Raw genomic sequence first — 144,179 nt, 5'->3', positions numbered from 1 at the left:
AGAACAAAATTATTTAAAGATTTAATATTCATGCATTTCAGTACAATTCAATTTAAAATATATAAAAAAATTATAAAAATGGCAGGTAAATAGCAAATTAAAATTAAAATTAAAATATATAATTTATTTTAAGAAAACATTAATATATTATAAATATAATATAACATATTATTATTAATAAGAAATATATATATCTTAGGTGGCACATCACATTTATACTCAAAAAAAAATTGGTCAGTGGAAGAACTTTGTGCACCAAATATTGTTGTATTACAATATTCTGATAATGAATCAACACAATTAACACAAAATGTTTCATCTGAATATGATTTAATATGTAAATTATTATTATATCTTACAATATTTAATAAAATAATTCTTAATTTATAATTAATTAATTTGTTTCTTCAGATAATACATTACGAGCAAGTAAACGTAAAATGGTATCAGAAGCTGAAATACCTTTAGCTATATTACACTGTTCCTTACAAAAATATTGCAATCCAGCATATAAATTTGGGAAGCTTTTAAAAAGATTAAAACCAAAATGTGATTCATCTAAAATTCTAAATCTTGATACACAAGATATAGTATCTAATGTGAAAATATTACCAAAAATAATTTCTAATGTTTCAATAAACACAGATTTATCTATTGAAAAATCTAAACATACAATAAAAATTATTCCTGATTCGTATAATGATTTGAAAAGTCAAGAATTATTAAGTGTAGATTTTAATAAACAATCTATCAAAGAGATAAAATGTAATGAATCACAGTGCATAAAAGAAACAAAAAATACTTCTGATGATAAAATTTTCATGAAAACAATAGATTTAAATAACCAAGATACATGTATGACAAGAATTATTTCTGAATCATCAGAAGATTTCAATAGTCAAGAATCATCAAATGAGGATTTTAATAATATATCTGTAAGAGAGTTAAAATGTAATGAACAATGTATAGAAGAAAAAGATATTTTTAATGATACTCCAATAATAGATAAAAATATAAAAATAATGCAATCTAAACAAAATATAGTTAATATTCCTGAAACAAATCGAAATATTTCCGAATCATCATCTTTTTTAAATATATTATCAAAAAGTACACAACATTTTAGTGAAAATTTAGAGATAAAAAAAAATGAAAATATACAAAAATTTGAAGAATCCAAAGATTCAGTAGTTAATAAAAAAATAAAATTAAATGAAGTAAATTCTGAAAAAGAAAACTTTTTAAGAAATTCTAAATTAAAAGAAATTAAATCAAATATAAATAATTGTCAAAATTCTACCCAAACTCTTACAGATAATAAATCAGATGATATATTTGAAATAAATAATTCAAAAGATGAAAATATGGAAATACAAATTATAAACTCGCCATGCAAAGATCATTTTCATACAGATATAAATGATAAAAATTGCAAAATAGTACAAACATTAGAAGAAAATCGGAAAAGATCTAAGAAAACATGTAAAACATTTAATGAAAATGATATTGATGAAGAATTCACTATATCTATTAGAAAAAAGTCATGTGTAGAAAATTCAAATGTAGAATTAATTACAATCAATGTAAGTTTTTCAAATGAATATAAATATAACTTTTATGAACTTACGTTTCATTATAAATATGCAATTTTTATTTTAAAATTTTAGGAAGAACAAAACAATTCTAATACTTTAACAAAATTTCATTCATCATTTCTCCGAAATCGTTTCCATGGTAAAACATTTAAAAAGGTAATTTATGAAACATTTAAATAACTTTGTATATTATACATTAAATAATTTTAAATTACTTTTAGAAATAATTTTAAAGACTAATATAGTTTTTATTTATTTAGGTTTATAATTTAATACCTAAGAAAAGGATAACTTTAGATGATATGTATGTATGGAATAAATGTGATATTACAAATATTTAATAAGATATTTCAAAATTAGAGAAATTAAAAAAAAAATACAAATAGTATTATTTTTAGTATATTTATATTATGCATAATATAATTTTTAGTTTAAGTTAATTTATATTTTTTTATTAAAATAGTTTTGTGTGAATAACAAATTTTTTGTATTAAATAATATTTTTTTATATCTATGATACATACATTTATTTAATTAAATATTCTCTATATTTTATAATTTATTTTATATTTCAAATATATATTAAAAAATGATTTTGAAGAAAATTTAAATAAAATTTTAAAATTAATAATATATTAATAATTAATAAAATAATTAATATTATTAATGTTTAAAATTTAATTAATAAAATAATAATTAATAAAATATATACATACAGAATTAATGTATTATAATATAAAATATAATGTAATTAATATAAAATATTTGTTTATTTAAAAAAATATTTTTATTTTTATAGTGAATAATATTAATATTATATTATTGTTTAAGTTTAATTTATTTTTAGATGCTATTTTATATATTAATTATTATATTACATTTGATATTAACTTTATAGGATAAATTATAAATTAATAAGTTTATAAAAATTGGTGTCAAATTTCAGAAACATATAATGTTCATTAAAATAAAAAAATTTTAATAAATATAGATTCAAGAACTATTAATTTCAAAATTATTAAATTTTTGTTATTTTAAATTTATAATAAGAGCACAAAAGCATCTGGAACTAATCCAAAAAAATATCAATTGTATTAATACTATATAAATAAAATATTAATAAATATTAATAACATTTCATTCATAATTTTAAAATAATCGATGCGCTTCATTTATTGTAAATCAAATGGTAATATTAGAGAAACAAAATATTTATATTGAAGAATGAATTATATGTATCCAAATTATAAGATATTCTTTAAAAAGAATATTTATTATTAATTTCAAATTTTATTGTTAATTTCAATTCATATTAAGAGAGAGACATATTAAATAAATAATAAAATTTATTACAAAGTTTTATTTTAAACAATTAAGAACAAAGTCCATATTATAATGACAGTTTATTTATCAATGAATGAATATGTGAAATCACAAAGATTCTAAAATGTTTTTGTTAATTCAAAGTTCAAAAGATTCAAAATTGTTTAATGTTTCTTTAATCCGAATTATTTAATTGGTTCAAATGTTAAAATTGTTCTGATTTTTCCTCAAATTTTATAAATGCTTGTGTTCTCTGAAATCCACATTCATCTAAGAAAATATTCGGTATACATAAAGATATATAAATAGTCAATAACAAGAGCGACCAGTCTCCTGAAATATTCCTAATCTAAGAAAAATTGTTAAAATTAGATTGGAAGATTATCAATTATTTTAATTTCAATCATTCTAATTAGATGATATTTATCGCTAATTTTTTTTTATTTTGCATTCTATCCGAATCCGAATCCGAAAAATAAGTTGTTCGATAAATATAAATTATAATAATTATCTTCCTTAAATTATAATAATCATCCTTTATACATTTTGGATACATGATATATTTATTTTATTATATATATATTTATTTTCAAAAACAATATATAGTAACAATATAAGTAATAGTTGCATACTAATGCATATATATCATGAATATATACATCCAGACAGAATTCAATATATATAATACCAAAAAATTTTTATTAATATCTCGAAAATTAATAAATATCCAAAGCTAAAAATTTTATATTTAGAGTCTGCATTCTCTCTGCTCTATCTTCCCTAAATTTCAGAAAAAAATTTAAAATAAAGTTTTGAAAAGTAAAAATATTGACTTTAAGAATGAAAAGTAAAGGAAAATAATTATTAAATAAGAATTAAATTAAGAATGAAAAATAATTATATGACTAATTTTTTAACAGTTTCTAATATTTATTTTTAAGAATGATTATTATGAAAGCGAAAAATTAATATATTTTAAATTTAATAAAATTAAAAAACTATTATATTTTAAATTTCTACATCAACATCATAAGTGATACTGAAATTTTAATTATAATTTCACTATACAAAATTTTATAAAATATTTACAAAATAAAAATAAAAAAAATTAAGAATAAAAATTCTGGATATCATAATTATCTTTGTCGATTATTTTTTATTATTATCAAACGATATATATGCACTCTATGCACATTTGCATTTCTTTATATGACAAACAACAAAATGTTACAGTTAAATCAATATTTAAATTATTTTTACTATTAAATTAAGAAAAAAAAATTAAGAAATACATATATGATTTTAGAATGTATTAATGTATTAATGACATTAATTACATATTTATGATATAATTATATAAAAGTTCATTGTGATTATCATTGTGAATATTATTTTAAGATCATGTTAGTTTTTTGGATGTTAATATTTTTTTTATTTTTTAATATAATATTAATTAACATCAAATTTAACCATTTTTATAATAATTATATCGAATATATAACATATCGATTTTGATAATATATTAAAATATATGTTATCAAATTCAATACTCTAAAATAATATTTCTTAATTCATAATATAACAGTTATTCAGCTTTAATTTCTAAATTATACTAATAACAATAATTAATATTAAAATTAATATCAATCTATCGATATTTATTAATAAATTTTGATTCAATATCAATACAAAATTTTAGATACTAGATATCATTTTTATTATTATTTTCGTTGTAGCTACATATACTGACGAAAAAATGTCATGAAATTTTAAAATTATAAGTAAAATTTAAAATTTTAATTATAAAAATATATTATGTATTATATTATTATATTATACATTTTATTTTTTGAAGTAATATTATAACTACAGTAAATAAAATATAATAATAGAAGTATCAAAATAATTTAAAATAAATTAAATAATTTTTTTTTAAAATTCAATTTTAGAAATATACAAAAAAAAGATCACAAAAGTATTATTTTTTAATATTTTTGTATCAATATTTCACTTTTGACTCAAATGATATATTGAAATCACTTCAGCATGACATATACATGTATAACATATATTTCAATAATTTTCAGTTTTAATGTTATTTATTTTTGTTATTTTGTTTTGTTATTTATTTTATAATTTTATTTAATCTTATTAAATTATATTCGTAAATAATAAACTTTAATTGATTGAAATTTTATTTATATATTATGTTCACATTAAAATTCCTTATTTGGATTGATTAATAATTCCATAATTATCAATTTTCACTAAATAGCGAAGAATTACAATAAATTTTAGTGCTTAAAATTCAATAATGTAAAACATTTGATGAATTTATTAATTTCAATTCTTTTAAATATATTTTTATTTCATTTTTTAATTATTATGTATTATTTAAGAAATTAATATTATTAGATATGTATAAATTTTGCATTTTTTAATAATTGTTCAAACTCTTTTTCATATAATATATCAGCTATCTATTCAAATTTGATATTTTTTCTATATGATTGTAGAAGACAATGTTTAGCATTTTCATCATTTATTTTATTGATATTATAATATTTCGCGAATTTATAAATATCTTTACCAAAATTATTTGAATTAAAAATTATTTTCAAATAATTTTGATTTTTTATATTAATTATTATTATTGTTATTATTATTATTATTGTTATTATTATTATTATTATTATTATTATTATTATTATAACAAATTTATTATTTAATTTATTGGTTTTTTATAATGCAATAAATTTTATATAAATCTTTTATTAGTTTATTATCTTATTAACTTTTTTTTTTATATAATTTTGCAACTATTACAATTTTAATTAATTCATTAATTTTATTTCATATTATTAATAATTTTAAATCTTTGTTATCTATTTGATTATATTCTTTTATTTTCTTTTATTTTCATTCGCTTGGGTATACGTAAATTTGAATTTTATTCTGTATTATACAATCAAATATTGCATTTGCATTTCCAAATATTTATATTACAGTACATAATATTTTCACATTATTTTTGCTTTTTTTATTTTTTCAATTTTTACTTTCTCTTTATTTAAAAAAATTGCATATATTGATAATTGAAATATGTGGCATATGATATATAATAATCTAATAATACTAAAATTCACTTTTAATTTAAAATTTCGAAATATTTAATATCATTTATATTTTCTTTTTTTATATACGTTACTATCTCAACAAATATTAATTTTGCAATTATGCCTTCAGCAGTAGTTTAACAGTTTTTTTTTTCTTTTCTTTAATTATTAATCATATTATTTTCAACATATTTACCTCATTGTCAATTGTAATATATATTTATTTTTTTTTGTAATATGAAATTTGTGGTATTCATTATAATATTTTTCGAATAGTCAATATATGCATATATATACAAATATATGCATATTTATGAAATAATTCAACAATATTTAATATAAAAATATGTAATTTTTCAGATTTTAAAAATTGAATATTTATCCTATATTAAAGGAAAGAACGTCCCATGTTGCAGCATTAATTTCAAAATATATAATTAATTTTTCTATTTTAATATTTTGCTAGAAATTATTAATATGTTTATCTTTTTTCTATAATGATATTATAAAAAAATGTGTACATATACAATAATGCAGCTTCAATAAATAATAATATCAATTATCAAAAATAGATATAAAAGATAAGTTTATTTATATATAACCTTCAGAAAACAATATAGAATTGAAAAAAGAACTATAATCGATCAACAATTATATCTGTTTTAATCAAATTATATAATAATATATAATAGTTAACTAATTATTTTCGAAATCGATTCAGCCCTGATTTTCCAGTATAAAATATTAAAATTAATTTATAGTAATAGAAGGAATATAATATAATTTTATTGATTTGTATTAGAAGGAATATAATAAATAAGTAGTAGAACAAAACAAATTATACCATTTATACGATGGTACAATGTACAATGTATAAATATAATACATAAAAAAACATATGTGTTCATAGACAGAATTATTAAATATCGAAACAAAATAGCTGCCAGTAATATAATTAATAGATATTAGAATATTATTACTCTTCTCCAATTCTACTATATTCTACTATATTCTACTATATTACTATCTACTGATAACTATTTTGTTTCGATATTTAATAATACTGCTAACATTAAAAAATTTTCTTCCGAATATATAATAGAGAATGTAACTTAGAATATATAACATCTATGTATAATACTTATTATGTATATTATAAAATCTTAACTTAAATTTAGTTAATATATATATATATATATATATATATATATATATAGAAAAATATTAGAATAATTATTAATTATCTTTTATAATATATATTTAAAATCATTAAAATTTCGATATCTTTTTTATACAATTAATAAATTATTATATAATATTTAATTATGAAATATGAATTCGGCTTAAAATATTTTACTATTTAATAAAATTCATAACATTTATTTATTATAATGTATGTATATAAACATATTACATATATATTTAATAAATATAAATGTATTTGAAAATGTACTTACTTTTAAATGGTTCTCGACCAGCTATTGTATATGCTGGTGAAGTATCTATTCCATAATTTGTTAATTTTGATATATTATACTGTGGTCCAGGTCCAATACTTGGTATTTGAATTTCTGTTCGAGGTCTTATAGTATATGCAGGACCTCTTGGTCGAGATAAACAATGACCTTCATATCCAACTAAAGTCTGTAATTTATATATAGGAGCAGGACCTGCACACGTGTATAAAATTTTATTATATGCAAATATTTTAATTAAATTGAATAAACATAAAAATATTATTAATTTACAGTTAATTATTATTTTAATTGATAATAATAATTATAATTGAAAATTATTCGCATTATTTTAATAATATTTTGTAACATTTAAAATATTAGATTAAATTATAAATTATTTTTGTTTTTTTTTTTACATTTATTTTTCTTATTTTAAAATTTATTATATTAACTTATTATATAAATTTTATTATAATCTAATATTCATATAGTTAATATATATAGTTCATATAATTTTTAAATATCCATATAATTATTTAATAATTATAAGATTATCTTTTTTATCTAATAAAAAAATTTAAATAAACGTATAAAATTTCAAAAGACATATGATAAATATAAATTCATCTAGATTTTAAATAAAACTATATTTTTAATAATTAATAATTACAATATATATTTTTGCAATATTTTAAATATTTCAAATTCATGCAATATTTATATTTATTTAAATTTTTTAAAAAATTGTTGAATGTTCAGCAATTATTATATATTTATTTTTTCTTAAAATTAATTTATAGTAATAGAAGGAATATAATATAATTTTATTGATTTGTATTAATTCTTTTCTTATTTAAAAGAATAATCATAAACATCAATATAATAGTTTATTATATATTTAAATAATATTTTTATTTCAAAGATTTTATTGATAATTTATTAATAGAATCTTTTTTAATTTTAGCCTTCATATTATTTATTTATATTAGACAATAATTAAAAATAATAAATTAATCTTCTTAAATTTTATCTTTAAAAAATTCGATACAAAAAAATAAAAAAATATTAAATCTAATGATTTGTATGACAAAAATATCTTAATTTTGTCTTTAATAACGAGGGAACAGCATTTGTTGAAAATTATAATCATTATAATCAATATTCATTGTCTATAATATGTTTAATAAAATATTTTATAGTTTTATTTTATAAATTTTTAAATTTATTGATAAAATAAAATCATCATGACAACAATCGAATCGATTTTATAACTTTTAAAAAAAGTAGTAACTTTTATAGACATTCAACAAAAAAAGAATTTAAATAATTTATGAATGAATATTATGAATTATAAATGAATTATATGATTTCGAAAGAAAAATATAATTACTTATAATATATTTATATAATATATATTTATATTTAAATTTATTTATTAACTTATTTATTCAATTATTTATTTATATTTATAGAATATCTTTGGAGGATTAATTCTAGAGAAAATATTTTTAAAAGAAATACAAAAATTAATATAAAAATGTTAAGGTTGAAGTTTATTTAATTAAGTTACAAATAAGCGAAACAGGAATAAGTATATAGTGGGAAGAAGATTCATTAAAAAAAATAAAAATCAATTTTTCAAATTTCCAAATAAATAAAATGATTGATTAAATAAAAAGATATTTACTACATATAAAAAATTTTTTTAGCAACTTTTATTTTTATATAAATAAATCTTTAAACTAATTTAAAAGAATAAGGCAATTTAAATAAAATAATAATTTTTTTTTAATTGATTTAAATAATTGAAACTCTATTAAGACAAAATAAACATTATATTTTCTAAATAATATCTTGTGTTATTTTTATAAAAATATATATTTTTAAATAAAGTCTCAATATATAAAAAAAATTATATTTGATTTTTCTCTTAAGAAACTAATTTATTTTTACAATTTATTAGGATAATAAAAACATTAATAAAGAAAATCATAATGGATTTCCACTAAGATTTTATATGATTTTGTTATATATAAGATCATAAGTATTATAGAATATATTAGAGAATATCATTCATTGTTGTATGATCAAAAAAATGCTCACTGTATTTTTTAACTTTGTAATAATCTATAATAATTTTTGTAATATCTGTCTTTTTTATTTTATTTAGTTTAGTCTTAAATGTAAATAAATTGTTTTATTCTCTTTATCTATCATGATTTATTTTATAATTTATTCATTGATGTTAGTGAATTATTTCGAATCTTAAATTGTATTATTCATAATAGTAGAATATAAATTAAAGTCAAAACTTTAATTGAATATAATAACTGAAATAATATTTATGTCATCATAATTATAATACATAATTATTAAGAACAATTAGAAATATTTAGAAATTAAAATAATTCTCGTCGATAATTATTTTATTTAACTGAAATATCCAAAATTTTTATAAGGAAATGAAATGAAATTTTTCTTATTAATATTAGTAAAAAAAAATTTTTTCGATTATTTGTAACCATTATTTATAATCAAAACAAAATTAAAAATCAATATTTTTTAATATGATTTTTAAAAAAATTTTCTTTAGATTTCACGATTATCCTCAAGTTAAATAATAAACAATGAAATAAATGTTAATAATTAATAAATAATTTATTAATTAACTTTTTCCAAAAATTATTAGTCTTTGATTTTTTAAATATATAATTTTTTTTAAATATCTATTAAGATAAATCAAATCAAAATAAAAAATTGAATCAATATAATTTTGTTTAAATCCAATATATAAACATAATAATAACTATTAATCATAAATAACTATGAGTTATAAGTTATAATTTATGTAAACAAGTGTGTATATATGTAAACAAAAAAAACTTATAATCTCTTAATTGAAATTTAAATAAGTATTAACATTGAAAAATTTCTTACATTAAGAAGATAATTCTTATATTAAGAAGACAACAATCTAAGAGAATCAAAATATATATAGAATCATAAATATTATAAAAATAAAATTCATATGTTCATTATATAATATGACAAGAAGATTTCACACAATCACAAAATCATTAGAAAGCATTAGAAGTAATTAGTAACATTCATAAATAAAGAAAATATTTTTACAACTATTTCCTAAACATTAAAAATCAATTCGCGAAAAAATTTTTTCAAATTTGAGAATTTAATGAAAAGAGAGGAATAATTAAAAAAAAAAAATTTTAAAAACTGATAATGGATAATGATATATTAATATTATATTATAAATAATAATATTTAATAATATAGTATATTATATGATATTATTTTGATAATATATTACTATCGATTGACTTATCAATTACTACATTGTTATCTAACTGTGCTTTCTAATCCCTAATATTACTACACAAAACAAAATCATTCACAAATGAAAATCGATAAAAATCAAAATTTTCATTGAAATAGCCAATAATAAAATAATGAAATAATATTTCACTAATTTATTTTGATGATTCATAACTTAAACATTTCTATAATTTTATTAGTTTTTAATTGTATCTATTCATTTTAGCGATTTACATAATTAATTTTGTATTTGAATTATAAAATTAATTTAATTAATACGAATCTATTATAATTCTTCGTATGAAAAAAACATAAAATATAATTTTTTCTAAAATAAGAAATTATTAGAAGAAATATTTTATTGATCAAAGTTTCGATTTCACTTCATTCTTACGCTATTAAAATGAATACAAATTGGAAAATTTGTGAAATTTAAAAATACTTCTTGAAAAAAGAAAGAAAAAAAAATATTTCATTTTCGAAAGTTTCAAGTTTTGAGAATTTTAAAAATTTTAAAACCTTATAAAATTTCGAATTTGAGTTTCATGAATCTAGAAATCAGATTTTGATCTCTATCTCAATTTCTATTTTTTTTTAAATATATTATATATATATATATATATATAAATTATAGCTTTATAACTATTTATAATTATTTATAATTGATATGTATATTTCTTCATCAATTTTTATGTTTTTTTACTTCTATGCTTAGAATCGATTTTCTAAAGATTTCTTATTCTTAATATCTTGAATATATTATAATTAATTATAGAAAATAGAAATTTCGTAATGTATAAAATATATAATTATAATAAAATAAATAAAATAAATAAATAAAATAAATAAAATAAATATATTATAATAAAATAAAATAAATAAATAATATATAAACTAATTATAAAATATAAAAGCAATTGCTAAATTAATTTTATTAAAGTATCAATAAATTAATAGAAAAATAATAAAATATTTAAAATAGTTATATATATATATAATATATAAAATTGAATAATAAAATGAATTCATAAAAAATTTATAGATAAGTAAATTCAAAAGATATATTTCATTTTTGATAACTACAAATCATCATTTTATTTTTCTGTCTTATAATTTATTAATCTAAATACAAAATGTAACAAAAATCAGAACATTAACTATTAATTGCAGAAAACATTTCATTAATGATTAAGTGCACATCTTAACTTATATATTTTAAAACTATGTTAAATTAATCATTCATTCAAATAATATAAATAAAACTCATATAAAATTAATATATATAATCATTAATAAATATAATATAAAATCATAAATTATTAAATATAATTATGAAAAATATAATTAAGCTTAAATATTAGAAATTTTATTTTATTGATATAAACATGATAATTTTATGATATATATGATAATGATATGATAACATTTTATAATATATAAATATAAATATTTATATTTCGTATAAAAATCTTACCTTTTATCATACAACTTAACAACTTTGGTTCATTCTCTTTGTCCATTTTAATGATGAAAAAGAAATATAATAATAATAAAAAATACAAAAAATAATACAAAAATACGACATAACATAAAAAATAAAAACTATTAATAATCTGAAATTTGAATGAAAGAAATATAAAAGCTATATTCAGAGTAATTAAATTTTTATATCAATTCTTAATTATTATATCAATTCTTACAATAAATTTGATTAAAAATTAAAATTAAAAATAATATATAATATATAATGATATTTTTTTTGAATTAACATTTTTTTTACTTTAATTTATATATATTAATATAATTTAATATATAATATATAATATATAATTCTTCATGGAAAAAATTTATCAATCATAAAATTATAAAATATGTGATTCTATTTAAAAAAATTAAATTAACTTTTATATATTTTTCAAAAATTTTCTTAAAAAAATTATTTTTTTAGATGATATTTATTTCATCATTTAATTATTTATTTAAATTTAAATTTAATATTTTTTAATATTCAAAAAATATTATATAAATAAATATATATTATCTATGTACACTCTATCTACTATATATAACATATACTATGTATAATCATTTTAATCATCTAAAACAAAATATTTATTTATTTATTTATTTATAAGTTATGTAATATATACATTTATTTAATTGGAAAAGACTAATTGGAAAATTCTTTCTAGTTTCAAAAATTTGATTAGTGAATTTTGATATATTACTTTAAATTTTAACAAATTTAACAATTTCTTTTATTTTTTTTTCTTTTTTATAATTTTTTTTTTATCATATATTATGTAGAATCATTATTTTGTAAATTATAAATTATACAATTATATAATAATGTAATACAATTTATAATTATATCAAATGTATAATTACAAATGAAATATATGTTCAAGTGTATTAAGTTTACAACACAAAATATGTTAAGAAGTATAAAGTTCAGCAAAGAAAATGATATATATATATCCATATATATATATATATATATATATATATATATATATATATATATATATCCATTTTTAAAGCAAATCATAATTGGAGATGAAAAGTGAATCGTTTAAGACAATAAACAAAAAAATCGTTAAACAAAAATGATCATGGAGCAGTAGAGATGAATCGGCGCAAAGGACTTCGAAAGTCAATATTCCAATCAAAAAAAAACTTTTTGTTTGATGGAATTTCAAGGAAGTTATTTTTTTTTTTAACTTTTATTTGAAATTGCACAATTTGAAAATTTACTGTAATCTATTGAACAAATTAAACTTTAATTTCATTAAAAGAGATCTGAATTAATCTAAATTAACAAGAAAGATATAGTGTTTTATCAAGATAGGAAATGCTAGTTCACTATATTGCTAGATCTGGCACCCTCGTATTATCATTTATTTCGATTTTTACAAAATTTTTTAGATGGCAAAATGTTTATTTCAAATGAGGATATCAAAAACCACTTGGATCAATTTTTTGCAAACAAAAATTAAAAGTTTTAGCATTGAATCATATTTCTATTTAAAAGATGGCAACATTGGATCATAATGACCAATATGTAATTAAATAAAATACATAGCTATTAAAAAAGTGTGTTTCATTATCATGAAAAAAAACAAAATTACTTTCCGAACTTTCCAATATTTTTTTAAAAAAGATATTAGAGATCTTAGATAGAAAATGAATTAATTTAGAAGTTATAAATTCTTATAAACAATTTCAGTCAGAATATTTATTTACTTGCGTTATTCTATAAAATATATCAATTTATATGCATTTCCAGCTTGATTTTGTATTTAAAAAATAATATATTAATGATGCAATGAAAGGACGAATCAAATTATTAAAAATTTTTACACAAAGAGAAAAAATTTTTAATCATTAAACTATTAGATTAAAAATGATCATGATTATGATCGCAGAAATGAATTTGTATTACTCATTTTAAATAGAGAATAAATTCGATTTATTATATTTCTTACAGGAATAGCATTTAATTAGTTTATTGTGTAGTTTATATGTGAAATAAATATCTTAAGTATCATATAAGATATAAGAATAATTCAATATTTTTCGATAAAAAAATATTTATTATATTCAACATTTTTTTCGACATATATTACTTTTGTATGGATTTATTTGTTTGAGTTCAATCGACGGTATGAACTTAACATAATGTTACGATTAAACTGTTTAACTAATTTGCGCGATCTATAATTAATCAATGTTTTTTGTTAACAAAACCAAAACGAAAGTTTTTATAAAGGAAAATGAAATTATTTTAAGAATCTTCAGTTACTAACATAATTGTATGTAATTCTTATTTTTGGAACAATCTGTAGAGTGAATCTGAATTTTTAATAAACTTAATATTTTGTGTTAATCCGAAACTCTAATTTTCTAACAATCAAAATCAAGTAGATATACTTTTCAAAATCATTTTCGTGATTAACTTTTATTACAATATGTAATAAAAAACATCGATCTAACTAATGTAGAATATGTGACGCCCAAATCATCCAATAACAATAGGTTGATAAACTTATCAAAAGAAAATTCAATTCATAAATATTCAATGCCCAAAGAAATCAGTAAATATTCGTTCAAATAAACTATATAATTAGCAATTTGGAAGTAATTACGAGTTATTACGAATATTGTAAATTTAATAATTAAGTTTAACAATTCATAAACAATTACTTGCATTTCTATAATGCAAGTTATAGGTTATATTATGATTATTTTTATCTTTATTTTACTTATCTAATGATAAAATAATATATATAACAATTAACAGATATATTTTACAAAAGGAGCAATTGATAACACACACAATTTGATTAATAATTAAAAATTTTTTAATTAATTATAATGCAAATGATAAAAAGTGATTGAAAATCGAAATATATATATATTCACGATATATGTCCGTAGAGAAAAAATAATTACGAATTTATCTTTTATTTTTAACTTTTCTCTAAATAAAAAATCATTATTTATCTTTAATTTCTTTTTTTTCTGTTATCTTAAAATAATTCATTGAATAATTAAATAAAAGAAAAAAAATACGTATTTCTTGAATTATTGATTAATTTTTTGAATTTCGCATTTAAATGACTAATATTATAAATATATTCATTATAATGCATAATATTGTGCTTATATATATATATATATATATAGCTTATGAAAAATTGAAATTTTTATAGAATGATGCATAATTAGATACAATTAGATACAAAAAAAATCGAATTATACTAGCTAACTATACTATAAAAAAAGTTTAGAATATCGTATGAATATTGATATAATAACAATTGTAGAAAATATTAGCAATCAAAAATTTCATGCTGTAGTTCAAAAATAAACGATAGATTCTTCTAATTTCATTGTAGAAATCAAAAATCCGATATGCCATATTGTTAACCAAAAGCTATTCTATCGAAAATAATGTGGCTAAATAAAGATTATCTTAATTCAAGTTAGTAGAAATAAATATTGAAGAAAGATATAAGAACAGAATCCTTCATTTTCATAAAAAATAATAAGAAGTAAACAATAGATTAGAAACTAGAGATAATGTGCCAAATAATAAAAATAATAAATATAAATCTTCCGTACATTTCTATAAGAAAATATATTAAAATATATTTTAACATAGTCGGAAACAAAAATAAATAGTAGAAATACATATTAAAGTTTAGATGAATTGACATTATTATTTAAATTTTACTATATATGTTATATCATAATACATATTCAATAAAATATTGATTAATATTATAATAGTTGATATAAACTATAATAATAGTTAATATTTACATAATATTTCTTAAATAAATTACATTTAATAAGAATATCATATCATATTAGAGAATAAGAATATTATCAAGTTACTTGTCGAGATATTTAATAATATCCGATAAACATCTATAATGCTAATAATGCTAATTATGAAATTTATATTAAAAATATAAATGAATGCTATATATTAATTTCAAAAAATTTATTTAGTTTTAACTTTTAGATTTTTTGAGAATAATGATATTTCTAAAAGCATTGAAAAATATTGAAAACGAAAGAAATTTCAAATCAAATTTTTTAATTATTTTGTTAATTATTTTGGATTGCCATGATAAGTTTATTAAATTATCATTTGATAAAATTATAGTACATAGACTCCCTATATAACGCAAATTTCTATAATGCGCTTTTTATAAAATATTGCAATTGTTTTCATATAACAAGATTCTTTATATAACGTTAACATATACATATAACGTTATATGTATATATGTATATCTTTTTAAATCAATAGTACATATATGCTATTTATTTTTGAAAAACTATTTTATTTGATATGAAAATATAAATAAAATAAAAATTGACATAATAATTATAAACATATTTTATACTATTTTATATATTATTTATTATATATTTATTTATACATTATATTTTATATTATATTATGTTATGTAAATAAAATTCATACATTATAATACAACGAGAAATGTAACTTTTATTAATTGTTATTATATGAAAATTTATTATAATATATATCTAAAAACGAAGTAGATTAAATTTATAAAAAATATATATTAATAATAAAAATATAAATTAAAAATAGAAAGATTAAAGTAAAAATAATAATTTGATTTTGAATTATTAACTATACAAAATCTATTAGATTTATAACAAATATTTTTATCAACATCATAAACATTTTGATCAACATAATTATCTGATATTATTAAGACAACAATCTTCTATTTAAAGATCTAATTTTATTATTGCAACATTATGCAAATTATTTTTTAATCAAAGAATATGATATTGAGTTGACATAATATGATATTGCAACATTGAAAAATTTTATATAAGAATATGATTCTTTTATTATAGTTCATAGTACAATTTTCTATAATATAGGATAATATATGTATATATTATTTTTAATTAATTTTTGATATAAAATTATCTATATGCTTTATTATTAAATTTTAAAATCAATTGTTAATGATATATTATGTCATTATATTGAGTATATATTAACATAAGCTGTGTTTTTTTAACGAAGAGATATAATATATCATTAAGTTATAAGAAGATGGCCTAATCATTTAATCATTTATTTTATTGAAATAAAGAATATTCGAAAAGAATATGTAAATATATATCATAATGAACATCAATGTTGATTGAATATTTATAAAAGATCAAAAATATGTCGATTGTACGCATGCCTCAAGAGTTGATTTCAGTCAATATGATATCGACTAATTAATATATTATTCACTATCAATTTAAAAACGTTTTTTTAAAATCAGTCAAACATTAATTATTATTGCATCATTTCTCTCTAATTATCGCCACACATTTATTGAAATAGTTACATATAAACTAGAAAATTAAATGTGTTTCATTTGTTAAAATTTCTAAAACATTTATGTAAAAAGTTATATTCATCGATGCATATGGAGTTGATTTCAATTTTACGTTTATAAGATCTTATGAAACCATCGCTGTTTGTCTATTTGTCTTATACATATATCATATGTGATGAAGCCAAATCGGTAAGAGATAAAACTTTTTTATTCATTTTTTTATTTAGATTCTGATGAGAATAATTATAAATATTTTGTGCTTTTTAAAAATTTTGAATAATAAATTTCAAAAAACATCATGTGATTGCTATTAAATATTGTTAATGTTTATGATAGTAAACAAATGCGTACAATAGTAATATTTATAAAAAATGGAACGATTTTTCGAATTTAAACTGAGCTTAAGTGATTTTAAAAATCTAAGAAAATTTATGTTTAATGCAAGAATAATTTTTATAACAAAAATATGAATAATGCCATATTTTGAATTCAAGGTAATATCATTGACTTTAATACGAATAACAAAGATCAAAACATCGAAGTCGCAAACATCTTTATCTATATGATCTATCAAAAGATATTACTGTTATCCCTAAGGTAATTTATTCTTTCAATTATAATTTATAATTCAAAATTTATCTTTCAATCAAAATTAAATTTTAAATAAAGTTTATTAAATTTACCAATCCTCCCAATCAAATTTAACTTTAAATCTATTTACTAATATTATAAATAAACTCAAAAATTAAATTAAATTCTATAGGGTCTTATTGTCCCATAATTAAATTTTAGAATTTTAACTAAAAATTTAAATTCATTTAATAATTTAGAGATAGTTATTATTTCATTAATTCATTCATTATAAAATCAACGATTATAAGATAGAAAGATTGTAATATATATAGAAAAATAAAAGTTACAATAAAAGTTTAAGTTTTGATTATTCAATGTCAGATTAAAAACAACTATTTTATTAATACAAAATATTAATTATTTGTAAATTGAATAATTTATATTAAATGCGTAAACACATGTATGGAAATAATTGAATTCGTGATAATCATGGGGAATCAATATTTTAAAATCATATTTTAATGGTGTTATTAGATCATATTACATAAATTCATATCAATTCTTTCACCATACAATACATCGTCATGAACAAAAATTTATCTTTGAAAATTAATATATTTTAAACTGATTTTATGGTTTCAATACATGAATTTCAATATATGTTTCAAGTCATGAGTTTTAATGAAACATGAAATCACGAACTATATGTATTATTCGATTTGCGCAAATAATATTCAAAAAATATCGTATAATCTAGCTTTGATTCTAGCTTCATTAAAAAAATTTCAAATAATAGTTGGATAATATGTTGCAGTAAATATTACTTTATACAGTTATAGTATACAGTATAAATTTTACAATCTCTCTTTATCTTGACAAGTAATTGTCAATATTAAATGCAATGATAATACATGCTTCTTTCGATCTATAATCGCAAACTTTTACCCAGACAGCGAATATTTAGCTAAGATATTTAATCATCTTATCGACACTAGCATTTTTTGCACTGATTCAATTGCCATGACGTTAAATCAACTTAATTGAGAAATATATAAATTAGGAATGGACAAAAGATGAATTATATATATATCGTTTTATTTAAAAACGAAATAAGTCAATTTACTATTCGTCACAAATCAGAATAATAATATTTAAATAATAATTGTTTGTATAAGATATTCTTTATATTCATTATAAAAATTACTATATAATAACATTTTAATATAGAAAGGCGATTAAAATATAAATTTTCTTTTTTAATTTTCCTCGAATATATGATTATCGAAAAATCAATTCACATACAGGTAAATGCATATAAGAAGTTCAAAATTGGAAGAATTATATTTAAATATGTCACATAATTTAGTCTTTTCTAAAATATAATTCATCGAGATTCAAAAAAATCGATGAATGATAGAATTTTATGTACTTTTTCTCCTATGATGCAATATGTTTGTTAAAAGAAATATATTGCTCTATAGTTAATGGTAAAAACTTTTTATTCTTAAATACATTACAGAGTTTCTTAAAATACGAGTGAAATACGAGTTCTAATTGAACAAATTGTGAAATATGATAAACATAATAAACGAATTTTGATAATTTAAATTATAATTCAAATGTATAAAGTTACATATTTTATGTAATAATACATATTTGTAATATAATAATGATGGCAAATTCTTTTCATAATTGTTTCGAACAATTTTTTACACATAATAACAGGCAATGCAATAAAAATTTAACAATTTGTTTTTCCTTGATTTTTCAATTTCTTGATTTTTTGAATTCGATTTTCTCTCATATCTTGCGCCTAATTTGTATTAATTACTTGACAAACTATTTCCCAAATATGTCACTCAAATAAATACGATAAATGTACGCGCAATGAATATAATAACTTACATAATCAGTAATGTTAATATATATCAATGTATACATTTATGTATATTTTTATTCTTTCGATGCAATATCAAATATAAATTATCCATATATATTCCAAATTAGTAACCATTTGTTTTGCAAATATCAAACATAGTTAATTCCTTTTTCATGAATTTGAATCTTCAATCTTTCTTGTGATGTAAAATAACAAAATCTGAGAAAAACAAAAAACATTAATATATCTTATAATGACATATATCACATGACATATATCATAAAGTGGCTAATAACTAGTGATACAATCAATGATTATACATCAAAAAAATAAATTGAAAATAAAAAATAAAATTTTTTCATATAAAACTTTGTTTTCAAACTTTAAATGTAATGAGTATATTGCATTTGATTATGTCTTAATTAACATATGTCGCTTTATCTTATTCTTTTTTTTTATTCTCTTTTATCTTATTCTCTCTTTCAGATTTATGTTTATTATAATAAGTAATCAAAAATTCAATAATAAAATAGAATAAAATATTAATTTACAATAAATTTTATTATTGCAGAATTTGTGAAAAAAGTTTTTTTTTTTCTATATTCTCAATACATTTTTTGATGTAGAATTATTTTCCAATTATTATTATTTTCCTATTAATTATCAACCATATTGTATAATGATATATATTTATTTACCAATTACAAATATATTTTTTTTCATAATTGTTGATTTATATTGAAGTCAATCTGAAAAGATTTCTTATGCTAAAATAATTTTTTTATAGTTTATAAATACATCATTAAGTTTTTCAAATTATATTTTATCAAGTTGATCTGATATTATGGACAGTTGATAGTGCGAAAAATGTTTGAAGAATGTGAATAAAATGATTATCGATTTGAATATTTCCTAATTAGAGGCAATTAACTAAAGACATATATTTTATATATAATATAGATCAAAATTTATTATCGTCGCACTTGATATAATATTGATAACTGTTTTGTTTTAATATACCGTTTAAATTTTAGTGGTTATTGCAATTTATCAACAGATACAATATCCTTGAAATAATATTGTCACGTTTTTAAACCTTTTCCAAAAATCAGAATCATGCATGATATTCTTTGAATATTTGCGTAAATTGAATAATACATATAATTCGTAATTTCATGTATTAAAATTTTTCACTGAGATTACAAATTCGGCTTAAAATAGATTCATTCAGATAAATATTTGTTCATAATATTTGTAATACATAAAAATACGATTTTAAAACACTAATTAAAAGATATTCTCGAATTGCAAATTCGATATATAATTCGATATATAAACTTTTATACACATATATTTAAATTATTTATAAATAATTGATTTTGCATTAACAAATAATTTATTCTTGTTTTTAATATTCAATGAATTCAATAATCAAAATTTAATTTTCATCATAAAGTTTTATCTATTCGCGATATTCATGCATTGTTTACATCAAAGTTGACTAATGATGCTAATCATTTGGAAGTATTTCTGATATAATATGTGTATTATAAAAATTATTCTCATTACATTAAAATTTTATACACACGTTTTTATACACACAAAATTTCTTTATCTTTTAATTTTCTTTAGAAAATATTTGATATAAAATTTGCACCATACTAAATGTTTTATATATATGTAGATTTTTAAAAATCAGTTAGCGTTAATGTCAAATTTTCGATTTTTAAAAATATTATTATTGAGCGTATTTATTGATTATCTTAAATATTATATAATTATTCTTTGAAATCTACCATTCAAAATTTTCAAAAATTGCAGAAAATTTATAATCATGTTCATTATTCATTAAAATGATAGAACTGAATAAAAAAGTAAATAAAAAAGTTTTAATCATTTTTGTCAATTTAGTTTCATGATATATAGTTGTATAAGATAAATACACAAAAGCTTACAAAATAAAATATTAAATAAGAAATTGAAATCAAACTCGCACATATCGAAATATTTCCTCATATAAATATTTTATAAATTATTCACATATTAAGAAGATTTTTATAAATAAACATATTTAAAAGTTTTATTTTCTTCAACATAAGATTATCCCACAAATTTTTCAGTTTATATACAATTATTTCTCTGATAGACATGGATTACTCTGCATCAAAAATTAATTACAATAGAGATCTACGATTTTTTTCCAATATTATAAAAAAAAATTTTATTCTATTTTATTCTATTCATATATTATTCTATTCTATATTTTTTAATTGTTTGGTTTAATGTCAATTAAAAAATAATTTATATAACGTTAGAATACGACATTGCAAGTTTTCTTTAATTCTTTTAACATGATTTTTATGTATTTATTTTCAATTTTAATTTTATCATAAATTCCATAAAATATAAATATAAATTTTTATTCTTTATGATTTTTTAAATTATATATTAGATTATATGCAATTTATAAACAATCATAGGATAATAAATACATTATTTATCTTAATAATATATATTATAAATCCTGTTTCTAATATTAATAAAAAAAATATAATCAAAAATATATAATTTACATTAAATTAATATTACAATTTACATTAGATAAACAATTTAATAATAAATTATATAATAATAATATAATATAATAATAATATAATAATAATATAATATAATAATAATATAATAATAATATAATATAATAATATTATATCTATAATATAAAACATGTTTAATATCATATTTCTTATAAAATAAACAATATATAATTTTTTTTTGAAATACAAATATATTTTTTTAATTTGTTCATAATGAAAATAATTTTAAAATCAAAAATTGATTATATCATAATATTCTATAACAATAAAAAATAATCTATTGTAAAATTATTAGAATATATATTATATTTTAATTGTGACAAGAAAACAAGAAAAAAAAGAAAAAATATTTACATATAATTTAATTCCATTTTTTATCATAGTAGTCATTAAAAAATAAAAAATTAATTATTTATAATAAAAAATATAATGTCGTATTGAATAATTAAAATCATATTATCATATATATAGTAATATTTTTAATTCAAATTCAAGATGCTTAATTTAATTTCTCTCTCATATTGTTCAACATTTATTGGAAAATTATTAAATTTTCTTAAAATAATAATTATTCAACATTTATCATTATTATATTATATTATATTTATCATTATTATATTATATTATATATTATAAATAATTAACAAATTATGCGTCAAAATATATCATCAATCGATTATTCTATTATTCAATAATCCTTGTAATTTTTTAATTAAATACTGAAAAAAGTCACACAGTCAACAAAAAAACATAATTATTATAAAATAATTGCAAATTAACACTTCAAAATATATTTCTTATTGAATATCATTATACTATTACATTATTAATCGTTTTGAATAAATTAAAATTAAACGATTAAAATCGGATTGAAAAAAAGCAAAAAATATCAATTTTTTTTCAATTGAACTTCTAAAATTGATTTATATTATTTATTTTTGTTTTCAACTTTAAAGCTAAGATAAATTATTAAATTCTATCGTAAAATTTATTATAATTTTAATTATAAATAATGAAAATATAAAAATAAAGTATAAAATTTATTATAATTAAAATTGAAAAAAAATTTAATAAAATTCATTAAAATTAAAATTAAAAAGAATTTATTCAGAATATTCATTATTTTCATTTAAATTCATAATGATTAAATCATTAATTTGACATGAATTTGACTTTGATTGATATATTACTGAAATGTTTTAACTGATATTTCAAAAATTCTAATTTTAAATGTTCGATCAAGAAATAAAATCACTATTCATCATTTATTTAAAAAAAGTTGATCCAAATAATGTCTAGATTAAAGTGTGATGAAGTTTTTAATATAACATATTTAATATAATATATATGCTCTATGATACTATTTTTTCAAAGATATAAATCATATTTTCTTCATTTAAAATATTTTCAGACAAACAACAATGACTCAGAAACTATTTTTTATATAATTATCTAATATTTATAGCATTGCATTTTACAATATTCAATATAGTATATGTATAATATAAATAAGATGAATGTTAATTCAGTTGGAATAATTCATATATATATATAATCTGCAAGCCACTATTAGAAATTCAAAATCATCTTTATGAAATTTTTATATTAATTGTTTCATCATAATATTTACATGATTTAAATTAAAAAAATATATCAATAATATTACAATTTGTTGTATCTACTTAGAAAATTGTTGCAATATAAAATGAGCTGTAAATCAAAAAAGATATTTCTTTTCTTATTTTAATATGCTGAATTAGTTTTTATTATACTTTTTATATATTTTTACATCTTGCATAATAATGATATCCTTATATTATAAATATAATATAATATAAATAATATTCTTATTATTTATTAATATTTTAAAATACAATATCTTAATGTTAAATTAATAAAATTTTGATAGTTTTGATTATATATATATATATATATAATATTTCCTGTATCTAATGAAGATCAAGAATATTTTTCTCTTAATTATATTTAAAAATCCTTTTAATATAATTTTATTAGAATCTCTTTTATTAGAATTATGTATAATATCTTTTGATTATTTGAAATTACACGATTAAGTATTTGCAAAATTTACTTATTACTCATATTTATCATTATTTTAAATTATTATTTTATATTCTACAAAAAATATTTTTCAATTTTCTATTGTGATAATTTTAATAAATATATATAATATATATATAATATCTATAAAATTTTAATAAATATATATATATTTATTATTAAAATCATACATATAAATATATTATATATTATATATTTTTATTATTTATTTTTATTATTTTTTTTTTATATTTAATAAATTTAAGATGAAGATCTATAAAATTCTATATTGTCTGACAAAACAAAATATTAAATGTTAATTTTTCTAATTAAAACATTAGTTATTAAAATATTCATAAAATTATTCATAAAAATTAAAAATTTATCATATGTTAGAAACAAATGGATCTGTTATTAAGAGCAAATAATATGCGAACAAATTTACAATAATCATCATATGCGGAGAATACAGTTTCAGACTTATGTTTAGAATTCATCGAAATTTGATGAAACTTGCTAAATCTAACATAATAAAATATCATGACCTAATTACAATATTATTGTCTATATCATATATTTAGTTTTTAGTAATCTATAATCTATAACGATTTGTTATTTTCATTTGCAAGTATTTAATTTCTTTAAAATAATTAGAGAACTAAGATTCGAAGGTTTAATTATACACTATAATAATTGATTTATTAATTAATTAATTAAATTTTTTTGATTTGCTTATCAAGTTTATTTTTATGAATCTATGAATAAAAATAATTTTTTGCTTGAGTTAAAATTTCATTGATCATAGAAATAATATAGAAATAGTATAATTCTTATTAATAAATTTCTAATTTTAAATGAGATATATTGTTAAATTTTCTATAAATTTCTATAATGATATAGTTCTTTCCCAAATTCAATTCGATCGAGTTGAAAATTGATCGTCTAATATACATCAGTATTCTATCAGAATTTATTTTTTACTTTTATAGTAATATTGTAGAATATTATAGATATGTGAATAAGTGAAAATTAATGAAATATTTTAGAGATTAGGATAATTTTTTTTACAAAAATGTTAATTATTATAACAAGTGCTTTATGCTAGAATAAAATTATTTTTACTTAATTATCATGAAGTTATTATCCTTTCTTAAATATATTATAGATTTACTAATTTTATTTTACTACATAGATTCATATAATTGAAATAAGTTTTTGTAATATAATAAAGAAAAATAAAATGACAAAAAATAATTGAATCGATATTCGAATGAAATATTAGAAATTGGATAATCAATATTAATACAGTAAAATGAGTAAAAAACAAATTATTCTTCAAAAAAATAGTGAACATCAACTACTTAAAAATCAACATCAAATACTTAAAAATATTCTATGATCTTTTTATAAGGAACTTCTATTTTATCTATTATTTGAATTGATATATTTATTCAATCTATGATATATAGATAAATAAATATGATAAATAAAATATGGTAGAATAATCAGTTATCATGTATGCTAAATGATTTAATTTGTGAAATGACTTTACTAAAAATTTCTATCAAAAATTAAAAATTTCAGAACTTCAACATCAATATTAAAATTTTTAAATATTGCTTCAATAATAATAATAGCATCATTCATCAAAATCAGAGAGAATTATTGAGAATTATTAAGTATTAAGAAAATTATTAAGAAGATTGTATTATTAAACAAAAAATTCTATAAGCGTTTTGCCTTGATTTCGTGAATAATTGAAAAAAATAAGATTTAGGAAAATTATTGGCTAAATTAGAATCTGTATGTGTGTATTATTCTAGTTAATGATAATTTAGAGTTCAAATATTGTATATATAGAAAATAGTTTTTTATATTCTTCAATTAAGTGGTTAAAATTTTTACATCTTGATTATTTAGTTTTTAGAATAGAATTGTTTCGTTTTAATTGATTAAAATTTACATAAATAGATAACTTTAATCTATTTTGATTTTTAACATTTGTTTATTCTTTATTTGCAAATATTATATTTTAGGATGAATAACAAATATAAAAAAATCTTTTTTTCTGTTATAAAAAGATCATTATTAATTTACAATGATTTATAATATTAATATTAATATAATTAATATTAGTAATAATATAATAAAAATAATTAACATTTGAGACATCTGGAAAAACAAATAATAAATAAAGTGATTCAAATAATTCGTTAATAAAAACTATTTGTCTCAATCGTAAGTTATCATTTGTAATAATTATTTAGAAATATGACTTCCGATTTTAATGATCTTGAAATATATTATCAAGATCATCATTTTTAATAACTTTTTCCATATATATGTTACCATAGCTCGATTTAGTTTTCAAGATATTTATAAAAAAACTTTTGATAATAAAGTATAAAATATAAACTAAATATTTAATTCTTAAAACTATCATTGTTTAAATTTGGATATTTAATACATATTCCGAATCATGCTTTGTCAATAATTTGCAAAAATATACATAAAACATATGCAATAAAATTAAAAATAAATGATAAATTAATTTCATAAATAGATTGTTAATAGTTAAGAAACATATTAAAGGAAATATTTATTACCATTAAGCAATAAATCAATTAAACTTAATCTGACTATTTAATTTAACTTAATCTATAACTCACTAATTTTTTTCTTTATTGTTTAAATTATATAGGAATGAAATTATCGTTAGATAACCATTAGTTTAGATCAAAATGAATGTATCTATAATATAAGTTTAAAAAAAGTTTTTTGTAAATATTTTGAAAACTAAAATCAAATGATAACATGAAAAATTGTTTACATTATGGTTTTAATGACATATTTCAAAGATATCGAAATTTGAAAAGATCATATATATATATATATATATATATATATGATTAAATATTTATTAATATTAATAAATATTTCACTTATTTATATCTATATTATAAATATTCAGAAGGATAAAAAATTTTTTAGCGTTAATAGAATTATGCTTAAATTTAATGAATTATTTCATTAATCGAATAAAATGTTTCTTATAAATTTAATAGTAATTCTGAAATGTTAATTTATATAATTTATATATAATTTAATTGATTTAAATAATTTAATTTTTTACTTTGCCAACAATTTTATTTTAAATTCTACTTCAATTTTTTATGATTATAAATTATGATTATAAATTGCAATATTAAAATTTTTCAAAAAATAATTTTTTTGATAAAAATAAAAGTCCATATACATATATATATATATATATATAGTTTTTTCACAAACATAAAAGTACATTATTTTACAAATAAATTTATTTAAATCAAAAATTCGAATTTTAATAACAGTTTATGCTAAGAATAATAATTCATAAAATAATTTTTAATAAACAGAAAATCTTTTTCGGAAAATAAAATCAATTTCTGGATTCAATATTTTTTTTATTCAATTTCAATATTTTTTTATTTTTTGAAAAATATTTTTTTGTTCATTTTTTTGTTCTTTGATTTTGCTTAGAAATTTTTTTTAATACAGTATGATGAAGCATTAAAAACTAATGTTTTAATTTTATATTTATTATTTATAGCATTATTGTATTTATATTTATAATATATTATTATACTATTATTATATGTAAATATTATTATCTATATATATTTTTTTTGTATTATTTATTTTATCAATTTCAATAAATTTGAAATATGTTATAAAGAATTATAGAGAAATATATGAATTATAACTTTTAATTTTCAAAATATTTAGAAAAAAAGATTTTGTTATAATCATTATAGAATTTTGTCATTTTATATAAATAGTATTTATTCATATTTTACAATTTTGTATAATTTTTATGAAAATGATTTATTACATAAATTAAAATTTATTATATAAATTTAACAAAAATGAGAAAAGTTCATTATATGATATATAAGAAAAATAAAAAAAACAAGGAACAAATTTTTTTTCTTCATAAATTTAAAGAGAAATTTTTTTAGAATTATATTTTACATTATAAAAATATAATATAAATATATTTAATGTAATTTTAATACATAAATATAATATTATGAAATATAATTTTAATATTTATATTCATATTTGATATTTATATTTAATATTTGATCAATTTTCTATTATTTTTGATTATTTAGAAATATAATTAAGTTATTTAAACTATCATCTTTGTTCAAATTGATTTATTGTTTTGCAACATTATTAATTTCTGACTTCTCTTAATCATAAACTATTATTGACATAATAGAATATTAAATTTTTAGTAGTGCTAAGATCAGAATTTGCTATATAATAAATCAGTAATAAATATTTGTCAAATAGATCCAGAATTTTTTTTTAATTTTTTCTCAAGTAACATGATAAATAAAATATATATATATTTTTTCAGTAAATTTAAAATATTTTTAATTAGATTTATATTAAGAAAGTAGTTGCTTGGAAATATCAATATAATAAAAAATAATAAAATGTTATATAATAAGATATTATATAATATAATATAATAATATAACAAGATATATATTACATAAATTATTAATATGTATGTGAGATATATTTATAATTATTAAAATTTATATAAATTTTATTCAAATCTTTAAATTTTATAATAAAAACACGAAAAATGTTAAAAATTATAAATGATTCTTCTGATTCTAATTTTAGAATTGTAATTTTATAACAAATTGTAACTTATATTCTTATTAGATTGAAATCATATTTTACATTAAATCAATTTAATAACTCTGACATAAATATTTATCATTATTTCTAGCATTAACAGAAAATTAAATTGAAATATTGAAGACTTTGGAATAATATTTTTATCAATGCAGTATTCTTAATAAAAATATGATAAAGAATTTTAAATTGATTTATTATCATAATTAACTAAATAAATTCTGACTGCAATTTTATATCTCATTGAAAATCAGAACAAAAAAAAATTTCATAAAAAAAATTTGATTAGAAGTCAGAAATTAATAATATTAAAAATTAGAAAATTTATAGATTAATCTCTGTCATTGATTTTGTTAATTTAGCTGGTTTAAAATATTTTTGTGTTTATTATAAATTGATTTTAATTTATATTTTAGTCATATATTGTACATATTTTTTATATCATTAGATCATTAAATCATTTTTATATTATAATGTATAATTATTTCATAATTGAATAAATATGATAATTGAATAAAAAATATCAAAAGTGAAATTGATATTAGATATTATATATTTTATATTAGATAATATATATGTATATATATATATTAGATAAGATTTTATTTTAATATCATATATATTTTTTAAAAAATGAAATGATTTTTTTTAAATCTCAAAGAAAATCCTATATAAAAAATGTCATATTCTTTATGATTAATTTCTATAAATTATTTAATTTAAAAAAGAAAACATATATTAAAACCTAGAATTGAAAAAACAGCTTTATTACTTACTATAACTTTACATATTTTATTCTACATATTATATAAATATATTATATATATAAACATATATAATGTAATATATAAATATATATTACATAATATATAATATATAATATATATAATATATATAATACATAATATATAATATATATTACATATTAATTATATATATTATAAAACAAATTATTTTTTTCTATAAAATTATAATATCAAATTAAATTGTTTATAAAGATATTTAACTTTTACTTAAATTTTTTGTACAAAATTAATACAACTAATTTCTATAAAATTTCAAATATTTTAATATTAGATAATGTATCTTATTTGAATATATTTTAAAATGTCATACAGATATAAATAACCATTTTATATTTAATTTAATTTCTAATTTAAAAATATTTAAAAATATTTTTGTTAGAAAAATTATCAATATTTATTAAATCTCAATCTTATTTAATATCTTATTATTATTAAACTAATTTTTTAATAAATTGTAAAATATTTAATAAAAATAAGTAATAAATTTTCGTAAAATAAAAATAAATAAATTGTTACATGATAATTTTAGTATTACATATTCTTTATTAATAGAAAACTAAGAAATTAACATAATTTACAAAAAATAAAATGTTTATTATTTAAATTAATATTGACGTAATGCACCACGTCTAATTGCTGGTTGTCGATTTGGTGGTGTTATTGATATATCTAAATAATCACCAATTGTAAACCTATAATTAAAATGTTAAAAATTAAAATTTTTAGTTTTGAATTAACTTTAATTTAAAAAAAACACTTTGTATACCTTGCTTGGGCAAGTGTTTTATTATCATCTGCACCTTTTTGTCCTGAGCAAGTTACACCAATTTCTCGCATACGATATCCAGAATTTCGTAATTCTGGTGTTACTAATGAAAAATCAAAATATGTTCCTTTACTTCTAGCATCTGGATTTACTTCCTTAACTAATCCTGTAATTTCTCTTAAAGTTGCATCCATCCTATATGTTGAATAAACATTACTTGAAAGTTCTAAATGTTCGTTTTATTTCTGTATAAATTATAAAATAAGAATAAATATATAGTTATAAATATTAAAATATAAAACATTTTACCATGTATATATTTGTAATTCATTTGAAGGAACATTTCCTCTACTGTATTCCATTATATTATGATGTCTGCCTGTATTGCAAAATACTCTCAATAAAAGTGGACATGTCTAAAAATTTATTAGAAAAATATATAAGAATATGTAAATATATTAATAATAAAAATTAAGTAATTAATCTTTTTAAAATCTAAAAGTATTAATTCTTTATCGATATTTCTAGAAAATGTTTAATGTTTCTTCTTACTTTTTCTCTATCTATCGGTTTTTCTGGTAATTGTTTTTCATCTACAACCATAGATTCTATTGCTGATGTCATATTTATTATAAAAATTATTTTATTAGAACACAAATAACAGCAATTACAATTATATATATACTTAAATAAATTCTTAAATAATCTTTGAAATTTTATATCACACTTGTATATGCTTCATATACAAATGCTTACAATGCCCTCTACTGAGAAAATGACTTATGTATATAAAACGCAATAACCATAGATTAAATGTCATATTTATAAGAATATAAAAATTTAATACAATTCCTAAAATCAACTTTAAAAATCAACTTAAACATTAAATAAATATCTTATAATATATATTTTTTATATATATATTTTATTTAAATAATATTTATTTATGTATATAATATATGATATAATATTATAACATTTAATAATAACATTATATAAAATTACAACTTTACTAATTCAACTTTAGTTTGATACATTCAAAATTATAATAATTTAGAATTAATTTTTGGAATTCATTCAATTGTAATATCATTTGGAATTCAAAAATTGTAATATCTAATATTTAAATCGCAATATAATTTTATACTTATGAATTGATTTTTGGAGACCATAAATTAAATTATAATTGTTTTAAGATTATACTATGTGCAATGAACATGGATTCTAATGTGCTTCTGGATGTTGTTTGCTTAAATTCTGATTTTCTGAAGTTTTTGGGATTGATTCAATCGTCTTATATAGGAAAAGTGAGATATACAAATTGATTGATTTCATGTATTATGAATTAATAAAGAAATTGTACGGATTTATTTTATTAGTAAAAATTGAAAAATGATTGCCAATTATAACCCTCTAATTATCGGAAATTATTTTCAATAACAATTGTATCCTTGAATCATTGTGCGAAAAATTTGGATGTATTTTTAAATAAAACATTTTCTAAAAGTTATAATAATAAATATAAGATTTTTATTAATTTTTTCATTGACATTTATTGACATTTATTTTCATACATCTAATATTATTAATGTCTATTTGAAATTTTTCTTGATAATTTAATTAATTAATTAATTTTATAATTTAAATTTATAATTTTTTTATAAATCAAATATTTTATCAAATTTTAAAAAATTTTTAAATTTTATTAAATTATAAACATAAAAAATAATAAATAATAAAAAAATAACTATATATACACATAAACAATACAAGATATAAACAAATTTATATAAAAAATAATTATTTTATTATCATCATTTATTATTTGTTATAATTTATATTACATTATTAAAACTTTTTTTTACATTTTTAGTAGTAAATTTTTTTTTATGGAAAAATTGTGTCGAAAATATATAATAAAAAAAAAATATATAATAAATATATATAATAAATATATAAATATTTGCTTAAATCCACGAACTTATATAACATATATAAATATAGATAGATATGATATATATCTGTATTTTTTTGTAATTTAATTTTTTTTTGTTCATTATTTATTCTATTTTTTAAGATATTATTAATTTAACAAAATTTTTAAAATACATTTTTATATTTCATATTTAATATTTATAATTACATATGACAATCACTAATAAAAAAATAAAAAAAAAAACAATTAAATATTTATTTAAATAGTGTTATGTATTTTTTATATATTTTAAAATGTTTTAATAAACATATATATTGTTATGTAATAAATCATTTTTTAACAAAATAAATATTCATATAATATTCATTATGAAATCATATTTATTTCAGCAAATATAATAACTTTTAAAGCATTTTCAGTAATGTAATAAAAAAATATTTTAAATAAAAGTTGATCTGTTTTGAATCAATTAAAAACTATAAATATTTAAAATTCTCAAAATTGTTTTTTAGAAAAAAATCATCTTAATTTTTTTTAAATAATGTACTTTTATTTTATATATAATATATATAATATATTTTGATTTCATCGTAATTAAAGATAATTGATGCCAAGATAAATTCAATAATATAATACTATTTATACTTTTAAATATTTTTAAATAATTTAAAATAATTATACTTTTAAATAATTATGCTCTATTTTAATGATACATATGGACATCAATCTGCTGCATCATGTAAATTTGATTATATACTTATGATATATAAACAAATATTAATCTTTTTAAAATTTGAAAAAATTCTGATATATATTTAGAGATATACATTTAAAAATCATTATTTGTGCTAAACTAATATCTTTAAAATACATTTAATAATAATACAAATATTATTACAAAAATGTATGTTGCTAATATCAATAAAGTATCAATGAATTGTAATGAAATCCTTGACATAATATTTTTTTCTTGAATGAGAGAATTAATAAGTAATTTAATTTAATAACTCAAATTAAACTTAATTTTAATATGTTATTAAACCCATTATTTTGAATAATTTTTTATATATATACATAATTGGCAGTCAACTTTAATTTTTGAGTTATTTACAAAAAATTTTTAGTATTATAGCATTGAATTTAATATTTGTGAATTAGTTTGTGACAATGTGTATTGCATTTTATTATATATACATTTTTTTGTTATTTATAAGATATGCCTTTGAAACATCGATTTTGAGAAATCAAAATAAATGCAAAAATTAATCAGAAATATTAAGATTTATTTTTGATAAGCATTGAAATAAAGATAAGACAATAGTGTGAAATAGTCATATCACTTAATCATGTAATCAATATGTAATCCTTATATATTTATCTATAATAAAACTATTAATATCATATATTGTATTTCTTTAAACCAGATAACTTTTATAAACACATATTTTTTATAATAATAATATTTTGTGAAAACTATGTGAGTATTTTATATATATATATATGTATATATATATATATATATATTATAAGCATAATTATATATTATATTTTATATATCTATGTATTACGTATATTATATAAAATATATAAAATTTACATTATTTATTAATTATAAAATGTATTTTTATTTTTTGGAATTTTAAAATTATATGAAAATAAAATTAAGTAATTTACTAAATATACAATTATATTAAAAAATTATCAATGCAATTGCAATAATTTATTAAAAATAATTATATTAATGATTTACATAAAATATTTTTTACATAAATCATTCTGAATCTGAATCAAATTTATTATTAATGTCAAAGTCATCATTATCTTCTTTAATTATCAAAGATTTTAATTTTAATAATAAATCTTCTTTAGATATACAATTATTTGTATTTTTTTTCTCTTTTTCTTTATTTATATCTTCTTCTTCATTTTTTATTGTATTGTTAGATTTGTCTTCTTTATTTATAGCTGAAAATAATATCAATAATACAAATATGTAATATATGATATATATATAATATATATAAGTACAATATTATATTATAATTAAAACATCATTACAATTTATATAGCGCATGAATGTTCTTCGTTTTCGTTCAGGTAGTCTTTTTAATAAGTTTTGTAATTGTGTATCTAATTTTATAATTTCTGTTTTATTAAATTCTTCTTTAACAATATTATCTTCATTACCACATTTTGGACATACATTATATTGTGCAGCACAAGTTAAACATATATTATGATAAGCATGTTTTATTGTTTTCTGTTCACATTTGATACACTTTGCAGCTGTTTTTAATGGTTTATATTTTTTATATTTAATTTTCCACTCAATTATCTTTTTACATCTTTCACAAACATTTGTAACTTGAATACTATTAATACATTTTGTTTTATTTGATTTGTCATGTAAATCATTTTTAAAAGCAATTTGGTTTTGATATTTTTGTGGTCTTGATCGATTGGAATTTCCTTTTTGCGTACTCATATTTTTATTCGTTTAAATAACTTTCAATTTATAAAATATATTACTATTACTTTTTACATTACTTTTTTTTATAATGATATTTTAAATAATGATATTATAATATTAAAATATTTTAATGTATAATGCAATTCATAAGTCATTATAATTTTAATATATTTATTAATATATATAATTTTTAGATATATGTACAACTCATATAAACTACATTAATATATTTTTTTTATTTTAACACTTTGTTATACTATTGATAAATATAACCTTAAAATGGTTTGACGTCATTTAATAATAAGTATATTTTTATATGTACAGTAAAATGTCTGTTCTCATCATCTCTTTATATTCATGATATAATCAGATACAATTTAAGATTCATTAGAAATGAATTACATAAAATGTACTAATATTTATTATAATAATGAATAATAAAAAATATGACACAATTTAATTAAATATAATGAAACGATAAATTATAATTATTAATATTATAAAATATATTATATATGTTTTGCTAAAAAATTACTAGAATATTTTTTAATTAAAAATTACTAGAATTGCTATTGGTTAAAAAAAATCTTTATTACAAAATTGCAATTATAAAGCAAGTTTATATATATAATTAAAAAATTATTTTTAAAAATTATTATTATTATTAAATTATAAGTTTGTGTTAGAAATTAAAATCATAAGAGTGAAATAGCTTTATCTTCATCATATCGTTATGACGTGTTGTCAAACTCTATTTATCTTTTATCTAAAATAATAATACTAACTTATAAATAAATTATAATTTAATAATTAAATTAATAAATAGTTGATATTTTTATATAAAAATTTGTTTTAAGAATTAATCCTCTAAAAAATATCTCATAATAAAAATATATATATATATATATAAATATGAAAGCATAACAAAAATATGTATAAAAAATAAAGAGAATTATTAGAACATATTAATATTATATTATATTTATTATAATTTATATTATACTTGAAAATAATATATTGTATCATCATAAATTCCATAACAAGTATGATTTCATAAATATAGTTTGATACGATTTATTGAATATATTTGCGTTATATTAAAAAAATATGATAAATAATAAAGATGTGAAAAATAGAAAAAGTTTTTCATATTTTTGATTTTTTTTTACATACACATTTATAAGTATAAGTATCACAATTGTCATTATGTATAATCATTTTGGATTTCGTCATATTTTTCATTGTTTTTTGTAGTTATTTAAAATCAATATTCATCACCATTTTTTGAATCTTTGATTTTTGAATAAAATGAATTATTAATGTTAATAAAAAGCATTTATTGCATTTTTAATAAACATGAATTGAAATTGTTTGTAAGGTATTTATTATTTCTGAAGTAGATTATATTTAAATGTGTTTGAGACAAACATAAATAAATTGTTTATAACAAAACAAAAAGCATTATTTTCCATTATACCAAATATAAATACATTTGATGTTTTTATGAAATGCTATTTAGAAATTTCTATATGTGGATTTATATTCTATATTTCTATATTTAGGATTTCGTTTTGTATTTTTATGATATACATAAATTTGATCTTATAATCCCAATACGATTTATATTGGATAATTAATATTAGCAACATGTTGAAGATTTATATTTCAGAAGAAGTTTAAATAATATTTTAATACTGACTACAATCATTGTATTAAAAAATATAAGTTTCAAGTTAAAAATTAAAAAATCATAACTTTGTCTTGTTTAATAATAGTGAAAAATCAAATAAGTGACAGCATTTATCTAATATTTTGTGATTTCCTATAGGAAATTAAAATGGAATATTGTATATATAATACATCTAATAGTAAGTTTTTTTTTATTTAAATAAATTCAAAATTTTTTTTAAATAATTTATTCTTTAATTTATTTATAAAAAATAAATCTATATTATTGAAACACAATAAATTTTATGAATGATTTTTTATGAAATCAAGATATTAAGAAATGTAAAATATAATAACAAAATATAATATATTTTTAAATCGTTGCATAAAATTTCATTTTTAAAAATAATTGATATTTCAGTTAAATTAAAAAAATTAATTTTCATTCATAATTTTAAAGAATATTCTTCAATTTTTTTCTATATATTTTATATTTAAAATTAAATTTTCTAACCTAAAAATTATATTATTATATCTAAAATATTTTTTTATATTTTTTAAAATGTTATTTAATTAATATAGGAGATTATTATTTTTATATTATATTTTATATATATTTGTATATAAAATATATTTGTATACATTATAAAATAAATTTGTAAACATTATAAAATATATATTTCACTTAAGAAATATTTGAAATATTTATTTATATTTTTATTTATAGTTTTTTTATTTAAATATAATGTTTTTATTCTTAGTTTTAATTATTATTAAATATTATTTTATTTTTTAATTTTAACAATAAATTTGAATTTATACTTGAAATTATAATAAAATCAAATATTTTTATTGATATAACTTATATATCATAATATTTATTGTGTATATTTTTTTATAAAGAAACTTAAAATAATTGTGTCTATTATATTATTTAATTTTTAAAAAGTTATTTTTAATTTTTAAAAATTATTTCTTATCGAGATTTATACATAGATTATAATATTGTCAACATTTCAATATGGTGTAGTGTATTTTTAAAAATACATTATACATATATATTTCTTGATTTGTATAATGTTATTTAGGTTGAAACAATTATTTAGATTTTAATTATAAAGTGAATGATAGTCATATTAATATTAAATTAATAATAATGAATATATTGATAATATAATGAGTTTATCTTACATTTTGTTTAGGTTATTTTGATTTATTTAATTTGAGGTTATATTATCTTGAATATTTAACTTGAATATTAATTCAAATTAATGAGTTTTTAGTATAATTTTTTAATAATTATAAAAATAATATTAGTAGTATATTAATATATTTGATTTTGTGAAGATAAATTTTTTATATGGCATTGGTGCAATATACCTATGAAGAAATTTATATTTTCTATCAATAATGATTGGTATATAAATACATAACAGTGAACATCATGTCTTCTACAAGAAATGAGGTAATTGTATATCCATATATATTTTATATTAAAAATTATTCTTATATTATTAATTTTTATAATTTAACTTATTTTATATTTTATATTGATATGTTTAAATGATGGAAGTTTTCATCAGTTTATATAAATATTATATTTTAAATTAATTAAATGTAAAGTTAATTAAATTTAAAATTTAAAATTTCATATAACGTTATTCAAAATTGAAAACATAGATACTTATTCATATGTTAATTCAATATAATACTTATTTTAATTTAATCCCTATGTAATACTATTTTGCATTGTTATGGAATATGCGATAACTATGGTTTATTTATAGTAACAAAATTTTTAATATTATGATATAATTATATATGTATATATGTATATATATATTATAAAAATTTATTATTATATTAAATATATTATTATATATATTATTATATATATAAAATAATATATTATTTTTCTTTTATTCTTTTTGATTATTTAGAAAAGTATTATCATTGATTCTAATAATTTTTGGATATTTAATATTGGATTTTATAGAAAATAAGATTTTGAATAATTTTTTCTTATATTTAATCGATTTTAATTTTTAAAATATTTGAAAAAAAATTTTTATTACAGTATTTTTTTAAAATATGTTTTTATCATGCTGCGTGAGTATTTGATCATGAATTAATATCATCACATTTTTATTTATCCATTAGTATTTATCCATAGCGAGTTTAAATATTCTCCGATCTGAAAGAAAATAAAAAAATATATTAGTATTAGAACGATTAATGTTACAAAACAAACAATAGAAATTAATAACTCTTATTATAAAATTGTATATATATTATATAAATATTAATAATACTGTGATGATTTCTATGAAATATCTAAACTTGATATGTTAATTATGTATTAAGATTTGCTTTTTTCAAATAATATTTTATTGTAATTTAGAAATAAGTTTTTGATTAATTCAGCTGTTTTATATATTGTAATTGTCTGTCATCATGATATGTTTATATTAATAGAAAATTATTTATTAAAAAATTTATTAATTTATAATAAATTTAATTTATAATTATAAAAAAAACAGACTCATATACATACATAAATAAAATTAACATAAATAAAATTTTATTTTTTTGCAAATATCTCAAAAATTAAGATTGAATAGCGGATATATATTAAAAAAAATTATTTGGAATCTTATCTTTTACAACATATTTAAAAATTATTAAAATCAATAGGAAACTTTTTTTTCTAGATAATTATTCTTTTTTTTTTATGATTTTAATGATTTTATATTCTTATAAAAATAGATTGCTATATACATATTAGTCAATGATAAATTAAAATTTCTACATTTTATTTACAGAAATAAATAAATATTATTACAGAATCATTAATTTAATTACAGAAATATAGAATAAATAATAAATGAAATATTTTATTAAGAAATTTAGAAAAAAATTTATTTGAAATATTTCATATTTTATTTGTTCTTTAAATATTAAAAATTTTATTTTTAATTAATTTTATTATATATTTGATATTTGATAATGTAACGATATAATAGATTTGCGAGAAAATTAAATTTATGCAAATAAATATATTTCTATACGAAAAATAAAATGTTTGAAAATGATTCATTAAAACTAAAAAAAATGAAAAATCATGGATATGTAGAATTATATTTAATATATTTAGAATTTAGAAACATTTTTTGTATTTCTTAAAAGTTCATACTATTTTATTTTGTATCTTATATTTTATGATATATTTGATTCTACTCATTTTTAAATAAATTTGGATAGAATTATATTTCTGAATTAAATTATACTTCTTTTAAAATGAAATTTTATTGAAATTTATATAATATTATAATATTTATAATATTATATGTTATATTATATTATTATATATTTATAATATTATTTTTAATTTCATTCATATGAAAAAATTGAAGATTGATAAAAATCTTTTGTATTTATGAAACTCAAATTCGAAACTTTATGTAATTAATTAATAATTATTTTTTATGTATTAACTTTTTCTCAAAATTTTCAAAATTTTTAGTTTTTATTCAAAATTCATAATATTTTGTTTTTTCTTTTATTTTTTCTAAACAGTAATTTATTTTCAGGAATTAAAAATGTTACAAATTTTGTTTTCTGCAATTTTTCAAATTTGAATTTCTAGTTAACTAATAATAATAATAATTATAATTTTGATTTACAAAAAATTAAATTTTTATATTTTCTTTTTTATATAATTTATTGCATAATTTATTATAATATAAAAATAAATGTTTATTATAATGAAATTTCATTAATTAAAATGAATTTAATTAAGATGTCTAGACAAATTCAATTATTATTAAATAAAAATAAATTTATATCATCATAAGTTATATAAATTATTCTAAATTACATTTATTTCAAGAATTTTGAATTTATAACAAAAATAAATTTTTCAGAAGTTCAAGAAGCTAAAATTTATTGATTTTTGAAGAATTTTAAGTTTTTAACTTTTTTCATTTTTAGAAAATATTTATTATTTATAATAATATCCTATTAACTATTGTATAATCGAAAACATGTTAATTATTTAAGAAAATAGATGTTTTAAAAATTAGTGTTTTTTTTTGATTTGGTAATTATTCGAATTAGAGAAATTTCGATGATTTTTAGATATGATATAGAAATCAATATTTTAAACAATTTCTTTCTTTGCATATTATTGTTGTTCGATCTTAATTATATTTGATATAAAAAAAGATTGTTATTATTACATAATTTATAAAGAAATTTTTTGATTTATATTTTCGAATGTTTTTTGGTGCAATATAGTTATATGAATAATAGATAAATAGTGATTGCAGTTTTACATATATATAACATAGAATTTTTCTTATATATATAACTTATATGTATAAATAAAATTTTATAATAACAATCTTTTTTTAAAAAATTAAAAATTAAAACTGAGTATATGTAAAGAAAAAAAAGATAAAACGGGATACATTTTTTAGCTAAACGAGCTAAATTTTGAAAACTGGAAGAGAAAAAAGTTTTTAAATTTTTAGTTTTTGGACTTTATTAATTTATTATTATTATTTCTGAGATATTAATAAAAAACTTTTGTTATAATATATACCTATACATGTACGCTCTTGGCAAAGAAATAGATTTTTGAGCAATCTATTCGTTATACATATTTTGGATGTCACTCACTATGATATGTTTATAGAAACAATAGAAAAACAGTTATACAATAATATTAATATATATATTGCCAGGGACGTGTATACTAAAAATTTTTTATTAATATCTTAGAAGTTAATAAAGATTCAAAACTAAAATTTTATATTCGAATTTTATATACTTTTATATACTTTTTCTCTTCTTCTCTCTCTTTCTTTCTCATTTCTTCTTCTGTCTTTTGTTTCATTTATCAAAATTTTAATTTGTTTTGTCATATATCTGGAAAAAATTTTGTCTTTTATAGCATATCCAAAAATTATTAAAATTGATATGAAAATCTCTTTATTTCGAATAATTAATTTTGATTTTGTTGACTTTATTAGTTTATGGAAAATAAGAAAAGATGATATATCTTATGAGTGAGGTAGAAAAAAATTTATATTTTTTTAAATTATATATATACTTTAAGTTTCTAAGGATATATATACATATAGTTCAAAAATTAAATTAAAAATTATATTAAAACCATTATGTTGAAATATGCTGCGATATTGATTCAAGCAATAGATTTAAGTTCATATAAAGCAGAATCACATCGTCTTAATTCCAATCTTATATCAGCCATTGATTTAATTCCATTGATTTAATCGATATATACATTGCAATACGTTTCAACATGTATAGCGAATTTATATTTCGAGAATTCAGATTTAAGACATTTAAACAAAAAATCAAAAAATATGAAAATTATTTAAATTATCTAGATATTATTATATCATATAAGTTTATTTTCAATTGCAGATTTTTATTTTTTTTAATTATTTTTATTAATTATATTAGTTTTTCTATTTTTATAATATTTCATGTTTTTTTTTATGATTCAGTTGATAACATTTGTTTTTAATACATTGCTAATCATATTTACATTAAGATATATATATATATATATATATGTGTGTGTGCGTGTATATGTGGATGACCAAAATAAATAAATATTATAATTTATTTTTTCAAAAACCCATAAAGATATTAATTACTTTTGAGGAAAAAAAATTTTTGTTCTAAATTTTTTGAATAATTTTTTTAGTTTTTATCAAAAATATTTTTTGAAGAAAAACTTTGAAGAAGTGAAAATGAAAAGATGATAAAATCTTCTAAAAACTTATTTTTTACAATTTTTTTAGAATATAATATAATAATAATATAATAATATAAATAAAAAATTATAAAGTAAATAAAGTATTGCTTGTGCATTCTTTACTTGTGTTATTTCATTATTGCATTATCATTTATCTTACTTTACTTTTTATATTTTCAAGAGTAATATTAAAATATAATAGAATAAATAGTGCTATTTTATTATATAGTTTATAAAAATATAATAAAAGCATTAAATTTTATTTTTATGCAAAATAAAATTTTTATAAATATAAATAAAAAAACAGAATTTAAATAGTTAAATAGTATTTTTTTTATTTTTCAAATATAATGATATGTATTATATTTTGAATATTTTTTGTATATAATGTGCAAATTTATCTATATTTTATATAGATTTAATAAATTTTTGTATATTCAAATTTTATAAAAATATCTATTTTAATAATATAAATTTCTATTTAAGATTTAATTGTTTTAAAAATTTGTATTTAAAATAAATTTATATTTATTTATATAAAAATTTTAATGTTATAAGATATAATAAAACCGAATATATTGTATTTATTAGAAAAATAATAGAAAAATAATTAGAAAAATAATAATATATATTTCTTTCAGAATTCCCTATCATTTTCTGTTTAATTAATATGCAGTTTAATTATTATTTCTAAAATAAAATGTATTAATTGAAAAATGAAATATTTTTTATTGTATTAATTTTAAATATTTTTTCAATATTGTAACGAAATTTATCAAAATAATACTTATTTTTTAATATCCAAAATTATAAAAATAATAATTATTTTTTTAGACATATTGTATTTTTATTATGGTAAAAGACATTAATATATTTAAGAGTCAATATATTTTAGAATTTAAAACAAATATAAAAATTTGTATATAAGAATGTCGAAGCTTATTTATTAAAACAATTTATTATTATTTATAATTTATTATTTATTATAAACAATTTAAACTATATTGATTAAATTGATTAAAACTATTCGTGAGGTGTTCATAAATTAATTATAATTTGCTAACAGAATATTATTTAAATTAGAACTTTTAAGCTCACAATTGCCGAATTCGTGAAAATGATATAAAAAGTTTATTAAACAAAATACGTTTTATATACGGTTTTGAACGGTCACGAACAGATTTTTCGATGTATCATCTTCTAATATTAGTCATTGTTTATTATGATTTGTTTGTAATTCGCTGAAATGTTTATATAATTGATTATGTATCATGAATTATTCGTGAATACCAATATAGATACGCCATTCGATAAAAAGACTGAATCAAAATGAAATAATGATATAACAGAAACAATGTAATCTTATTCTCTTTATATCTCTCATGAAAATTTCAATTGCTTATAATTTAATAAATAACTTTTAATTGACATTTTTATATATTAATTTTTGATCTCTTGATTGATCCTTCAAAGATATTTCAGGAATAATCTGTATTTTTTCTTTTTTTTTAAGTTTCAACTTGTTTTTAGGAAAACAGATATTTAAAATAATAGTAAAATGATTAAAGCAATAGTAATTTTTTATTTTATATATTATATAATATATTATTATATATATTATTAATATCATTTTACAGGAAAATGTTATTTTAGAAGCAGATACTGTTTTCTTATTAATGAAAAAAGGATTTCCTATATCCCGAAATGTAAGGGCACAGTGGATGTTAGAACATTTAGATACTGTAATAAGTATTCAATGTTCAAATTTCAAAACTAAGGAAGCTGCAGAGTTAGAAACTGTATCTGTGTTACCAAAAAATAAACCTGAATCTTGGTCTTCTGAAACAAGTCACCAATATCTATATAAAGTGACTTCTACAACTTCAATAATATTTTTGGCTCATAAGTACAGGATGGTGTTTAATTTGGATTTAAGTCCATCTCTTGCAACTGTGGTAAGTAATTTTAAATTCAACAAAATAATTAAAATAAAAGATTTTTTTTTATCATTGTAAATTATAATATGGAATTTATGCGAAACGAAATTATGGAAATGCAGATTTATATTTTTCTATTAAAATTATCACTATTATTATCATTATTATTTCTGTTTTATTAATTTTATTAATGTAGCATTTTTTGAAATTAATTGAAATAAAAATTAATATTCTATAATATAAATGTTCATTTCCATGATATTTTTTTTAGAATATATTAATATATTAATTTTTTTTTATTTAAATAATTATCAAATTTAATAAAAATTTTTTATGAGTTAAATTATTGTTTCAATGTATTATTTAATTTAATAAAAAATCATATCAATAGTCAATCTATAATTTTAGAAAAACAAATTTAATATTAGATTTATTATCATAATCATAATCATAATCATTATTAATTATTAATCTCTTATAAACATATAAAAGATTTTCTAACATGAAAATTAAGAGAAAATAGAAAAAGAATTCGTATAATGTACGAAAAATTAGAAATAATTATAAATAAAAATTTTGATTTTTAAAAGAAAAAAAAATATATTCAGTTTATAAATTTGTTTTCTTAAGTATCTGTTAAGTAAATATATTAAATATTTGATAAATTTAAATTAATGTTTTAATTTACATTCAATTCAGATTGTAATATGATTAATAAATTATATATAATATTAAAACATATTAATAAGTTAATATAATATTTTTATAATATATATTATTAGTTAATATAAAAATTAAAATATTTAAATTTATTTACTTTAAATTTAATATTATATCATTATATTATTTTATTACAAATATAAAAATACATAGTAATTACAAAATACATTTGTAATTATTGTCCTTTTTTTTTTATTAATATATTTTGTTTGACTACAAATGTTATTCTGTATTATTGTGGAATAATTAATATATACATACATAAACCATTAATTATATGATATTAGTTAAAATTATATAAATATATAACCTGTGTTACATTAGCATTTAAAATTGTTTGTAAAATGTATTTTTGTTTTATTTTTATATATTTTATTGAATGATTAATTTATTTTTATCAATTAATTTACAAAATGTAAAACTCAAAAAAATTATGATTTTACATCTTTACTTATTTTTGAAATAAGTAATAAATTTTAATTAAAGTTTATTATTTACATATTTAATGTAATTTTGCTAATGACAATATTATAATTTTAGCTAATGTTAATTGAAATGTTTTTTCAGTTAATAATATGGTTATTAATATTTAATTTAATGAAAATATTAATTAATTATGAAAAGTAATAAATTTTGTTTCTTTTTTCTTTTTAAATAAAAATCTATAAATAAAATTAAATTTTTTATTTATATTTTTTTTTTTCTTATCAAAAATTTAATATAATATGCATATTAAACGAATATAATATTATACATATATATATATAATATATCTATTATAAATATTATGAAAATATTATGAATATAATTTCATTATACATTAAATTTGTTAGATGAAAGAATATAAAATTTTATAAATTTTATCTATCTATATTTATATATATTACAAATTTATAATATTTAAATTTTTATAAAAATTTTTTTGTAAATAAAATAAATATATAATATAATATAAAATATAATATAAAATATAATATAATATAAAATAAATATATAAAAATAAATATATATGTATATAAAAAAATATTTCATACTGGAATAATTGGCTTTATACATTATTTAATTTAGAATAAAATTATTATTAAAATATTTTTCATATATTATTTCTTTTTTTTTTTATAGGACATACAACATGGTGAAATAGTTATAGATGAAGTATATATAGCAACCAAACATTTTTTGGAAAGTATTATCAAACCTGTAAGTAATAACATATTATTTATCTTTATTATTATTAGAGATTAATTATTTTTATTAATTTAATTATTTATTATTGTAATTATTTATTAATATAATACATATAATAATATATATAATAAATTTATATACATATAAATACTTTGAAAATCCAATCAAATTTAATATATATATATTTATTATCTTTGGAGAATTCGAATAATCAAATAAAATATTTGATATATAAAAATATCGATGAAACCGATTTATCAATTTTTGTTTATTATTATTATTTTTTATTTAATAATTTACCATTGTAAACAGATCACGAGAATTTTCAGATTTTCATTGTTATATATTATATATAAAGTTTAAAATTTATATTAAACATATTTAGTCATTAGTTAACAATGCATTAAGTTATGTGCAATTCAAATTTGTGTCAAATGAAAGAGGCAGATAGAATGAAATGGTGATATGATGAAGAGAGACATAGCAGTCTTATTTTATTACATTATTTCATTTCATCAAATTTTAATTGCTTATAAATTTAAAATAAATAAATTTTTAGAATTAATCTTTTAAAAATATCACGAATGTATTAATATCTTATATATTTATGATAAATATGGAAAAAGTAATAACAATAAAAAATATAGTGTATAAATATACAATGTTTTAAGTGTTTATTTTTAGATTATATCAAGATTAAGATTATTTTTATATCAAAAATAAAAAAATATATTTCAAATAAAAATTATATCAAAAAATATATCATTATAATTATTTAACTTTAAGATAATGTTAAAGAGATCTATAAAGATCATTTAAATTTTTAGATGAAATTTTATGTTTTTTATTGAATATTTTTGTAATTAATATATTTATATTAAAATATTTTCATATTGTTATTACTATTCATTCTGATATCAATAAAAACAAGGAAATAACTTTTTTAATACATTAAATTTTTTCTATATTATTATATTTCTATATATATATATTATATTATATGTTATTAATTCTTTCGCACGGAAAATGAAATTTCGTTGTAATGTCATTTGAATGAATTGAAAATGTTTGTAATGGAATATTTAATTTATGTGATGTTATGAATGAGATTTTTCATAATGAAAAAACAAATATATCATTCACAAATTTACATAAAAATTAATTTATAAAAAATTGAAAAAAGGACAAATATCGAATTAAATTAATATAATATTAATTTTTTCTATTTTATTTTCTAAAAAATAATAACTAATTTTCAGTATCGAATCGAATTAACAAATAAAAATTTAAATTTGAAATTTAAAAAAAATTTATTCAGAAATTGTGAAGGCAGAAAATAAGCAAATAAGAAGAATAATTTCTGGTAATAAACTGGTTATATTTTTTAACAAAAATTGAAGCATTTTTTTTACCGAAAAAATATAATGAATATTTGAGGCAAATATAAAGGCAAATTATAGAAATTCCACTATATATATATTATAATTTAAAATATCATTCAATATATTTCATTACTCAATTTGTTTCATTGATCAAATTTAATAAACATCATTAAATGTTTGAAGAATATTAATTATACGAGTTTATATTAACTTCTTTTCTATGTAAAAAAACCATTATTTTATTATATATTATTTATATCAAATATTATATTATATATTATTTATATCAAATTATTTTTTTTCTTTCTCAATTTATTTATAGAATATAATTTTAGTATTTTACATATTTAGCTTATTTTTGAAAAAATTATTCAAAAGAGTAAATGTGATAATAGACAAAAAATTTTTTTAATTTTAAGATTATTTTTATGATTTAAGTTTTTTTTAAATAAGACTAGATATCTTCAATGTGATAAAGTTAAAGTGTCTCCAATGACCTATAATATTATAACATTGAATATAAACTAAAAAACTAAACTAAAAAAGAAAATTAAAAAAATTAGGTAATTGATAAATATTGATAAATAATTAATAAAATTTTATTTGATTGAAAATTAATGAAAAAAAATTATTTTAATAAAATTATTTTAACATTAACATCAGTATGTTGTATTAGCTATCGCAACACACGAAATATGTAAGAAAGTTCTTGTGTAATGTGAATATATATACAATAGATAAGACAAGTTAATAAGACTATTTTAAGTATAATATTTTAAATATACCACATATGCAAATTAGAATAGCATGTAAGAATAACATGTATACACAGTGTCGAGCAATAGAGCACATAGTGGGACTGTTGTAATAATTAAATCTAGTGTAAAACATCATGTACTTCCAATTTACAATCACAATTATCTGCAATCAAAAAATATAGTATTACAGAACTGACATAATTCTATTATTATATATTATTAAACATACAATATCTAAAGAAGATAGCTTCTTTCTAAGTTTGTATAATAAATTTATCAACTTCATTAGCATGAAGTGATTTCAACACAAAAAATGATTTTTGGAATTTAATAATTATAAATCCAAAAACATTCACAAAGTTTATTAACAAATAATCCTAGAATATATAAATACACAATCTAATAATAAAATAATAAAATATTAGATTTATTAGATTTCTATATTATCAAAAGTCTCTCATCTCATTATATATAAGTATATTCTAATATTGATTTTTTGTTTGATTATTCACTATTCAATGTGATCATAAATATATCAATAAGTTGAAAAATGATTATCATAGATCACAAAATAACTAGATATTGTTTTGTTAAATTATTAATATTTATTGCTCACTTTTCATTAAAAATGACATAGAGGAAGCAATAATTTTACAAATCATAGAAATAACCAAATCTAAGATTCCTGCAGCAATTCAGTATATTTGTGCTAATTATCCAGAATTCATTATAGAACAAATTGTTGATAAGAATATATTAAGAAGAACATGGTAAAATACTAAATCTCCTAATAAAGATTATTGAATAGAATCAGGAAACTCACACAATTATTAGCAGCGCATAAAAATGAATTTTTCAGCGAATATTTAAACATTCTAATATCAACTAAATTGACTAATATCTACTATTCCCTTGGAAAGGCAACTAAAAGGATGATAAAATTACAAATAAAGAATCCATCTATTTAGAATGAGCAGGGATGCTGGATTAGAAGTTTTTAAAAAGAGATTGCATTCAGCATTTTTTTTTAATAAAGTATCTAAATTCATTTTCTCTTCCAAATTCTCAAGCAACAAAATTTGAAATTTAAGAGTATTTATAAACTCCTTACATTTTTTTCACCTGTCAAATTATTCATATTTGATGAAACTAACGATAAATTAAGAAAAAAGCTTATGGTTATGACAAACAAAATAATCAAAATGCTTCTCAAGAAAAGTATCATATTACTAATTCATATTATTAACTTCGATATTCGATATTATATAAAAAAAAAATTTCAAACAAAATGAGCAATGTTAAGACAATTTAAGATAAAAGTGAAAAAGCTGTATTAAAAAAACATTCTAAATTACACTAAAAAACAAACTACTGATATACAAGATTATTCTAAAATCTGTCTTATGGAATTCAATTATGAGACTAATAACATTGAATATTAAAATCTTAAAGATTTCAATTAAAAATTTTTCATAATATATATAATATAATATGTTCTATGATATGTCTTTAATGACATAATACATAATAATACTATATTATTATACTATACTATACTATATTATATACTATATCATTAAACAAGAAATATCAAATTACATAGCATAATACTAACAGCATAGTACTAACAAATGCTACATACTACAATTATTACATATAAAAATTCACTCATCTGTAAAACTAGTTCATATCGATATTAATGATTACAGATTAAAAATATATATCTTCTAATCTAATCAACAAATACAAAGTAATTAAATTTAAATTATTCTCTAAATTACATAAACTTTTTAATGTACTGAATTACATTTTATTTATTTCTCAAATTATCTAAATTCTCTTTCTAATACTATAAATAATTTTTATCATTACTTTCATCATAATCATCTTCTTATTTGCTTTGAGAATTTATTTTTTTTTTAATTTCTTTTTAAATTTTTTTTATTCGTTATTTTCATATGTTTTTTTTATGTTTTTTTTTTTAATAAAGGAGATTATATTATGATTATAATATATATATATATATATATATATATATATATATATATATAATTGTTCTTCCAGGCATTTCTAATATTTTTTCTATTTTCTTTTTATTTATTTTTACTTATGATTCATATATTATTCAATGAATCATTCATATATTACATTGTGATTTAAGAATATTCGAAACTTTATTTTTATATATGATATTTTTCAAGAATTTTGAAATTTATAAATAATTAAAAATATTAATTTCTAAATGTATTTATAAATAAATCTAACTTTAATATATTCTATTGTTCTATATCTTTTTACAAATTCTTTTGTTTTTTTTCCATTAATTTTTGGAGATCTTGAAAATTTTGTTATATCATATAGTTATCTCGAATGTATATCATGATGACTTTAAAATTCCAATAACTAATTCTCGCTCACTTTAAAATATAAACATAATTTTATCTATCTATTAATAGCTTTGTTTAATAGCAAAGCAGATATAAAATATAAAATCTTCAATAGCTCTTTTTTTTTTAAATTTATAAATTTATAATAAAAATTATATCAGTGATATTTCAGTTTTTTGTATGAAGTTTTTTTCTTTCTCTTTTATTATTATCTGTATATTCTATAATTGACAGCGTTTTGTCTTGTTTTGTCTTATTTTATAAACCAAATCATTTTACTTTAATTGTACAATTCAATATGCACTTCATTACAATTAAATATAATTAAAGATGATCAAGATATAATATAATAACAAAAATATTGATGAAATTATTTATTGACAATTTATTTATTGCTTTTTAATCACTGTCTCTTTACGAATCTTTAATTTTTCTTAACGCTTTTTTGCGACTTCATTGTTTGTAAAAGAAAAAAAGGGAAAGAATATTTTTGATTTTATACTTTACGACTAATGTAAAAATCAACTGATCGATTCTTCGCGATATATGATCATTGTTCGATATAGATTCTTTATGAATAGTCTAAATATATCTGAATAATTTGTTGAGATTGTTTTATTTTTTAAATTGTTGCCGAAAAGCTTATCTCTATTCTGAAATTTCTACTTTTGCAAAAATTTATATTGATACAATATTTACATCGTTAAAAGAATTTCATGTTTGTTTTACAAAATTGTTTTACAAAATCAACATGTAATTCTATTTTTTATTTTTATAATTTTTGAATTTTTTTTTTCATTTTTGATATGTTTACCGTTAATTTTTTAAAGAATAATATTATATGAAACGTACAAATATAAACATAATAAAAATACAATAAAACATAAGACGTAATAAAAATATGAAATATTGAATTCACATATACAATGTGGAAATGACAAAAGATTAATGAGATTAATAATAAAGATAAAAGATTAATCCTAAATTCATTTCTATTGATATTACATTATATATTTAACAAAATATCGCAAATTTAATATTCGTTGTAAGTATTACAATAATACAATCATAAATTATCTGGTTTAATAAATGTTTCGCATTATTTTATGTAGATTATGTAGTTTAATTGTCTTTTGCAATATAATTGTCCTTTGAAATTATGGATATGATTTATGGTTAAATGATTAATGCTCAAATCACAAAGAATGATACGAAAACTATATTATAAGTCACAATATTTAATTTATATACACATATAAATTTTGTGAAAATTGCATCAAATAATTTTTTAATAAAAATTAAACCGTTGAGATGTAATATACATATATCTGTACATTGTATCTGTATATCAATATTTAAAACGAAATTGTAGGAATCGAACTATTAAAGAAAAGAAATTTCTCAATCGTGAGACTGGTTACTAGTCTAATTTAATATCTTAAATATGTATTCTTGTGAATCTTCGTCAAAACGTTGAATATTTTTTAAAATTTGATAACGAAATAGTTTGAGTATGCATGATGACAATAAATAATAATAAATAATAAATTCGCGTTCAATGCAATGCATATTTAAAATATTTGTGATATGGTTTAATAATTTGTATTTTAAAAAATTTGAATATTTCTGTTTTAAAGCATCTTATTAATAGCGCCTTTATTTAATAACGCCTATATTCGTTGATGTATTGTATGATTATTTTAATTCCTTTTTCAATTAAAACAAATTGGACAACATAATATTCTTATATATCATGTCATATATACTCTTAAAAATAAGTTTTGCAAAATAGCTTATGTTTTGATAAATGACTATTAGAAAAACTTAACTACTAGAAAAATTTAATTTCCCAAAATTTTAATAATTATTTTTAATAAAGTTTTTGATAATATTTCGCGTTTTGATAAAAAAGATAAAAAAGATAATTGAATCGGATATGATCCAGTATAAAAAAACGGTCTTTTGTAATGCTGAAGAAAGATATAATAATTTATAAAATATTTTTGAGTTTAATAATGCATTTAATATTTACTATTTGTCCGATATTTTGAATTGATTAATGGCGAAATTCGGAATTTGTAAAAAAGTCCGAATTATAGAGATATGTTGAAATTTGCAAAATTATATAATGATTATAAAATGATTTGATGTAATATTATCGTTTTTATTATATTGACATGTGAGTAAATCTGTAGATAAATCTAAATTTGATAAAAATCATCTGGAAGAATGTCGATCTTCTATATTTGTAAATTTTTTCATGATAATAATCTTTTCATGATGAGATTGATTTGAGATGTTGAATTAAGCAAATATTTGCATAATTATTTGATCGTTATCAATTAAAATGTGCACTATTAAGCAAAAACTTTGTTAACATGTTTGCTTATATACTAAATACAAGTATCATTTTAATTTTTTGAAATTAATGAATAATATACTTGCTAATAGATGCTACTTATTTGTATTTTGCTATATAATGAAATTATATTTATTATGATACTTTTTGCATTTGCTGAAAGAACAATTGCTATAATTATGTTCAAAACATAATGCATAATTTAAAAGTTTAGATTATATCTTATTCTTGATTGATAATTTTAAAAATCTATCATATGCTTGAATGTAATAGTTATTTTTGCAAAATACAAATGATTTTTGATTGGGTTATTATGTAAGTTTGATTTGATTGATTGATGTCTTTTTCTATTAGTGATTAATCAAATTTGATTATAATTAATCATTAATTTCATACAAATTTGTAATAATTATTGCATTGTTATAAGCAAATTTTGATAAAAAAATTTAATAGCTAATTAGAATGAACATAATCTCATCGTTCGAATTTCTACGAGAATCATCTCATTGTATAAATTTATTTAATTTTGAAATAATAATTACAGGTCACAATTTCATTTTACGAATCGTAATCTTTTTTAATATAGAATTTTTAATATATTGACATGATTTCCAATAGCTGTGATCAATCAAAGTTATTGAAATTCATTCGATACGTCGACAAATTAAACAATGCATTTAGATTTAGATGAATGACTTTTGATTGATTACTAGTAAAAATTATATGAAAAAATTATATTACAGTTATTAAAGCAATTTAATTAAAATTACTATTTTACAATTATATAATATATTTTTGTTTTTTTTCTAATTTGTTTTAATTTAGAATTTACGGATTCTTTTTGCAATAAAATTTGCAATAAAATTGTTCTAATTATTTTTTTAATTTTTAAGTCGTAGACTTCTTGTACTCTAAATTTCTTGTACTCTAATTTATTTTTTGAGTTCTCATTACTAGTTAATATAAATGAGAATATAAATATTATTTAATTATAATAATCTTAAATTTAAAACAATTTTTTTTATATTTTTAATTAAAAAATTTTTTTTTAATTTAATTTAAAAAAGAAAAAAAATTATTTTTAAAATAATTTCAATATTAGAAAAATAAACGAATTGCTTGTAAAAACTTTATTAATTGATTTATTTCACTAATTTATTTGTAATGAAGTTGTATTTTAAATTCTGTGAAAGATGTATGCGATTTATATTAGACAATTATTAACACAATATTGACATAATATTGAGATATAATTCTTATATCTATAAAACATAATATCTGTAATTATAATTATTAAGATATCATATAGTAAAGTTGTTGATTTTACTTTGTTGAAACAATTTCTTTGAAAACTAGTAAGTATTTCGCTATTGAATGATTTTATCATTTTTGATCAATAATTACACAATAATAATTACACAATAATTACACAATAATTTCATAATAATATTCTCATTATTTTCTCATAAAGATAGTTTCTTCCGGGAAAAAAAAAGGATTCACTTTTTTCAAATTTTTTCAAATTTTGCTTTCAAATAATTTTTTTCAAACAGTTTTATTTTTTAAGTGAATATTTTCTTCCATTCATAAGATCATTAATATGAAAGGAATTATTCCAAGACTTCATTGAATTTTGAATAATCAAAATTGAAAAATTCTTTTCTTTTTATTTTATGTAGAATATTTTTGATTGTAAATGTTAACAAAAAAATTTTTTTAATAAAATAAATATTATTTAAGTTTGTTAAGTTATTGGTAGTTACTTATAATTAAATATATTAATATTCATTTAAAAAAATTGAGGAAAAAATTTTGAGTATAAAATTATTTCGAAAAATTGTTTCATTTTATTATTAGCTCTTAAAAATTATTTAAAAAAATAGATATATAAATATCTGCAATTAATTTCAGAGAAAACAATTTGTAATACTTTATGCTTTATTTTACTTTAATAACGAGATATTTTATTTTTATGTAATAATGAAAAATATAAAGATAAAGAAACAACATACAAAGATAAAATAATTTATAAATTTTTAAAGTTTCTATCTTTCTTATTAGAAATTTTTAAAAAATATTGTAAGTTGATAAATAGATTTATAATTTTTAAAAATATTCGAATACTAACGTATTATATAATATTTAATGATCTATATCTTTATTAATTATGGAAAAAATGAACTTAAACTTGATTTTTTTCGATAAAGAATTTATTGTAATTTATAAATATATAATAACTAATAGAATATTAAAAATTAAATAAAAATGCAACATTTTTCATATTAGAAAAATATTCCGATACTTAAAAAATTTATAATAAAATAATTGAGATAGTAATTTTTTATAAAAATTAAGTATTGATTTTAATATCTTTTTATTGTTAATTCCGTTTTTAAGTAGTTTATGATATTAAAAATTATTTTTTTATTATAATATATTCTATATTTTATTTCTATTTTAGACAAATATCATTTATTTTTCATTTATTTGACACTTTAATAATTTAAATTTACAATATGTTTCAAAAGTCTTATAAATTAAATATACATTAATTTTGAAAATCTTATTAGAACAATAGATTTTTTATTTTCAGTACATAAAAGTCAAAGTATTTCATTTTATGTAAAATATTTAAGTAATTTCAATCTTTTGTATTTTATTATTGGATTGGCAACTAAGTAATTGCGGATTTCAGTTGAAATTGATGACGACTTAATCAAAGCAATAATCGATTCGGATCGTCACAGTACAACTCGTGAGATTGCAGAGAAGCTTCATGTATCACATACGTGCATTGAAAACCACTTAAAACAACTTGGCTATGTTCAAAAACTCGATACATGGGTTCCTCATGAACTGAAAGAAAAGCATTTAACGCAACAACAGCTGCGATTTGCTAAAGAAACGTAATGAAAATGATCCATTTTTAAAACGACTGATAACTAGCGAAAAATGGGTTGTTTACAACAATATCAAGCGGAAAAGATCGTGGAGCAGGCCACGTGAACCAGCTCAATATCAAAAGCTGGTATTCATCAAAAGAAGGTTTTGTTATTAGTTTGGTGGGATTACAAAGGAATTGTCTAAGAGTTCAAAAACTCTTACCATCCAACCGAACGATTAATTCTGTTGTCTACATTGAACAACTAACGAAATTAAACAATGCAGTTGAAGAAAAGCGGCCCGAATTGACAAATCGAAAAGGTGTTGTATTCCATCATGACAATGCAAGGCCACACACATCTTTGGCCATTCGGCAAAAATTATTGGAGTTTGGTTGGGATGTTTTGCTACATCCACCATATAGTCCTGACCTTGCACCTGATTACTTTTTGTTTCGATCTTTACAAAACTCCTTGAATGGTAAAAATTTCAATAATGATGATGATATTAAATCGTACCTGATTCAGTTTTTTGCTAATAAAAACTAGAAGTTTTATAAACGTGGGATTATGATGCTGCCTGAAAGATGGCAAAAGGTCATTGATCAAAATGGGCAACACATTACAGAATAAAGTATTTAGTTCCATGAAAAAATTGTCTTTGATTTTCTAAAAAAAATCCGTAATTACTTAGTTGCCAACCCAATATTTAATGTATAATATAATAATGCCAATCATTTAAAGAATATAGAGTTAAGTGCTTATATTTTTGCTTGTTATTGCACTTCATAAATAAATCTTTTTTTATTGTTATAGAAAATACAATCAAAAGCATAGAAATAAACTTATTTTATAAGAATAAAAATATTTTAAGATAAGAATATTTTAGAAGATATATTTTAGAGTAAAAATATTTATATAAAATATATAATATAAAAATATAATATATAAAATTTATAAAATTAAATATTTACTAATTATATGTTCTTTTTTTTATCGTTGAATAATTTAATTTTTTTTTAATAAATATAAGATAATGGAAAAAACAAATTTTAAAGATTTAGAAGATAGAATTATATTTTCTTATATTATATGTATATATTTTTATATAAAATATTAGAAAATTATATGTTACGATTATTATTTTTGGAACTTTTTATACATGATTTTATATTTTTCAATTGATGAAAGTTAAAAAGTTAAAAAGAGTTTCCATAAAATGATTTATCTAATTTTAAGTAAAAAAAAATTTTTTTTTTCATTATATCATATTGTATTTATTGTGAAGACAAAATTTATTAATAGAAGTATGAATCGAATTTCAACTATCCTGTCGAAAAATAATATTAATATTTCATTATTTTTTAAATTTCTTTAAATTATTTATAATGTATTTTTATGTACGAAGAAATTATTTTTTAATTCGCAAAATATATATTGCAATATTATGAGATATAATAAAAAATCACTTCATAAGTCTAGATAAGATTTCAGATTGATACGAATTTACTAATTCCAAAATTGATTTTTTAATTTAGCGTTGTTCAAGAATTAATTATGATATGTTATTAAATCGTAGAGAAATTTCTCATCTATTGAAAATTTCTCATCTATTTCTATTGAAAAAAGATCATCCCTCTTTTTCATTTTTTATATTTATTATATTCATTATATCTATTAACATTTTTAATTTTCAAATATATTTGAATGTATTTTCTGCATTTGCAACATAAACAAAATTTACAAAAAAATATTATTATCATAATAATATAATATCAATTTTCAAAATTATTTTTCTCGATACTTAATTAATTAGTTAATTACTATAGTATACTCTAAAATAAATTAAAAAAATGTAGTTATAAATAAAAAATATGGGAGTAATACTGACATATTTGAGAAAAGTAATAATGAAATTAAGATAATTCCAATAAAGCAAAAATAAAGAAATAAAATTACATTAAATTCATTAAGTTCTGATTGAAGTGATTCGAATTTAGAAAATGATAAAATAGACAAAAATATTTGACAGCTATGTATGCTATTACAATAAAAAGCAAAATTGAATATTGCAAAAAGAAGCAAAACATAAGAACATAATAATTACATAATATTGAGTGAAAACAATTTGAAGGAAATAAAAAATGGTTTTTATTTGAAGAAGCAATTAACATTAGAATGAATTTTCTTTTGATGTATTATGAAATAATAAAATGATAAGGAAAAGATATTTAAAATAAAAATTAAAAAAATAATTTTATTTTGTAATCACGAATCAATCAATCCAAAGCTATCAGCTAAGTATGAAGTGAAGATGATTCCAAGATTTATTATAAAAATTAAAAATTTCTATTGTATAATTAAAAATTTCTATTGTATAATTATTGGTTACAAAATATATAATTTCAATTATATCAATTAATCAATTAAATTGTTTATAATTATAGTTCAACTCAATGAGTGAGAATTTTTTATTAAAAAGTATGATGAATAATTCATAAAAATCTATATCTTTATAAAATTCAAATGTTCATATACTATAACACTCGATGAAATTTGTATCGTTGAATATTAAATAAATTATATATAATTCAGCACTTTTAAATTTAAAATATATTTATTGAAATAATTATATTTATGAAACTAGTTTTTCAAATAATAATCTTGAATCAATAAAATGACAGGATTTGTATAAATACACAAATAATAATTGAATGATTTATTAAAAATGTTTCATTATCAACGTGCGAAGTGGAATTATTGGAAATTATATTATCGGTTTACTATATATATAATTAAAAAATATAACATATGTTTCTACGGAATGTTTCTATGCACACACATACATACACACACATACACACACATATTATTTCTTTCAGATATGCATTTAAGGAAGGTTTTTAAATTATATCATAAAACAGATTTGTTCTATGCAATTTGTAACTTCTTCAATCATTAGATTTGACAACATTGGATTTTTTTCTTATAAAATAATAAAAAATATTATCTACAATTTTATTATTTATAATTTAATTTTATTATTTATAATTTAAATCTTTTTGATAATTAAAATATTTGAATAATATTGGAATATTGGAATAATTTTTTATAACTTATAATCGAGAACGAATATTGATCAAAAATTGATCTATATAACATATAACTGCAGAATTATATGGATTATAATGATTTTTATATTAAGGTATGTTATGTGAGAATGATATTGGTCGTTTACAATGAAATCAAATATATATGAAAAAAAATTCTACATTGTTTCATTTATCAGAAATAAGAGTTACTTATTATAAAAAAAACCACTGTAATAATAAAAATGAAACGTTTTTTGAACAATAATAAATTATATTGATTTAAAATATGAATTAATACTTTAACATTATTTTTCAAAAGAATAATTGATTTCTTTTCAAGTTTGATTTTTGTAATATAAAGAATACGATGAAATTAAAAAATAATTTTTTTCGAGAAACTTTTCTAAAATAACTATATCAATCAATAATTAGATATATATTCTATATAGCTATAATAATCAAAATAAACAACTCACTAATATTTCCATATAATATCAAATATATAATTGTATTATTTAATTTGTATTCAATCAAATTTTTTATAAAATTATTCTTCTTATTTTTTGCGTGATTTTAAATCAAACGTATTCTTATAAGTAAATTTATGAATATAATATAAAGAGTTATTTTATTAAAATCATTTGAAAGAATTACTTGTAATTGCTGTGAAAAATTAAATTAATTATTTATAGCAAAATCATTTAAAAATATTGCTATATTGTTTTTATCTTTGATTACCATATTATTAGTTTTTTGAAAAATACTTTTATTAACTTTGAAATATCAATCGAAGACATGGATTTTATAAATAGTTTTATATATATATTTATATATATATTATATTATTGTATAATCGCATTGATATCATATCGATTCTAATATAAAATAATTAAATATTTTAATAATAATTCAATAATAAATAATAGATAATAATAAAATGATTCATAAATGAAACTTTACTATTAAGTTTTCTCTAAAATATTATTTTTCTTTTTATTGTTTTTATTTGATTTTTTAATTGATATATAGATTTATTCTAATTGATAAGTATATTCTGATAATTATAATGTGTAAGTGTTTCATCAGCAAAATTATTTTTTTCTATTTCGAAATTACTGCAGATATGATTATTAGATCATTAGATAGGATCATTAAATCATTAAATAAAGTTTTGAATATATAATTGTATATAAACAAACAATTGTTTACGCATTAATTCCCGGAATTTTTCCATAAGCAATAAAATTAAAAAAAAAATAAAAGTAAAAGTTTTTCTTTTTTATATGCGATACGATAATTACATTAAATTTTTTAAATTTATTATGATAGTTTTAAAACAATTACATTATAACTTTTTTAAAATTAAAAGTAGATTTTTTTATTCTTGACAATAGCGATTGTTAAAATTTATCTTAATGAATTGGAATTAAATTCAATACTTATTTCAATACTCCAAAAAATCTAACTAAATCCAATATCCACTTTATGTGTTTGAATATTACTTATAAAACATAATATTTATTCAATACATTTGCGAATTATTCAAATTTCATAAATTAGATTCGATCAATTTTAGAAATATAAATATAAATATAATATTATAATAGAATAATTATAATTATAAGTTTTAAAATTCTATTTTCAAATATTTATTTTCAAATATTATCAGAATAAATTATATTAAAAGTACAATTAAAAATTTCAATATATTAAAAATAATGGAATCTTAGGAAAATCAGAAATATTACTATTATTTTAGGAAATAATTTTAGTAAATTTATAAAAGTTATAAGTATATAAAAGTTAAGAGTGTTTTGTTACGCTTTTAATAATTCAGTTTCAACTTAATGATGCTGAATCTGGTTAACATAATGGCCGCCTCTTGATGTGATTAAATATTATCGATGAGTAAGTCTGTTTGAAAATAATATTGATGATTGATCTTATTTTTATGATAGTTGAATTTATTCTGTTTTTTTATTGCTTCTTCAGTTTGCTCGTTTCGTCATAATATCCTTGATTGATGATTTTTGTCTTTTTGGAAAACTAATCAAAGGAGTTCTTTCTGCATTGCTGAATGTTTATCCGTTAATGGAAGGAATGAAGTGATATCTGGAATGAAATCTGCAAAATTTCGAGATTTCACCGTTTTCTGGATAAAGACCGCAATCAAAAAGACTGCCACAAATTGTCTCCGAATTATCTTCCAGAAATCCTGGTTCACAACATATTTGCGAATATTGAGAAAAATAAAAATCTGGAGACATTTTGTTTATTAAATTAAATTTTTCTAAAAATTTTCAGTCAAAAGTAGTCTTGTTCATTCATACATATATCGATTAGAAAAAGAAATTAATCTTAAATCGAAAATTTAATTATATATATATATATATATATATATATATATATATACACACAAAATATATACATAAAAATGATTATTTTCAATAGTATTTATATAGGATAGTTGGTAATAACAATTGGAAAGAAAGTAATTCAATATTAAATTTTTTTATATAAAGTTTTACTTTTGAGAAAATCAATTTTAAATATTTGTGAGATACATTTGATTATATTTCAATTTAAAATATCTCATTGTATCTTATTCGATTTAGATTATTATATTTGATAATTAAAAATAGCCAATAAAACAATATATTTTATTATCATTATAGAATTATTATTATATTACAGAAATTAATCATTTTGTCGAAATACACAATTTGTATTCTACAAGATAGTGATCTCACATTATCTAACTCATATAATCAGCATTCGAAGGGGGCGCCTTGATTTGGTGAGGCAGATAAGAACGGATTTCTCCCTATCAGCCAACATTATATCTATGCTGATGGGAGAAACAATAGATACATAGCAATCTTCTTTTGCGAAACAGTCATATCGCAAAAAGGAGGCGATCCGCTTCAAGGCAAAGAGTCAGAGAAAAAGATAATGGCGCTCTTTTCCAACGCTAAGTCAGAACTTTACTCAGAGGCTACAGAACGGTGCAGTGTGGGCTTTACGTTTACGAGTATGCTATGGTAAATCTAAAACATCGTTTATCCTATGATAATGGTCCATGCTATTGAACTCGATCAGTTATGTGAGTGTTAATGGAATGAAATGAAGTTGAGTTGAATTTAATTAAGTTGAGTTGAGTTGAATTTAGTTCAGTTCAGTTCAATTCAATTAAGTCAAGTCGAGTCGAATTGAAGTGAAGTGAGGTGAGGTGAAGTAAAGAAAAGTGAAATGAAGTGATGAGCTGAATTGAGTTAAGCTGAGTAGAAGTGACAGATGGATTTGATCTTCAAAGACGGATGAATTTGACATCAACTCCATCTGTTCTTGAAAGATAATTCCACTTAATTTTAAAAATCAATCCCACTTGAATTTGAAGATCAATTCTGCTCTATTAAACTTGAAGATCAAATCTTTCAAAGACGAGCACTGTTTGCTAAGAGTTTCCGGTGCTTGTCAGAGCAGAGAAGGTTACTGTAAAGATTTTAGCCAATAAAAATCTAGCACTATCTTGGTTTCCTTGGTTCCCCTCCATGGAGGATCAGAATATCCTATGAGGATTTTTCCCACAATAAAAAAAATGTAACTGAATAATTCTACTCATATATCATTGTAGAAAGGATAAATTTTCCTTTCTTATTGTTACCAGATCATTTGCACGTGCCTATTGAACTATATCTATTAAATTTATTTATTTTTTTTTTGTTATAATTACTGTAAATATTCCTTACTCTAGCATAAGCAGTATATTGAAGTATCTATTGAATTAGATAATAATCCTCCGATATTTACAATCAATATATCGTCAATCAAGATGTAGAAAGATTTAATTATCGGGATCAGATAAGATCATAGAAAAATTAGGAAAATTCAGACAAAATATTTTTTAAATTAGCAAAATGTATAGTTTTTTAAATAATAGTTTTTGCTTGCAAATAATATGCCGCTAATGATATTTTATAGAAATAAAAATATTTTGTCTTCTATAACCAAAATGTAATGTACGCAAAAATTCAAACATGAAATTTATGTTGTATTTTTTCAACGCAATATCTTTATATTATATATAATATTATATATAATATTTTTATATTACTCTTCAAAAGCATACTAATTCATCAGCAACTGATTTCACACACCTATAAAAATTGTTCCATTGTCCGAAAATATTGTCCTGAATTATTTTCTGTTGGTTATATATTTGTATACTTACGCATTAAAGACGGATCCGCATAGAAACTGCAGATAGAAAATGACCGCACCGACATTACGGGCGCCGCAAGTAATTGACTCACTTTATATTCAATGAATCAAAATTTTATCTTGAAACATCTTATTATCTCTTACATTTTTCTATGATTTTTTTTAATATTTGCAGACTATGAGCCAATATCGTCGCTTACTCAAGGATGATATTACTTATTAATATAACATAATATTTGTTATTGTATTACATATAATATATTATTATTAATATATTATTAATATATTATTAATATATTATTATTAATATATTATTAATATATTATTAATATATTATAATATATTAATAATAATATATTAATTTATTATTATTAATATTAATATAATATATTAATATATTACATATTATATATATTATTATGTTACAAGAACTTTACTGATGTTACTCTACGCATAACAATTCCAAAATGTGCTCGCTCCGATAAACATGTCTATTTTCATATATTAATTAAACTAAAAATTGATTAATCCTATATGTCTTGTGTATATCTTTAATTTTTCTAATTAATGGAAATATATATATTTATAGTTTTATCTATAATCAGAAAATATAGTATGTTAACTAAACTTACTTTATCTGGAAAAAATATTAATATATGTTATGAAATTAATAAACTCCCGATAATCGAAATATTTGATTTTTTTTGTTATATTTTATTACCAATTTTTTATATTTCTAATGAAATTATGCTGAAAGTTAGAATTCAACATTTCTATTTATTTCTATAAATGATTACGATTGACAATATGATATTTTTTTCACAATAAATGAAATGTATTGTGAATACTATCATTCGTCTGATTGGAAAACGGAAGTTTTTTCACATTTCGATTGAATGTCATTATTTATTGTTCTCACAATAGTATGAATAATGAAAATCAAAATTAGAATAAATTTGTATTACATCTCATTAATAATAATATCCTTCCTTAGACGATTGTATAATATTGAATGAAATTCGTTTGTTCACATGTTATGATAGATAATTTTATTTAAATATTCTCGCATATCCATGATACTAGCATATCCAAAAATTGTTTCAATTTCTGAATGTGTTGTCAATTTGAATAATTGATTTGTTAAAATATTTTTAAAATTTTATTCGAACAAATCCGTAAATGCATCGTCAATAACGAAGTAATAATAATTAGTATAAAGACGGTCGTTGCGATCTGATAAAAATGAGTGGATGGGATTTGAGTTATTAATATATTAAAAGTTTCATAAATGAAAAAAGTTTTTAGTACCTGGAACTCATTTAAGATGATACTTGAATAATTTTACAACTGTCTTCCAAATTTTTCTAAAATAAATTGTGATAATATAAAATCCATTGGACGAATATTTTTATAAGAAATTCTATGATTTTATTATTATTTATTTTCGTTTGATTGCAGGAGTTTATGTCCCTAATTTATTGTTTGCTGTTACGAATTTTATACATATTGTCATATATAATTTTTATAATAAATACTAAGACCAGCAATAAAAGCTTTACTGAGATTGTGAATGTGTTTTAAATGAATGACATTGACGGTTAGACATAAGTTGCATGTACTTTCTTGGTTATATAATAACAATATTCTTTCACATTTTTATAGCTTCCAACAAGTTATCCATAATCGATATAATTAATTAGATCAAATTCTACACGCTGTTTTATTATTTTCCATATTTAGTTGCGACCAATTTCTTGCTTTTAAGGCATATTGAATCCCAGAATGCCAATTAATTTATTTTTTTAATGATGTTCGTCCGCAATAATAAATAATAATTATTGTATGAGATTTTAGAAAATTATTTGATATTTTTTTTATGCGAATATTGCATGTTTTAATCGGTTTAGCGATAGTCAATTCATGTGTTAATAGATTTAGATATATTTTGCAGTTTATTTTTGATTTAGATGATTTTATTTTTATTGCATTTTGAAAATTCTATACAAAAATAAAAATATTGCGATAATTTGATAAATTAATATTGCATGCATGATTGAGATCTCTCGCTGTGAAAACATCTTCATACTTTGTGGTATTTTTTCACTGCAGAACATTATAATTTTGATGAATATTACCTTTCTTATATATTCTTATATACTATATCAATAATTGATGTATTTAAATAAATTGTTTTTTTTTATTCTAGAATATTATTCGCATGATCTAATTGATCGATTTATTAAAGTTAAAAATATTTTTATATCGATTTAATAAAATATGATAATTAAAAATATAAAAATATGATAATAAAAAATGATAAATATTATATGTTATATAATATATAATAATACTTATATATAGTTGTTAACTTTAACTTATTCCTGAAGCTGGAATATAATAATAAAATTAATTATTGCGAAGTTCGTTACTATTAAGTTCATTAGATCAAAAGCAAACTCTATGTGCCAATGATGGAAGATAAATTCGATTCATTAGATCAAGGACAAACTCCATATGCCAATGACAATCCGTTGTCACTAGAATTCGGAATTCAAAGAATTGTGATTCTTGATGTTATGATAGTTCGTATAGTCCTGATATTATGATTCTGCTTTATAATTCTCCTTATAATTCTTGTTATAATTCTTTGTTTTGTAATTCTGAAGATCTTATGGTTTTGGCAAGCTTTAAATTCTCTCCCAGATTGCTACTTTTTGAAGCCTCTGCGATATTTGTGAGCTTGCGAATTTTTAGATGGGATAAAACGCTGAGAATCAATCTCCTGATTGAGTGGCATCCCACACCAAAAAAAGTTTTCTAAAATGAGCCTGAAGACTACAGCACTGCTAATTCAATTATTTTCCTAAAAAGCTATTCTGCACGTGTTAGCATTTTCCCTTAGATAGAATGATGCTAATTGTCATTGAGACTGGCATGTCGTCTTAGATAATGCTCTAGCCGAATTGTTTATTAAATGTTTATTAAATATGTAAAGCAAAATTTTCTTATAAAAAACGATATTGTCCTTGCAGCATCCTAAACCATCTGCGCACATCTGAACTATCTATTCAATGTCTGAACAATAATATATAATAATAAATATTTATAAAATAATATATATAATCTATATAATATTTATATAAAAAATATTTATATATTTATTTACAATAAATTTATTATATTACATAATATAATATTACAATAATTAGAATTATATAATAATAAATAATTAATTTGCGGATATGTAGAAATACATAACTATATATTCGATCATGCAGTTCTATTTTATTCGCCAATCTATTCAATTCATTAGAGTTTATTATTTGCTTGTAACTTGCATTTAACTCAAGTTAATTTAATAAATTATAAATATATATCGTGGAAAAAGTCTAATTTTTGAAATGCTTTTCATCTCACTCGTAATTCTAAATTGGCTCTTCTATATTTTGTTGAATTTTTTTTTACCTTTTGATCTTTGTTTTGATTTGTTCGATAATATAATTGAATCTACATAACTATGTGATGTCATAATAAAAATTACTCACAATACTACTATTACTCACTATAATAAAAATAAAAAATTAATGTAGACAAAATTCTTTTTTTAAATTTATAAATATAAATCTTTATAGAATGATAATGCTAAAAAATATCGAGACTTATTCTGATGTACAACAAAATCATTTATGAAATGTTACAATAATAAAAAATATTTCTGATATATTAATTGCTTTTAAGTATTAATATTCACTATATTAATTCAAAATTTAGAACGAAAAATTTTCATAATGAAAAAAAAGTATATATAAAAATTATTTATTATTTATGAAAATTTTAAGAATATTTTAATAATAATTCTTAACATTTGATAAAGCATAAAATTTCATGAGTGCGTAAAAAAAAAGTAAAAGAATATTTTCGTTATTTTGTATAATAAATATTTTTTAACTTAAATATAATTTTTCAAATCAATTAATCAGATCATACGGTGATCAAATTGAATAATTATTTTTCACTTTTTTGAGCTAATCTGGTTCATCGTGATATCAAATTAATGATTGAAGAAACTCCTTTTGTAATAGGAATTTTTTTAAAAATAATATCAAGATCTATTAATTGCACATAATATAACATTATTAAAATAGAACTTTAAACGATAAAAAATAAATTTATATGAAAGTTTACATTTATCATTGAATGAATTCATGAGATTTTATGAATTCTATTAGTTCGAGAATTCAAATATATTTTAATAATTCAACAGTTCAAATTATTCAACTTCAAAAGATTTAACATTTTCTTAATTCAGATTATTTAATGGTTCAAAAGTTTCGATTTTTCTTTGAATTTTAAAAACATTTGTATTCTTTAAAATCTTTTCTATGCTCATCTCACGAGAGTGCAGGTTTTTGGTGGAGCATATAAATGACATTGTGGAACAGCTTCCTGATTGTGCGACATCCTCAAAGGAAAAATTCTTGGAATTAGAATTGGGAACTATGCTAGCCACAAAGTCCATTGTTTTCAGGAAACTGATCAGCCAAACATTGTTTATAAACAGCTTATTTGAAAAATTTCTTTGTATGAAAATTCTTTTTTATTATTACATTTACAGACTCTTTTTTATTATTACTCTTTTAAGCTTAAATAAAGAATGATATTATTTGGAAAGATTGTCGTTTTTGAGAATTTTTATCGACATTTATAATTATATGTTTTTGGCATATTTCAGTTTGGCTGAACCGATTTTAAGAATGACATATTCCAAACTCGATTGATTCAACGATAATTAATATCATTCTAGTTCGAGGAATTTTTCTCTTGCGGATGTTATGATTCAGACAATGTCAAACGATATTATTGGTTATTATCATGTTCCACTGGGAAACTGAGATCTTTTCAATTGAATTAGGAAGAGATTTTCTAAAGACGCAAGCTTTGCTTGTAAAGAAAGTCTCATTGTGAACAGAAAATACAATCTATTCATAATGAGACTCTTTTTCAAGTCATATATGGGTAATCTTGTTAGAGCATGATATATTATTACAATTTATCTATATATTATCTGATATATTATTACAATTATTATCTATTTGTCGTCCGCTAATCAGAGTATTTTGACTGCCGAATACGACAAATAGATGTTTGTAGTAACACATCGTGTTCTAATTGTCGAACACAATCACCTATTGTGACATTGTGAGACATCCTGTATTCTTATAGATACGCGTACCGCACTTATAACTGCACTAACACAGTTTATTTATCATGAAGAAAATATATATATATCAATAATCAGAAGTTTATTCACCTATACATATACATCTCAAAAGAGCATTCGACACATTTATACATGCATTTAACAATCCACTACTCTTGCAATACAATTATTGTGTGAACAAAGTGTTTGTAGTAAATTTTCTCAATGATTGATATTGATTATCATTAATTTTAGTATGGCTGGAAAATGTCTAAAATTCCAAGATCAAGTTATGTCGAAATATTTTTAAAAAATATATACTTCCAAGAGTCTTCTAAATTTATTTTTCAAATTTATCGAATACCCTCTTCAGAACAATATTATTTTATATCATTTGTTCAATATTTTAAATCGTATTATATATAAATATATATATAAATTTATATAAATTTATATATTATATAAATATTATATAAATTTAAGCTAGTTTTCATTTTCTCCATCATTAATATATTTAACAAGTCTTTGTATAATATATTAAAATTTATGATTTTATATTGAAATAATTTAAAATTTTGTATAATATATTTTAAGTCCATTTAATTTATCTTATTATTTTTGATATTCTAAAAGATTTATCGCATAAGATTATCTGAAAGATAATCAATATTAATATATTGATTATTGATTATTTATATTTATATCAAAGTTATATTTTGAAATTACCAATCATTTATCGAATAAATAAATAATTTTATTCTTTTATATATACTATTTCTAATCTATGTAATATGATAAATTGTTAGTTTTGCAATATATTTTTATATATAATATAGTTTAAACTGTTTTCAATGTCATTTTTTTTCTTTTTTCACTTTATTTTCATCAAATATTGACTAAGAACATATACATAAATATAGAATAATATTCTTTATGTATAAAGAATATTTTTTATATTTTATCGATTTATAGTACAAAAAATAGACCATTCCGTTTAAAAATTAAGATCTTGATTTTTTTCACTTTCATCCATAAAAAAAACATGTATTTTGAAAATTCCTTAAAAAACTATTTAAGTTCCATATCTTTCAATTTTTATCGTTTAGTAATTATTTCAAATAATGAAGTTAGCTGAGACATTCTGTATAATAAGAAAATTTAGAGGTGTTATAAACTTTTTCTTATTATTTTTAATAATTATATTTATATTTATATATTATTTTTATATTATAATAGATATAGTTTATTTATTTTTAAAATATATTAATTATTATTTAGTTTCATTTAAAAAATTAATAAATAATTAAAATCAAAATCACATTATTTAAATATTAAATTAATATTGTTACAGTTTACAATACCAGGAAGCAAAAGAATAATACAACCAGAAATTTATGTAACTATAATAGTTCATACGCCTTTTTTTATAAATCCTGCACAACAAGTTCTAATACAAGGTTGGCTAGTAACTATGGACAATATTAAACAACTTACTAATTTCATAGAGAATCAACTTCATATATTAGAAGAAAAGGTGGCTTGTGTTACGTCTGTAGCCATTCAACAATTGGAAAATATAAAAGCTGAAAGTGAACGTCTAGTCGGGGGACTTTTTGAAGAAAATAGTACTTGTTTAAATAAAAATAATAATACTTTTGCTGCTAATACTTCAATAATTTCCCCAGAATCAAGTTTTATTAATATGTTAAGATATGGAATGTTAGCTCTTACTTTGTTACCAGAACACAGTTGCGCACGTAAGTATCTATCATATTTTTATATATTAACATATATATTATATTTTACATATAAACACATGCACACGCACATGCAGACGCATACAGAGAGAAATTAAAGAAATATACTATAAACATAATGATAATAAATTAAATATTAAATATATATAACATACAAATATATATAACATACTTATTGCAAATATAATATTTATACATTTATAAAATATTATAAAGACTATGCTATTTTTAAATTTTTTCTATTTTTGATAATAATAATATCAAAATTTATTAATTACATCAATATCAAAATTTACAAATTTATCAAAATTTATTCGATTTTTGTAGTTCCAAAATTCAAATTCAAATTCAAACATTGTGATATTTCGAATTATGGAAAATATAAAATATTCATCTTTCTCTTTTTTTTCTTTTTCTTTCATCAAGAATTAAAATCTTAACAAATTTTGATTTTAAAAATTTTTTGAATTCATTTAAATTTTAAATTTGTAATTAATTAATAGCTTTTGATATATACTCATTTTTTAAATTTAATTTAAATTTTCTTTTTAATTTAATTTAATTTAATTTAATTTAATTTAAATTTTTATATTTTATTTTCTTTTAAAATATAAATAATTATAATCGTATCAATACAAACATGAAATTTTAACAATAAAAATAAGTTTAAAACTCAATTAGATTATTATTAATTAATTGAAAATAATTTCGAATGTTTTTAATTAAATAAAAATAATTTTTAATATTAATAATATTTAAATATCATGTATATTTATAAATTATAAATTAAATAATAATTAAGATTTATGTTTAATGTTTATTTTATAGTATAGGTATTCATAATACTCATATAAGTATTGATTAAATATTTATATTATTATTAATATATAATATAATATAATATATTTTATGATATATTTTATATTTAAATAATATAATATATTTTAGGTATGTTCATAAAATAAATAGTAGAAAAATGAAAATAAAAAATGAAACAAAAAAAATTTTTAAAAAATCATAATATTAATATTACTTAATTAATATTTGAAAAAAATACAAATATATAAGTTTTAAAAATTTTTCTTTTTTTTTAAATTTTGTCTATTTGATTATAATTCATTGAATTTATAAGTTTATAAGTTTAAAATTGATTTTTTTTTAGCAAAAAAGAAAGTGTTTTATTTTTAACAAGATATTTTTTAATATTATTGAAAAGTTATATGTATATTGGAGATAATCTATATTTATTTCAATTAGCAAAAATTTTATTTATTATATTTCAATCGTTTTTATCGTTAGATACTAATTAACAAAATAACTAAATAACAAAATTTTTGAATTAAATAATTCAAAATAATTTAAATAAATAATCAAATAATAAATATCAAATAATCAATCAATTAAATAATCAAATAAAATTTAGAATTAAATAAATAATATTAAATAATATTGTACGATTTTATTATTATATAATTTTAATAATAAATTTTTATAATTTTAATAATGAAAATAGAATTAACATTTTCTATAAAAATTTCAGATTTTTATAAAAAAATATAAAAATGAAAAAATATAAATTTTAAAAATTTAAAAAATTATTATTATTATTATATTATATATATTTATATATTTCAAAACAAATAAAAAGATTTCCAATAAGTATGTACAAAATATAATATACAAAATATTTATTTTAATGTTAATTTAAAAATTTTTTAATATTTAATTTTTTATTTATTTAAATTTATTAAAAATAATATTTTTTTTAGTAGTGCGAGGATATTGACAAACAAAATTTCTCTAAAAAAAATATTTAAAGATATTAAAATTGATAAAAATTAAAATTTTTAATTTTTTGCACTTAGAAATATTTCGGAAATCATTTATTAATAATAACTTAATAATTTAATTATATTTTTCAACATAAATAAAAACAAATTGATTCATGTTAAATATTATAACGTTAAAATCTATTATTTTATTATAATCTTTATATTTTATTATAAATCTATTATTTTATTATAATGATATTTAGCTTATAATAGAATTTTAGATATATTATAATAAAAAAAAAACTTATTTAAAATAAAAAATTTTGTATCTTATCTTTTTCTAACAAGAAATAATATGTGAGAAATAGTCATACAATTCGATATGTATTATATATCATTGAAAAATGTATGTTTTGTAATAATTTATTTGAATTTTTTATCTTTTTTATTTGAGTAAACAATGCAATCTCATTTTCTTTCTTTCACATTAATTCTGTTATATTTCAATTATACATATAAAAATACTTAAAGATTTAAAATAATATTCTACATAATATTCTACATAATATATTTTACATAAAAGTTCAATTTTCTTATTATAATAGAATAAGATTAAAAAAATTAAAAAATTATAAGAATTTGTGAAAAAACATATTTTAATATTTATTATATATATATATTTTTTATTATAATATAAATTTAAATACTTTTTATGTATATTTTATAATATATCTTACATTTCTTGTGAAAAATTTTATGCAATTTTTATAAATTATTGTATTTTTTTATATAATATTAAATTTTTTATATAATAAATATATTTTCCTTTTTTTGAATTCAATATAATAGGAATAATTTCTTTCTGTATATTAATATTCTGTAATTTTTATTATATATTGTGTTATTAATATAACAAATTTTTATTCTTAACCATATATCTTATATTTTTTATTTTTTTTATTATATTTTTTTCAAGAAATAATCTCTTTTTTCTAATACAATTTGATAATAATAGAATTTATTCATTATTGCTGATACATCATGTGTATTTATAAATGATAATATAAATTATCATAGATTATGAGTTTATTATTTAAATCGCATTCATAATGGAATAAAAATGTCCATAGAATCTTTTATAATGAAATAATGTTGAGTATTTTTAAATTTGTATTACAAAATTTCATTTATATGTTTAAAAAATTAAACATATAAAAAGATTATGTTAACCAATAAAACCAATCCATAGCAGGAATAAAAACATATCAGGAAATGTAATCGGTTTAATAGTAATTTATTATTTAGTTTGTCCGAAAACGATATGATTTTTAACAATTATTTTTTAACTGAGCAAAAGCTTGAAAAACTTCAAATTGAATATTTTTTATTGTTTTTTTTCTTTTGATTATATATTAATATAATAGTATGTAAGAATTAATAATTTCTTTCATTATTTTAAATATTTTCGCAAAATTGTAATAATAAAAGCATATTGATCCGCATCATTCTTCATATTTGTAATATATAATAGAATTATTTCAAACTTATTGTCTAATAATATTTTCAATAAGTAATATTCTTCTGATAAATTTTATTCCTCAATTTCTTGTATGATTCTGAAGTACTGATTATAACGATCTTTTGGCTTTCTATGCAAAAGTGTAAGATTATTTTGTTTATATACTACTATCTTTTTTTTTTTTTATTAAACCTTTAATTTTCTTAGAATTTTCTTTTGATTGACTTTGATTATATCAACAAATATTTTATTTTTAACAACTTTTCTATTACGAATATTAATGTAAATATGATTTTACTTCATTGAAAACTTTTTCTAATAATTTTTTATATAAATATATAACGGATAATTTTTATACTTACTGAATCACATGATGAATGATATATTTAAATGTTGTGTTACAATAGGAAAATATCAAAGAAAAAAAAATTTAAATGGCTAGCGTATATCCCATTAAATTTATTTAGATTATTTAGATTTATTATAAATAATATTCGCGCTTTAAATTGAACAACAAGTTGATCAATAAAAATTTCCTGATCAGACATAGAATTTGGAAATTTTAAATATATTCCAAATAATTATTGATATTGAGTACAATTTATCCGAATAAATTCGCGATTCACTTAACAAAAATGTATATTATAATCATTTTAATTCATCAGTCTGATAATTAAATGATTTATTTCATGGCGATGGGCGAATTTTAAAAAAGAAAGAAAATTGATTAATACGTTATAAATGCTTATTATATGAAATGTACACAAATTATTTAAATAGATATTTAATGGATAGATATTGAAAAAAGAAGAAATGGACTGCGAGTTGATTGCTTTATATATTATTTAATTAGCTAATTAATTAGCTATATCATAATAACAATTTGCTTATATTCTTATAGAAAATAATTAAAGAAAATCTCATCTTATTTAAATTCTTTAAAATTAATAAAAAATTGTTTAAATTAAATAAATTTAAACAGCGCAATGTTGAGTACTTTAGAGAAGTTATTCTAACTTCTTAGAATTCTTAGAAGAACTTATTCTAATTAATAATGAATATAAATTATTAATTTTTAGAAAAATTTTATGAGAATGTTGCTATTAATTCGAATAATGAACAATATTATTTACATTATAATTTATATTATAAATTTATATTAACATAAAATTAATAAAATTTAATATTTTCTATTATATACAAAAATACAGATATAAAATATTAATAAAATATATTTATTATTTTAATTTTGATTTCTTTAATTTATTCGTATTTGTATTTATATGATTTGAGAAGTAAATAAATACGAAAAATGTTTTTTTCTTTATGTTTTTTTTGTTTATGTTTATATTTTAAGAAAATTAAAATAGATTATATAAATAGATATATAAAGATATAATTTTAACTTTTTCTTTAATTTTTGATAATAAAATAATAATAAAAATAAAAATAATAAAAATAATAAAAATACAATTATAATATGTAGTTGATATTAAAAAATTATAAAAATTTAAAAATATTATTTAAATTATTGGAATTATTTTAAAAAATTATAAATATTAAAAAATTATTTATATCTTATCTACGTTAGTTTTCTATTATTTTAGAAATTCGACTATCCAATACTAAAATATTCAATTTTTAAAAAATATCTTTTGTCAAATATTATAAATATTGATTTCTATCTTTAACATTGGGATATTAAATTAATTTAGTGTACGTTTACACGAATATATTGCACGAACAAATATTATACATATTTCAATTACTAGATTAATTAATTATTATAAGATTAAATCAATTATTATTTTCGAAATGTTATAAAACTATAAAGATTTTGTTCAAAACATGTTACTGAAATATAATTTTTATATATATATTGCAAAAAATTTATAATAATATCAAAAATAAATCCAATATAATTAAAAATTAAATTCAATATACATATAATAAAATTATAAATTCTCTAATATATAACAAAGTAATTCATCAAAAGAATTAATTCATTACTTATTTTTTATTTTTTTAGATATGATAATTGTAACAGATGGTATTGTTGGAAATACCGATGTTCATGTCTTAGATTCTGTTATACAACAATTACGTGCAACAACAATCGCATGCAGTTTTCTACACGTTGGAAGTACATATCATCCACATTGTGCTGATGGCTTAATTCCATATCAAGATTTATTACATTTCATTGCAAAAGCTACTTTGGGTACTTATATGTCTTTTATTCCATATTCTGTACGTAATAATTAAATATTATATTTATATATATTTAAATAATTAAAAATATTATTTATTACTAAATAGATAAATTTTTCTTATTTAATTTCAACATTAATATCTAAAAATCAACGTTCAATTTATAATTTCTATAATCTGTTAATCATTTATTCATTTTTTTTTTTTAATTATTTTTATGTTTAATTATATTAGTTATTTCAAATATTAAATATAAAATTTTTATTGTTTCTTCATTTTATTTTCAATTATTCCTAATCTATTTTTATTTTTTGTTATATTCTTTTTCTTCTAAAATTTATTACGAACAGCATGTAAATCTTTCTATTTGTTATAATTTTCTTTCAAAAATTTTTTCCATTTCTATATCCTATATTTGCTTTTTCTTATGTTGTTTAATACATATTTGATATTTTTTCTATTTATTTATATTTTATTCTTAAAATTTTTAATAATTTATTTTTTTTTTCTTTATGTTGATAATAATTTACAATATCTTATCTATTATCTGTAACTTATTTGATATATAATAGAATATCGATTATTTAAACTTATTGCAAAAAAAATTTATTTGAAAAAAAGATTTTTTGAATATATAAAAAAATTTATATTTTAATTTATTTAATTTTATTTTAATTTATATTAATTATTTTTTAATATTATACCAGGAGATATAATAAATTATTTTAAATATTGTTAAATAGTTACTTTAAATACATATTTAAAATTTTGAAAATAGTTATATTTATATAAATAAAAAAAATCTTTTGTAAATATTATGAAATTAAATTATAAATTTATAATAAATGTTCATTGATAACTTAACAACAAAAATTAAATAGAATATTTAGATAGAATATTTAAAATATCTTTGATAATAATAAAAATAATTATTTTTTTAAACAAAAATTTGATTTGAATTTATATTTATTTAAGATTTTTTTTTCGTTTTTTTATATATATATATTGTATATATTTTCAGTATATTTTTCAATATATTTTCAATATATTATTTTTAACATTTAATAAGTTTTGGGTTTCATAAGTTTTTTGATATTTTTATGTGAAATTCTTTATTGTTTTCAAATTTTGAACAATTAATAGATACATGTGATTCATATTATTTTGAAATAATCGTCATTTTGATAATCAAAATTCTCAAAATAATCAAATGAATATTTTATTGCAATATATTCTATTATTTAAATCATAATATATATTTATTCATTATTATTTCATTAGTTTATATTTTCATTTCTTTAAACTTTAATATAATATTCTAATTTTTTAAAGTTTTCATTAAGTTTTAATAATAAACAATTTGATTTTTCATTTTTCATATTCAAAATTTCAGTATATTTATAGAATTTATATAATATGAAAGAAATATGCATATTTTGTTATGATTTTATAATAAACTTAAAATTTTTTTAAATAATAATATTGTATGTACATGCATGTGTAAATTTATTTGTGCTTTTTCTATAGTAAATAATTAAGACTAAATATAAATATATATTTTATAAGTAAATTTATTTTTATAGGTACATATGAATGGAACAGAAATGAATATTTATCATAAAAATTTTTTATGTTGGCAATTATATCGTAAAGATTGTTGTAATCTTCTTATACCAGATTATTCAAATTGGCATTCTACAAATTTATTATTTTACGAACAAAAATCAACACAACTTTTACAAAAAAAACAAATTGAAGATAAAGTTACTTGTACATTAAGCAGCCTGTTATGTTGCCGACTTCGAGAAGGATATTTGATAAAACGTGCTAATGTGAGAGATGAAATACTTGAAATTTGTTTTGTATTATTGTGGAAATCTAGTGTTTTATTGGAATACATAGTAACATGTCCTTGGTTAACAAAATCATTATCTGCATCTAATACAATACAATATACAATTTCAATAGAAGGTAAATTATATTAAAACTTATCAAAAACAGCTTACAATTTTATTAAATATTTTTAAAAAGCGAAAAATTATTATTAAATATTTTTGAAATTTTTGAAATTAATTATAAAAATAGATATATAATATATATTGATATATGATTTTATATGGATCTTCCTTATGTTGCAAGTTAATTAATTATAAATTATGTTTATATAAATATAATACATATTTAGAATTATATTTTATAATTTATAAACTTAATTGTATTTCTTCAATTAAAATATCTTAAAAGATATTATTATATATTTATATTAATATATTTATATATTATATGCATATTAATATATTTATATATTATTATTACATATTATTATTATTTTTACAAATAATATTTCTACAATTGAAAAATAAAAGTCTTTAAAGAGCATTCAAGAACTTAATTAACATTTGTTAAAAAAATTTTGAATTATATCTAAAATGATATTGGATAGAAGATAAAATATAAAAATAAATAAAAAGAAAAATAAATAAAAATAAATTTTTTCATTTAAAACTTTAGTTTCAAAAAAATTTAATTAAAATACTATAAATACTTGTTAAATACAGAGAAAATTTAAGCAATTTTCGATTAAATAAAATAAATTATTGATTTAAACAAATTATTTTATATTCGAAAATATTTGAAAAGCATAAAATAAAACTTTCTCTTTTCAAATTCTTATTTTTAAAAAATTTGAAATTAAGAAAAACTAATAAGATATTCATATTATTGAATTGTTATATATATCGAATTTTTAAATTTTATTTTCATTAAAATTAATCTTGAAATAAAAATATTTTATTCTATATTTTTTTATTTATATTTGCATTTTAAAAAGTTTTTTTACTAATGTACCAAATTCTTTTTATCACTATATTTATCATTATATTATCAATATATTATAAAAAAACTATGTAAATTTTTTTATAATTGGTTAATTTTTAAATTTTTCACAAACTTTTTCAAAAATAAAATCTTTTTTTTGCAATTTAGTTTTAGATTTGTTTCTCTATCCATCAGTTATAGATTTTAATAGAATCTTATAAAAATTTCAATAACAGAATTTATTTTTTTTTTATAGATGTTAAAATGTATCAATAAGATTTTATTTATGTTTTTACTTTGTCATTATTTGTTTTGAAATTTTTTTTAATTATGATTTTTAGATATAGTATTATTATTTGTATATTAATGATTGCTGGAAATAGAGATTCTTCTTATAATAATTAATTATCAGATATATTGACACTGTACAAGAATAATATTAAAAATTTATTTGATGTTGTTGCACTTATTAATGACACATTTTTGATTTTATCATTTCTTCTTATGATTTTTAAACTTTTTCTGTTTTCATTTATTTTTTTTTTTTTTTATTGAGATATTTTTCTATTTATAAATTTAATTATGAATATCTATACTCTTCATTAAGTGATATGCAATTCAGCATCAAAATATACATGATTTATTAATTAAAACTCAACTAAAAGACATATGAAGGATTAACAGATAATCTATATTTATATTTTTTTTTAATTTTTTAACAAAGATTGAATACATATTTAAATTAAAAATATATTTTTTATTAATTTTTATTTTGTTTAATTATATATAATTTTAAAAATCTGTTTATAAATATTTATTATTATTATTATTATAAATGTTATAATTTTTTTTTAATTCATATTTTCTTTAATTCATACTTATTTAAAATACTTTTTTTTAGAAACATGTTAATTATTTATAAAAAGAAAAAATATTTTGTTATAGCTCCTTATGAATTCTTACACGACATCACGTGTTTATCGAAAAAACCATTAAAATCTCAATATCGACAAGGTGTTGTTAATCGGTTTTGGGCAACTTTAACATCTCTAACAGAAAGTGACAGTATGCTTGCACACTTTAGCTGGTTTCCAGAATTTGGATGGACGTGGTATAGTGTACCAGATACTATTAGAAGCGGCATGCCAGTTTTTTATCTATCAGCTTATCCTTCACCTAGTACAGTACAACTTAGGTATATTTTCAGATAAACTATAATAGATTATATTAAAATAATTTTTTTGAAAACGTGAAACTAATTAAATTTTTATCATTTTTTTATTTTTTGTATAGAATTTTGATTAAAAATATTTTTAGTTAGAAGATAATAGAATATTAAAATATATTATGATTAAAATTTTAACTTTATCTGTCATATTATTTTGAAGTTATATTTTAATAGATAAAAATGATATTGAAGTTTTAAAGATTAATTTCATATTTTTGAAATGATATTTCATATTTCATTAATAAAAAAATTATTCTATATCTAATTATTCTATATAATATATAATTCATTATGATCTATATATTCGTAATGTTTTAATTCGTAATCTATATATTCGTAATATAATTTATATAAAATAGAATTATTATTGGTTAAGTTATGTTATTATTGATTTGATAACATAACTTATTAATTGAACTCGCGTATAGTGTATGAAGATTTTTGTATACGTATCAAAAGTTTTATTTCGATATTATTAAATCATTATGTGATTTAATAAACGAAAAAAATTAAATTCATTTAGAAAATTAATGTTTTTATATTTATTTTCAGTGATGCTGCATGTCCTCAATTTGGACAAATTTGGCAACCTGTAGTATCTTTGAATCCTTTACAATGGGCTCGATGGATGCATACACAAAGAGTAACATTGATTTTATCACATGATAGACCATTGCCAAGACATTTACATCAAGCAAATCAAAGTGGTCGTTTTCAATGTGTTCAAAGTCGTCAAGCTGCTGCTGTTCTTTATGCTATGTTAAAAAATTGGGCAACTTTTGTTCTTGTTGAAAATCATACATATGTACAATTTATTTATCGAGAAGCTGATAAACCTCCAGTTTCGTTTTCATTAATTCGTATTAATTGCAAAGCACTTTGTGTTATTCTTAACATTGCATTTGCAGCTGGAACAGAAGGAGTTGTTCGACACAATGTTGTTGTCGATCTTTTAGATCGATTATCTAAGCTTACTTTACCAAATAGACCTACAGAACAAAAAGAAACACCATCTTGTACTATTATTCATAAGTCTTTAGAAAAAATTTTAATTAGATATGAACGAATGCCAATTGATTTGAATTCAATTATATTTCCCGATGGAACTCAAACTACATCAAGTAGACTTACACCAATGTTAGGTGGTATTTTGACAACTAGTTTATCTAGATATTTGTACCATAATCGATGGATTTGGCATGTGAAACGACCTTTCGTACAAACTATTCCTGGAATTGTATTACCGAGATTAAATATAACTGCAATCGCAAGAATTCTTTCTACAATTACAAAGTAAGTATTTTTATTAATATTTTATTTTATTATATTTTTCAAATTTAAAAAAAATGCAATTATCAATTTTGATAAAATTTTTGGAAAAAATAGTTTTAAAAAAAAACATTTGAAAATTTTTTTTATCAGTAATATAAAGCAAAAATATAGTTTACAATTGAATATTTGCAAGTTAATTGTAGCTTGTATTTCTTATTTTTTCGTACGTCTCATTATAATCTAAAAAATATTCGGTTATCATTCAAGTTCTCATTATCAATAAATTAGTCATCATTAAATACATATATATATCGTTGGTAAAAAATACATGTGTATATATAGTGACTATATGACTAATATTTATATAATACTCTTGATGGAAGAATGAAATAATTACAAGTGAAAACATACTCATATATTATGACTGTTTGAGAATAAAGAAGAACTGACTGACTTCCGATTCAGATTTGCGCTCCAACTTTCGGTCACTATTTAAATTAATATCGTAACTCCAGCGGTGACTTTTCAGCACTTGGATTGATGCGATAACTTGAACGGCGACAATATTTATATTTGATTTTTTTAGAATATCGCTTTATAAATAGGTTCCTAAGTTCTTTACGTATAATCTTATGAGATGTAGAATAATATATTGTTAAATGGCTAAATTTTTCATCTCAAATTAAATCGTGATCGCGGATCAGATGACATCTTCGGTGTTAGTCTGAGTTTGATAGTTGTGGCAATAGAAATATTATTTTCAAAGTTTTTGAGTTTTTTAAGAATGAATTGAGTTAATGAAATTAATTCAAGTGAAGATAAGCTTAATTTTTCGTTATTGAATGACGAAATTCTATTTATAAAGAAATTAATGATTGAGAAAATCATGATAAATATGGAAATGAAATAAGAAGTATAAGAAAAAATAAGAATAATAGATAGTGAATGTGAAAGCAATAGTTGAAGTGAAAATATCGCAAAGGATATAGAAAATTCCAAATGAATAATATGTATAGAATCGGAAAATATACCGTGAAGAATACAATTTGTATACGAAAAATCAGGACTGCAAGTATCTTCAAATATAAATGAATTAGATATGAACTTATTAATGAAATAATGCACAAAACAAATAATTATGCAATAAAAAAATTAGAAGGAAAAGTATTATTACTCTATTTGCCCTAACAAATCGAGAATGCATTTTGGTAATTACTTCATAAAATCATCGCATAAAACAATATAACTTTAATATTCAATAATTTTTTTTTCTTTATAAACATATATATATATATATATTTTCTTTGTAAAGATATATAAAATATCAAAATATATAAGTTTTATGCATTAATTTGTCTGTGAAATCATAAATTAGCTATAAAAAATTTCACCAAACGTATCGAACATACCGAACGCGCGGATTCGAATCGTCTGGAGTTGCTGGTTCGACCGAGCAAAAGTTTGGAGCGCAAAAGATTAATTTACAAAGAAGAAGAAATTAGTATACGTTCTAATCTAGGAAATGATTATTTGAATAAAAAACAAATTTTATTTAAATTAAGAAAAATTGATTTTTTATTAAACAAATTTTATTTCCTTAAATTTTAACTATAATTGCTATTTTAATGATTATAATGAGATAATAGAGCTTTTTATTAACATATATATTAAAATTTTATTATATATTATTTATATATTATTTAAAAAAATTAAAATATTTAAAGTATTATAAAAATATATAAACATATATATTAAAAAAAAATTAAACTAACTAAAGTTAAATATAATAAATTTTTAAATAAAAATTTTATTTTATTTTATTTTATGAATATGATTTGGAATCATTATAGAAATTAAGAATATATAGAAATATATTAGAAAGCAATATATATATATATAGAAAGCAATTATATTTTGATTGATAAGAATTTTGAAGTGACAATTGCCAATTTTTATGAAATTTTTTTTTATGAAATTTAATTTATATTTTTTTTATAATAATTATTAAAAAAATGAAAATCTTGAAAAGTTATTAATAATTCGTTAAAAAAATAAAAATCTTGAAAAATCTTTTAAATCTAATTAAATAAATAGAAATAAATTATATTTTTATACAAAAAATTCAACGATTATTTGAGAAAATCTGTATCTTTAAATGATATGTTATAAATTTATAACATATCATTATTTAATTAACATTATTAATTTTTCTTATGAAATAATCTATATTCGAGTATATAAAAAATATTTAGCAACAAAAATTAAAAAAATACTCAATTTTTTCTCGAAAAATTTAAAATTAATTTTATTAAAAAAGTATTATTTATGTTCTATTTTTATTATTAATTTACATTTTTTTACTCTAAAAAAAGTTTTAAGTATTTTATTATATTTTTATTATTCATAAAAATATGAAATTTTTATTGAAAAAAAATATATTTTACTTTTATGCTTTTTTATGCTTTTTTATGTGTTTTTTTTTCTTTAATTATTTTTAATCTCATTTATATTTTTAACGAAAGTAATTTTAATATCAACGGAAAAAGTTGAAAATTTTTAATGATTCAAATTCTTGAAATGAATTTTTTATATTTTATTAATATATATTTCATGAAATGTACTATGATAAAATAATAGAATATTTTTTGATTTCTATTTTAATTTAGTTATTTCAGAAATAATCTATTTATTTATGATTATATATATTATTGTATTCGTCTAACACTCGTTTTCTTATAATAACTTTTTTTATTACACATTTTTATATTAATTACAATTTAATATTAATTTAATGATAATTTACAATAATAATTAGTTTATTATACAATTTATTTTTGAAAAAAAAGAACACGTCCGTTTCGTGATCAATACGGACTTCATTATATGCATACTTTTAAGATGATAATATCGATGACGATAAATCAATATTATCATCTTCTATGCCATGGTTTATATTGGCTATAATATTCCACATTATCACAACTTGTAAGAAATTATTACATTCGTAATAATATTATTAATTATTGTAGCAAAATGATTATATTAAATAAGTTTAATCTATTTGTTATTATTAATATATTCTATCATTTTATATTTTATATTCAGTTTTCATATAAACAATGATAATTTTTAAAAAATTACAATTTTCACATATTATTAAAAAAAAAAAAATTTTTTTATATATTTCTATAAAATATCTTTATATATTATAATTTGTATAAATATTAAAAATATAAAAGTGTCATATCATTTTATCAAAAAATATACTATGAATAATGATGTTATAAAAAATAATTTTTTTAGAAAAAAAAAAGAAAAAATAAATTTTATTTCATTAAATTGAAATTTGATTTATATTATATTGATATATTAAATTTATACTCTTAAAAAAATAATTTATAAAAATATTATATACATTTATTTTATATGTCATTTATAGAATACGTTTAGCTGAAGGCTTCAATTTCACATATTCAGCAGCGGGTATTATAAATATGGTTCTTGAAGTACAAATGCAAGGAGTTGGTGAAAATGATACATCATATCCGTGTATCATTCAATATATCTTGTTTCCGCCACATGTTGCATCCAATACGACATTAGAACGTGATAGTACATCAGAAGAAGATACTGACGAAGGTATATAGTATTTAAAATCACTTATCACTGAAAAATTAAAAATTAAAAATTTTTTAATATTTTTTAATACATTCGAAACAAATTCTATTTATTTAAAATAAATATGTTTAATTATAATAATTAAAATTATAATATGTTTAAGTATTTAAGATAAAAAAATTATTTTTTATGTATTATAAAAAATCTTTAAAAAAAGAAAAATCAAATTGATGTAATTGTTTACAGTTCTTCATTATTTTAAAATTTAGTTTAGCATATTTAATATATACAAAATTATCAAGTTATATTTATATTAAATATTATATTATATTTATATTATATTTATATTAAATTATTTTAAATAGATTGATAAAGCAAATCAATTGAAATATAATCATATAATTCGATAAAAATTCAGAATTCGAAATTATTACATAACTCTTAAGATAGATGATCTAGTCTTTATTGTTTGTATTTTGATATGTATGGTGATATCAGCAGAAAATATAACAAATAAAGAAAAAAGAGAGAATTAGAATAGAGATAATCATAAAAAATTAAAAGTTTGTATATCTTAAAAAATTGATTATACATTGCAATTTTGCAATTATATTTATGAATTATGAGATAGTCACTCAATGGTTTCTTTTTTCATTTAGATTTTAGAGTATAAAATATAAATTTTATGTATTATGCATTATCGTAAATTAATGATAAATCATTCTTTTTTAAAATTATTTAATTAAAATTTTGAATTCTATATATAATATTTTTTTATTTTTATTTTTTAATTATTATATATTTTGCATAAAAGTATAAACATAAACATTTATATTGGATTTAAAAAAAAAAATTATAATAAATATACTGATTTAAATATCATTATTCTCAAAATTATAAAATGTTTTCTAAACTATGTTTGGAATTATGTCTTCTAACTATGAATCTAATGGAAGATTTCTTCTAAATCTATTATCAATTCTATTATTTTAACTAAATTAGAAGTAATAATATTTTATTTTTGCAGAATATACATTATTTTACTTTTTATTTGTAATCTCTTTGTATTATTCTTTATTATTCATTATATATTCTATGTAAACATAAATATAATAATGATTATTTTTTTATAGGTATAAGAAATTTTGCATCTTCAGCATGACTCATTTATTAAACTTATCTGCTAGATTTTTTTTGTAGAAAATCTATAAGATATAATAAATTGATTATTTCGTTAAATAAATTTAAAATAAATCAAAATCTATTCTTGAAAAATAAAAAAAAAATTTTTTATTAATGTACACAAATTATATATTTCTTCATAAAAACGTTTTTCAATATGTTTTTGTAAAGAAATATGTAATTTATATATATTAATAAAAATCTTATAAATTTGAAATTAACATTAATCTAATCTAATATATTTATATTATATTCTTTTTTGTTTATTTTAAAAAATAAACAAAAAATATTTTAAAAAATACTATTTCTAAAATTTGTCTCTAACTTTTTGAAACATTTTGTATAATGTTTATAAAATAAATTTAAAATATTTTCAATACTAGAAAGACTTTAAAAGCTTAAATATAATATTTTATAATTATATAAATAAAATTGCTTATAATTATAATATTTAAAATATTTTTCTAACAAATGTATATTTTTTATATATATTTTTTAATATATTTGGTTTATTTTTTAATATATTGGTAACAAACAATATATGATATATGTAAAAATGATATTATTTTATTATTTAGTCTTTAAAACATTAAAAAATTTTTTTTAAAAATATGTAATTATGTTTGATAAGAATATATTAAATATTAAATATATCAAATATGAAATATATATGAAATATTTAAACAAAATTTACATATAATTTAATTTAAATGATGAAAATGTCACATTTTCAGGTACTGCAGATGGCGAAATAAGTGTAGAAGATGTTGAAGGCTCTGGGGATTTTCAAATTATTTCTGAAATTTGGATTGAACCTCAATGTGGTTATTCTCAATTACCCGCACAATCTACAGCAACATATTTGCATCATTTGCAATATTATGAGATTCCAGATGCAGTAAGTATATACATTTTGTATTTAATTTTTTTATTGTTCAATTAAAATAAATTGAACTTGTTATTGAATTTTTTTTCGAATTTAATAGAATAATTTTTTTTTTCATCGATGGAAAAAGTTTTTTACAAAATTTTCAATAGTCTCGATATTCGAGATTAAAATCTTTTTTATTTTAACATATTTTGCTATAAGAATCAAATTTGTCAAAAGAATCATAATTCATAATTTAATCACTTTTTTGAAAAATGATTTTAAATTTTATTAATTTTTAATTAATATGATCTTAAATTTTTTTAATTTTTAATATAATGATCCTAGATTTTATTAATTTTCAATTAACTTTATTTATAATATAATTATATTTTTCACATAATCTTGAGATTTTTTCTTTACTATAAATATTGTGTTATTTTAAATAAATATTTAATATATATTTATTGATTGTAAATGTAAGCATTTGAATAATTTTTTGAATCACTACATATTGTATGAAAAAATGCGATGTATTGTAAAATGATATGCTAAAACTTATTTAGAAAATAAGGAAAAAATTATGAATAATTCTAAGTTCTTAAAAGATTTATAATAATTAATAATATCTATTCACATATTGATATTAAAGTGATTTCTTATAAAATTTCTTATTTTATTGTAACGGAACTAAAAAATGATAGTAAAAGTGAATATTTTCGGTAATATGCATTTTTTTTTTTTTTTTTATTACATGAATATAATATAGTGAAATAAAAAAATTAAATATTAAATATTGAAATTAAAATCAAGTTTTTAAAAAGTTTTTTTAAATAAATATTTATCGATCTGAAGCTATAATAAAATTTGTATAATTGCGATAAAATTTTTATAATATATATATATATATTATAAGTGCATAATTTGAATGAATTTGAAAAGATAAAAAAAGAATTATAAAAAAAAAATTGAATAACATAGTAATATTTATTTTTCTGCAAAAATTTTTATATAAATATAATAATATATCCAAAAATGTACTTTTTTTAAAATAGAATCATATAATTTTTTTTTATATATTTCTTTTTCTTGCATCAATTTATCAATAATTATACATTATCTAAAGAAAATATTTTTGATAAGTTATATGTTTTATATATAATATTATATATAATTATATATAATTAATACTATAATAATTTTAAACATTTGATCAATAATTTTTTAAGGATAAAAATTTTAATGATAAACAAGATTCACTTAATTATTGATATTATAACAATTTTCATATAGAACATTTATTTAATTATCGTAGAAATACACCATTTATTATAATAATGAAATAATAATGAAAAGGTTTTGTTAAAAAAATTTCGAACGGCGTAAAGATGTACAATATATGATATACAATATAAGATGTATAATATATATTCGGATTTTATGCAACTAATACAAATATATTTTTATCGATTTAAATATAATTTATAGAAATTAAATTTTTTGAAATTAAATATATTAAACTGGTTACAAATAATGCTTTACTTATGTATTAATTTATTTTACAATTTTTGAAGAATTTATATTTTATACATTTTGTGAAAAGTATCAAATTTTTTTTTATTTCAAATTTTATGATATAAATAAAAGTTCTATAAAATTATTTCATTCTATAAAAAAAAAATTAAGATCCAAATAAATCTATTTATTCAAAATATGCAAATTCGTATTTATATAAGAGAAGTAAAATTTCATAATAGACTATCAAAAAAGATATTTTTTTCATTAAGTAGAATATTTATAAATATATATGTATTATAATAATATTTATAAATATTTTAGTATTTATCAAATTTATTAGAAAATTTGTAAATTAAACCATAAATATGTTTCATTTAATAATGAATTAAAATAAAAAGCTTTTATTTAAATAAAAAAAAATTATATAAAGAAAAATAGGACAAAATTATAAAATTTCTATAATTATATGTAATTTATGTAATTCATATGCACTTTAAAATTTATAGAAAATATATTGGCAGCTAGAGAATTTATAAATTTTTTTTGTCATGAATTTAATTGAAAAAATGAATATTGGAAATTTATTTATTTTATAACATAATATTGATTCTAGACATATAAAATTACCAAGAAATTTTTCAGAAAAATATAATATAATATAATATAATATAAAAATATAATATAATATAATATAATAATATATATAATATCAATTGATGTCTAATATATTATATAGGAAAAATCAAAATTACAGAATAAAAAAATTATCTATTTTATTATTATTTTAATTATCTATTTTTCACATCTACATATATTATAATATTTAAGAAGTTAATAAATAAAAATTTTTTATTTTTTGATTCTTATTTTTAATTTTAATTTCTTTAAATTTTTGATTTCTTATTTTTAATTTTTATTTCATTTTATATTACTAATATTAAAAATAAAATATAATATAATGTAATTAATTTTATATCAAATTAACAAATTTTATTATAAGTAAAGATAAAAAAACAAAAAACAATTATATGTGTCCTTATTTACTATAGTAAAACTATAGTATTATGAGGTATTAATAATTAATAAAATGCATAGTTAATAAAATCAAAATTTTTTAAATGGATCTTAAAAACATTTAATTTTATATTTTTAGGTGTTAAATAAATAAATCGAAGATTAATTTCTTAAGTAATAAATAAATTAGTTCAATTTTGATTATTATAATAAAAACTTAAAAATAAAAAATAAAAATTTTCTATCTTAAATAAGTTTCTATCATAGTATATATATCACAGTATAAAAATTAGATAATTACTTTATTTCAATTCTTTATTAAAAATTAATAGTATATGTATAAATGTTTCTCTTTTTTTAATAATTATTTTGTAAAAAATATGCAAATCTACAATAATTTACAGCTGCAATAAATAATAAATAATAATATTGATTACAAAAAAATTGATACGAGAATTGATAAAACTATCTCGGAATTAACATAGAATCGAAAAAATAATAGATATAGAGCTGATAATGGAAAATAATTGTTATTTTTTTTTTTATTAATTATTAATAACTAATTATATTTTTTAATAACTAAAATAAAAACCATAATCGAAATCGATTTTAATTGAAATATTTTTTTATAATAATTACAGATAGAAATTCTTAATAATTGTTTTATAAATTGATATGTATAATAGTTTTCGATTCTTGATTTTACATCGATTTCTGTTCTACAATCAACTTTATAATGACAATTATATTATATTTACAATTTTTATATCATGTTTTATTTTATATTATATTTATGATTGATACCTTTATTTATTACAGTTATAAATTATTATATATGTATATATTTTATAAAAAATATATTATAGATAAATAATAATTATAGATATTATAAAAGAAGGAAAAATATTTACATATATATTATATCATTAATTTTTAAATTTTTAATAAAGCGAAATATGAAAAAATAAAATAGCTATTTGTTTTTTACATTTATACATATATTACTTAAGATAAAAAAAAAAATAAAAAATTATACATATTATTTAATAAATAGAACTTTTAATTTTATTTTTTTTTAAATAAAATAATATTTTTTATACTATAATTAATAAATTAATTAATATAATTAATTATTAAGTTAATATGAAAACAAAATATAAACATACAATATAATGAAATGAATTCATTAAATATTTTCTTTTTACATATTTAAAGAAATTAATAAGATATTATTTATAATGTTTGATTTGATTTTCAAAAATAATAGAGATCTAAAATAAATTTTAATGTAGAAAATAAATTTTTTCTAAATTAATTCGCATTAATAGTATTGCTAAAATAAATACCAATTTATAAAGTTTCAATGTTTTAGTTTTTCTTAAAATTCATTAATGTAAAACATTTGATGAATTTTTTAATCTTCTTTTAACATATTATTTCCTTTTCATTTTTTAAATCTTAATTATAATTATAATTATAATTATAATAGTTATTTTGAGAACTGTTATCGATATCATATATAAATTCTTTATTAAATTCTTTATTAGTAATTAGTATTTCTATAATTGTTCAAATTTATCTTCATCTGACATATCAAATGTATTCAGTATTGTATCTAAAGAATGTATGACTTGATATTTTTGTTTAATTTAGCATATGTTGTAGAAAACAATTTTTTGCTTTTTTTAATTTTTTAATGTAATACGTAATAAACTTTTAAAATCGATAATAATTTAAAGTCTTTGTTATTAATGTATTTAATTGATAATTATTACTAATGTACATTTTAGAAATTGAACATAATTTTTTCAAAATTATTTTAATATTTTTTTGTCTTTTTTTAGCATATTCATTCAAAACTTGTTTATTTTAATTCTTAACTGAAACATTTTCTTTATTGTCAATTGTAATAACCTATATTTTTTTTTCTTATAATGAAATTTATTGCATTTATTATAATATTTTTCAAATATTCAACAATATATTTGTGAAACAATTGAAGAACATTTAATGCATAAATGTAATATTTCAGATTTAAAAATTGAATATTTATACTATTGTTTCATACATTATGATGTTAATTTCTATACATATCTATAAATATTTTTCATTTCTTTTATCAGTAGTTTTATTTCTTATTATCTTATTATTATTATGTCTGTATTAATTGATTTTATTTGTAATTTTTATTCGTTAATTAAAAATATCAATGTTGAATCAATTATCAATTTAATGTATATATCTATCAAATCAAATTTTGTCTCTTTTTATTATTTCATGTTTCAATATTTCTTTCCTCTTATTACATTATTGCAAATTTATTTGGATAGGAATTGTAATTTTTCAAATATTTTAAATTTATTAAATAATTCTAACATTTTTAAGTTTACAAAATTAGAACAAAAACAAAATAATAAACAAAATATAATAAACAAAATATATTATATTTGAAATTTCTGAAAAATAATTTCTGTATAATATGTTTAACAGTATATTATAATTTATTCATATTATTTCAGTTCTTAAAGTATTTTTGCATAATATTATATATATATATATATATATATATATATATATATATATATATATATATTATATATGTATATATGTATATATATATACTAATATATATAATATATATATATATATATATATATATATATATATTATATATGTATATATGTATATATATATACTAATATATATATATTATATATGTAATATATAATAATTAAAATTAAATAAAAATTGAAAATAATAAATAGAAACTTCTATTTATTAATTTTTTATCTCAATATAATGCATGTAAGTTTAAAAAATATATACTTATTTTATTTATTTAATATTTAGTAAAAACTTAGTAATATTAAATTAATGATATGTATAAATATTTTTTATATTTTTTTTATAATGATTTTATAAAATATACAAATAATATATTTGTAATAAACAATAATATCAATTATGATGAAGTCTATACAACAATTGATTCTATCCTATCTTGAATCGTTCCTGAATTGATTTAGAATTAAAATAAAGATTATTATGATATCAAAAATAAGAAATATTTGATCCATATTGATTGAAAATTATGATTTTTTGTAACGAAATAAATATTTTCATAATTATTTTATTTAATATTTTTATATAATTTTATATAATAATAATTTTAAATATAATTATTTTCAATCTCTTATATTTATAATTATTTTTAAATTTTATTTGGAGAAATGTTACTTTCTTTTCGATTTCGATGAATTTTAAATATAAAAAATGAAATTTTAAATAATTTTTTTTTATACATAAAATTGCTGTTTAATTTTTAAGATATTTGCAAAAAGAGATTTGTATTGTATAGAATTTTGTCTTATGAATTAGAGAATTATGAATTATTAATAGATTTGAAATATCCCATTGTTCGCAGTATTCAACACTGTTATTAATACTCAAAGAAAATTTTGGTATTCTATGGTGTTCTTTTTTGAAATATAAAAATAAAATATAAAATAATTTATAGACAGCAAATTATAACAAAATTATAATGATAGCGATCAATTCATAGTTAATATCTATTGTTGTAACATTAATCTTATTTTGCCAAGAATCATTTTATATATATTTTCGTATTTCATGGATTCAAAAGATTAAGATTAAGATGATTCTCTATGGATAAATACTTATTTTAAGATAGTTTAAAACAAATTTATCAAATTTATTTTCTTTATATTTGTATTTTCTTAATTTCTTTCTATGAAATTATTTTAAATATACAATACATTTGTGTTTATATTTTCTTGTAAATTGATAAAATTCTTGAAAATTTGATAAAAATAACGAATATCTAGAAATATTTTCTATTAAAAAAAAGTTTCAAACATTAATGGAATGACTTATAAAATTCTACAAAATATTGATTTTTTTTTAACATTTTACAATATTAATATTAATATTTTTTTAAATAAAATACACAATGGAATTATGAATAATATGATTATGATTATATAAAATATGATATATAATGTGACGATACGGATAATCTTATTTAAAAAAAATTTATTTATATTATTTTTAATATATTATAAAAAAAAAAATTATCTCTGTAGAAGAAAAATTCTTTCTGTAAAAACAATGAGAGAAATTAGCAATGATATTATTATTTATCCAAATGGAAATGAGAAAAAAATAACTAAAATAAAAATACTAATAATTGTTTATTAATTATTTCTTTATATTTTTTTCTATAGAAAGAATTTTTCTGATAACTTATCATTTTTCCTTTTATATTTTTTATATCTTTTATTAATTTTGAGAATCCATTCCAATCATATAATTTATTTAATTAATTTAATTTATTTCAAGAATTAAATTATTTCAAGAATCGTATAAAAATTTCTTTAATAATAATAAAATATTATATAGAAAAAAATAATAATTTAATAATCTTGAAGTTATTTAATTGGAAGTTTTTTCTTTATATTTTTTCACTAATTTTCTATATTTTTATAAAATAAAAATATTTATAAAAGTTTATATATATATATATATATATTTATAAAATATTATAAAATATTTAATAATTGTATTATAAAATATATTATATTATTATAAAATTTTTATTATTATAAAATATAATTGTATTATAAAATATATAAAATATTTTATATATTTATAAAAAATTTTTATAAATAAAATATTTATAAAAATAAAAATATTTGTAATTTTTCATTTTAGTTTTGATTAATTATTTAATATTCAAATAAATAGTTTTTTTTTAATATGATGAAATAACTCAATAAAAACAAATTTTCAAGTAATATGATATGATATATTATAAATGATATATTATAAATATATTTAGAATTATAAGTTTAAAGTTAAGGTTGAAAATTTTGGAGTTTTAAATATTCAATTAATATATAAAAAATATATTATCAAAATACATATCAAACTATGTAGTATTTGCAAAATAATAATTTTATTATACAAATTTATTTATCTACTAATATAATTATAAATATAATTATAAAGTTTAAAAATATAAAATTTTTTTTAATAAATTTTTAATAAACTATTACTATTTATGGAAAGTAATCGTTACAAGATAATATATAATAAATAATATACATAATATACAATAATATATATAATATCTATATATATATATATATATATATATATATATATATATATATATAGATATTTTATATATATATATATATATATATATATATATATATATATATATATAAATAATATATTATAAAATATATATAATATAAGATCATATAATTTACATATATCTATTTATCTATCCAAAAATATAGAAATGTTATTATTATATAATTAAGTAATTTTAAGCAACATTTGGACAACAATATTTCTGGACATGAATAAACTATAATTTTTTCAATTTTTAATATTATATTGTAAATAGATGTAGAACGTTTTTCAATACAAATATATATTTTTTTTTTGGACATAAAATATAGTTGAAATAAAAACTTTATTATAGGAATGATTATTTGAATAAAAATCATCCACTGTAAAATATATGTATTCTCAATTATCACAAAAAAAAAATATTTACACAACATCTTTTAATTCCATTTTACGTCATAATAATTATCAAAAAGTAAAAATTAGTTATTTGTATAAGATATATAATCATATTAAAAAGATTATATTAAATTTTTTAAAAAAATTCTCAATTTGATTTGTAAGTTCATTCATTATTTATTATACATATGTATTTGAAGGAATATCGTAAAATATTAGATATATTAATTAACAAAATAAAAAACAAATACTACAAAGTATTTATTTCACATTATGATAAATTAATAATGATATATAAAATCTATCAAATGTATTAAAGAAAAAAAATTTAATTGATAATTTTTTTTATATTTTTTGAATTAAAAAATTATTTGATTTTAATTTAAAAAAAAATATATTATCAAAATATATATTATTTTTACAATTTATTTTCAATAACAAATACTTAATAATATTATGCTATTAAAATATGATATATAGTACTATTATTTTTTTTTTATAAAAATATTTAATAAAAAATAAAAAGAAATATAATTTATATATATATTTAATATAAAATAAAATATTTTATAAAAAATAATAATATTATGTATTATGTATATAATATTATTATTTTTTGATTATTATTATTGATATTGATATATACATTATTTATTATTTACTTTTACAAAATGATAAATAAAATAGAAATAATCGCTTACAAATAGTTTACAACTATTTATTGGATTTTATATTTATAAGAAAATAGTAAAATTATAATAAAAATATAACTAATATTTTATTATAATAAATATAATGAAAATATAACTATATATAAAAATTAAAATATTAAAATTACTTATAATATTTAAGAATATTAATTAAATTTTGTTAGATATAACTTTTATCCTAGAGGTTTTCAAATTAATATATTTTTTAAACCTTTTTAATAATAAAATTCAATGTAATAACTAAATAATATGATATATAAACTATTGATATATTATATTATATAAATTATCGATAAATAGTAATATTTTATATATTTTTTTGTTTCTTTAAAGAAATAATTATTTAATATATTTTTTTCTTTTATGAGACACATTTGATATTGAACGTGAATGGATTTAATTTATCTTTAATCTTATCTTTTTTCTTCAGTTATGATATTAATACATAAAATGATATAGCTATAATTAATATTGTTCATAAAAAATGTATAGGATAAGATTTGATTTTGTCTTTCGATGTGATAATGTGATATTTGCTTTATCTTCAATTTTATTTTAATTTTAGATAATAATGCGATATTTATTTTTTCAGAAATTATAATTAAAATTATTTTTACATTAATAATTTTAATTCTTTCGAAATAATTTGAAATAATTAGTTGATGAAAATATATAAAATGTTATAATATAATATTTATGATATCTTATTTTCGGTGATCGATTCTAGAAGCCAAAAAAAAAAAAGCATTAATTGATATTTATTTTGTTAAGTTATAAACAATTTAAATTTACGTTAAGTGAGATTGAGATATTTTTATCTTCACTTTACATTTTATATCGCTTGTTTTATCTTTGTTTCATTTCGTCTAACCCAAATTTTAATTATATATAAATTAATAAATATCTTCAACCGATATTTTTGTATACTAATTTTTTTTATTTTTTTTTTTTTTGATTTTTTAGAATCGACTCTTCAAATATATTTCATGAATATATTAACATTTTTATTACTTTATAATGTAAATATTCATTGCTAATGTTATATATCTTATAATATTGTGCGACATAGTTTCTTACCTTATCCGTAAAAAAGTAAAAATAAGATTTTTTTTCTATCTTATAAATACACTTAATATGTATGTGTTTAGATAAAAGATATCTAAGTTTTCGTTATCTGGGTTACTAATCATAAAAGATCAAACTTCGAAATGCATTTATTGATATATTATGAATTATTTCATGTATTAATTATTTCTTATTTTGTATTATTATAGATATATTATTATTTATAAATGTTTATTATAAATATATAATCTAAAATATAAAACATAAAATATAAAATATAAAATCAAATGGTATTTTTTTTTTAAATTTATAAATAGTTTATGTCGTATGGTAAATTATCTTAATATTTTAAGATTATTAAAAGATCATTAAAAATCAATTTAGAATGAAAAAATTAGAATGGAAAAATTCATAATTTGTATATTTTTTATTATTTCATTTACAAATAAAAAGATTATCTTTAGATTTTTAACATTTTAACATTTTCAGTTAAATTGAAAAATAATTACTATTAATATATTTTTATACTATAAAATTTTTTTTAAATTAAATTTTAATCTTATATTCATATTTTCATAGATATTAAAAAAATAACTCAATTATATATAATATATATAATTCAAAAATCTCTATTTTATTATTTGATTAAATATGCGATGAAACAATTATACTTCTTTCATCATAAATATAGAATTAAAAGTTTTTGAATATTATTTAACATTATAACTTGTTTTTTTATCAATAATTGTTTCTTTAGAAATTTCTTTTGACAAAAAAAAAAATCAATTTTTATTGAATAGATTTTAGTTTTTGCCAATATATTTAATAGGAGCATAACGATGCATTAAAAAGAAAGAATTACTAAGTAAATAAATTATTAAGTCTTAGATATTGATAAGATGGATAACGCATTAAATAGATAAGAATTCGAATTTTATTAATATGTTTTATATATTATACACTATATATTATATATTATAAAATCAAATATTTTTGGAATTAATATTTTTTTATTAATATTAAGAATTTTGCTTGCTTTCACATATATATTATTAATTTTTTATAATAAATGTGAAAATTTATAACATTATTTATTATAACAAATTTATAACATTTCAATAAAAATATCTTTACTACTTTATCTGTTCTATAATAAAAAAAAATGAAGTTATTAATAAAGTATCTAAAACATTTTAAAAAATAAATTAAATATTTTCAATAAATAAAAATATTATTTAAAAAAAATTAAATTTATTTGAAAATTGATATATTTTTTTATTTCTTCGAAAATTATTATATTAAAATTATTATATTAAACCGAAATTTATATTTTTTTATATTTGCACTCGAATATTAGTTATTATTTTTTAAATTTTAAGGACTTAAAAAAAATTAATTTTTTAATTAATCTTTCATTCGAATCGAATTGTGTTATTCAATTTTAATAATTGAATGAATGGAGACAATATTAAATGATTACTTATTAGATTGTGATATAATTACTTCAAGTTATAAATACAACAGTGATATATAATAAATTTTGATTTATGCAAGTAAATTTTAACTTGTAAAAATTAGTTTATTTTAAATTCGAATTACAGTGATAAAAATATATTCTATATAACAAATAATTCAAATTAAAATATATTTATATTTTAATATAATGTATATACATGTATATTTTGATCTATATATATAAAATATTAATATATTTGTGGGAAAATGATTGTAAAAGTCAAAACAAATATAATATAAAATATAATAAATATAAAAATATAAAAATATAATAAATATAATAATATATAAAAGTTAATATATTAAAATATCGATTGAAGCTTATTTACTAACAATTTAATTTCATGAATTAATTAAATGAAAGAAGGCGGAAACAAAGTGTAACGATGATATAACACAAATAAACACATGCTATTTTCTTCTTACTTATATACATAAACTTCAATTGTTTATAATATTATAAATAAACATTTATCAACATTTTTATATAGCAATTCTTGTGTTTATTAGTTTGTAAAATTGATTTTTAAAAAGTACTCTATAAATATATTAATATTCTATATATATATATATATATGATTTGAATTGAAGAATTCTATATTTATTATTTATTTTCATTTTATGAATAAGAATATTTTACTTATAATTAAACTTTATGAATTGTTTTCTTAAAGATTGATAAAAATAATAAAAAAATATTTACTTATGTACTATTTGCTATATGTTTATGACATTGAAATACATCTCGATAAAGTTAAATCCAATAAAGTAACTTCTGAATGTTAGTTAAATATTTATATTTGATAATACAACAATGTTCTTCAAATTAAGCAAAATTTGTATTTAAATTTTTTTTTTTTTCAATGAATGACATAAGATTATTTTAAGTCCTTTTTATAGATAATTATTTGAGATATTTTTCATTTAAAAAATGTATGCATATTTTTTTAGTTTTTTCTATTATCTTTAAAATCTTTAAAATAAAGAATTGAAGAAAATAGAGTATTTTTAAAATTTTTATCGCTATAGTTATTGTTAACTTTATTTATCGTAACGCTTCACTTTCACTTTTCTCGCTATTAGCTCTTTATAAATTTTTTATATTTTGATTTTATATTTTATTATTTTTTTAATTATTTACTAATTTTTTACTAATTTACTAATTTTTTTTTTCTATACTTGGAGAAAAGAATATAATATATTATATTAGAAACAAATGTTCAAAATTGTTTAAAATTATTGCTTAGGTTCATTTTTTTATATATATTTTTCTTTAATTTTTATATAATATATTTCTAATATTCTCTATAGTTTTTGATTATCAATTATTATTATGATGTTTATGATGTTATGATTATTTTTTTAACAATGAGAATAAATAAAATAATTTTCTAAGTGAAAAAATTGATTGCATACAAAAAAGTTTTAATTTTGACTGATATTTCAACATTATAATGTTATTATGTTACTATTATTAGTATATTTTCCACAAACAATATTAATAATTAATATTTAAAATTATTAATAATTAAAATATATATTATTTAATTTTAAAAATTGCGATTCGAAAATATTTGAAAAATATTTTATTTTTAATTATTTTTTTTTAATAATTAATCCTTTATATTCACATTTTTTCACTTAAAAAATTTACTAAAAATACATAAAAATACAAAAGAAATTTTTTAAACTTAGATTAATAGAAGATAGAGGATTAGATTAATAGGAAGATAGATTCTGTTTTTTCAATGCATCTAAATTTTATTTCTTAAAAGTTATATTAAAAATAAGATAATGGAAAAAAATTTGCATATAAAAATTATCTGATTTTTTTATAAAAAATTATAAATTTAACGTTAATAAAATTCATACAAGATCTTATATGATAACTACTTGGATATTTTTCTATATTTTTCTATTTTATTATTGTTACTTGATATAAAAAAATTTCTTTTTAAAAATTCGTTCTAAAAAAAGACAATATATAAAAAAATCTATTTGATAACTATGATAACTAATAAAAAGGTGATTTTATATATATATATAATATATATAAAATATATGATAATAAATATATAATATATATTATATATTATATATATAATATATATAAAATATATATTATATATTTTATATATATATATATATATATAATATATATATTATATATATATATATATATATATATATATATATATATATAAAATATATAAATCGAAAATACAACATTTTTTTTTGAATTTGATAGACAAAAAAATTTTTCAAAAAACTCAAAAATGAATATTAGCTAATTCTCGTTTAAATATTAATAGTCAGAGAGTTTTTTGATTCTGCATAATTAATATATATAATATTTTATATAACAATACAAGTTAATTAATTAATAATAAATAAAAAGTGTAAAATATAATATATAAATTTTTAAATTTTAGAAAAAATCAAAATTAAACATATACATAGTGAAGAAATAATCAAATAATTAAATTTATATCTAATGATTTTTCAAATTTAATTATTGAAAATTAATTTTTAAATGAAAAAATTATTTTATATTTTTTACGTATTTTTACATTTTGAATCGATTGATATTTTCTATGTGATTAGTAGGTTTAAAATGAAAATATTTTATTATATATTTTCAACTTATTTTTGCATAGAATCATCTCTTTTCTTATAATTATATTATTAATTATTAAATATCGTATATATTCTGTAATTATACAATTTTATAATTTTCAAATTTTGAACATTGAAGAATAAGTTTAATAAATAATAATAATAATAATAATAATAATAATAATAATAATAATAATAATAATAATAAACAATAATAACATACATGAATATTTTCTATTTAATAAAATTAAATTTATTTTTAAATCTAATAATATATTATTATGTTTTAAGGAATATTTAATATAAAATAATTATATAATTTTTTTTATAAAATTTCTGAAATATATAAATAAATACGTTTAAGATATTTCATCGATTTATAATTTCAAAATTTGAAATTTTATTAAACTTTTTACGAAAAATGTTTGATATCATATGTGCAATAATAAAATAAATATTATTTAATATTGATTAAAAATTAATTACAAATATAGAAAAGATAATGTCATTATATATATATTTATTATAATTAATTTAAGTAAAATTTTAATTAAAATTAATTTTTTATTAAATATATGTTTATATATATTTATATTTATGTATATATGATTATATTTATTTAAAAAATTAAATTAAATAAATTTTAATTCAAATTTTTTCAATAATGAAAAATTTTATGAAATAATTCATTATCTATTTTCTTATTTATTTAATTTTTTTTTATCTTTGTAGATTATTTTATGATTTTTTATAAATATAATATTTTATAAATATAATATATTTATAACTATAATTTGATGTATTCTGATGTGATAAAAACAATAATTTTCATTTTATTATTAAAATTTGTATATTCTAATTGTAATTTTATATAAGTATTTAATTTAAATTTTAATTAGAATATCCAAGTTTTTAATATTTTATAAAGTTCTTTCAAAAAGATTTATATTTATAAAATTTAAATGGTTTCAATATAATACATAATATCAAACAAAAAAAAAGAAGAAAAAAAGAAATTAATAAAGCAAAGTTTCCGGCAAAAATAAGTGAATATATGTATGAAATTGTCTATCACTACGTATCGTTATCATTGTCGAGGTGGGGCTTCGATATCGATGAGGGTACTCAGAACCAGATTTTTCTATCAGTTGGCTCAGGTATATATAAAGCCCAACACGTAGTCAACTGTTTATTAGTGTTCTGATTATTTTTTTTTTTTCACATAACAGATTCTCTAATTCTTTGTTTCATATAATTTCCACAAAGCATCTTTGCGGTTTCATGTGAGTGGAACATTTGAAGAGTGATAAAGATCTTTAATATTTATTTATAAAATAGTTATAAAATTAATTCTTTTGGAAAGCTTCCAAGTGTCGGTGAAATAAATCAGTGAGATTTTAAAATAATTCTTTGATAGAAAATAATAATTAATTTTGTTGTGGAATTCAGGTATGTCACAAAAATGTCATATCTAGTAAAAAAAAGAAAAAAAATTGAAAAGAAATAGGTGCATGTTTTATAATTGGCTAAAAATGTTGCAGATTCATAATGTTATTGATTATATTAAAATTATATGGAATATCTTAATAATAATACGGTACCATATAAGTAAGTATTTTGTTTTGTACAAATGAATTAAATAAAAAATGTAGAAGAACTATAATATTTAATGAAAAGAAAAATAAATGACTATTTGAATAACGAATAAATTAATAATCAATTATTTAAAAATTTTTCTATATATATATATTTTAATCATATATTCTAGTAAAGTTTTTATCCATTTATAGAGAATATATAATTTTATTTAATATTTCAATTTGATTATAAGAAAATTATAATTCAGACATGCAATCAATATTGGAAAAATATAAAGATAAATGTTTTCCAATAAAAATTACTAACCTATCGAATTATTTTAGCAAGTCTTTAGGTAAGCTGACCAAAAGAAGTTGATTCCCTTCGTTGAAACCGCATGGGCGTTGCATGGACTGTGATCTGCATGACTTGCAGTTGGAAGTGAGGATCTAGGCAGTGAGCAGCAGCGCTCTGATAACTTGCCAGATCTAACTCTTCCAGCTCAAGGTCTTGTTGATTATCATCTCCCAAACGAATTTTTCATCATATAAAATTCAAAAATAAATAATATGCAAGAAAGGGATTATGGTTCAAGTGGAGAAGTGGTCTTTACGCTTTGAATTAAAGTGAGATTCACTCCTCCAACTTACTCCTGATCCCTAATATTCTTCGTTTTTTTTTTTATTTGTTTCTTCTATCTGTAGAAATATCTTTCAGTTAGAAATGTATCAGTAATGTAAGTGAAGATAAGTGAAGCTTTCGTGGAGTCATTCTATTGGCGCTCCTTAATACCTTGCTGGACAGACATGTTGCAATAGCGATAAAATCTTTTAAAATCTTTCAAAATGTTTAACTATATATAATTGTGCGTGTGATTAAATTTTATTTATTCAATAATGTATTTTATATAAGATAAATCTTTATCATTCTTATGAAAATTATTATTATTCAATTTATAATAATATCGTAATTTTTGTTTTATATTTATAAACTAAATTTTTATAAATAGCATTAATATGATCTGAAATAAATTTATTTTTTACGTTTTTGTTTTATATTATTTTTTTAAGATCTTTAAATATATTTTTATATATTCGATATATATTTAATGTATATTTAATATATTTAAAAATTTTAATTAAAAATAAGTTATTTAATTATAAAATTAATTATAAAATTTTATATATTTTATAATTTAGATTTTGGTAAATTTAAATTAATTATATTTTTAAATAAAAAGATGTTTTATAATTAAATATAAAAATTGAATTTATGATTTTCTATTAAAAATATTAATAATTATGCTATACAATAATATGAAATCAAAAATATTTAGAATTCAAATATCTATATTTTTTATCATACTATATAGGAAATATTTATAATTTAAAATATTAAAAATATTTCATATTTTAAAAATAAATTTTTAAAAATTTTTTAAAAATAACAAAGTAACAAAAATATTAAAATTTTTTTTTAATCTTTGTTTGAAAATTTTTTGATGAAATTGAATTGATGAATATTTTAATTAAAAAATCCTTATGAGACTAAATAGATTGTTTCCTTTCAATTAATTTCTTTAATTTATATTTATATTAATACATTTTATTAATTAACTTCATTCGTGATTTAGATGTTTTTTTATTGGTTATGAATGATATAATGAATTATCCAATATAAGAAAAAAATATTCCAGATTATAATGATGAATAACTTGTAAATAATAATGAAATTTATTATTTTATTATCATTATTAGTCAATTATTGATGGTCCATATAATATCTCATTCAATAAATCATTATAATAAGTGATTTAATTTAAAAAAGTTTATCTATTCATTTTTTTTTTTTGCAATATTAAAACAGTATCTCATTCATAATATTATATCGTTTCAAGATTTTATTATATGAAAAAATTAATATATATATATATACTTAATATATATAATTACATTAATATAATATTATAAATAAAAATATTAAAAATAATTTGAAAAATGTATAACTATTTCCAAAATGAATTTTTAAATAACAAAATATTTATAAATATATTTATATAATTTTTGATTTTATAATTTTTATTCATTCATATCTTATTAAAAATTAAAATTATTGAAAATTAAATTTCATGTATTTAACAACTTTTCAAACTTGATTATGTTAAAAATAATTTCTTTAATTTTGATTTTCTTATTTTATGTTATAAATTTTTATTAATCTTATTTGTATCATAAATTTCAATTTATGTCATGAATCAATAATTTTATAATTATAAATTATTTATAATCATAAAAGCACGTGTATATATATATATATATATATATATATATATATACTTTAGAAATTTTTATCACGCTCTATATAATGGATATGTATTAAATGTTAACAATATTTTTATATGAATATACTTATATATAACATTTTTGAATCATTGATTTTAAAAACCAAAACAAATACAAAGGTTTGTACAAAAATATCGATTAATGTATATTTGTTAAGTTGTAAGCAATTTAAATGTACATCAAATGAGACAAAGACGGAGATAACGATATTAAATAGAGTCATCAAAATAGAATTCATATCATTCTATTTTGTTTCATAATTTTTGCTAAATTATGTTCATATTATTTATTTTAATTTAATTTAATAAATAAGCCTCAAATGACTGATATATTTGTATATCAATTTTTCCGTTTATTTTAAATCGATTCTTCAAAAATACTGTACGAAAATTATCTTATCTATATAACTGTTAGTAGAAATTTATTTATATAATTTTCAAAAAATCAAACTCAATTTATTAGGACTTCTTCTTATTTATTTACACATATTTACTGTTAAAATGTTTTTATAATTATAAAAATATTAAATATATTAATTAAAAATATTATAAACAATTATAATTAAATATATATATTATAAATATATATATTTATATTTTTTATTATATATATTTATATTATAATATTATAATATTACAATATATAAATATACGTATTTAATATTATTATGTGTAATTATAATGTATAATTATTAAATATAATATAAAAATTATATATATATATACATATATATATACATATACATATAAAATACATTATTTGTCCGATTTTTTCTTATATTTTTTTAATAAATTTTTTCATTCATTTAATTCAAACCTTCATTTAATCCAAATCGTTGTCATTAATGTTTAAATTAATTTTTATATTATATATAATATATAAAATATCATATATAATATATTATTATATTATATGTTGTAATTTATGTTTAAATTATGTTATATATATAATATATAATTAATTTATACATAGTTATTTTTATTTTCAATTTTCAATTCTGTATAATTATTCTTAATAAAAATATTTCTTACTATAATTTTTAAATAAGTAAATAACAAATATAAAAAATATTTTAAATAAATATTAGATTCGATAATATTTAATATTACTAAAATTATCAAAACAAAAAATTAATATATCGTTTTTAAAAAATAATAAGAGTAGTTCCTATTTTATTTTTTAAAATATTCTCTATATTTTTTTATATTTTAGAAATTTAATTCTTTAAATGATTTAAATTAAAGCAAAAATTAAATTAATATACACAAAAATTTAAAAACAATAAGTATAAAATATATAATATTTTATTTGAAGCTATAATTATGATAATTATTTAATTATAATAATTATAATAATTATAATAAAATTATTTTTATAATTTTGATGATTTTGAAATATTTTGTTATTGAAATTAAGCATTATTAGAATATATAATAATTGTTTCTCAATCATAATTTTTGTATTATACAAATACATTTGAATTATAAAATATTTTTAGATTTATATAATATTTTTAATTTAAAAAGTAAATTTGTATATATATTGTATAACATAAATTTTTAAATTTTAAATTATATTTTATTTTATGTTATTTTTAGTTATTTTTAATTTAATTTATATTTAAATATGAATTTAATTTGAATTAGATTATTTTATTATAATTAACCATTATTGTTATTATTATGTATTAATACATTAAATATCAATTACACCATGAATTAATAAAATTATTTGAAGTTTAAAGACAATTCTACACTTATTATATATTCATTTATGATATCACTATTGAATATTATAATATATGACATACTGCAATAATTTTATTTCATGAATATATTATAAATGTGATAGATATATGTCCATAATATGGTCTAATATTAAAATAGAAAAAAGATTATTAATTCTTTGTATGATAGAAATAAAATTAAACATTTTTTATTTAAAATAAAAATATTATAATATTTTATTGTATTGTATATATAAGTAAGAGAAATAAAGAAATAAATAACTTAAATTAAATCAATAATTACTATAAATAAAAAATAAATTTGAAATAAAAATATATGCAAATAAATTTTAAAATTATATTTAAATTATTTAAATTGTATAATTATATTTATATTAAAAATAAATATTTTTATTATTTATAAAATGTTTATAAATGTATTTTAAATAATAATAAAATAATATAATATAATAAAAAAAAGTATAAAAAATTATATTTAAATAATTATTTAATAATTATTTAAATAAAAATTTATTTCAATATGCTTAATTTTTTAGAAATAAATGATAAAAAAATAATAAGAAATAAGCACGCAATATTGGTTATATATAAATTATCATTTATCATTTCAATAAAAATTCGGAAATGGAAAGAAAAAAAGAATATCATAATAACAAATTTATTAAATTTAAATTTATTACTTTAATTAATTATTGTTAGTTAAATTTGTTAAATTGCGAAAAATGAAATGTTATTTGTAATATAATTATAAATAAAATAAAAAAAATATTTTGAAAATTATTTATTACAAATAATTTAAAAAAAAAGAAACAAAAAAAATTTCCGTTTTTTAAAAATAATATTAATCAAATACATAAAATATGCTATTCCTTTTGTTGAATCTAAATTAATATATTTTTACTTTTTTTATTATAACTAATGGAACATATATATATATATATAGGTTAGGTATAGATATAATATTATAAATAGAAAATTAATATCTTCATCAATTCAAATATATAAAATATATATTAAAAGAAATATATAAATATATATTATAAATATAATATAATATATAAATATATATTAATAAAAACTCAGATCGGATTAAAAACTAACAATTTTTTTATTCAAATTAGTTTAATTAAAGAATTATCATTTTTTTTTTATGTGATAATAAAAAATCGAAAATGATTGATTTCGTAATGGATTTTATTTCTTTTTTCTATTTATGTTTAATTGGTTCGAAACTTTCCATAGAAATAAAATATCCTTCCATAATATAAAAAAAAAGATCAATTGTAATTAATATTTTTTTTATAGATTTTATATATGGAAAATGAATGAAATAAAATAATAGAACATATTTAAAAAATAGATTAAATTTAGTATTAGTATTATTTTTTTTTTTTGAGAATAGAAAGATTTTTTATATATTTTTATACCGAATCAAATTTTTTTTTCATAATATAATTCAATATAATTTTTTATCAATAAAATAATATTTATCAATCAATACAACTTTTTTCGACATATCTTGCTTGAACTTATTCGTGCTTAATCAGCAATTCAACCTTACTGTTGCGGTTTGACTATATGCTTCATGATTGACTAATGTTTTTTGTTAATAATTTGTTAACAAATTTTTGCAAATAAAAATATTATTTGTAATTATTTTAAAAATCTCCAATTTATAAATATTCCAATATTTATGTCTTCAAAATAATAAATTTATGTCATTTTAATAAATTTTTACTATTATTTTAAAAATGCATTCATTATTTTAAATAATTTATAATATTATATATATTATGTATTTCAATAATTTAAAATGTTGCTTGACAATATATATATCATTTGTTTTATATTTAAGATTATTTTGTAGAAAATTATTTAGAATAATTAATTCTGATTATTTAGAATAATGAATAATTAATAAAATTTTTGATGGAGTTCTTTCATAATTGTATTTTCCATTTTTTAAAAATCAAAATTTAATTTAATTTATTTTGTATTCAAATACAATAAAACTCAAATTTATTATAAATCTTTTTACTTATAAATATTATATATAAAATATAAAATATTTTTATATCTCAGAAATTAAGACTTAAATTATATTTTAAATAGATTTTGATCTTTTTTGTCTTTTAGGTTTAAATTAAAACATATATATCGTAATAAAATATGCCTATATATTATACGTGTTTATTATTATTATTTTTCTGTTTTTATATTAATTTCATAATTATATTTTATAATTAATTTCATAGCATTTAATATATATAACACAGATTTTTTTATAAGTATTATTTATATTAATAATATTAATAATACATAATATTTTAATTGTAGTCAATATATAAATGTAATTTTTTTTTTGGATTTTATATACTATTTTAATACATATCATAAAAAAATATAATCTCAGAAATTTTGAAATTTTATGAAATTTATGTACTGAAGATTATGTTCTTTTTTACTAATATTTTTATATTTCGCTATTAGATTACTCGTATAGATGAAGAATGCATCAATTCATTATTAACTTTGGAGTATTTGAGTTTACTAAGTCAAGTAATACCAAATGAAAAAAGTACTGGGATTGTTTATGGACAAGTACCTCATCATGACGTCAAACTATCAAAAAAATTTAACAAAAATATCAAAACTAATAATAGCATTGTTGAAGAATCATGTGAAGGTTTACCAACTATTGATGAAAGGATATATATGATGCATTTTTCTTTTGATACATTAAATATATTGCCAAAATGTCAACAAGCTGAACTTTTATTTTCAATGTTTGCTGATGGTAAAAATTTTATTTAAAATAATCATGAAATTTCTTTATATTCTATTGTACATATTTGTATATGTATGTATTAAATTTAATTAAATATACTAAACTTATTTCAAGATACGATTGACAATGACAAAGAAAAAAGAAGTGCAAACAAGATACTAATGGACAATTTTTTAGAACATATGAAACAATTACACAATAAAGAACTTTTATTAACTTCAGCTGAATCACAAAGATTCACAAAAATGCTTCTTGATAGACGTAGAATTGGTGGTCCTCTTTTACCATTTTTTTCTCAAAAAGGTATTTACATAAATTAAATTATATAAAATTTTTCTAATAACTCTCATATAAATATTTATTATTAAAATTTACATTTTAATTTTAAAACTGTTCCCAGATAAACTTTCTTCAAATATTGAGTCTAATTTTTGTCCACGTTGGAAATGTTTTATCAAAGGAATTAGCACAACTCATGTAATTATCACTATTTTACCTGCATCAGAAAAAGATGTGCGTTTGTTCATATCTCCTTTACATATTGAAGAACATTTAGAAAGCAATTTAGAACAAAATTCTGAATCTGTTATATTTAATATGGATTTATGCGAAAATACTATGTGCTCGAAAGTTTCCACAATGGATATTAATATAACTGATTGTTCACAAAATGATGAATCGAAATATAATCAATGTATCGAAAATAATATCTCAGAAACAGATGCACAAAAAAAATTTCATGATTCTGAAGAATCTCTCGTTATTCCAGTTTACATATATGATTGTTCGTTGGCTTTGTTAATTGATACATTAGTTGATAAATTAAAGATATCTCATAATAAAGACATTTATCAAAATCACACGTTCAAAGTTGGTCAACAAATCTGTAAAGATTTTGTCGAATTGAAATCTGATTATAATTCGAAACCTTCAACCCCAGAACCAAAGAGCGAAGATTCCGATAATACTTCAAGTGGTAAGTAAAACCATAGACAACATTGATTTAAAAATATTATTTTCTCATATAATAACATTTAGTTAAAATGTTATTTAAAATATTTTTATTGCTGATTTTTTACATATATATTACATATTAATTAATTTTATTGTATATATTAGATTATAAATCTGTTTGTTTTTCTTGTATTATATGTACTTCTATGTACTTCTATATATAATATAGAATATTTGTATTTCTATGTACTATAACTATTTCTATATACTATAAGAAAATTAAATACAAATAACTAATTTTTTAATATGACTAGTATTAAAAAATTCAAATACCAATTTCATGAAATTAATATTATCTTATATAAGTAAGAATAATTTATTTAATTCAAAAATCATAATTTTAATGAATATTTGTGTATATGAACATGAAAATTTTTTTCAACGGAAAATTTTTTTAAAAAAATAAAATTCATCCTCAGTTATCATTCTTTGTTTTTGAATACAATTTTGATATTTTTTACAATATGGTGATAAAATATTAAAATTTTTACATTATATATATATAAAGTACTTTACTTTATTTCATATAAAATTATAATAGAAGTTATTATAATAGAAATTATTATTACTTATTATAATAGAAATTATTATTAAAAAAAAAAAAAAATAAACGAAATCTTTAAAAATCCAATTCACTCTCAAAATGAAATCTTATTAAAAAAAAAATATGTATATAATAATTTTAATATTCATATCTTAAAATAATTATAATGTACTGAGTGTTAATATATTTATGGCTAAAATAAATATAAAAATTGATATGAAAAAAAAATGAAATCTTCATTGCAATACCGTTATATTTTTCTCGTTTTATTTAATGCAAACTAAAATTGTTTATAACTTAATAAACATTCAACTGATATTTTTATATTATATTAATTTTTATATTTATTTTGAGTTTTAAAATCAATTCTTCAAACATAAATGAATATATTAATATTATATATATTATTTAAAAATTTTAAAAATTTAACTATATATTTTTATTGTTAATAATTTTATATACAATGAAATAAATTCGAATATTAAGTATTTCGAATATTTTCGAATGTGTTGAATTTTTTTTTCATTAAGATAATTTTGTACAAAATCAAATGAAACATCTGATGAATAACATCAAATGAATATAATAAATGGTACAAAAAATATGTTATAAAACAATTCTTTTTTTGGAATGTGAATAATATTTAGAGTTAATTCAATTAAAATTATTTTTTGTTATTAATCATATGAATAAATGATAAAGCATCATAATAAAACATTTCTTCGTAATTTCATCATAAGAAACAAAAATTTTTTAATCTTTATTTTTTATTTGCTAACCTAATATATATCTGTCCAAGTTAAAATATTCTATCTTATTTTTCATTTTTCGAAATGAATTGCAATATTTAAAATTTTATTTATTTTTTAAAATTAAAAAGTTTATATGAATTTTACAGATTTAAAAATAATTTAATTTATTCATTTAAAAAAGAATAATTAGAAAAAAAATAATATAATTCAAATATTTTAAAAATATCATCCCATATTTAAAAATGAATAGAATATTTTAAATAAAGAAAGACAGAATGCTAATAGAATTAATACACATATAATAAATGTAAATATTTATTAATTTGATATAAATAATTAGAAATAATAATTATTTTTATAATAGATCAACGAAGCCTTATGGAGCATTGTAAATTATTAAGTTTGGCTCATTGTCATTGTTATGTAGTCGCAGTTTATAAATCATTAGTATTACAACAATCTCTGACATATGATGATATGGAAGCAGCAGTAGAACAATGCGAAGAAACTTTAATTGAAATTAATATAACAAATTATTTGCGATCTGTATGTAGACACTTGAGCAAATCATCGGACAAAAACTTATTAGATGAAATAAATTCTTTGGCATGCGATGAAGTTGTACCATTACATAATTTAATTAAGGAAAAGTTTGAAAAGATAATTACAATTGCTTTTAGACCTGTACCGGCACATCCAGAATTTTATTTTTGTTGGCCATCTTGGTCAGAGAATGAAACGGTTTGTTTTTAATATAATATATTTGTTATTCAATTGATAAAATAAATATAAATTTAATAAATAAACAAATTATATTTTTATAGGATATTGCAGAATTTCAAAAATCGGATAGTGATGATGAAATACAGAATCTTATGTTCCATTCAGTAAATATTGATACGTCACGAAATTTTAATAGAAAAGGTAAATTCAAAATAATATTTTAGAAAAATTCAAACAAAAATGAGTTTTGATCATCAAAAATATTATAATGATATTTAATTATTTTATTCGAAAAATAAATAAATACAGATATATAATATTTTTTTCATTAAATAATGCAAATTTCTTCTTAGTAACAATTAATAAATTTATACAACTTAAAAAAATATTTTCTTAATATAATTTTTAACATACCTAATAAAAAATGTAATATGTATAATAATGCACTGTATACATTTAGAAAATACAACATGGCCAGTCAGAAATATCAACAATATTTCAAAAATTTCAAGGCATGACTCCATGGAATCTATTAACAGTGATTTACAACAAAAAACTATTTATGAAAGAGACCAACCTTTGTTTCTGCAGTTAAGTTGCTCTATTCGATTCCAAACTAGATCTGGTTTTAGTAGTATTCCTGTAAAATCCTTACCAACATGTTTTATGGAAATTGTACAAAAGATGGAAGATTATAAAGAAGAAAATATAGCTAATTTAAGTCTAGCTGATTTAAAAATTACTTTGGATATCATATGTTTAAATCTTCCAAGAGAAGTATTGGAAATAAACTTAGAACGATATTCTGGTTTAAGAGCAACATCTTTTTGTAGTGGTTCGCCTATAGGTAGTTTGCGAACAGAAAGTGGATGTAGTTTGGAAAATAATGCTAGAAATGAATCATTTCAAGAAAAAATGTCACATTTACCTTTAAGTCAACATAATGCTATAACTAATTTAAAAGATGAAATTGAATGGCTTTTACAAGATGAAACTACAACTGCACTCCTAGATCACCCTTTTATAAATGAGGATATTTTAAATTTTGTTGCAAATCATGTTTCGGAATCAACGGACAGATTTAGCTGTAAAGTAGAAAAAGTTCCTTTATATTTTGTATTTTCGTCAGACGATAGTAAACCTAAATTTATAAGTGAGTTAAAAAAACTTCAAATTGATAAATATTGTATTCGTCAGGAAGGAAATTTATTTTATTTCATAAAGGATATGGAACAAGTATCGACTAATATCGTTTCTGAACAATTTAGGAATGGAAAAAAAGAATCAAAAATAAAAGATAGTGCGTATTTTTTATAAAAAAAAAAACAATTTATACGACATAGAATATAACTGAAAATGAATAATTATAATTTATAAAATTTATATTTTAGATAGTGTAATAGAAAATCTAGAAATAGAAAAGTTACAAGAAAACATAAACAATTGTACAAAAAATCTCAATGCAGAATTTAAATTCAAAGAATCTTATTCTAATGATCTACATGAAAAAGAAAACACTGAGGATGAATGTAAAAAGAATATTGTATCTGAAAATAAATTTCAATGGTTAACAGATCTTGATAATCGTAAAAGTGCCCTACCTAATTTCTGGTTAATTTTAAACGTTGAAAATGATTATGTAAATGTATACTTTCATTGTAGGTAAGTACTATATAAGTACTATATAATAATTATTAATTAAATAATAAATCTTAATATTTTTCAATATATTTTAAGATGCATTAATTGTTTAAATTTTATTTATATTATTATTTATATTATTTAATTGTTTAAGTTTATAGCATTACAATTTAAACAATCTTATATTTTATTAAAAATTATCATTTACATCATAATGTACATCATAAATAAATGTATATTTTACAAATATAAGAATTTTATTTCTTGATAGTAAAATTCAATTTATTGAAACTTATAGATTTTAATATTCAATTTAAAAAATATAAAATAAACGTTAAAGTATATAAGTTAATTGCTAAAATTGTTCTAAACTGTTATTTTATATTTAAAATTATTATAATTTAATATTTTTTTTATCATACTTGATAAAATTTAAGCATTAAAGCATCTTAAAAAGTATATTGCATATTTTATCGTATATTAAAATTATCATTATTCGATAGATTTTTAGAAATTATATCGCCAGAAGTAAATAGTTATTGGCATACTCAAAAAATGTTAGTTTCTCAAATAAAAACTATTTGTCGTCGAGTAAATCAATATTTACTTCTACAAAATCTTCATAAAACAAGCAAATGTTCAGAACTTTTAGAAACAGAATCAAATGAAGATTATAATTGGAAATCAGAGACGATAAATGAATTTAGCAATGTTGTACAAAATAGAGATTCAGCGCAAAATTTTACACCGGGAATGTTTCGATGTCGTGTTGTCTGGAAATTTACCTTTCAGTTGCATCCTCGATTAAAAACTGGTCCAGGGAGATCAGGACTTTCTCGTGGTATAAAAGCTCTACACGGAGTACTTAATAGATTTGCTGTTAGTAACAGGAATAACATGTTTGTATATCAAGAGAATAATAAAAATGTGTTTTACTTGAGATTACATGAACAAATAAGCGATGGAAAAACTTTACAAAATAAATTATCGGAAAGCGATGAACAACTTGTTGTTTCTCGAAGCAATAGTGTGGTTTCATTATCACAAGTTAAGCTAAATGATAATTCCATGTCAAATGACACAAGGCCTAGAGTTCGATCTTTTAGTGAGAAAGAATCAAATGTTTTAAATAAAACTGAAGATTCAATCATTTTAATGGTACATGGAATCTCTGACGCGGGGCCGGAAGTTAAACGTGATTTAGTACAAGTTTTGCAAAATCGTTTAGATGATGCAGTTTTAGAAGTTTTATCTATCATGTTAGCAAGAAATCCAATGTGTAAATTAACACCTGCCGATGTGCATTTTATTCAACCACCAAAGCCTCCAGAATCTATTATACGGTTAAATGTGCAAAAACATTGTTTATTATATATAACTGCTTTAGAATTTTATTTGCGTCAAAATATACTTCAGTTTTTATATATACCAAAATATACCGATAATAGAGTAGAATATCATTTTCAAGATTATTCGCAACTCGAAGGATCTACTAAAAGAATTTCCGAATCAGACATTTTTCTATATAATCAAAGTCAATCTACTGGAAGTAAAGGTATCGCTTGTATTGCTTTAGCAATTACAGGAGAATATGTTGATTCTACCAAATTAGATAGTGAATTTCCAAAAATTAATTTTCCTGAAACAATAAATATAGAAGATTTTAAAAGTATTGTATCAACATCAATTTATGATAAAAGTTCTACAGAATTATTACCTTTAATCGAATTTAAAATTTGGAAACAAGGTCGAGTTAATCTTGAATCTTTGTTACAAAAAAAATTATGTTCTGCAGTTAAACATGCAATTTGGGACTTAGTTACGGAATATAAATTTTTATCAACATCTTTAACAGAACCATTTACAAAAAATATTCAAGAAACATATATTGAAACTAAAGAAAATCAAACTTCAATGAAAATTGAACCAAAAATAACACACGATATGATAATTGATCAATTTGAAACAGGTGAAGATGGAAAATTACATAGTATTTATTGCGTAACATTATCGCAATGGTTTCAATTTGCTTTAGAAATTGGAGTTCCATCAATAAAAAAACATGAAATAATTCTTAATCACAGACATCCTATATCTACAATTATTACGGAATTGGAAACTCTTATACAAAGTCAAGCACCAGATACTTCTAGTAGAGCTTTTGTCTTAAAAGATAGACAACCGTTCATCGAAAAACGTATTTTAAATGAAGAATTATTAACTAAATTAAAAAAAAATAAATATCCTGTATTAGAAAGTGAAGAAAAATCAAATTTACCTCTGTATATACCATGTGATTTTAATAAGGATGTACAAGGAACTTATACTAAATGTATTTTAATAGCTAGAAATTTCCATCAATGGAAAGCTTCAATTAGTAAAACAGTACAATCAGAATTACTTATTCCGAAAGGTAATTATTTTTTCATATATAAAATAAATTTATTTAAAAATTAAAAGTTTAAAAATTAAATATATAAATAAATTTGATAAAATATAGATTTAATATATTTAATATTTGATTTTTTAATATATTTGAAAATATTGTATTATAATAGAAATAAATTTTTTTATTTACCATATAAACATCAATTTAAAAAAAAAAATTCTTTGTAGTAAAATAATATTATTTCTTAATCATAGCATAAGATATAATATACAGACATTTTTTATATATTTTTATGATTATTTAATAATTAATAAATTTTTTAATCAATAATATAAAAATTTTTTAAAAATTAAATTATTTTTTAGGAATTCAAACTGTTTATGAAAAATAGACGTTATAAATCATAGAACATATGTATAATAATAAAATAATATAATAAAATAATTTTAAAATATATTACATTTAATATTTATTATTATATCAGTATATTTATATTATACACTTTTTTTTTAGACTTTATTAATTTGTTTTTTAAAATTTGATATAGTATAAAATCAATGTCAAAAATACAGCATCCGCAAACGTTAATATTTTACTTTTGCTGATAGTTTAAATATTGTCTGTATAAAATATATATACAAATATTTTTATGTGTATTCGTTAAATTTGCTTCATTTTAAAATTTTTATTTTTAAATTTTCTAACTTATTCTGTTAGTTAAATTAAATAACTAGATTGTATATTTATCTAAAACATATTTCAATTGTTCGTGAAAACTTTTTTTTGTTTTCTTTATTTAAAAAGTCTTTTTTTTCATTTTAATTAATATTTTATTGACAAATTTTATTCTATAATGAATCATTTGTTTTTGATCAAAACTAATATATATAATAAATATTAATTTTCTTTTTTGTAATATAGATTTAAGATAATTATATATTATTTCCAATATATATAATTTTCTGAAAATATTAATTACATTCATCTTAAAATATAATTTTATTCAAGTTTTTTAAAAAACATTATAATTTCATATAGAAAATTATTGTATTTTATATTAGAACTATATTGAATATTATTTTAATTAATTATATTAATTTTGATAATTATTTTTTAGATCTTACTAATAAAATTAAAAGACTTATTGTTTTTGATATTTTTTTATAATATTGTAGATTTTTTTTGATGATTATGTTAAATAAATAATTAGCTATTTTTGATTTTTATTACTATTTTGTCTTTTTTAAAGTTTTTTAAGATTCTATCTATGATTGTATTTTTTTTTTTATTTTGTCGAGAAAACTGGTCTATTTATTAGATAAAAAATGATAATTACTCAAGTAACATCTTGTAAAATTTTTATTCTTTATTTTGTTCACATTAATTTAAACTATTAATTTTTTAAATTAATTTCAATTATATATTATTTGAATTATTATTTTAATATTTTTCATAAATATTTTCATTTATTATTATTATTAATATTATTGTGTATTATTATTTTAAATACTTGTTTGATTGTTTGAGATTGATTGCAACTGCATAATATCTTTTAAAATAATTATTTGTTACAGATCAAAAACTTTTACAAAAATTTAATCCTTTGATATTGGATAATACTAATTTCGTATCAAGACAACGAATATTACTCGCTGAAGTCCAAAGTGATAATGTAAGTAATAATATAAAATAATTACAGGAAATATCTATAATAAAATAAAAAGTAATAAAAAATATTTTCTTTTTAAAAAAAATATAAATTACATTTATATAAATAAAAATATATTTATATAAATATCATAAAAGATTTTTAAAAAATTATGCAAAAATCATTTATTGTATAAATTAAGTAATTTAATCATGAAAAAATGAATTATAAAATAATTTATTATACAAATTAAATAAATTTAATGATGAAAATTAAATTTTAGAAAAAAATTGAATTTTTTTTCTATTTTATCTATTAAAGTACAATATGATGAATTTTCGAAAAATTATTTTTTCATCAATTTTAACGAGCATGATATAATTCAAATAATTTTTTCTTCTATGTATACTCGGTATTCAGTTTTAATTTTTAAATTATACGCAAATGTTTTCACACTATCTATGTAATTAAGTTGATCAATTTATTTAAAAAAAAAAAACAAAATTGGCTTTCGTATATTCTCTATATTTCTAATATAGAGAATATAATTAATAATGATAATGTATTAATAATATAATATATATAATAATAATAATAACAATATATATATATATATATATATATATATATATATTATATGACATAATTATTTAAAAAATAAAACAAACTAAATAGATTTTATTTATAAATAATTTTATACATATAATATAAAATAAAAAAAATCAATATTAATCAATTCTTTTTTTTTCTTTGATAAGTTGATTAATTAAAAAAATAAAAATTATGGATTTTAAACATTTTTGGGAAATTTAATTATTTTTTCGGTATAAGTTTTATAAAATGATGAGTTTTTCAAATCATCTGAATACTTAAAACTGTAAATGCCTTAAAATGAGATTATATTTTCGTTATTGTTGTCATTGTTTTAATAAATAAATTTCATACTACAAAAAAAATAAATGAAAGAAAATAAATATTTTATATATTTAGATATTATAAAAAAAATGTGCTATTCATAATATAAAATGTTCACATAATAAAATTTTCATATGAGAAAACATTTATAATGGATCTTTATATGAAAAATTACTATTATAATTACTATATATAAAATTAGAAATTTAAAATTTAATAATAATATCAAAATAATTAATATATTATTAATATAAACAAATAATAATATAATATAAAATGAATTATTTATTAAAGATATAAGAATAAAAGACTTGGATAAAAAAAAATTTGGATTTAAAAAAAATTGAAATTCCCAATTGCATTCAATATATTTGTCTTATTCATTATGGATTCGTTGTATATAGAATGAAACTTACATATATTGTTATTAAAAAAATGTATATTATATTATAATTTTATTATCGTATTTTGATATTTATTATTAAGACTGTTTATTAATATTTTTCAAATTTCATAACTTTTCTTTTAAAAGTTGTCATTATCATTAATTACTACTATTTGTTTTATCTTATTTTAATTTAGAAAATATAAAAAATGCATAAATTTCTTAAAATTTAAAATATTTATGCATAATATTATTCATATATTCATATGAAATTTTTTATAATTATAATAGGATTCCAATTAATTACTTTAATTATGAAATAATATATTTGGATGAAGGTTTATTGAATAATCGAGAACTAGAATAAAATAATTAAAAATATATTTTTATATAAATTATTTTTTCTGCAATTTATTTCTATAGTTTTAATATTTACTTAATTAAATTTATAATATATATAATATATAAAATATACATTATAATTAAACTTATATACTTAATTGTAATCATTATGTAATAATTACTAATCTGAAAAAATGAACAAAAATCTAATGAGAATAAAATAATTATATAATATATAATTAATAATTATATTAATATATAATTAATAATTATATTAATATATAATTAAAATTATTAATATATAATTAATAATTATATTAATATATAATTAAAATTATTAATATATAATTAAATAATTATATATATATATATATATATATATTCGATCCCATAAGTTTCTTTCGCACCACGCTAGAAATGATTTTAACTGTTATTTTTATATGAACATGCAAACTTATCCATTAGCTGTTTATGGCATCGATTTCAATCATCCCAGACCTCTTTTAAAGAACGTTTCGTTGGTGACACAGTCTCTTATTTTTTTTTTTTTTTACATTATTTAATATGAATAGCCAAAGTAAGCATTTGCGGCATATTATACTTTATTATTTTAAAAAAGTGCAAATGATATTGCAGACGAAATTTGTACTGTTTACGATGATGCTACAACTTACGATTACGATCATCTATAATTGATTTAAAAAATTTAGAGGTGGCAATTTTGACTTGAAAGATGAAGGTCGCAGTGGCCGCCTAATAAATACGAATACTTTATCAAGGCCACGTTAAAAATTTGCAATATAATGTACAAGAGGTAGTGGATGCCGCTAATATTTCCAGGAAAACGGTAGATAATCATCTGACTAAGATAGGATATGTCAATCGATGAAGTTTGGGTTTTTCAACTATTGACGTAGACTTTATGAACCGCATCTCTATGTGCGATTTCCTTTTCCAGCGATATGAAAGAAATCTTTTTTTAAAGAGACTTGTCACTGGAGACGAGACTTAGATTTTATATCAAAATGTGCATCGAAAATACATGATTGATTTAAAGATAATAGATCTTTAACTGTCGCGAACTAGACTTCATCTAAAGAAAATTCTTTTTTCTATTTGATGGGATTGAAAGATGTAGTCTATTATGAGCTCCTTTATCAAGGTAAAACCATCAATTTTGAAAAATATTGCAATCAATTTGATAAATTGAAAGATGCCATAGCAGAAAAACTCAAAATTGACGAATCAACGAGGTCATCACGACAATGCAAATCGCATGTTGTATTGACTGTAAACATCTTCTCTATTCCAGATCTTGCTTTATCCGATTATTATTTGTTTTGTTATTAAAAAAATTCTCTCTATAATAAATGATTCCAATCCGTAAGCGAAATAAAAAGATATATCGATATTTTGTAAATAAACCCTAATTTTGAAAAAAGAGAATAATGAGGCTTGCTAAGAGATGGAAGAAGGTGATAGAGCAGAACCATTCATATATAATGCAATAAATTAACCTTAAACAACAAATATCATATATTCATTTCGTATAAAAAAAAAAGAAAAAAATTTATGGGACACTCTATTATATATTATATTAATTATATATATATTATTTATTATTATATATTATATATTATATATTATATTATATATTATTATATATTATATTACTATATATATAATACATTAAATCAGATTTTGTGATTTATAAATACATCATATTGATAGATAAAATAGAAAATTAATTCTTTTTTTTTTTTTCATTAATTTCAAATAAAATTATTATTCTAGATAACTCTTTACATGTATAATTGGTCGAAAGAAAAGTCTGAAAAATTAATAAAACAAGCCACAAATTTGGGTACATGGCTTTCATCAAGATCAAATTTTTTTACAAATGTAATAATGCAAAAATTAGGAATATTTTATCATCGACCAAGTTTTTCAAGAGAACATGCAAATTCACAATATCTTCAAATTATGGATATGGAAAATCTTACAAAATTTTCTGCTGTGTCATATAATGATGGGAAAGATTGGTCGAAATTGAATACTAGATCACAAAACATAAAGCATAATCAGTTTTCATGGAACGAAGTAATTGGTCAAACAATGCGTGATGTAAAGCCTAATAGCATTTTTCATAGCTGTATAGATCCAACAGTGAAGGCGGTTTGCGATTTGCAAGACTTACGATCTCGCGAGAAAAAAGTAAAAGGTAAATAAAAAATGGAATTTGATTTTATTATTTATTATTTTTGATTTCCTTCATAAAAATAGTATTTAATTGAAATTAGTTTAGTAATTTAAAAAATAACAAATTTTATAGAATAAAGATAACGAATTGATAATTATGATTTCTTTTTGTAAACGAAGTTGCCGGATGAGAACATTTTTTTTTATTATTAAAATCTCTCAATTTCTCCGGCGAATCTCTACATGAAATGCAATATTTAATCAATGTAAATCTAATTATATAATTTAAATAGCAATAATAATAAGTGACTTTTAGAGAAATAATTTACAATCTCGATAACAACTATGTTTTTAAATCTAAATATATCAAAATTTGTCTCTTCTATGCATGTTGTACAAATATAAGGATTTGTTAAAAAATTGTTTTAACAAATTATTGTATTTTGCTATTGTTTCTCTTATTTGTACTTTTGTTTCATTTATTTATTTGTCTTTATTAATTTTAAAATTCTATTCATAGAATATTTTTTGAATAATTTTCATAAAATAGTTTTTGATGTGAAAAAAAAAAATAATCTAATTAAATAGATTTAATTTCCAATGAAAAAAAATCGTCATGTCTATTATTTATAATAAAATATAATAATGATAATTTAATGTGATAAATTTTATAATTATATACTCATAATATTATTTCTCTTAATTTTCAGAAGATTTGAATAAGTTATATACAATGTGGCAAAATCGTAGTGCTACCCCGAACATTCCAATTTCAATTATTGCTTTAAATACTTTTAAACAATATTCTCGTTTAATACATTTTTGTCATACGCCGTTATTATTTTTACCTTCGTGGCGTTTACAATCTGCTGCTACAAGAGATCATTCCCTTACAGCGCAATCAACTTTAAACACAGGCATTAATATATATCAACAATTATCACAGCAAATACAAAAAAGCCAAGATGATCAAACAGATATTATTAGATGGCATAAGGAATTATGCAGTTTAATGTTATCTGAATATAAGCAATATCTTCATTCATTAGGTTTTACTTCTGTACAAATAGAATCATCTGATAAAAGGTAAAATCATATTAAATTTTAAAATTGCTAATATTAATATAATGTTTTTAATCTTTTTTATAAAAATTGTAAATATATTTTTTACTTTTATAATGAAAAGTTTTATTTAAAATATGAATTGAACATAAAATATTGAATATATAATGAACGAGATATTTCATAATTTTAAAATTCATTTTTGAGATTTTATTCGTAGATGTAATAATTATATTCTTTTAGACATAATAATTATTAATTATTATTAATAATTATTAATTATTATTAATATAATAATTTTTAGATATATTTAGAAATTAATTAAATTTTTAATAAATACAAATAAATTTTAATGAAATCAATTTCTTATAAAAAATATTTTTCGAATTATTGTTGTGTAATTTGAAAATAAAAAATTTAAAATTTAAAATTTGAAATTTATTCAAAATTTATTTTCATTTTATCAATTATATAATTGAATAGTATAATTTTTGTTAACATTAATATTATTATAATATAATTTCAAAGATATCCCAATATAAATACACTAAAGATATCTCAATATATATAGAATATGTAAAAAGATTGATTCTAAAAACAAAAATGATACTTAAAAATATCAATTGAGATTTATTTATTAAATTATAAATAATTTAAATTATATGAAATGAGACGGGAATAGAATAGCAGCAGCGAAATAATGAAAACAAACCAATTTCATTCTGTTGCCATTTTGCTTCGTCTAACACAAATTTCATTATTGAATGATGAATTATATATAACTTAATAAATAAGTCTTAATTGATATTTTTTTATATCAATTTTTATGTTTTGACATTCAGAATCGAATCCAAAGATAAAAGATTATTATATATCAGATTAATACATTGTACAATTATTAATTGTTTGATTTCTTTTTAATACATTTTAATTTTAAAGAAATCAATATTTTTATTCCTAATGTGGCTTGTTTTTATATATATATATATATATATATATATATATATATATATATATATATATAATACATATGTAATACATATATTATATAGCTTATAAATGATATGTATAATGATATCAATAAATAATTTAAATTAAGAGGTCTTTTTAAAAAGATTTTTGAAAAAATTATTTTTTAATGAAATTAAATTGTCTTAGAAAATTTTAATTTTTTCATATAAATAAAAGTTCTATTTAGTTTAAAACAATATATAATAATATTTATTCTAGTTTCTTTGTACAAAATTTTCTTTTGTGTATTTTTTTCGTACAATCAATTACAATACAATCAATTATATCTAAAGTAATCAATGAATTTATTATTGAATTATTTATTTTTTACAAGCATTTAAAAAATAGGCACAATTTAAATTTAAAAGATTATTTTTTTATTTAAAATTTAAAAAATAGTATATATATATTATTTTTTATTATATATATATATAATTCTTAGATTTTTTAAATATATAATTGTATAATTTTTTGTCAAAATTAACGTGCATGTAAATGTAATATTTCCTAATTTGATATATATTTTTCTTTTTGAGAAAGAGAGAATGAATTATAGTAAAATATATAATAAAATAACATTATTCTATATATAAATATTTATTCATTTGTAATATTTTTCAGTTTTGAAGAACAAGTTCAACAACAGTCTTATTATCTTAAAAAATCAATGCTTGGGGGAATACTACTATTTGAAATTCATTTATCGCAACCATTTTTTATTGTTAAATTACATATTATTGAATGCAGTCGACTACAGACAAAAGCAAGTAGTGCTCTAGTGAATCAAGTAAGTTACTTAATTTTTTATTTTTTTAAATATTCGTATTCACTAAATTAAATATAATCATAAAACTTATTATAATTTATATTATAAATTACTTAAAAATTAATTCTATAAATAATTCTATATTTTATGTTTCTATATTTTAATTTATTAAAATTATAATCTAATTAAAAATATTTTTTCTTTTATTTTTTGGTATGAAAACAATTATATTAATTATATTTTAATTAAATTTGATATTTAATAATTAAGTTTTTGTTTATTTATTTTTTTAATTTAAAAATAATAAAATTTTATTTTGTTACAGTTTATGCTAAGTTTTGTGGATGCATGTGACAAAATCAAAATTAGTATGCATCTACATTCATTTACATATGATTTTCATTTACGTTGTATCCATTCGTATATAGCTGGAACTGGACCTTGGTTAGTACAACAAGGTTATCATCTCATTCATTTTCTTGATGATTTTAATAAATATTATAGTAAAGCTCCAAATTATGCAAGAAATCTTATATACAGTGGTAAGTAGAATTATAAGTATGTATACATTTATTTTTTAATTATTTTAAATAAATTATTTAATTAAATATTAATAGTTACAAAAAATAATATATTAGAATATTTTCAATAAAAATAACAATTTTAAAGATTTGGAAATTAATATGCATATAGATATGCAATAAAAATAATATTTATGAAAATGAATATAATGATGTTTAATAATATATTTGTTTCATAATAATGACTTTTATTGATATCGATAATAGTTTTATTTTTGATCTGTGTTATATTTTTTTAAAATATTTTTTAATTTTTAAAATTTAATTTTAAAAATATTTAGTGAATAATATATTCTGAATCAATATATTTTATTGTTTAGTTATTATTTGATACTTTAATTGAAAAGAAAAAGAGCAAATTATTAAAAAAAATTATAAAATTATATAATAATATAATAATTATATAATTATATATAATTATATAATATATAATAATTATATAATTAAAAAATTATAAATTATTAAAATTTATATTAATTAATATATTACTATATGTTAAATTAATTATATATATATATATATAAATTTTTAATATTTATTTTTATTTAGATGTAATAACTATTCGCAATTTAGCGATATCCGGTCGGAATTTATATTCTTATTTATTATCTCATGAGAAAATTTATAACATGCGTGTATTTATAATGAAAAATGATCTTCATGATTCTGAAGAAAGTGAATATGTTTTAGTAAGCTTAAAAAGTACTCCTTTAATTAGTTATTGTGACGCACAAGATACAAAATATGCCGATGATTTTGATGTTGTTCTTATTGTATCACATTTAGAACAATCTCCACAAGTAGAAAAAACAGAAATTACTTTAAAATATTATTTAATGTTAACAAGCAAACGAGAATTATATCCAAAGAGAGAAGTAGAGAACAATAAATTAGGAAAGTTTCGTACGGTATATAGTATCGAAAAATCTACTAATACTTATACTGAGCCTGTTATGGATACTTTAAACGAATCTTCTTCAGTACAAGATTGTAAACAAGATATAAATGATAAAAAAAATGATGCCAAATTATACAATGCTAATTTTGGTATGAATTGTAATAGTACAGGTGCTCCAATACCTCCACCAGTACCTAATTCTCCATTAACACAAAATGTAAATCCTCCAAATGTCGCGGTTAATACTCCATCTCCACATTTGATTCAAATACGAAAAGAATCAATTAATTATTTAGGTTATTATTCGTCACATGAACAGTTAATGCAACAAACAATAATGTCTCAAGCAAATGCAGCTCGTATACATATAATGAATATGATAAAACGTGGAGCATTGGAATGTAGAACACATCTTCTTTGGAATAAATTACTAGAAGGTAAATCTGCAATGAATTATATTGAATTCTCTGAACTCTGTTCATTGGCTCATGTTGAGCCTTTATCGAACATGGATCCAAGATTGAAGCCATTTATTAACCAGCCAGTTTCTTGGTATCAAGCTTTATCAAAAGTTTTACAAAATAAATATCAAGAACATCATAAACAATTTAATACACCAGATGGAAATATTAGTCATTTACTTATATTGCATCCAAATTTTTTTCAAGTTTTTATGATGTTGACTATAGATTTACATGCTTCACGAGGGGTTTGTATCATTTTTTGTATTAATATTATTTGTATATGTTATATAGAATGATCATGAAATTGTGATAAAAACAAATATTTTCCTATATTAAAATAAATTCAAAAATATATAATAAAAATTATTCATATATGTAAAAATTTAATATATTATATTAGTTCACACTTTTATAATATATCCAAGCGGAAATTTTATAAGAGAATAAGAATTAAATAGCTTATAAATTAATATTTACTAAATTAATATTTAAAACAAATGAATTATTAAAATTTATTATTTTTTAAAATCATATTAAATTCTAATATTGCATTTAAATAGATTGTGTTTAATAATTCTTAGTAATTTAGATTATATATATTTAATAATTTAGATTATATTTTATAAATTATAAAATTAATAAATTATAAAATCCGATTTTTAATTATATAAATATATAATAATATATGTATAAAAAATCTAAAAAATATTTAGTAATGAAATAATTATAATTTATTGGAATTTTTATGATCAAAAGAGTATATTCTATTAATATGAAATATATAAATATATTTTTTATGAAATATTTTTAAACGATATAAATTATTTTATATAAAAAATTTATATTTTCAAAGTTACATTTATAAGATTAGGTAATTTATTTTATGATTGTCAAATAAATTTGATAAAAAATTTATTTTTTATTAAAAAAATAAAATATAAGAAATATAAGAGCAAAGTAATAATATAAGGAATAAGCAAGCATCTTAAATATATATATATATATGTATATATATATAGAAAAGTATGAAGTTAAGAAATCCTAAATTTTATAAAAATTATTTTTAATAATATTTTTGATAAATTTTCAAATAGTTTTTATTCTATAAATAATAAAAAAAAAATATCTTATTTATTCAAAAAATGAATATATAACTTGCTTGATATATTTTGTAATATAATATTAGAAAAAATTTTATTGAAAAATTAAATTTATTATATTAAGTAATAAATTTACATAAATAAAATTTTTAATCGATTTTTGTTTATTTTTAGGATTTATACGCAGTTTACTGTAAATCAGAGGAAGCGATTAATGCTCCATGTTGTATAGAAGATACTTATAATTTAATAGAAGGTTTTGTAAATGCTTGTTGTTTCCACTTGTGGATGGGTCTCTATAATTAATAATAATTATACATTCCAAAGAAATAACTTTATTTGTACTTATTATTTGTATGTACTTGTACTAATTAATGTATATGCAAAACTAATTATATTAATTAAAAAATTATGTATATTTTCATTGTTTGTTATATTGTACTATATTTCATTATTGTAATTTTTATGAAAAATATATTTTTTCTAATTTAAAGAAATTTGTATTTATCTGTTTTTTCTTTAAAAAAGTTTTTAAAAAAATTTTTAAAATTAAAAAATTCAAAAAATTTTAATAAATTGTTATTTAAAATATAATTTGATTAGAATGAAAATACACAGATAAATTTTAAATAAAATTTAATTAATTAAATTTTAATAAATTTTTCTTTAATATAAAATTTTATTTAGATTAAAATGAGAATAAACAAATCAATTCTAGAAAACCTAAATAAAATTAAAATTTGAAAAGTATATAATTTTCATATAAAATTGAGAGAACGATAGAAAGTCCAAAAATCTTTTATTCCATAAATTTTTATAGATAAATTTAATATAAAATCAAAAAATTATTAAATTTAAGAAAAAAATTTTTTTTCTTATATAAATATATGTAAATGTGACAAATATTATAGTTTTCGGTATAAATTTTATATCATATAATGTGATATATTGTTGTTTCATTTATTCATATTGAAAAAAATTAATATATAAAATATAAATGCTTTAGTTTATACAAAACAATAAAAATTTACTTTTGAAATTATTATTGAACTTATTTTTAACTTTTTATTAAATGCACTTAATCGTTAACAATTAATCATATTTCTTTTAAAATTTTTAATAAGAATATTATATTGATTTTATTAACAATCGTTAAATGATTTAAAAACTTATATATGTTAATATTAATGTGTTAATATTATGTCAAGTATCTGTCAAATTTGGAATTATTTATATTATACAAAATTGTTATATTCATTAAAAAAAATTATATTTATATTTAATATCTGCTGAAAATGAAAATTGATCAATATTTGTATGATCTTCCCTATAATAATATAACTTCTCAATTTAATTTTTTTTTTTAAATATCAATTATCTGAACTAATTAGGAGACAAATCTGTTTGCATAAATAATTGCTTGCATAATCAAGAAGAATTAAATTTGTGAATTCATTATAAAATAATTACAAATTAGATAACTTTCAAATATGGTTTATATAAATAAAAAAAATATGTTTCTAATAAGAGAAATACATTATAAAAAATTATTTTTTTAGATTTGAATATGCTTTTTAGATATTGATCCATTTGATTGGATGTTTTTAAATTTTTAATTATTTAAATTATATATTTATTTCATTATATATTTCAGAATATAAATATTATTAATTTAAATATGTAAGTAAGTTATTTATTATATATGTTACTTATTTATACGTATTTAAAATTATTTAAAAATAGTTAAATTTACATATAATTATGTAATTCACTATGTGTTTTTATTATTGTTCATTTGAATGAATTGAAATTCGAATTAATACGTATCATTGATACGTACGATCAATTTTGTACGTAAGTAGATATTATTTATTATATCATTATCATATTATATACTTTTTTATGTAACTGATGTTAAAATATAATATTTCAAATATAATGGTGTGAAATGACTTTGAAATGACTTTTAACTTTAAAAATTATTATGAAATTTATGTCTGTCAAGATTGCTGATTTTATCAACTATATGAGAAACGAAAATTTTATTCTAAAAATTAAAATAAATACAGATGTCAATTGAGATTTATTTTTTAAATATTTATTAGATAAATAAATTAAATTTCCGTTGAGTGCGATTCTATTTTTGTTACATTATTATTCCATTTTGTTTCGTTTTATCTAATATATATAATATATAATATATAATATAATATATAATGTTGATATAATATATCAACATTCTATATAGATAAAGTATTTTAAAAATTGAATTTAATGCAGCAATAATATATTTCATTTTTCATTTTTTATAATGTTTTAAAATTATTATCTTATTAAAATTCTATTCTCTACGGATTTAACAATAACATTTAACTGAAAACAATAACCATTTTTTGAATAATATACGGTACATTAAAAAAGTAAGATTAATAAAAATATAAAATAATTAAATATAAAATAATTGAATAAATTTTATTTTTTTCTTTCAAAGTAATTTTTGAATAATTCAATATATCTGAATCATATATTTCATTGTTTAAAAATCATTTGGTTTGAATTGTATTTAATTATTTTGTTATATTTTTTGAAATCTAATTGGAATTTATCTTTCAATTTGAATTTCAATTATAGAATGAAAAAAATGTTAATCTTATATTAGAAAAGTAAAAATAAAAATTAAAATATACCAAATGTTTATTTACTTATATAAAAATATATGAAATATAATAATATTTAAATACAGAAATTTTATTTTTCATAAAAATGTTATTATTGATATATATGAAAATACAACAATTATTATCTCAAGCCTATATATATAACAAAAATAATAATTTTTAATTAAAATAGGAATTTTTATATTATTAACTTACTTATTTAGCATTAACATATTTTTTTTATTTCATGATAAAAAATAAAAATTAAAAAATGTGGCATGCTCATCATAATATCCAATATATCAATAAATCCATCAATTTTATTATCTTTTATCAAGCCATATGATAATCAAATCTATTCATCAATTCTTAAATAGATTTCGGTGAAAAGCTGTTTTCTTTTCTTCTGTATCTTCTTTTTCATTCCACAAAAGATAATGAACTAATATTCAGAAAAATATAATAAAAATAATTAAAGCAAATGATTCAAATATACTTTAAATAAAACGATTATTAAGCTCTTTTAAATAATTAAATAACTAATATTCTATTGAATTTTTCGAATTACTTTGAAAAAAATAAAATTGCAATTTTATTGATTTATTGATTTATTTAGTAAGAATTTTTTGTTTTATTGCTTTTTTACATTTTGTATATATTCTGTATATATGTTATATATATTTTGTATATATTTCAGTAAATATATTTTATATTTAATCATTTGATTTAGATATATTTTAAATCATTTGATTACGTTGAATATATCAAGAATGCTTAACAGACAAAAGTTTGATTTGTAATTATTCACAATCAATATTTCTGCAAAAAAAAAATTCTTAATATTTTTTAATGATAGTGATGTATATAAAATATTGATAAATAATTTTTCATTGTTATAAATGTTAATTAAAACTTTTAATTAAAACTCAGAAAACTATTTGCATATTTTATTTATTTATATCATTATGTTTTTTTTACAAATTTTTTCGATTAATATATATTATATATATATTTTATATTTTATATTTATATTATATTATATTATGTATCTATTTACATTTGTCATTTAAAATAATAATAATAAAAATATTAGTTTTTATTACGTATTAAATTAGTTTAATTTTATTTAATTTTATACATAAACCTTTGTACTCATCACAAAATATTTGTATTTTATAACAATATTAAGAAAATTATGAGTTAAAAAAAACGTGTATATATATAAGAATGTATAGATAAGAATGTTAACATTTAAATTAACAAGTTTCTCTTCCTTTCAATTATAGCCTTTCTTAAATATTGTGTGTAAGCTATTATATGAAGAATAAATGTATAGTTTGATACATATATTCAATATTCATTTTTTGTTCTATGTAAAAGAACATTTTATTAAGTGTTATTAGAAAATTATAGTTCTGTTATAATACTTTCTTTTGCACCTGTCTAATACCATATGTCATACCACTATATAATACAACCCCTAATTATTATTGTCCGTAAGTTAACTAGCACTAGAAAAAATATGCTATAAGAAATCATTATCCAACACTATGATGATGCATAACATGATTTATTAAAATTCATACTATACATTATTTGAAAAATTCTTTTTTTAAATAATACTTTGTACATATTGAATTTGTGCACAGTTAAGTTTTATTTCATTCAATTTCTAAGCTAAATTGTTTCTTGAAACTATGTTGAAACAAGTGAGTCCAGAGAAAGGCATTTATATTATATGGCTTAGCGTAGCTTTATCTCTTTGTTGGCCACTTCCTATTAATAGTACTAGAAAGCAAATTGTGTGTATGAAAATTTTACAAATTGGTGCCATTATTAGCGCTTTTATGATACTTCTACCTCTAATTTATACGATTTATTTAAATTTAGACAATCTTAACATATTTTTTAAAAGTATTTGCTTATTAATGGGTGTATTTCAACATATTGTACAAACTACTACATGCTTTATAAAATATGATAGTTTACAAGTAAGTTAATTATTTATTTTATTTCAATGTTTGATGTAAAAAGATATAAATTTTAATTATGAGTTGCAGCGAGTAGTCGAAGAAATGATGATATGTATTAAAGAAATGCAATTGAATGAAATTATGTGTGCATATGTCGCGAAATGTAACATTTTCTACGGAGGAACTATTGTATTAATATATACAACTGCAACTGTTTTTATATTAGGACCAACATTCTTACCAATTACTTTTCCATGGGAAACAGAATATCCATTTCAAGTTAATTATACATCCAGAAATTTTATTATATATATGCATCAATTTTTTTTCACTTATCAATGCGCTGCACATATATGTGTAAGTATGTTTGTGGCGCTTCTACTTTGGTTCACATCCGCAAGATTTGAATGTTTAGTTAAGGAATTACAGAAAACTACAAATATTGAAATGTTAATCGTTTGTCTTAAAAAACAATTACTTTTGAGGAGGTAAATTTTTTTAATATATATAACATTTTTTAAATATATGGATTATTAATTATTGTAAATTATTAATTTTTATTTATTATAAATTATTATAAATTCTTTTGTTATATTATATAGATATGCAGAAGATGTAGTGAATTGTATTCGTTTTATAATATTTTATACTATGGCAGTAAGCACAATTGTATTGACCTTATCTGGTATTATATTGATTACAGTAAGTGAAAATAATGTAATGTATGACAATGTAATGTATGTAATGTAGTACGTGATAAATTAATTCTGTAATTTATATAGACTTCATCATTACTTGTGAAAATACAATTTTTAACTATATGCATATCCATACTTCTGGAAATTTATATGTATGCATGGCCAGCTGATCACATGTATGATATGGTAAGTTATATTTATATTCTCAATACCAAATTAAAAAATTTGGTTATCAAAAATTTTATAATAAATGACATTTAAGTCATTTCAAAGCAAGTCTCCATTTTTGTATGTTTAAATTGATTTTTTCTTAAGAATTTTTTGTTAAAAAAACAAACAAGGAATTTATTATTAACAAATTGAAAATGATTTTTTTTAAAAATAATTATATCAATCAATGATAATTGATTTTAATCTTTAATTCTTTATCCTAATTCAAATTATCATAAATTTGAGGATTATATTTTTAAAATATATTTAAAATGAGAATTTTGTTTACATTATATATTTTATATATTTTGTTATTATTATATTTTATATATATTTTGTTTATTTAGATCTTTACTTTATGTTTTGTATGTATATGTATTTAATTTATTAAAGAATTAATATTTTATATTATCAATATATTAATATTTTATGTTAATATATTTTATTAGTTCAGTTTCTTTACTTTAATTAGATTTCTTGGCATGTTATGCATTAAATATTAATAATAAAGAATAAACATTTTATGTGTATTATGAAATATAAAAAATATTTGGTGAATTTAGCAATATTTGAAAGAAACTATTCGATTTCGTTGATAGAATTCATTAATTTAAAAGTTATTTGTATGTAAATGTAGAAATTTTTGGAAATTTTTGCAAATTACATAATGCCATGTTAAATTTATTTTTAATCTGCTTTAATAACGGAAGTACCAGCGCTAGCCAAATTCAAATTATCTTTCAATCAATATGTTTTACATATATTTAATTAATTAATTAATTAACATGTTTATAATGTTTGTTTTATAAAAATAGAAAAATATTTTTTTTAAGAAAAGAATATTATGAAAAAAATATTATAAATGTCCTTCATATAGAAGAAAATATATTGGAGTTTTATTATACAAAATATTAAAGATATAATATTTAAATATTAGGTATTATTATATAATATTAAATAATTATAGAATAATTTTATTTATTCTAGAGTATTTTAACGATCAAAAAAAATATAAAAATTAATATATAAAAAACGAAGTTTATTTATTAATTTATATATTTTTAAATTTACATTACAAAATGAAACATACATAGAATGAGATCCTTTTATTTTCTTCATATCATAATCTCGCTCCATTTCCATCAAAGTGTTCTATTTCCATTAATTTGTTTTAAACAAATTAAATTAGTATTTTTGAAATCATAGTATATATTATAAATAGATCGATAAAAAATGAAATTATTATATATATAAATTAATAAAATGACAGCAGTAATTGTTAAAGTAAAATAATGTTTGACAAAGAATTTTATTCGTGAAATTAATAATATAAATAAATATAGAAAAGTGTACATTATTTATAATTATAATGTTAATATTGAAATTCCTCACTTTTCTGATTTCTTATATTTATATTTTTACATTCTTAATTTATTATTGCTTTAAAAGATTTATCAAAATGTTATAATTAATACATATTATATTATAATATATTATAATTAATATTAAAATTATCTCTTCAAGTTTTTATTGTATTAATAATTATCTCTTTCTTAAATTTTTTTCTTTCAATTTTACAGTTTTTTTTGAAATGAATATAATTAATAACCATAAAAAATACAAATTCAAATAAATTTTATTGTCCATCTAAAAGAAAAAATATGATGAAATTTACCCAAATATCTTAATGTGATTATTAATGATTGTTAATATAAAATTAATTTAATGATAGCATTGACGTGTAAATGTGATTTCTATTATTCATATTCTATTACAAAGATCATCATGGTTCGTTTGTAGAAAGATCCATCAAGTTTAATATAAAATTTTTTTTTAATAATTAAGATATAAATAATTATTAAATATAAATATTAATTATAAATAAAATAAATATCTTATCAAATAAATGCTCATATGTATACAATTGTTATTTAAAAAATACGAAAAATATGCAGAATAACATAATCATTTTCAGTTTTATAATTTAAAATATGTCAAGGTCATTTTGAATAATTTTTTTATGTATATGTAATCTTTTTAATTTAATTTAATTAAATTAATATTTTCAAGATATTTGCAAAAATATGTTTTTCATTAATGTTTATTTAATAAACTAATTGTTCTATTTATCTTCTTACACTTTTAAAATATTACATGTATTAGTTTCAACTTATTCGTGGAGGCATAAATAGGCATAAAATTTAATAATTGAAATTAGTTATTTCGATGATTTACTTCAATAATTTATTAATGTATAATTTATAAATGTAATTCAAGCATTACTTAAAGTTTACTTAAACTTTATTTGAAATTTTTAATTAGTTATTTTTTCAATAATTAATATATCTTTTCCAAAATATGAATTATGGTAATAGTTTAAGTAATAAAATTAATTTATTATAAAATTCTATTGTTAACAAAGTTCTATTTTAATGATCAAGAACAAAGTCTATATATCAATGAAAATTTACATATGTCACTGAATGAATGTATGAGCGAAAATTTAAAAATTAAATTTAAAAATTCTATATAAGAAAAATTGAAAAAGTTCAAGATTGATAAAATTTTTTAACAACAAATTAGTTTTCAAATAGTTCAATAATTCAAAAATTCTAATAATTCAAAGATTAAAATTATTTTGATTTTTTTCTCGAATTTTGCAAATACCTGTGTTTTCTGAAATCTTTTTCACATTATTTCATAGAATCGCAGATCCTCGGTATAAGGACATATAAGTAGACCAACTCTCTTATGCGGTATTCCAAAATTTTTTAAATTTTTAAAATTAAGAAGTAATATAATATCGCTTATAAAATTCGCAGAAAAACTAATCCTAATAAACTAAAAATTTTCTTGAGTGTAGAATAAAAGTGATTGCCATTGAGATTAATATGACTGGAAAATGTTAAATATAAAGATTATGTTCACATTCCAATCATGTCATTTCTAAAAAATATACCATTCCAAGAATCATTTAAATAAATTTCTTTCAAAAACGAAATTGTTCTTATGCAATATTACTCTATATTGTTATGGCTACAAATTTATTAGTTAAGTGTTTTAACATATATACATGTTCAAAATATATAAATTTTATATATTGTGTAAAAAAATTATGTATAATTATAAATTTTTTTCAAGTTATTTTATTCGTTTATTTCTTTTCATACATGAGATATATAATAATTTTGCAGCAAATATTCAATCGTTCAGAAAATGTTTTTTTATCTACATTCTATTAAATACAAAATATCGAAAATTTATATTGTATATTTTAAACTAATTTTTTTTTGCAAATATCTCAAAAACTAAATATATATATATATATAATAGTTTTTAATAATAATATATATACAATATATACTATTATTAAGCACATACAATATATATTATAATATATATATATATATATATATATATATATATATATATATATATATATATATATTAAAAACTATTTTGTTAATTCTTGTTAAATATTAGATTTAATACTTATTTATTTTTACAATTTGATATTTTATTGATTTATAATATAAAAAATAATTCACTCGAAAATTAGATTTAAAAAATCAAAATTATCGTAAAATCTCTAAAAAAACATCATCATTCATAAAAAAAAACATGTATTTTATAGTGCCTTTCAAAGTTGTTTAAATTTCATACATTATAATTTTTCATTCATAAGTTTTCATTTATTTTAATAGTTAATATTTGAGATGATCAAGATAGTTAAGATGTATAAATATAATACATACAATAAAAAATATTTTTATGTATATTTTATGTATAGTAACCAAGAAGAAGAAGAAGAGAAGAATGAATTACAATTATATATATGAATTATATATATGTTTGATGCAACTATGCGGAGTATAGTATATATATTTTATTATATATATATATATATATAATAAAATTATATAATAAAATTTATATATATATAATATATATATAATAAAATTATATATATATAATAAAATTTATTATATATATATATATATAATAAAATATACATATATATATATATATATATATATATATATATATATATATATGTATAATATTATGTTTTCTTAAAATCATTAAAAATAAAAAACAAATATCCAGGATAAAAATAAATAATATTATATATTTTATCTTTTTCTTTTTATGCTTATGGATTTTTGTTGATGTTTTTATGATATTTTATGATAATAATATTGATATTAATTTTAGCTATTTCTGTATATGCAATTTTTTAAGTTTTCAATATTTTGAATATATATGAATACATTTTATTTATTTTTAAAATTTTTTCTTGAAATCCTAATATAATAATTCATACATTTTTCATTTAAATAATTTGCAATAATCCTTCAAACATTCTTTATGATTTTCTATTTTCAAAAACTATTCAAAATTCAATATGATATGATATTATTCGCAAAAAATTCCAAATTTCTAAAATAATTTTTGGACTTTTTAAGTAAAAATTTATAAAAAAATGCTTATAAAAAAAAAATTCAAAAATTTTTTAAAAAATTAATTCTATCAATATTTAATGTTGTTTTATTTGAAAAAATAAGAAAAAATTCAATTAAATAAATTTTAATATTTGAAAAAACAAGAATCTTTGTTCAATTTTATATTTTCTATATGTTTATAAATACACATTAAGCATAATATATATACATATACTTGAAATAAACATAACATCATTATAATATTATTTTGAATTATTTATAATTTAACATTCATAAAATACTTTTTATTTAAGATGCAATAAAAAGATCATATGAAATCATTATAAATTTATAAAAAATAATTTTTAATTTTTATAAACAATAATATATAAAAAATATTTTATAAACAAAATCTATCTATTTTAACTAATATATAAATAATAACTTATAAAATACATGAAATCAAATGAAATATATATATAATAATGATGAAAGTCTTCAATATTATATGATTTTTTTTTTTATAAATATATAATATCAATTTCAAAATATTTTATCGCTGATTATGTATATATGTAACTTATAAGATTTATTTTTTTTTAAAGACAATCAATTTTTTATAATTCATAGAGCATAACCGTTTTACAAAGTGTTTATGATTCAATGTGGTATGGTCAGACGTTAAATATGCAAAAACTCGTGCTGATTACATTGATATATCAAAAACCAGTAACTATTTCGATTAATGTTGTATTACCACAACTTACTTTGCATTATTATTGTTTGGTAAGATAATTTAAAATTCATTATAATAAATAAATTAAAGAACAACTATATAAATATAAATATATATAAATATAAATACAAATTAATAAATATAATTATAAATACAAATTTCAGTATGTGTCAAATGCTTTTTCCATTTTCACTGCAATACGTGCTATCATATATGATAGATGAATATAAATATATTAATTGTTGTATAAAGTCTTTATTATAATAATCATGATTAAAGAACATGTAATAATAGTCACAATAGTAAGAAAACTTGATAATTTTTAAAATTGTCAATATTCTTGTATCATTGAAAATAAATATATTTATATATTAAAAGTTTAATTCTTTCAATTAAATTTATTATTAATAATTTAATTAAGCTTATTATTAATATATTATTTATTATTATATAAAATATTATATTATGTAAATATCTTACAATAAATTATTTGTACACAATAATTTTATCTTTTTTTTACTTTGATTAGAAGAAATTTACATTGCTAATCCATTGTTGAATGAATGCTTTTCTAATAAAGATATATAATTACTATAAATATACCAATCTGATCTATTTGACAGCACTATTCAGTATTTACATTAATATAATTATTTATATTAATATTTATAATTATTTATATTAATTACATGTATTCTAATAAAAATGCATTCATGAAACAATAACGAAGTATAATATCGACACTACAGTATACTATTGAATTAATTCGCCAATAATTTAAATGTTTTGCAAATATTTCTGTTTGCAATGTTTATTAACAATAAATATATTAATATTTATATAATGTATGTTATTAACAATAAATATTTGTTCATTTCATCTTATTATAAAATATATAAATTGTTAATATATTTGAAACAACTTTGTAGAATTGATTTTAAATTTGGTCTAATGAATTAAATAAATATAAACACGTACACATTGTATGCACGGAATAGAACCAACTCATGTATTCAAGATCTCTCTATATACATATACTGAGAAATCAAAAGCTTTTATTTTTTTAAATAAATTTATCTAAACTGTATAAATATAAACATAGATAAAACAAGTTATATACAATTAAAATTTTTTTATTTTGAATTGAATTATAATTGTTTAATAAATATTGTCGAAATCATTTATTATTATTATAATGAGTCCATTATGATTTAATTATACTATTCAATTAAAATTTATTTTTAATATTCATAATAACATGTTCTACAAAATTTTTATACAATTTTTTTATAATTTTCTTTCGTTGATATTCACTGCTTCGTGAAATAATTTATCATGTGAATATATATATATATATTATTTTTTTGTTTTTTTTAATGATATATAGCAATTTTATTTTCATCATATCTTTTAAAAATAATATATCATTATTTTTTATATGTTGAATATTGTCTTCTTTCTATTGTTAAGAATTTTTTTTAATTTTACAGTAATGATATAGAGTATTGTTTATTACAACAAGTAAATTTTCTTAAATTTTCTTTCTTTCTTAATTATTTTTGTAAATCATTTTTTAAATTTTGTTAAGTTTATTTCTTATAATTAATTGATTTTTGAATTTAAAAGTCCACAAAATATCTTCTACAAAATTATATTAATTATATAATTATCAATATACGCAATTATTATAGATAGATGTTTTCTCTGAATTATCATAAATAACTTCTTCTTCATATAGTAATTTTTCATCTCTCAAGAAATTATTTCATCCTCATCCTTCAAACTTAAAATTAATACTTAATAATTAATATTTAATAATTTATGGAATTTTCTTTAAAATTAAATAATAGAGATTAACTTTGTTTTATTATAGTTATTTTAATGATTTAATTAGTAAATTATTTGTTTTATTATACTCTTTAAAAAAATCATTTATTTTTTCACAAATTTTCTTATGATTTTTCCTTCTCTGAAGAAACAATATTCTTTCTAATATATAATCTTTTTGTTCGATTGATCAAACAATATCACAAAATTAAATAATATTTATATTACAAAATATATATTAAATTTTATCTTTCAGAAATTGAAATACAAATAATTATTTTTATTATATTTTTAATGAATTATTTTTCATTTCTTCTTTAAATATTTACGGCAATAAATTGCTTTGCATTATATGCAAAATAATCTTTTAGTGCATTTTTAACATATAATATATCAACTTTCCCGTTCATTTTTTACTGAAAAAAATGATATAGTATGATATGATATTTTAATGAAAAAAATATATAGTAAAAGAAATGTAAAATTTGTTTATAATTGCAAAAAAAAAAATATCTTAACTTTATTAAGATTGGTTGTGCATAAAAAAAAATTCAAAATCTTATATAACATCTCTATAAATATATCTAAAAATATCTAAAAATAATTAAAATTATAATATATAAAATATATATATAAAGTTTCTGTTTTACATAATTATCAAAATTAGTATACAAAAATTGAAGTTTATTTATTAAATATAATAAATATATAATTATTAATTTATATATAATAAGTATATAAATATAATATAAACATTTGCAACCGAAAACAGAAATAGAATCAAAGCTCTTTTATATTTCCATTATTTAAAAGGAATATTTTTATATTCTTTGTATACATATAATTATTTCTAACTAAATGTTTCTTCTAAGCAATAATGTGTATATAGTTACTTCTAATTAAATGCTCCTTCTGAATAATGTCCCTTTGCATGTTTTTTACCATGATGTGTCCTGCCTATATAACGAAGCGATAATTATTATCATCGAGTTAATTAGCAATAAAAGAAATAATAAAATATATTACTATAAGATATCAATATCCAATATATTTTCATATGTATTCTAAGTATGATTTATTAATGGAAAAATACTCTATGATCAAATAATATTCTGTATTGCGTTATTACCCCTTAAAATTGTATTAATTAAATTCTATTTTGTTCGATTTCTAGTTGAATAGTTTTTAGAAATTATATCAAAACAGATGACAGAGATTAAAAATAGATGATTAAAAAAGGATTATATTTATATTATTTAGCTTTTAGCTTTCTTTCTGTGTTAATTGTCCTTATTAATAATATTAGAAGCAAGTCATATTCTATAGATTCGTGTCATTATTAGTGTTTTCATGGTTCACTTTAATTTATGCTTATTTAAATACAAATAATTTAATTAATCTCTCAAAATGTATTTGTCTGTTATTATTAAAATATATATATATATATTATATACTTATACTATCATACTATCATATACTTTATACACATTTTATATGTGAGTTTCTATTTATTTATTCGATTAAAAAAAAAAATTTTAATTAATTAAGTTGCAAAGTATAATTAAAGAGATAATTCTATATGTTAAAAAAGAATAAAATTTTGTGCATGTATGTATGTAATAATATTTTATGTGAAAAAAACATTAAATTTCGCGATTGATTTTAATCAAGATTAGAATCTACATTCTTCTAGAATCTGTTTTAATTTTTTTGTTCCATAATAAACAGATACTTTAAAAAATTTTATTATATAGTTTTTATATTATATATATATATATATATATATATATATATATATATATATATTATATATATTCAACATATTGATAAGTAAAAAAAACTATATAATAAAATATAATATTTATATATATATATATAATATTTATTATATATATATATAATATACTTAAGTTTATTTTAAATACTTCTACTTTGATTCATGTCACAAGATATGAATATTTAATTAAAAAATTAAAAGAAACTACAAATATTGATTGATACTAATTATTTATTATAGAAAATAATTATTTTTAGAAGCTTTTTATGTTTAATTAAATTATTGATTTTTATTTGTTATAAATAATTTTTTTATCTAGATATGCAGAAAATATAGTAAATTGTATATCATAATAATCACAATTGTTATGATTCTGATATTATAAATAAAGTGATATTATAATGATTTAAGTGAAATATATTATATAATACTAATATATAATACAACGAAATATTATTGCAATTTATAATATATTAACAGAATTTACACTTATAAAAATATAATTTTTAATTACAACTATTATATTTTATTTATATTATATTTTATTATATTATATATTATATTAAATTTTTTAACTACAACTATATCTCTTCTCGTGGAAATTTATATGTATATTAGTCAGCCGATCACAAATTGTTAGACATATCAAATTTATATTTTGAATAAATTAAATAATAAATTAAAGTAATAACAAAAAAATGATTAATCTTTAAGTTATTATAATTTTATCAAAATTATATATTAATTATTTTTATCAAAATTATATATTAATTTATTTAAATCATATTAAATTAATCAATCTTGAAAATTTTTTATCAAAAACTTAAATAGAGTACGAAAATAAAAATGATATTCTAGAAAATCAAATAAATATATTATAATAATTTAATAATTTTTGTTTATAATTTAGCTTTGCACAAAAAGATTATGTTAAAAAAGAATGACACAAAAATTTGCATGATTGGATTTTTATCATGTTTAATTCAAAATAAAATAATAAGATATTTATAATTTATAGAGATTTTATTTATTTAAATTTTACATATACATATATTCATATAAATTATACTTTGTATAATAAATAAATGTCAATCGCAATTGATATAAATTTGTTTTAGAAAAAATAAATGGGAAAAAACAAAATGAGAAGATATAAAACATAAAAAAATAGAAATAGAGCTTTTTTTTTTGAAAATATATTTTTGTTTGAAAATAAAATGATTCTTTTCTTGATACATTTTTACATGTTTATATGTAATCTGAATCTGACTATAAAAATTATCTATCATTTTAGTTTTAGAAGATAAATAAATACAAAATATCAATTTTTATTATATTTATGTACTGGAAAGAAAGTAATTTTTTCAATTTTTTGTCAATTGTATAATACATATAATAGTATCTTCTTTTTATTTATTAAATTTGATTTATCATCATGGAATTATTTTTTGCCAAGATATCACTTGGAAGTTATTCTATTTTTAATATTCATAAATAAAAATTTATTAAGAAATATTTTGGGTTCATGTTCGAAAAATTATCTTTTTCTTTTTCAAAAAATTATACGTGCTTCTTTATTTTATTTAACTATTATACTTTTACTATTAGTTTTATATTAAGCTTGAATCTTTAAAAAATTTTCGCTTTTTATCA

At 17.2% G+C, this 144,179-nt stretch overlaps 6 protein-coding genes and 2 non-coding genes across 10 annotated transcripts in view; 5 read left to right on the top strand and 3 right to left on the bottom strand.

Moving 5' to 3' along the window:
- Positions 1-2,107, top strand: part of LOC102653753 (nibrin) — a 3,334-nt gene extending 1,227 nt beyond the window's left edge. For all 3 annotated transcript variants that reach the window (XM_026445965.1, XM_026445964.1, XM_026445967.1), the window contains 5 exons: positions 1-85; positions 200-337; positions 412-1,583; positions 1,668-1,751; positions 1,856-2,107. The exon at positions 1-85 is cut by the window's left edge and continues 171 nt beyond it. In XM_026445965.1, the coding sequence (XP_026301750.1) occupies positions 1-85; positions 200-337; positions 412-1,583; positions 1,668-1,751; positions 1,856-1,936 (1,560 nt within the window). In that variant the 3' untranslated portion in view covers positions 1,937-2,107. The remainder of the gene's footprint in view (positions 86-199; positions 338-411; positions 1,584-1,667; positions 1,752-1,855) is intronic.
- A 1,819-nt stretch (positions 2,108-3,926) lies between these two features.
- LOC113219360 (outer dense fiber protein 3B-like) lies at positions 3,927-7,711 on the bottom strand (the record flags this gene model as incomplete). The annotated part of the gene is made up of 2 exons (XM_026445976.1): positions 3,927-3,957; positions 7,488-7,711. Coding segments are annotated over 2 exons (255 nt in total), but the record flags the coding sequence as incomplete, so codon positions are not given.
- A 23,137-nt stretch (positions 7,712-30,848) lies between these two features.
- Positions 30,849-31,860, bottom strand: LOC100576967 (histone deacetylase complex subunit SAP18). Its single transcript, XM_006572056.3, has 4 exons — positions 31,644-31,860; positions 31,401-31,507; positions 31,092-31,286; positions 30,849-31,017 (listed from the first exon to the last, which is right to left on the bottom strand). The coding sequence occupies exons 1-4, from the start codon at positions 31,713-31,715 to the stop codon at positions 30,930-30,932; spliced, it is 462 nt and encodes a 153-aa protein (XP_006572119.2). The 5' UTR covers positions 31,716-31,860; the 3' UTR covers positions 30,849-30,929.
- A 2,938-nt stretch (positions 31,861-34,798) lies between these two features.
- LOC727142 (uncharacterized protein C9orf85 homolog) lies at positions 34,799-35,612 on the bottom strand. Its single transcript, XM_001122855.5, has 2 exons — positions 35,086-35,612; positions 34,799-34,992 (listed from the first exon to the last, which is right to left on the bottom strand). Exons 1-2 carry the CDS (start codon positions 35,510-35,512, stop codon positions 34,799-34,801), a joined length of 621 nt encoding a protein of 206 aa, XP_001122855.3. The 5' UTR covers positions 35,513-35,612.
- Positions 35,613-37,323: 1,711 nt separating this feature from the next.
- Positions 37,324-128,630, top strand: LOC100578661 (KICSTOR complex protein SZT2). Its single transcript, XM_026445954.1, has 26 exons — positions 37,324-37,365; positions 38,513-38,630; positions 44,591-44,908; positions 46,733-46,810; positions 70,431-70,836; positions 76,157-76,377; positions 77,922-78,309; positions 80,101-80,350; positions 80,936-81,676; positions 85,095-85,294; positions 87,190-87,353; positions 109,475-109,781; positions 109,887-110,075; positions 110,173-110,748; positions 112,447-112,823; positions 112,907-113,006; positions 113,266-114,105; positions 114,197-114,467; positions 114,950-116,859; positions 118,410-118,507; positions 121,920-122,346; positions 123,035-123,410; positions 125,019-125,184; positions 125,489-125,705; positions 126,294-127,351; positions 128,381-128,630. The coding sequence occupies exons 2-26, from the start codon at positions 38,610-38,612 to the stop codon at positions 128,510-128,512; spliced, it is 9,831 nt and encodes a 3,276-aa protein (XP_026301739.1). The 5' UTR covers positions 37,324-37,365; positions 38,513-38,609; the 3' UTR covers positions 128,513-128,630.
- Mir750 (microRNA 750) lies at positions 103,295-103,430 on the top strand. The gene has a single exon (NR_039535.1). It is a non-coding gene; the product is annotated as a microRNA 750 (primary transcript).
- On the top strand, positions 103,451-103,587 carry Mir1175 (microRNA 1175). The gene is given in 1 exon segment (NR_039429.1): positions 103,451-103,587. It is a non-coding gene; the product is annotated as a microRNA 1175 (primary transcript).
- Positions 128,631-132,121: 3,491 nt separating the features above from the next.
- LOC102653979 lies at positions 132,122-133,693 on the top strand. The gene is made up of 3 exons (XM_026445955.1): positions 132,122-132,854; positions 132,924-133,324; positions 133,439-133,693. The coding sequence occupies exons 1-3, from the start codon at positions 132,561-132,563 to the stop codon at positions 133,584-133,586; spliced, it is 843 nt and encodes a 280-aa protein (XP_026301740.1). The 5' UTR covers positions 132,122-132,560; the 3' UTR covers positions 133,587-133,693.
- The last annotated feature ends 10,486 nt before the right edge of the window (positions 133,694-144,179 follow it).

This window comes from Apis mellifera, unplaced genomic scaffold, assembly GCF_003254395.2.
Source record: "Apis mellifera strain DH4 unplaced genomic scaffold, Amel_HAv3.1 GroupUN_248, whole genome shotgun sequence".
Classification (NCBI taxonomy): Eukaryota; Metazoa; Arthropoda; class Insecta; order Hymenoptera; family Apidae; genus Apis; species Apis mellifera.
This window is presented reverse-complemented; position numbering and strand designations above follow the sequence as displayed.

What these genes read in the sequence shown, in the direction of transcription:
- LOC100576967 (XM_006572056.3), bottom strand. Translation starts at nt 31,715, where the DNA reads ATGACATCAGCAATAGAATCTATGGTTGTAGATGAAAAACAATTACCA. An exon ending in AACCGATAGATAGAGAAAAA is followed by an intron (nt 31,508 to 31,643) that starts GTAAGAAGAAAC and finishes ATAAATTTTTAG; the next exon opens with ACATGTCCACTTTTATTGAG. An exon ending in AAAACACTTGCCCAAGCAAG is followed by an intron (nt 31,018 to 31,091) that starts GTATACAAAGTG and finishes TTTTAATTATAG; the next exon opens with GTTTACAATTGGTGATTATT.
- LOC727142 (XM_001122855.5), bottom strand. Translation starts at nt 35,512, where the DNA reads ATGAGTACGCAAAAAGGAAATTCCAATCGATCAAGACCACAAAAATAT. An exon ending in ATTCATGCGCTATATAAATT is followed by an intron (nt 34,993 to 35,085) that starts GTAATGATGTTT and finishes TATTATTTTCAG; the next exon opens with CTATAAATAAAGAAGACAAA.
- LOC100578661 (XM_026445954.1), top strand. Translation starts at nt 38,610, where the DNA reads ATGTCTTCTACAAGAAATGAG. An exon ending in TGGAAAGTATTATCAAACCT is followed by an intron (nt 46,811 to 70,430) that starts GTAAGTAATAAC and finishes ATATTGTTACAG; the next exon opens with TTTACAATACCAGGAAGCAA. An exon ending in ATATACAATTTCAATAGAAG is followed by an intron (nt 78,310 to 80,100) that starts GTAAATTATATT and finishes ATTTTGTTATAG; the next exon opens with CTCCTTATGAATTCTTACAC.
- LOC102653979 (XM_026445955.1), top strand. Translation starts at nt 132,561, where the DNA reads ATGTTGAAACAAGTGAGTCCAGAGAAAGGCATTTATATTATATGGCTT. An exon ending in TAAAATATGATAGTTTACAA is followed by an intron (nt 132,855 to 132,923) that starts GTAAGTTAATTA and finishes TATGAGTTGCAG; the next exon opens with CGAGTAGTCGAAGAAATGAT. An exon ending in AAACAATTACTTTTGAGGAG is followed by an intron (nt 133,325 to 133,438) that starts GTAAATTTTTTT and finishes TATATTATATAG; the next exon opens with ATATGCAGAAGATGTAGTGA.